The sequence below is a fragment of the Mustela nivalis genome, assembly GCF_964662115.1.
Source record: "Mustela nivalis genome assembly, chromosome: 4".
NCBI lineage: Eukaryota > Metazoa > Chordata > Mammalia > Carnivora > Mustelidae > Mustela > Mustela nivalis.
Window position 1 is genome coordinate 159493518 of NC_139023.1, and position 144179 is coordinate 159637696.

Here is a 144179-nt window from a genome sequence, read left to right on the forward strand (position 1 = left end):
TTATGAGGTGAGGGTCTTGACCTCAGGTGTAGGTCACTTTATAATGATCTAGACATTGGCGTTGACACCTGCCTTTCCTTCAGACTGAGCTGTGCTATCTTCTCAGACTATGAGAACTATGTCATAAGTCCCACGCTTGACCTAGATTCTGTGTTATCACTAGTCAGAACCATTTGTCATGATCTCCTTGGGCATTACATTTGATTTCTGAACAACCAGTAGCAAATACACTCTTCAAGATCAGTTAATTCATTCACTTTTCATTCTTCCATCCATTCTTTGATCTTTTTCCTGAGAACATTAACTCTATTTCACCCTTGCCTAAGTGCTAGGATGTAGAGTTAATGCACCAGCATCAGTTCCACTGGTTTTGATCTGACCACGTCTCAACTTTACTGCATGCTGCACTTACCCCAACATGACTCATAGCCGAGTCTGAATTATCCTTAAATGCTACCTTATTCTGTTTATAGGAACAGATATTCAAATGGGAAATGAAGAAAATGTCGTTAACATATCTAAATGCATATTGAATAATTTGGAAATTTCCTGAAATCTTATTTACCACAAAGCCATGCCAATGGTCTTTTCTAAGTAGAGCCACTTATATTATAACCAAAGAGTTAAAAAAAAATATTAAGCTAGAACAAAGAAAACTTTAGAAGTATAGTCAAGTAGTATATTGCACTTGCCCAGTGAGAGGCAGACCAGGGACCAAAACAAAGTTAATGTAGGACTCTATCTTCTCTACACAATTGTTCTAACTTTAATAGATGGATAATTTGTTATAGTCTTAATAAAGTTAATGGAAGTGATCAAAATCTTTCCAAGTACTTCTTGCTTTTATTTTAAAAATCAATATCCCACTTTCCAGCAAATTACAATACAGCATGAAGCCAATATGTAGACTTTCCTGAGGCTGTCAGGGTGTCTATTTAAAATGACCTAATGCAAGGACAATTACCCTAAAGTCTTGGTGACTCTCCAGTGCTAGACCCACTGGCTGCCAGCCTGTGTTCCCTGAGCCAGCTCTAACAAGAACTGGGGCCATAAATGGCAGTTGCTCCCCTCTGGTCTGACTTGAGATCGAGTCATATGCTCCAGTCCACATTTCAGTGGTCCCATGAAGTCTCCTTTTCTGCCAGGTTAACCTTGGATCTTGTAAGTGGAAGTGAGTACCCACCACAGACAGAATTTCAGTCTGGCTTATAGGATCCCAACTTGATTTCCATTTTAGAGATTTTTCTGCCTGGTTCATTAGCTCCCCCAGGAGTGTTTTCTTCTTTTTTCTTATATCCTACCAAATCTCCATGATTAAGATCCTATTGTTCTGTATAGGTTGTCCATTCTTTTTGCAACAAATATTTATTGAACAACTGCAATGTGCCCCTAGGTGCTGGATCAGAACAGGAACAGGGTGAGATCCCCCTTCCTTCATGGAGTTTACAGTTGATTGAGATGATAGATCTTTAATACGACATTACTACAAGTGTAGTGAGTATTATTAGAAGGATAACTCCTGTCACCTCTACGGGCTCAATCTTGAATTTGCCCCAAAGAGGAAATTTCCTAGAATTAGTAATAATAGTTTACCTGATGGCCAAGAACTCTGCAATCAGGATTTCCTTCCTCTTTGATTTCCCCACACTTTGTCCTCCCTTCCTGAATCTGTTCCTCAGCACTGACCACTCTGAAACTCTTCATTGAGGCCCATTTCCCTATTTTGCTGTGCTTGAAACTGCCTGGCAATGTCTTTGGCTGACCTCTGTAGCAAAGTCAGTTTTTCGAGCAAGGCTCTGGCTTGTGTGCCTCACGCTGTCACTGTGTTTTAGTCTCCCTCAGTCCATGTGGCAAAAGCCCCAGGATCCTGCACATAACAGCTCATTAGGCTACAAAGATCTCTGCAAATATATTTTCATGCAACCTTTGACTTGGAACTGATTTTCTCTGTGGCTAAACCATGTGGATGCCTTCCTAAGATACAATGCAATGTTTCTTTAAAAAATCTAATTCACCTGAAACTCCCTGCTCTATGACAACCTTACTGAATGGGGTATGCACTATTTTCTCATGACTGAAATGAAAATAGTGTTGATTCGAGGTACAGGTTGGTGAGAGATAATGAATGGGAAAATGCTGTTTTCTTCCATGAAATGAAGGGATTGAGCTGGCTGCCTTTTGAGCATTAACATGGATGATACTATTGTGCTTTGTGGGTGCTTATGTATTTCAGTAAGATCAAATAATAGACAAATCTACTATTAATAACTATCAATATTTATTACACAAAGAGCAAATACAAGGAAGCACATTGAGTGCTTGGGACATCCAGTGATTTCACATCTGATCTAGACCACTGAGGGAATTTTCTAATTTGGAAGAGAAGTAGCATATATGGAAAGGTGTAACTTTTAGCACACAGTTCAATATTATGTAAGTAATACTAGAGACAGAGATACAGGCATCCCATTAGGGAACAATTAAGTCATGGAACTAAACATCAAGCATAAAGAATATAGTCAACAATATTGTAATAATGATGTAATGGACAGATGGAAGCTACCCTTGTGGTGAGCACAGCATAAGATATAAACTTGTCAAATCACTAAGCTGTACACATAAAACTAATGTAAAATTGCATGTCCACTGTGCTCAAATTAAAAAAAAGAAATAAATAAGTGATACTAGAAGTGCAGAATGGGTACAAACTTTTATTGAGAGTCAATGTTTTTGTATCACTTAATCCTCTTAATAAATGTGCAGGATTTATTTTGGTATCCCTGTTTTGCAAATGAAAGGTATGGCCCTGAGATGACTTCCATCATTGATAACAAACCACACTCAAGTCAATTTTATAACAGATAGAGTATTTTTCCACTAAGTCACAGATCTTGGTAGTTCACAAACTAAGAAGAGTTCCTTACCACATAATCTGCTACCCAGATGCGGAGGGTTTGAGAGTGAAAGCAGTACTGTCAATAATTACGCCGGAACCACAGACATAATACATCAAAGACTCGGGCAAACCTAGATGTGTGATCACCCTTGCCATGTTTTATTTAAATATTTACTAGAAAAGAAAAGGATGGAGGCTTAAGTTAGAGCTGACAAGTGTCTCAATCAACAGTTTGGTGAAGAGCCCTCTCTCTGCTCTCCCACTGTCTGCAGCTCTGTTCTCAGACCTCCAGTCTTGGGTCTCCTTATTTAGATTCATGGTCTTGATAGCTTCCAATGCTGCTTCTTGCATAGGCCCAGAAGTGCTTTGTTGGAAATTTGCAGTGAGTTAATACTGTGGTGATGAACTCTTGGGAATCACAGGATGGGTCCCCAAGTGAACTTTTGAGCTTACAGAGTTACCACCATACCTAGAGATAGCTGCCTTATACCCGTTACCTCAAATGCAAGGGTGTTCAGGAGTCACCAAGCAGCCCAGGTTTGTATCTTCACTTCCCCTCTCAAGTGTGATATCTGGAAAGTTCCTTAACTTATCTGTGCCTGAGTTTTCTCATCAGTAAAAATGGGGATGATTGTGGTGCCCACGGGATAGAGCATTGCTTCCAAAAGCATTAGCTACTTCTGGTATTAGTATCAGATAATTAGAATTATTATTTTTTTCTACCAAGTACAGGATGGGATAAATAGCTCAATAAGCATGAGTTCTGGACACTTGACAAAGAGAGTTATTGGTGGTAGAGTAGAGGAGTTGATGTTACAAGTCTTGGGTTCAGGTGCTGCCTTCTCTGTGGAATGCTTTTGGGAAGTCAGGTTACTTCTCTGAGTCTCAGTTCCTCATCTGCATAAAAACTGGAGAAATGCTGATATCACACAGTGATGGCCACCTCACAGGGGCATTATAAACATCAAAGTCAAGCATTTTAGATTCTGAAAAGTACTACATTAAAACGAATGATTGTAAGTTGTAATTCTAACATGCTTTATTATAAATGATTTAATAATTACTTTCAGTAAAATATGTATGGCACTTGGCAATATTCAGATATTTTTAAGCACAACAACACTGACAGCTCATGTATTGCCTATAATGTAACAGATTAATCATTCATAAGATTGGATTAAGATCTTAAAAAAAATCAGTAACTATCAGTTTTTAGTGAGGTAAACTGTATCTATCTGAAATTTGCTTATGAGACAAAAGAGTTGTCAGGAGAGCAATTGGACACAATCTGCTGATCATATCAGGCCTTTGAAGTGAACAGACTGCACCCTCTCAAATACATGCCATATTCCAAAATGAAATATATCATATCTTCAGAAATACAGGCATGAAAGCATTACCAGGATTAGGTCTAGCTTTGGTTAGAAAAGGTTTGTGGGTGCATTGCAGAGAAATACGAGCAGCAATGCTGAATTTAGTTATAGAAGTCAGCTTTGGCTCCCATTTGCAACTTCCGTCAAGCAGCCGAAGAAACCAAGAAAAGCAGAGTTCAGCAGTTGGTCAGAAAGAACCCCCAGGACCATTTTTTTCAGGGAGAAGTGACATATCAGGTGAGAGAGAAAGGCCTCGATGCTACTTCAAGTTACTATAAAAATCAGATTAAGTGCAGAAGTTCCCAAGTGAAAAACCTGCTAAAGCAAACAATCAAAAAATGTAATTTTGTGTAAAATCGGTACTGTAAAAGGACATACAGAGATTAATATCCACTGCCCTTAAAAGACATGTGAGCGTTTCAATCATCATTCCCGGGGCTTGTGTGGGCTCTGCTGCTTTGATGCCCTAACGCCATTATCCTGCTCATTATTCCCAGCAGGCAGGACAGTACCATTTTCCAATTGGAGAAATGGATTGGGTAGCTGCCCCAAGCTCGCCACTGGCCATTTTCAGGCGTGTTCTTTCCTGCTGGTAAACCCCACTATCATTCAAGTATGTCAAGCAGAGAAATTTTATAAGATGCTTTTAAACTTAAGTGGTTGAAAGGGCTCATGGTTGCCTAGCAACAGAGCTCCCTGGAGTACACAGTGTGACACACTGAAGAGGTCTCTAGAGAAGAGAGAAAACCTTCCTTCTAGCTGTAGCTTTCTCACCATATTAAGTGGGAAAAGCATTTCAGCACTGGGGAGAGCTCCCCCATAAAATGATGTGCTTGAACTAGATGATAAGTGGAATTCTATTCGCCATTTTGTCTGTGATTGGATGAGCCAGCACGGTATTATTGTCTTAGCCTCTAAAACATGCCTCTTGGGTTTAGATCCTGATTTTATCATCGATTAGAGCATCTTTGGTTATTCTCAATCAAATTCCTTACTCACCGGCCACTATGTAAGACACCACTCTGTCAATATAGTTCTTTTGTGTGATTTGCTTACAGAACAAATATTTCCTGAGCAAGCATATCATGTGAGGTGTTGTCCTTATGCTAAAGGAGTAAACACCAGTAAATCACAAGCTCTATATTCCACGAGGTTGCTGTCCTGTAGAGGGTGGACAAATTGTCTACAAATATCTTTGAAACGTGGAGATGTTCATGAAACTTGAAGTGATGTTAGAGGTCACCTCACAGAGACTTTTGTTTGGCTCCAAAGTTCCCTCGAGACCTGAAAGGTTTTTTATTTTATGATGAGGTTTATATTGCTATGGGTACTAGAAAGTCTTATGCCTCTCCTATATTTTGACAAAAGAGAAAATTGAGGCTCTAATTAAAGGACTTGCCCCAAATCACTTAGCTCGTAAGTGGCAAAGGTGGAATTTAAAGTCATTTTTGGGGGTGCTGGGGTGGCTCATTTAGTTAAGCATCTGCCTTCAGCTCAGGTCATGGATCCCAGGGTTTTTGGATTGAGCACCACAATGTCAGACTCCCTGCTCAGCGAGGATCCTACTTCTCCCTCTCCCTCCGCCTGCTGCTCACCCTGCTTGTGCTCTTTCTCTCTCTCTGTCAGATAAATAAAATCTCTAAAAAACAAATTCATTATTTGATTACACATTTAACATTTTGACGTAAGTTAAGCCCTTGGTATAAGGTAAAAATTAATAGATGCATGCAAGAGATACAAAAGTAAAGTGATGGTCTTTGAAAGGAGCGAAGAGTTGCAACAGGAAGGAAATAGAAAAAAAATCATGAAGAAGTGGTGTTTGATTGGACATTGTAGGATGCACAGACTTAGGTCTCCGAAAATGGTAAGAAAGACATTTTTGGCAGAGGGAATATTATAAGCAAAGAAAGCAAAATATGCATAGTGAGACCATACAGCTCAGGAACTTTGATTTCATTTAGTAAGGAATTAAGAGACAGTTCTTTAAAGCAAAAGAGTGGCACCATTATTTGTATGGTCTTGAAGAAGATTTACGATGGTATAAAATGCCTTTGTAAATACCAATAAGGCGGCTGCTGCAACCGTCCAGGGAAAGGCATGAGGGTGTCCAGCAGAATGCGAATGGTCAGGGTAGGAGGAGAGAATGGACTCAAGTGATTGTAGAGGCACAGAAAATCATATTGTGGGATGTGGTGAGAAAGTGTTAAAGTGATCACGTTGGATAAAGTTTGGTTGACAGAAGAGTAGCAATGTTGGGGCTACAGCGATAGATTCTGACCTCATCTGCCTGTGGGAAACTATTAGTAGGATGAAGGTGGGTAAGTGGGTCAGGGAAAGATCATGTCGTATTTATAACTTTGTAGTCTCCACATTAAGTAGCAGGGACCTTAATTGCAGAGACCATGTTTTTATCTTTTAATAATACCTAGCTAAATATATAGTATACATATATAATACATACACATATATATATATATAAAATATAGTATACATTCAGAAATTCAGTATACATTCTTCATGTTTCTTTTCCTTTTACAAGCCTTAGTGTACAAGCTAAGACTTCTGACACAATGTTGAATACAAGTAGCAGTTGGATGGGTCCTGGTCTCATTTCTCATTGCAGAGGCAAAGCTTCATATTCTCAACCATTAAATATAAATTTTGCTGTAGGTGTTTTAGCTGCTTGAAACCAGGTTAAGTAAGCATCCTTATATTACTATGTTACTAAGAATTTTTGTCAAAGATTTTATCCAATGACATTCTGTATATAACAAAATGGTTGTATAATTTCTCTTCTTTAGTCTGTTAGTGTGGTGATTTGTATTGATTAAATTTTAATGTAAAACCATACTTTTCTTTCTGGAATAAGCCCAACTTGATTGTGATGTATTATCCTCTTTACACCTGTACTTATTTTCTTTGAACCTATTTTGCTTTTGACTTTTTCAACCATATTCTTGATTGACCTGTAATTTTCCATTTGGAAATGTTCTTTTTCTGGTTTTGGCATCAGGGTCATTCTCATTTTATAAAATATAATGGGTGAAAGTCTTCATCTTGCTACTCATTGGAAGAATTAGTGTAGAATTGAAGCAGTTACTTAAACATTTGGGAGACTTCATTGGTTTGGCAGTTGGCCCTAGGGCTTATTTGGTGGAAACTTCTAAATTTTTATAAACTGTACCTTTGATATTTTAAGACATAAAATTATTAAAAATTTCCTTTTCTTCTTGTATTGGACCATGTCTCCTTAATCTTTGATTCTTCCCCTGTTTCCAATGTTTGGCATATTGTAGTTGCTCAAGTAATTTTTACTGAGTGAGTAAATGAACAAATGACTTATAAGTGGATTGAGTATATGAATACATGAGAAAATATCTCTTAATAACCTAGATTTTATATATGTATACATATATCTTTACCTGTACTTACATATATATGTGTACATGTGTGATTCTAATGTGTGTGTGTGTGTGTGTGTGTGTGTGTGTAAATTCTAATTTTTAATGAAGCATGGCTACAAGAGGGCCTGTGATGGGGCATGATAAAGCATCTTTAGCTTCTCAGTGAGGGAGTTGCAGAGTAAGTACACATAGGTTAGGTCAGAACTAACAAAATCAAATGTAGCCCTAATCTCTGAGAACACAAATAAGCCTTAATGAGATTCTCCACAAGCAACATTAATTATTTCTTGATCTGAGCTACCATTTATACACAAGGGAGTCTGCTCTCATGGATGGTGCAAATAAGGAGAACTTCTAGATAATGGATGTATACTACGTCAAACAAAATTAGCATCATGTGGTCTATCCAGTGTAAACAAAATAGAAACCAACAAATGTTGCAGAGAAGACAGTTCCAGTCCCCAGATTAAATATCAATGAGACTTAAGTTGTATGTCAGAGTCCTATCTAGTTCAGTCGGGCTTTACCTGCAATTTCCAATGCTGTCGGGAGCTGGAATGCCAATCAGCAAATAGAGAGAGAAGCCCACACCAACATCTGGAAATTGATGGTTGAGGTTGTTGCAAAAGAACTGCTCAGTTGACAATTGAATATGAATAATTACAGATAGAAGAGTTCATGGGCTTGGGGAAGTAAGACCAATTCTTGATCCTATCTAAAGGAGGCAGTCATTTCCTCTAGACTTCTTTGGTTTTATCTAATTCGGTCCAGAGCTGAGTCTTCACTTGATAGGCCAGGAGCTATAACAAAGCCTGTTGGCTATGGCAGGAATGGGCTCATAATTATGATATCAGAAAGTGTTCCAAGCCTATGTGTTCAGGGAGGTCTAATTCTAAGGAGATTACCCATTTTAGAGACAAAAGTAGGAATTGTATTGCCTTATTCTTTTGGAAACAATTTTCTTTTCTCAGTGGAATGTGAAATTAAGACAGGTAAACCTCTAAGTTATATGTAAGATATGGAATCAGAAATAACGCTTCCCAACGGGACTCTAATGAGTGTGCGTTGAGGAGAAAGTGCAAGCAAATTAATTGCAGTGGGTATGCATGGGGAAGCACCAGCAAATTAATGGCCTCAAAAACAGAGCTTATAATAAACATCCAATGATGAGGGTATTCTAGCCAAAAAAGAATGCAAACTGCAGCATGGATTCAAACAAGGGAATTAGGTAGCACACCTGCCCTCTGGTTCTCTTTCACAGTTATGAGACGATACCTTTCATTTTCAAATTCCTGAGTTAATGAATAATGTCTTGTATCTTATGAAAGAGCTTCCTTAAACTGTCTTGATTTGTTTGTACTCTGGGACATGACAGCAACCTGGGGGAGCTGGGGATGTGTCAAATATTTATTCCTGCTCTTTGATTATTAATCTTTGCCTTCAGCTCTCCCTGCCCTTCACTGGGTATTTCAGTATTCATAAAAATATTTAACAGAATATTGTGGAAGAGAATAAAAATCGGGAATCATTGAGTTCATGAAGTTATTTTTAACATCACAGTGTTTGCTGACATGTACTTATATTTTCTATGTGCAGGTGCTGTCTTGATTGTTTGATTGCTTGATTGATTGATAAATATTAACTCAATTAAGTATTACAATAACCTTATGGGGTGGGTACTATTATCATATTGGTTAACATGTGTAAGCGGTGTAGTTAAAGTTCAGATATAGGCTTTCTAGCCCAATCTATACATTTAACCACCACATATTTTGTCTCATAAAGATGTATGAATGCCACAGACAATGAGTAGATCAAATTCTAATCTATTCAATAAACCTATCTTTACTATCTTCTGTGCCACTGAACTGTGCTCTAGATCTGATAAATAAAAGCAAGACAAGTTGTTAGTAGGATATAGAGACATACCCCCCAAGTTACAGTTACAGAAATGGACCCAAGTTCAAATTTTGATTCTAAGACTGCTCAAAAAAGTCAGTGCTCGAGGTGCCTGGGTGGCTCAGTGGGTTGGGCCGCTGCCTTAGGCTCGGGTCATGGTCTCGGGGTCCTGGGATCTAGTCCTGCATTGGGCTCTCTGCTCGGTGGGGGGGGGGGGGCCTGCTTCCCTTCCTCTTTCTCCGCCTGCCTCTCTGCCTACTTGTGATCTCTGTCAAATAAATAAATAAATAAATAAATAAATAAATCTAAAAAAAAAAAAAAGTGCTCAACTAGGGGCTAATTCAGATTTTTCTAAGCCCCTGGCTTAGATTTAGTTGTAATCCAGTGGAATTCAGCCACAGCGTTTCATAGAAGAATTTGTTCCTGCAACTTTTTCCAGCCTGCTGGTGGAACTCCTTCATTGCTATGCCATTTTTTATTTTGTTTTCTGCTCCTGATCTAAGTAGACTTTTGCAGTCTATCTATTTCTATAGCTGGAGGGAGCTGAGAAGAAAAACTCCCACATCTTAGTTCAACCTTGCAGCACCTCCGTGTTGCTTAAATATATCCTTCGCAAGTATTCAGTTCTGGGAATGAAGAGAGTAGAGTCTCCCGAGAATTGGTGTTGCCAACCCGGTGCCCCCACTGTATAAACCAGACTAGTAGTGTCTATGCTGTGTGTGAGTAAATTCATACCAGCATAATCACGACAGCCAAAGGTAAAGGATGTGAAAGCAGTCCGTGTGTTGGCTATTGCATAGAAAGGCTGTAACACAACGACACCGTCTCCTGCTCTCCCACCCCAGTGGATTTTTTAGTATATTATGCAACGTTAGGTGGCTTAAGGCTGATGGTGATTAGGTTATATAGAATCACTGAGACTTCAGTGGCAGTAATGAGACTTTCCCACATCACAAATATTAGGTCCCGTGACTCCCAGGTCTATATTTGTAACATTTTTCCTTTTGCAAATAGCAGAGAGACCTGGTATTTTAGAGACTAGTTCTCAATGCCTCGGCAATTCTATATCAATTTTATACTTGAGACTGATAGGCTGATGAACCTAGGATATTGATAAAACCTAGGAACTGTTAAACACTGTAATCCTTCCCTGCTTCTGAGACCATACAATGCCAGAGCCATCACCGCTCAGGGCCCCTGCGCCTTGCCTTTTTCTTTCTTTTTTTTTTTTTTTTAAACCAGTATGACTTGCAAAAATTGCTTATGAAGCTTTTCTTCACCCACCAAGCAATAAAATAGGAGGTGAAACATTTGGGAAATGCATAATGCTATATAAATTTAAGCACAGTTCTGTTCATTCCAAACCCAGAACTATACACATATGATTACCTGGCATGAAAGCAAGGAATTGTTACTGTTTAATTTAGGAGCAGAGCTGATGCATTCGAGAGTACATTGGTGCAGTGTAAAGAGCATGGATTTGGGTTCAGAAGGATCAGAATTTATTTTCAGTTTTGCCATTTACTAAGTATAGGGCCTGGACAGATTACCTTTCAGAGCTCAGTTTTCTAATCTACATAATAAAGATGATTACACACACACACACACACACACACACACTCTCACACCCCTAGAGATTGGAGAGAGCCGAGTAAGATGACATAGACAAAGTGCCTAGCAGTATTTCCATCTTAGTTTTCCTTAAGTTTTAAATGCTAAATCATTAGAGTGGGCAGTGCTCGGTAGAAGGCACAGGCTAACAAGAGAAACATCCCAGCAAAGTTGTCACAAAGGAAGAGGAAACCCTATGAAGGTCATTCTTTTTCATCATAGTTGTTTCTCTTGGAATAAAAATCTACATGGCCCCAGACCCAGAATCATGTTGAGTGAGTAGATGGAACGCTTCTTTTTTTTTTAGATTTTATTTATTTGACAGAGAGAAATCACAAGTAGACGGAGAGGCAGGCAGAGAGAGAGAGGGAAGCAGGCTCCCCACTGAGCAGAGAGCCCGATGCGGGACTCGATCCCAGGACCCTGAGATCATGACCTGAGCCAAAGGCAGCGGCTTAACCCACTGAGCCACCCAGGTGCCCCAATGGAATGCTTCTTGACACTGTTCCATATTGGGGCATTGTAAGTTCATTCATAATGGAGAAGGTATCAAAGAAGCATGGTGCAGTGGACACAATGCTGGACAAGCCCCAAGTGCCCAGGGATCTGGTAGCATCTGCTTGTTAGCTAGCAGATCACCGAGGCTTTGGGGCTGTCACTTTCCTCCCCAGAAAACATGAGGGAAATGGCCCAATGACCTTGATAGCCTTGAGCCAGTCTTTGAATTTGGGAAATGAAATTCCTTCATGAAAGATGGATTTTCTGCAGGTCAGCAAATAGGCCAGCTGCTAAGGAAGAGCTCTGAGCTTTCAGAGCAGGCAAGAAACCATCTCAGTCATTTCCTGAATGTGAGTTTAGTTTCAGCGGTCCCTGCAGTGCTGGCTGTTGGCAGAGCAGAGGACTCCGTCCCTGAGGAGTAAAGCACCCATGACCTCCTTCCAGTTGGGAGTGTTGGCTGGCCCTTTCATTAATATAGTTATTCTAGACCTTGAGGATTTTACAACAAAGTTACCTGTCTTTAATAGGCATTTCACATGGAATGTTTTTATGCATTTTGAAAAGCTGGTTGGGTACTAAGATACTGCAATACATTGCTGTGCTCTCCCAACACCCTGTGAATCCAAATGTATCAGCAAACATCTTCCTTCCCCTTTCAGCCGCCTCCACGTTCATGAGGTTCTTCAGGGGCCGGCCCTGCTATTACTTTTCTCATTAGGCATGGAGCATAGCATGGGCACTCAGCTGTTTACTCAGCCTATATGATAATGAATCAGTGGTCAAAAGAGCCTGTGAAATACAGATTTGTGAGTTAAATAAGTGGACATTCCATTCAATATCTACCAAGATATTTAAATTTAGAAAGAAGTCCTACATCCTACACAGACCCTCTCAGACTCAAGTAAGTAATTTTCACCTCTCTGAACTTGAACATCCTCTCTGACAAATGACAGAATGGAACAAGGTGATTTTCAAAATATATTCCAGCTCTAAATTCAATGTTTTTATTCTACATATATATTAGAATTTTTGATAATCTCACAATTGTATTTGGAAAGGACACAGATTTAAGGGATACTAAAAACTCTAAAATGACTTCCCAGTGCTCAGGTCAATTTCAAGTACTTTACACCTGGCTTTCAAATCCTTCACAACATACAGTTTATCACTTCAACATTCCCAGGGTTACTTTCAACATACAATATTCAATAGACACACAATATTCGAGTTACAGGTCACAGCCTATTTGTACATTCCCTAGCTTTCTAAAAACTCCTTGAGTAAAGGATTGCAATTTTATTTTTCTTTAAGTTCTTGTTAATACCTTGCCTATAGGAGGTGCTAAACCATATAAAAATATAAATGAATAAATGACATCCCATCTTACTTTCAAACACAGACAAATGAAGGAACACAAATAAGTAAATAAGGAAACCATATGAAAGTGTCAGGAAAGAAATAAGGAGAGGATCTCCTTTAACTAGAGTCTTGATTTAGATTAGAGAAATATAGGACTGATTGCAAGCAGGTAGGAACTTAGCTCTGCAGCACATCGGTTGAAATTCTTGAAAGAAAACTCAGATCTATTGGTTTGAGCATATACACATTCAAACAGACTATTTCTGCACACTTATGCCAGGTGAGTAGCATATGAAAGGCATTAATTGTTGAAGATGGAACATCCCACTTTAAAACCTTTTGCTGTATGTTCCTGAACAAACCACCCAACACCTCTGGGGTTAATAAAACTGTTATTAAATGAGGAAATGCAAAGCATACAGCACAGAGTTTGACCACTCTTAAATGTTCAAACGTATATTAATTCCCCCTCCACTAATTTTGCATTTCTATGAGATAAGAAAAAAGTCATATTCAGACCATTTAGATGACCAGAAAGCTTGGACCACGTTATGACCTGTGATCTTATTGGAGTCTGTGCCAAATGGATTTTGTTTGCAGCCAATTCTGGTCACTTCCATCTCTTTGCCCTTCTCTACATTAGCGGCTCTTCTAGACTGCAAATCCAGCAATGTGTCCTAACAGATGTAGCATGGGCCTGAAGAAGTATTATAGACTCATTTTTTAAGAAATGGAAATTAAAAGGAATTTTCTTGTGTAGCAACTGCTTCTGCATGAGTTTCTGGACGCTTTGACAGCTTTGCAGTTTCCAAGTGCAGAATTGTGTTAAAGGCCTATTTATCTGTCATCTCTCCTCTGCTGAACAAAAATTTAGAAAAGCATCGTAACTCTCTATAAGATCCCTTAACTAAAGATTTCAGTATTTCTTCATGAGCCCTACTGGAAAAATTAGCTTGGCTTCTACTGGTTTCCACATCTTCCTGGAGGTCCACTATGGTCATTCTGTGGTTAGCACCACCACAGCTCCAAAATCTAGTTAAATCCATTGAAATTGCTAAATCAGAATTTCTCCCATGGTATAGCTTATAACCTCAATAATTTCCTATTGCTGGCTACATTGAATTTACAACTTTCTACTTAGTTCTTCTGTCGAGTAGTTTCCTCCTCTCATTCAACCCCATCTTGCCTTGCTCCCCAGCACGAGATGCCCACCGTCTATTACTATTCTACCTATTAGTCTTATGTAAATGTCACCTTTCTCTGAAGTGTACTCTAAGCTCCTTAAAGTATCCCTATTTTTTTCTTCTCTCAAGTTCAAATTGGTTCTCACCTTGTTCATTAAAAACTTTTCTGATCAGTCCAAACCTTGCAATTCTGAGTTTCTTGCCCTACCTCCATACTCTCCAACCTCCTGCAAACACATGCATTTTTACGACTGGTTCTGAGAATGTTCTGTTTGGATAAAGTAGTGCCCTCTAAGCCAAGCCTTCCCTTATTCCAGGTCTAGCCATGTGTCTTTGTGTCTATATTTTATGCCTAGAAGGGTTGTTATGAATAGGAGTAGGGCCTAGTGAGAAAGATAGAGGGAATGCTGTTCCTTCCTTCCTTCCTTTTCTTCTTCTTTCTTTCTTTTCCTGCTTGTTTTCTAAGACTGTGGGGAACTCAGTTTCATGAGATGTGGCATAACAGTTTGATGTAACTGGCTATAAGCTGATCTGCTTTAGGGCCCATGTAATTGCACTGGGATAAAGAGGGCAGGGATGATGAATATTCTTTCTACTTCTGCATGAAACTAAGCAGAATTGTAACAAGGTAGCCATCAGGGTCTGGGCAGATCACAGAAGCTGTATGTGGGGTAACTGGCAGGTGCTAATGAAAGGAGTAACAGGAAGAAACATTGCTGCTCTTTAAAAAGGTGTGGTTAGGGTTTCTGGAGGCTCAAAAAGGATGGTGAAGCATCCCAAGACTATCAGAGCAGGTATAGCCTTACCACCCTTAGTCTGAAGGGGCATGGGGGTGGGGGGACAGGGAGGGACTTCTGTAGGAGAGGGCTACACTTTGGTAGAGGAAAATAGCAACTTCCACCCCACCAGCCAAAGTAGAAGGATTGGGGAATATAAGGATTGCCGCTCATCGTTCTCCCTAAATTCCTGCCTGCTGTCTCTGATCGGAAAAACCCAAAAGGAAGGCAGAGGTAGAAAGCAAGTCAGAGGGGCACATGGAGAGCACACAGTGCAAGCACCCTGATTGCTGGAAGCTTCAAATGACCTAGAAAAGAGGTGTGGACAGTGCAGGTAACAGGATCGAGACAGCAGACTGGAGCAGGCAGATGCGTGTGGTTGAAGCCTGTGGCTTGTTGACCTCCTGTGAAAAACCCCTGTGGGACCTCGCAGAAGGAACTGGAGGACATTTTGAGGTGAGGATAATGTCTTCAAGGGCAGCTTAAGGGGAGCATGGAGAGGTCCACTCATGCCCAAGAATGTACCACTTGGCATATTGGCCCTAGAAGTCCAATCAGGTGGCATTTCTGCAGAGTCCGTACTCAGGTACACCTCTAATTGGAGTCACAGTATGGAGAGACTTGGGATATTTGGGTTCCATAATACTTTCTAGTCTGTGCCCTATCACCCAGGTTTGAATGACATACAGTTCTGTATTATTTATTAGTAGGTGTTTTCACAATCTAAATAGGAGGGTAAGAACTATCTTTTTCCCACATTTATCGTATATATTTAATACTATCTTTAAGGGCTGGGCACAGAGCGGATCCCAATTATAAATTTGCCAATGATTTAACATCCTTTAAAAATGAGAATTTAATAAAATCAGCTGATGAGATAGATAGATAGATAGATGATAGATAGATAGATAGATAGATAGATAAATAGATAGATAGATAGATGATAGATTAAAGCAACTGGCTGGTTCTGGTTATTTTAACCACAAAAACTTTCTAGTAAATGACACATTAAAGATGCAGATGAGTATCTGTAAATGAGTTGCTATAAGCTGCTTTTTACGTATCTCCATTCCCAAGTGTTCATGCACTTAACAGGGGAAGAAAAGCTATTGCATTTTCTATACCTGGCATACACTGTGGCTGACAAGAACAAAGGATGTTAGATCATGGACGGGACTTAGTGAGAATGATTTTGGTCCTGTCTATGGAAAATTAATTCAAGAGAAATATCATCCAAAGCTAGAGTTAATACTTTGTTGTATGAATAAATTAGGTCAACTGTGTTCTACAAATGACTGTTGCTATGTAGTTCATTGATATAGCAGGGAAACTGGCTATTCTCATTTAAAATCAAATAATGAAAAACTGAGGAAACAAGATAGGCCAAACATTTTACATCAGCTGGATGTAAAAATCTCCCTATTTAGTCTACTTAATATCCTACCAAGGATTTTGTCTGTTTTTTTTAATGAAGATGCTCCTCTCATGCTGTTCATTACAGAAGCCACCGTTAGGTAAACAGTGACCAAGTATCTTCATCCTAAGGGCATCTCCTCCAGTAACAGTCAGGGCAGAACTCAGTCGCTGTCTGCTTAGGAGACAGGTGGACAGTGGGGCTGAAAATGTCCTAACCTACCTTCTGTCCTAGCAGAGAATGAGGATATGATGCCTTTGTTGTAGGAGAAGATAATTTGTTCTGGTTCTGACTGTTCTAGAACTCAGACTGCCATTTGCTGTGCTAATGGAGGAGGCAAACCAGGCATCAGTGCTTTTTCTATCTAAAAACGTACATTATTTCTTTTTACATTATAAAAAATAATCTCCATTGGTTTTTAACTAGTAAATTATGCAGAATAACAAAGAGAAATTTAATAGTCACCTTGTCTCCTTTATTTCCTGTTCCTCATAAAAATGAATATGTTTCAGGGCACCTCGGTGGTTCAGTGCGTTAAACTTCTGCCTTGGGCTCAGGTCATGATCTCAGGGTCCTGGGATCAAGCCCCGCATCAGGCTGTCTGTGGGGGTCCTGCTTTCCCCGCTCTCTCTGCTTGCTTCTCTGCCTACTTATGACCTCTCTCTGTCAAATAAATAAATAAAATCTTTAAAAACTAATTAATGTGTTTCTTTTCAAAGATTCATTTATTTATTTTAGAGTGGGGGTGGGGGAGAGGGACAGTGGAAGAGGGAGAGAATCTCAAGCAGACCCCTGCTGAGCAAGGAGCCCAGAGATCACGACCTAAGCTGAAATCAAGAGCCAGATGCTCAACTGACTGAGCCCACTGAGACGCCCCCATAATGATTAATGTTTAGAGCCTGAAAGACAGTCTTTCTCAAGGTCATTCAGGTTCAAACCCCTATATCCTCACAAATGCGTTAGTTCACTCTGTGTTCCTGATCTATTTAAAGTTAGTGCTTGCCCCTTAACATGGGATTTTTTTCTTTATGTATTAATTTCAATTCTCAAGCTGGTATAAGTTTTTTGAGAACCAAGGTGATTTAAAATTTTCTGTGCTTTCTATCAAATATATTCTCACTTCCCAAACCCACCCTAGTCCACCCAGCACCAAGTGGCTCTTCATCTCACAAAACAAACTGAGGGTTGCTGGGGGGAGGGGGTTTGGGAGAAGGGGGTGGGATTATGGACATTGGGGAGGGTATGTGCTTTGGTGAGTGCTGTGAAGTGTGTAAACCTGGCGATTCACAGACCTGTACCCCTGGGGATAAAAATATATTATATGTTTATAAAAAAAATAAAAAAAAAAACATGGTTTCAGATATCAAATAATATTTAAAGATTTATAGTGAAAGATAAAAGCCTCTGTCCCATTCTTTCCCATTCTTGGTTTCCATTTGCTACATACTGAACATTCAATTCTGTAGGTTATTTCCACTCTCAGCTACCTACATGTTTCTAAATAGGTTACTTATACTTCTGTTTATACATATGTTGATTTCAGGAACTATCTGCTGCCTTCCAACTAAGAGAGATTCATCTCTCTTTTACCTGATTTCTCTCACCACTTCTGTTTCTTAATCTGGCCAAAATAGTTATAGCACAATTGTTTTAAATATTGTTCATATTTGACCAGCATAGTATATATGATTACATTTTTTTTTCCTTGTCCTTTTTTCTCCAGCATGGAGAATTAAAATAGCCTCCTTTAAAATTTTTGTCTTAAACTTTCCAGGACAGGGTTTTTTGACGTTGGAACTATTGAAAGTTTGGTCTTAGATTTGGCCTTTGATGGGATGACGAAGGGCAGGAGGTTGCCCTGTGCTTTGTAAGTAGTTCAACCATGTTGCTGGCCTCATCCTACTTGATACTAACAGTACCCCCATCTCATTGCAACAACCAAAAATGTCTCCAGACATTGTCAAAATTTCCTAAGGGGGGAAAAAATCACCCTCTTTGAGAACCACTGCTCCAGAAGAATCAGAAACACGTTTCAGAATGATAAAGACACCTTGTTCTCAATCAGGTCCTCTTTTGTTGATTTCCTCTTGGAGACAGCGCTTTTGGAGCTGTCTGTGGTCTTGTGATCTGAGAACTGCTCCCTGGGGGCTCACTAGCACAGCTGACTCCCCTTCACCTATGTCTGGGAAACTCGCTTTGCTTTTCCATTATGTTGACTCCTTTGTTTACCAAATCTTTGTCCCCTTTATTCCTTCACTCTCTAAAATTTTGAAGCACATCCTCTGCCACCTTCCTGTAAGTGAACGACAGGGAAAATTTGGATAACTTACATGGTGAAAATGTCTATTCTATGTTCATCTTGATTGTTAAGTTTGGCTGAGTTTAGATTCCTAGGTTTGAAAAACTTTTTCCCTCAATGTGTGAAGATCTTGATCATCTTTTTCTCCTAACCTCCTACACTGCACTGAGAATTATAATGCCTCTTTGATTCTTCCATCTTTCTTGATAGCCTGTATTTTCCCTCTGGAGGTTTTGCATTCTCCCCTTTACACTTGATGATTTGAAATTTCACTCTAACTTCTAGGATGGGTACTTCACATCTGGGCAGTCACACATTCTAGTTTTGATTCCCGCCCCCTTCTTCTTTCTTCTCCTAATGGAAAATACTTTCCCTTCCCATCTCCTTCTTTCTTCTCCTACTGGAAAATATTTAGCCATAATTTTATGAGTAATGGTCCCTCTGTTTTCTCAATTTTCTACTTTGGGACTATGCTAGGTAGAGGTTAAATCTTTTCACTTCATCCTATGTCTTCACACCATTCTTTTCTTTTTTCCTCCAATCCTATCTCATTATGCTGTATTCTGGAAAATTTCTTTAGAACTATCATAAAGTTCACTGATTTTTTGGCTATATCCAATATGCTGCTGAGCACAACCAATGAATATTTAATTTTAATTATCTTGTGTATATATTTAAATCTACGGGTTACTTTTGTTTCTTATTTCTTATTTTGTTTCTTGTTTTCTGGTCTTTAACTCTTCAAATACATGTGCTTATTTTATATTTTGAATCAGATAATTCTAACATAAATTATATTTAGATATTTTAATCTGCTGTTTTATTTCTACTGACTCTTGCTTCTGATGCCCTAATCCCAACTCTTTTTTGTAATTTTCTAAAATGTCACATCCTATTCATTGGACCCTGACTGTGAGATAAAAATTGAGCTTGTCATTAAAGTGGCTTTTATCTAGATTACATCTCTGAATTCACATTGCTCATTGTTCCTGGACTCAAAATTTCCTTTGCATTCTTTCTTTCTTTTTTTTTTTTTTAAGATTTTATTTATTTATTTGACAGACAGAGATCACAAGTAGGCAGAGAGGCAGGCAGGGAACAGGGTTGGTGGGGAAGCGGGTTCCCTGTTGAGCAGAAAGCTTGATGCAGAGCTTGATCCCAGGACCCTAAGATCATGACCTGAACTGAAGACAAAGGCTTAACCCACTGAGCCACCCAGGCACCCCTCCTTTGATTTCTTATCAATGCAACAATGAATTAGGAAAAAAAAATAAAGTTTTCTGAAATTTTTTTGGTATTCTGCTCCAGGTACATTTCTTTAGTTTTCTAGTTCACCACATTGCCAGAAAGAGAAGTTGCAGTTCTAATTCTACTTCATTCTTCTCTTATATCGAACCAAGGATTAACTAGGGGCAAACTGGCCAGATTCACCCTCCCACCTGTAACATTCACTAAAACATAAAGCTTAAAATTTATGAAACAACAGTTTTTAAGACACAAGATGGCAAACAATGAAGTATGGTTGAGAAACTTGAAACAAAACAGGCTCACTCACAGTTTCTAGGCTGCACCGAAAAGAAAGGGGAGCCCAGGGGACCCTGGGTGGCTCAGTTGTTAACAGTGTTTCTTCAGCTCAGGTCATGATCCCAGGGTCCTGGAATCAAGTCCTGATTCAGGGTGGGGGGGTCCTTGCTCAGTGGGGTGTCTGCTTCTTTCTCTGTCTCTCCCCTCTCTGGTATTTGCTCTTTCTCTCTCTCAAATAAATAAATAAAATCTTTAAAAAATAAAGGAGTGGGTGGTGGGAGGTTGGCAGGCTGGGGAGATGGAGTGGTGGTAGAGCTCTTGCATAGGAGATGGTACCAAGGGGGAGAGGGCTGCACAGAAATGGAACTCTGCAGATAAAAAGTTTCCCTAGAGTGTCTAGCAGGGCACTGGGCAGCACATATATGACAGGATACTACCTAAGGTTATATTAGCTTGCTGGGCTGCTGTCCCAATACCATAACCTGAGTGGCTTGAAAAACAGAAATTTATTTTCTCACAGGTCTGGAGGCTGGAGGTACAAGATTAAGGTGTCATCAGGGTTCGTTTCCTCTGAGGCCTCCTTCCTTCTCTTGTCTTCTCCTGATCTCTCCTCATGGTCTTCCCTCTGTGCCTATCTGTGCTCTCATCTCCTATTTTCCTGTTACGTTGGATTAGAACCCACCTTAATGACTTCATTTTCACTTAACTGCTACTTTAGAAGGCTTATCTCTAAATCCAATTGAATTCTGTGGCACTATAGATTAAGGCTTCAATATGTGAATTTTTGGGAGATTCAGCCTATAACCCTGCACTCTCTGCCCCACCCCCACCCCCAAATTCATGTTCTTCTTTCATACAGAATACATCCACTCCATCCCAACAGTCCCAAATGTCTTAACTCATTCCCACATATACTCTATATTTAAAATTTTATCTAAATATCATCTAAATCTGCTATGGGTGAAACTAAAGGTATGATTCATCCTGAGACAAAATTCCTCTCCAGCTGTGAATTTGTGCAACCAGAAAGTTAGCTGCTTCCCAAATACAATGGTGGGACAAGTATAAGATAGACATCCCAACTCTAAAAGGGAGAAATTAGAAAAACGAAAAGGATGATGGATTCCAAGCAAGTCTGAAACTTAGCAGAGAAAATTCCATAAGATTTTAAGGTTCAGGAAAAATCCTTTTGGTTCCATATCCCATCCTCTTTGTCCAACTGGTTAGTAGCTCTGCCTTGTAGAACCACCTACCCAAGTGTTGTGGCCCCATTCCTTTGACCGTGGACAGTGACACTGACCTCTCAGGACTTGGCCTTTTAGTCCTAGATGAGATGACTATCCCTGCCAACTTCTTAACCACCTTCAGGATTATTCTTCCCTTTTCTTTTTGTTTTGTTTTCTTTTTTTTTTTAATTTATTTTTTATTTATTTTCAGCATAACAGTATTCATTATTTTTTCACCACACCCAGTGCTCCATGCAATCTGTGTCCTCTATAATACCCACCACCTGGTACCCCAACCTCCCACCCCCCTGGCCACTTCAAACCCCTCAGATTGTTTTTTAGAGTCCATAGACTCTCATGCTTCCAATTTCCCCCAACTCCCTTCTCCTCTTTAACTCCCCATGTCCTCCATGCTATTTGTTATGCTCCACAAATAAGTGAAGCCATATGATAATTGACTCTCTCTGCTTGACTTATTTCACTCAGCATAATCTCTTCCAGTCCCGTCCATGTTGCTACAAAAGTTGGGTATTCATCCTTTCTGATGGAGGCATAATACTCCATAGTGTATATGGACCATATCTTCCTTATCCATTCGTCCTTGGTTCTTTCCACAATTTGGGCATCTTGGTTCTTTCCACAGTTTGGCAACCATGACCATTGCTGCTATAAACATTGGGGTACAGAGGGCCCTTCTTTTCACGACATCTGTATCTTTGGGGTAAATACCCAGGAGTGCAATGGCAGGGTCATAGGGAAGTTCTATTTTTAATTTCTTGAGGAATCTCCACACTGTTCTCCAAAGAGGCTGCACCAACTTGCATTCCCACCAACAGTGGAAGAGGGTTCCCCTTTCTCCACATCCCCTCCAACACAAGTTGTTTCCTGTCTTGTTAATTTTGGCCATTCTAACTGATGTAAGGTGATATCTCAATGTGGTTTTAATTTGAATCTCCCTGAGGGCTGGTGATGATGAACATTTTTTCATGTGTCTGATAGCCATTTGTATGTCTTCATGGGAGAAGTGTCTGTTCATATCTTCTGCTCCATTTTTTGATATTATTGTCTGTTTTATGTGTGTTGAGTTTGAAGAGTTCATTATAGATCCTGGATATCAGCCTTTTGTCTGTACTGTCATTTGCAAATATCTTCTCCCATTCCGTGGGTTGCCTCTTTGTTTTTTTTACTGTTTCCTTTGCTGTGCAGAAGCTTTTGATTTTGATGAAGTCCCAAAAGTTTATTTTGGCTTTTGTTTCTTTTGCCTTTGGAGACATATCTTGAAAGAAGTTGCTGTAGCTGATATCGAAGAGATTGCTGCCTATGTTCTCCTCTAGGATTCTGATGGATTCCTGTCTCTCGTTGAGGTCTTTTATCCATTTTGAGTTTATCTTTGTGTATGGTGTAAGAGAATGGTCGAGTTTTATTCTTCCGCATATAGCTGTCCAGTTTTCCCAGCACCATTTATTGAAGAGACTGTCCTTTTTCTACTGTATATTTTTTCCCATTTTGTCGAAGATTATTTGCCTATAGAGTTGAGGGTCCATATCTGGGCTCTCTACTCTGTTCCACTGGTCTATGTGTCTGTTTTTATGCCAGTACCATGCTGTCTTGGTGATCACAGCTTTGTAATAAAGCTTGAAATCAGGTAACGTGATGCCCCCAGTTTTATTTTTGTTTTTCAACATTTCCTTAGCGATTCGGGGTCTCTTCTGATTCCATACAAATTTTTGGATTATTTGCTCCAGGTCTTTGATGAATACCGGTGGAATTTTGATCAGAATGGCATTAAAAGTATAGATTGCTTTAGGCAGTATAGACATTTTAACAATGTTTATTCTTCCAATCCAAGAGCATGGAATGGTCTTCCATCTTTTTGTGTCTTCTTCAATTTCTTTCATGAGTGTTCTGTAGTTCCTCGAGTACAGATCCTTTACCTCTTTGGTTAGGTTTATTCCCAGGTATCTTATGGTTCTTAGTGCTATAGTAAATGGAATCGATTCTCCAATTTCCCTTTCTGTATTTTCATTGTTAGTATATAAGAAAGCCACTGATTTCTGTACATTGACTTTGTATCCCGCCACGTTGCTGAATTACTATATGAGTTCTAGTAGTTTGGGGGTGGAGTCTTTTGGGTTTTCCATATAAAGAATCATGTCATCTGCAAAGAGAGAGTTTGACTTCTTCATTGCCAATTTAGATACCTTTATTCTTCCCTTTTCTATAACATGTTGCATCCAGGATAGCTCTACTGGTCCGTCCTATAGAATCTCAGAAGTCCAATGGCCTGCCTTCCTTTCATCCCATCTTTGTCCCTTTCGGTGTTTCTGAAGGTAGAACCTATGGATATTCCTGGCTTCTGCTGAGATGGCTGGTTGAATCCATAAGTCACGCTTTGGTAATCTTTTAGCAAGTTATTGTGTAGTCATGTTCTTAGTGTTCTCTCTGGAATATTCTTTCTTAGTATTGCAATATGGATGGGCTTAGAATTTTCCAAATCTTCAAGTTCTGGTTCCCTTATGCTTAACAATTTCTTCTTCAATTTTTCTCTCTCTCTTCTTGCATTTTACTATAAGCAGCAATGAGAAATCAGGTGCCTCCTTCAACATTTTGTGTAACCAAATAACCAAATTCATTGCTTGCAAATTCTACCTTCCATAAAGTACTATGACACAGTTCAGCCAAGTACTACAACTGTATAACAACAATCGCCTTTCATCTAGTTTCCAATCCCATATTTGTCATTTCCCTCTGAGACCTCACCAGAAGCACCTTTTACATTCATACTTCTAACAACATCCTGTTGCTAAAGAGATCTGTGTCCTAATAGAAACTTTCTTCACAGCTCTCCTCTTCTTTCTTGGTCTTCACCAGAATATCTTTACCTGTCATATTTCTGCCAATAGTCTCTCAAAGGCAATCTGTGCTGCTTCTAATATGCATCTTAAGGCTTCCAACCTCTCCTCATTGTCTATTTCCAAAGCTTCTTACACATTTTAGGTTTTTGTTACAGCAGTGCCCCAATTCCTTGAATCAAAATCTATATTACTTTCCTTGAACCACAATAACACCATGGTTATTGTTTAAACAACAGAAATTTATTTCTTTGCAATTTTGGAGGCTTTGGGGTACAAGATTTTTATGGGAACACGATTTGGCCCACAACGCAAATCAAAGGGAAAATTACATGGTACACTTCTGAGGCTGGGAATATGCCTGCTCCCACTAGCTCCATCAGCTGCCTCATAATTCAGAGGGCATCTGGTATAGTACTCGGTATTTCTCAGAAGGGAGGAATCAGAAGTCCTAGACTAAACACTGCTCTGGGCCTGCATAACAATCTTAAAATCAAGACCTGAAAATTGTCTCCAAATAGTTAACAGCTTTTCAGAACAAAGTTCAAGAATATGTATAGTAATACAAAAAAAAAAAAAAAAATCCAGAACTAATAAAGGTGGCCTTCACTGTGGGTGGCATGTAACTAACATTAAAGAGGCAGGAACAGGGTGCCTGGGTGGCTCAGTGGGTTAAGCTGCTGCCTTCGGCTCAGGTCATGATCTCAGGGTCCTGGGATCGAGGCCCGCATCGGGCTCTCTGCTCAGCAGGGAGCCTGCTTCCCTCTCTCTCTCTCTGCCTGCCTCTCCATCTACTTGTGATTTCTCTCTGTCAAATAAATAAATAAAATCTTAAAAAAAAAAAAAAAAGAGGCAGGAACATAGAACCCTTATGAGTAGGAAACACAATCAAAACCAAACCAGAACTGACACAGATTCTGAAGGACCAGACAAGGTCATTGCAATAGTTACCATACCTCATATATCTAAAGATTTCAGGGGAAACATAAAATATACAAAAGGTATTAAATGTTTGCATTGGTTTAAGACAGAGACAGGGATGATTTTGTTGAATAGAAATGGTTTAAAGAAGATTTCAAGGAGAATGCCTCTTCTCCCTTGCCTTTTCTCCCTTGAAGAGCTTTTACTGGGGCTCAGAGTGAGTTGTGTCCTGCGCTCAACAGGGAGAGTCACAGAATTTGTGGAGTTTGGGGGAGAGCTCTGATGCAGGAGTGTGTCTGAGGATGGACAGGAGCGAGCAGCTAGGGGAATCCGGTGTCCTACTCCCAGAATTACTGACATTTTCACTGTTTTCCACTAGTTACCCAAACTCATTGTGCTTTCTTTACATTACTTAAGAAAATGTAACATTTCTTTTAAAATAAACCACTATTCGATGAACTTATTTTATATTCTACACTGTGCTACTGATGATACAGGATTCTTCTATAGACAATCAGCTTCTAGCATAGCAGTTGAGTAATTTGAATAGGTAGTTTTAAATCGCTTTTTAAAAAAGATTTATTTATTTGAGAGAGAGAGAGTGTGTGTGTGCATGTGTGCATGCGAGTGGGGGAGGGGCAGAGGCGGAGAAATCCTTGAGCGGACACTCTTTTGATCATGGAGCCCAATGCAGGGCTCCATCCCCAGGACTCTGAGATCATGCATGACCTGAGATGAAATCCAGAGTCAGACATTCAACTGACTAAGCCACACAGGTGTCCCCTAATCATTTTTTTTTAAAGAAAAACTTAAATGAGTAATTTTTCCCAGTTTGCTCTTATTATCATATTACTTCACTATATTTACATAAGAGTCAGTTACAATGTCTCAAACTTAACTCATTATCACCCCCAGGGCCACCTGGTTCTCCTTAACATTCTTTCTGGATGAAAGAACTGATGGAGCTTCATCTACATGAAACAGAAACCTACTGGCCAATATCAGCTTTCCCATCTACCTCAACTCTGGTCCCTCACTTAGTAAGAAAGAAACTATGGGAAGCCAGCCTCCGCTCTTTGTTTCTACCATTCCTGGTCTCAATGAAGTTTGGTGTCTTCTAATCTGGGTCAGTCCACTAGTTTCTCTTTAATCCAACTTTCATAATTATGACCGTCTTTTTCCCCTTCAAATACAAGTTTGATCATGTCACTCATTTAAATCCCTTAAGTAATTCCCACTACCTTTAAGATAAACACGGCACGGTAGATCCCACACAGCCTACCTTCATCTTGTCCTCATCTCATGCATTGCTGTAGACCTTATAATTCTCACCACTCACTACGATGTGGTGCTTGCACTTGCTGGTCTGCTTGGACTGGCTGATTCTCCCTGAAATCCTAATTCTCTTCTTGGCAACCTGTACATTTGTTAAGTTCTTGATAAACATTTGCCTTTCTGAAGGAGTCTCCATTCTACCAAATAATATACACCTCCTCTTCCTTTCCCCGGTGGGTCCCATCCTCTGCCTTCCTCCTCTCTGCCTTCGTCATGTTATTTTAGGACCATCCATTCAGAAGCCTGTGTGTTTTCCATGAGGCTTGGGCTTCTTAGGGCAGAGCTTTCTATACCATATACCTTCCTGTGCCTAGAACAGTAGCTCAAATATAGTAAATGTGCCAGTGAGTACATGTTGAGGGATGGAGAAAATGAATAATTAAACAAGTAGAGGCCAAACTGTATCAATCCATTTGTGTTATGTATTTTTTTTTAATTTTATACCATTTTTCCCCCTCTGAAATCTACAAGGACTATTGGTCTCTGTTTCTAGTTTTTGTTTGTTTGCTTTTAGAAGAGTCATGGAGGAGTCCTAGTGAAGAGCATTATAGCTTTGGCTGGAAATGATGTTGTGTGGATTTACCGTTTTATCGTGCTTCTTCCTGAGCATTCTCTCACTTGAAAATGCAAGTGAGGGGTGCCTGGGTGGCTCAGTCATTAAGCAGCTGCCTTCAGCTCAACTCATGATCCCAGGGTCTTGGCATCCAGCCCCACATCAGGCTCCCTGCTCAGCAGGAAGGCTGCTTCTCCCTCTCCCACTCCCTCTGCTTGTGTTCCCTCTCTCTGTGTGTCCTTCTCTGTCAAATAAATAAATACAATCTGAAAAAAAGAAAAAAAGAAAAAAAAAAGAAAATGCAAGTGAACTCGGGAAGTAGTATGACACTGGATTGGGCTTGTGTCTGATTATGCATTTCTGAAGGTGGCATAATGAGTCCAAAAGTGTCCAGCTGGTGCTATTTTCAGCATGGAAACCTGTTAAGCTAGCAGGCAGCATGAACAAGATGGAATGGATTGATTTCTTTGTCTTCTGAATTGGTTGGCAGTGCCTCAATATCGAGGTATCAAATTTGCTCAATGAGCTATTTGGGAGATGATTTTTTCCTTTTCTCCACCAGCCTAAAGACTGCAGTAGATAATGATATATTAAATTATGTCCTCCTTCAGAGAGAGCATCAGACACATTTCTAAGCTCAAATTAATATCCGGCCACTTTCCCTGGTAGACTTGAAGAGGCATGACCTGAACCAGAACTTCAATTTTCTGGGTTTGTTTGTTTGTTTTTAAATTTCATCATCACTGGGTAATGAACATCAACCTGCATATCCAGAGGCTGATGCTGATAATATGAAAGAAAGGAATAGTTTAAATATGGGGTGGGAATGACTTTAAATGCCAGAAAATTTACCCAAAGTTTTTGTATTTTTCTATCCAGCGAATCCTCTTTGTTGGAATGAAAGTAGACCTTTGAACACCTTTTTCCTCCTGTAATCATCATTTTGAAAACCTAGAGACTATAGGAAAATGAAAATAATACCTTCCTTTTTATCACAAAAACATAGGCCTGCCCATTGCATTTTGTCAGCCATTTCCTTTTCTAGATCAAAGGTGACTCTTCCAGGAATAAACTCCTAGGTCCTTAATTCGGCGGTCACCCGTCATGTCCCTGTCACACTGGTGTGTGAGAGGTCAGTTTTGAAACTGGAGTGAGATCTGACTGTGGCTTTGGTCTGAGGCTTACATTCAGATTTCAGGTTAAGCATTTACAGCTGTGTGTCTGAGCACCTCTTATCTTTAGTTTCCTTGTCTGTAAAATAAATAAAAAAAGAGTAATGCTTTTCTGTGAAAAAGTACACAGAGCTTTGCAGCAGGTATCTGATGAGAAATGTGTAAAGGTCTAGCAGGTGCCTGGAGTCTGAGAGGTGTAGCATGGATACCTCTCTTTCCCTATGGTGACCACTCATCAGGTGTGCTCTTCAGTTTATTAAAACAAGGAAGAAGGCTTCATCAGAGGGTGGTGCTGCCTCTTCATTGACTCTTGCCATCCCCTGATCCACCAGCTGCTGCCCAGAGTCAATTAATTCTGTGGGTTTTCTTTCCCTGGGTACAGACACTGGAGGCAGCAACAGATGTCTTTCCCAGGCATGCTAAATTGAAAACCCTGGTTGAGAAAAGTCTTCTAGAACCTTCTAGAAGTGGTAAGACACAGAAAACATTCCTTATCACAAGTACCCCCTTGGGAGTGGCGAGGAGAATGACAAAAGGTGCTAACGTCTTGGGTGCATCCCCAAATTCAGTTCTACCACAGACAACAACGTTGCAACCAGGCAGGGTCTGCTGAATCAGGAGATGTATGTGTCCTGGCTTCCCTTGCGGTGTAAATCCATGCACCATTGTTGGGGTCGCTGCAAAGGTTGGGAAGTTTGTGGATGGCAAATGTGAATGGGAGCGAGATATATTAATTTCCCTTACACACTGAGAGTGTTGGATGGGCCTGGCTTTTTTCTGATCTAAATTATATTTACACCAAACAACATGCCAGTGATTAAAAGCATGCTCTCTGGAGATGGAATTCCTGGGCTGATATATCCTGGGTATGCTATTTCTTTTCTTTTCTTTTCTTTTCTTTTTAAATTTTATTTATTTACTTGACAGACAGATCACAAGTAGGCAGAGAGGCAGGCAGAGAGAGAGGAGGAAGCAGGCTCCCCACTGAGCAGAGAGCCCGATGCAGGGCTCTATCCCAGGACACTGGGATCATGACCTGAGCCGAAGGCAGAGGCTTAACCCATTGAGCCACCCAGATGCTCCGGGTATGCTATTTCTTACCCTCTCTCTCTTTTGGCAAATTATTTTACTTTTGACCTTGGTTTTCTCAAAGTACAAAATGATGATACTAATAATTAACTCATGGAGTTATTTTAAGTCCAAAACATAATATGTATGAAGTGCTTAGAATAATGCCTGACAAATAATATGTACTCAGTAAATGCTATATTTGCTCTCCTTGCAACAAATCACTGATACACTTGAGCAAAAAGCACTGGCTTTTGAATGGACTTACCTAAGCTCCAAAACAGATCTGGTACTGTTTGTTTCCACCTAGCACTCCTATCATCCTACAAAGGCCTCCTTTTCCATATCTTATGTTCCTGGAGACCCCTGAGGTTTAAGATTATATGTATCTTCTTTTCTTAGCAATCAATATCCATTAGGTATAGCTCACAATTACAGCTTTTCCTGGAGAAAGATATTAATGGATTCTGTCAAGACCAGGAGACAGCCACTTCCCTACATAATGGCTCTTGAGTTTCCTAAAAGCCTGAGCTTCCGCTAGAAAGTGATCAGGAAGCTTCCAATAAGCTCAGGAGTCTAATCAATATTTCTCACTCTTGGGTGGTGATTTGTAGAGAGGGACATCAATTGTCATGAATGACCCACCACAAAATCATACATGACTCACGGGCTGCGGCTTTTCCCGACATTTACTATCCATTACCATTACGTATCCCTGGGGAAAGGGGGAACTCTGTCCGATTCCATGGCCACAGCGGCTAATTTGCTGGCCTTCAAAAAACTAAATAAATAACTGAACAGAACATATGAAATTAAAAAACAAAAGCAAAAGTAGACCCCGACAGTGGTTTTCAGGAAATTGGGTTTTTGAGGTGCTGTTGAAATGTTAACTTCAAGACGATTGGACTTCAGAACTGAGCAAATAGGATTTATCTTCCCAATTTAAAACCCCATTTAAACTACGCAGGCTTTCCGCCCAGCTTCCTTTGGTTCAGGGGCTCCGTCTCTGGTTTTCTACCCCAACCCACAACCCTGGCGAGAAAAAAATGGCATCTGGCAAAATTCTCCCAGAGTTGCATCTTTAATAACCAGGAACAGAGTTTAACAAACTCCTTGGTAAATTTATTTCAAGTCAGGATTTTGAGGGTCTAGAGTGTGAAATCTTTGAGCCGGTTTCCAGCTCACAGAACATTTAGTTTGCTCTGTGGCCACCTAGTGGTCGCCCTAGGAACTTCATCAATGGGTTGGGGGGCGCGGACTGCCCCGCCGGGCATTTGCGCTGGGTTAAGAACGTGATCACCGCTTTTTTTTTTTTTTTTTTTTTTTTTTTTTTTAAGAATGTGACTTCTCAATTTTAGCATATCCCAAGCGCATTTTTAAATTCTATTATCATTTGGCAGCACAAATGCCTTAAGTAAAAGGCAACGGTGTGGTTGTGCGGGCTGGTTGATATTTAGAATAATGGATGCTGTATAGGGGACTGCTGGTTAGGTTTGGTTTGGTTTTGGATCGTCATCATTGCTCTTCCCGACAGAACTGACGTGAACATATACTTGAGATTCTTTCGCACAGTAGTATTTAGGTAATACACTGCAACAAATAGGAATTCTGATTTATTTTTCTGAGTGTTTTTTAAAAGGACTTGTCCAAACTTAAACTGCAGAATATTGTCCACCCTCTGTCCCCTGTGATGTACAGCCACTATTGTCTCTGCTCAGGTTTTAATTCTTATTTTTGCATTTTACACTGTTTCTCTATGGGTTACGCTGGGTCTACTTCACTCAGTGGCCAGTGTTTTGGAAAGAGGTTTTGCTCAGATTCTGTGAACCCGTAAAGCTTGGGCCCTCAGTCATGATCTGTCGGTGGGCTGGGGAACGTAGTCAAAAGTTCAGTCCGTTTTCACTCGTTTCTTGGATTTTGGATTTTCCTCTCAGTGGTGCTCTCTGGGGACTCAACCCCATGCCAGCCTTTCTCCAGTCAGCCAAAGGTTTGTGGAGAGCTCCTCACACCTGCCATGCTGCTTTCATTCCAAGATGCCCCTCCCCCCATCCCATTTCTGGCTGGTGCTTTCCTTGCCCTTGCTGAGACCACCATCTCAACCCAATACAGGGGTATGTTTGTCCTAATTGTCCTTTAGGTATCATCACTATTGCTGATAAATCATCTGAGATCTCATTTCTCAGCCCAAACCAGCCCACTATCATTAAAAAACGTTAATACAAAATTAGATAAAAGGTCTTAGAAGGGGCAGTAAGATGAGATAGACCCTTAAGCTCAAGCTTCTGAAGCTTCCAGATGAATCCACTTCTGTCCTCAGCAGAGAGTAGAGTGACCCAGCTGCAGAGAGTAACCCACTAGCCCCAATCATAGCATCCTGGAACTGTAACAAGCTCAGTCTTAATTGACGCAATTTCCAGCATCACAAAGGGTTCTCTGTCCATGTGTGGGGTGGGACAGCAAGAAGTTCATTTGAGCTGAGGAGGAAGACAGAGGTCCTCAGATTGTAGGTCCAGCAGGTCTGTGCATTCATAACAGAAGTTCTGTCTGCAACTTTTCATTCAAGGGAAAAGACTCAAACTCTCAGAGGTGACAAGAGCCAGAAATATTAGGGTATGAAATCATAATTGGCTCCATAACAGAGATGGCAATGGACCTATAAGGGAGCCACTAGTAGAGAGAAGCCATGAAGATGCTTCCTAATCTGCAGACAGTACTGGAAGGAGAAGATCCCTAAATAGAACACATAGTAGTGGCATCTGAAAGAAGTGTAGGTCGAGTCTCTAGGGGCTTGGATAAGTAAAAGGGACAAGCTTGGAGAATACTCCCTAAAATAAAAAAGGAGCTTAACTGTCAGAAAGCTTCTGGATTTATTTGAAGAACAGGGGAGAAGATTAGAAATCCAGAGTGATTATCTAGGCAGAAGGCAACGAAGCAGGAGGTACCAGACATAATAGGAGAGAGAGAAGAAATTTAAAAAAATAATAATAAAATCACTAGAAATTAGTAGTTGGCTGAATGTGGAACCCAAGGCAAAGGAGATGGTGAGTTTTTTGGAAGAAATATGACAATAAGAAAAACAGTGAATCATGAAGGTGATCCTTTTATAGGGGCAATAATGTATCACCAAAATACATATTGTTCATCAACATATTGCCTGCTTGAGCAAAATACAAATACATGATTGTCCCTTCGTTTTGGACATCAAAGGACTATTGTTTGTTTTAATGAAGCCAGTATATGTGTCACAGAATTTCTTCTTTTTACAAATTTGCATAAAACAAATGAGCTTCTTTTACTTGTAATATGCAATCGCCAATATTCTTTCTTTAAAGATTTTATTTATTTATTTGACAGACAAATCACAAGGAAGCAGAGAGGCAGGCAGAGAGAGAGAGAGAGAGGGAAGCAGGCTCCCTGCTGAGCAGAGAGCCTGATGTGGGGCTCGATCTCAGGACCCTGAGATCATAACCTGAGCTGAAGGCAGAGGCATTAACCCACTGAACCACCCAGGCGCCCCACCAATATTCTTTCTTAAATGAGTGTTTTTAATTAGAACAAGGAATGTTTATGAATGCTTATTAGGGGCACCTGGGTGGCTCAGTCCGTTAAGCGTTCAATTTTTGATTTCAGCTCAGGTCATGATCTCAAGGTTGTGAGACTTGAGTCCCATGTTGGGCTCCATGTTGGGCATAGAGCCTGCTTGAGATTCTCTCTTTTCCTCTACCTCTGCCTCTTTCTGTTCATGCACACTCTCTCAATCTCTCTCTCAAATAAATAAATAAATGCTCGCCAGGGACAACGTACTGAGTCCCTGCTGTCTTTGCTGATCTCACGCTGTCCTCCCATCCAGTAGTCAGTATGGCAAGAAGAGTTTCATCAAGAACAATCAGCTTTCTTCCTTGATTTGCAGCCTTTATTTATTGAATTAGAAAATTCCCATTTCATACTTGAAAACTTCATTTTAGTAAATGAAAAAACAATTGCATAGAGCTTTAACAGGTAACAAAAAGAAAATAAAGAACACAAGAGAACATGTTGGGAAACACTGGTGTAAGAAACAGCTGAAATAATTCCTGGGACTGCCCCACATACCATCATCGGGAGGCGTAGAGAAGGCTCAGAAATTACATGGTGAATCCTCAAATCTGTGTATTATAAAGATCTCACAAACACTTCACGGGAACTGTGAGTATTTCTTCTCAGATAGAGTTAATTTTCTGAAATTCTTATAACTCTGTGACTTCTGTCAGGTTCATAAGGAATTCTAGAACTTTGGGAGTTTAGAATTAGGTTCCAGGAATTTAACCAGGAGCACTTCATGTCTTCCTTTGCTACTCCCATAATTTTAAGAACTACTCTGTAGTTGAGATGATGATTATTCTACCTCCTTCGCTGATAGGACATAAGCTAGACAACCATCTATCTACCTTTTAAATATTTAGTGGAATCAGATGACTTCTGCACTGAATTTCTTGGCATTTCTGCAGGAGAGAATTTCTTTTAAACCAAAAGTAGTGGTAATCATGTCAGATTCCAATTAAGGTAAGTAGTTTTATGTTCCCAAAGAAATAACCTTTCATAAGCAATGTTTTGCTTCTTAGACTCAGGGGTGTAATTTCATATCCTCAAGGTTTTGAGTCTTTTTTAAGTAACTAGATTGACATTTTTTAGGAAAACATTAGATCAAGGAGACTATTTTTACATTAGACTAAAAAGCACTGGAAAAACTTTAAAGAATTATTTTTGTAGCATATTCTACACTACAGGTTGTAAATTCTATAGGTAAATATCACTGAAAGAAGTTGTTTCTTGTTAACATTTTCTTCCTTGATAAGAACTTTTGAAAAACTGCCAGAAGTTTGTATAGCAAATACCTAGGGAAGGTTGGGAAGATCTTTCAGCCAGAATTCTCAACCTAGCCTTGCACAGCCATTTTGGATATCCAATTTCAAGCTCTAAATGGAAACACATGGTTAAAAAGAAGTTATTTTCTCCAAAGTCTATAAGCATGTTATGTTTCAGTTACTCATTTTTATCTGCTAATTATAGTAACTTTTCTGGATTCTGTTGTACTACATTTATTCGTAATTTTCCATATATCTTTAGCCATGGCTAATTAAACAGTCATTATAAGATGAACAAGCCTATTAAGAAAATCATTTTGTTTTTCATTATACGAATTCAAACCGTTTCCTTGCACTAAGGAGCATCTTTCTCCACTCTTCAGTATGAGACAGGTCTATCCTTACGAGTTGGAAGTACCATTAGAAATGTCCTTCCTTCCCCATCTCAATAGAGAAAGTGTATTGGGCAAGATCCCTTGTAAGAATATTTTGTGGAGGAAAGCTTCCTATTAGCCAGTACATTGGAGGAACCCAGCAGAAATCAATGAATGGATGAATGAATTCTGAAATGTAGCCAAATAATGTTCATTTTTGTCTCTCTTTTACAAAAATCACAATTTTTTGGATAAATTTTCTAACATATCCATAGCAATTTAAAAGTGAAATCATCCCTCAGATATAGTCAGTTATTGATTGGGTAAGTGACATGCTGATGAAGCTATCATGAAATAGCTGTTCAGGAAGAATGGACCTTCTCTTTACCAGTGCTACTATGTCCTTTAGAATCCTTCATGAAAACCCATCAGTACGCATATCCTGGGCAAGAAAAGTTTGAGAAAGAAGTATTGTTTTTGTTGCGTTTAATGTGTGTTAAGACTGACAATATCAAATTCTAGCTTGCTCCTGTGGTCCGGTCAGAAGCTCTTGGACTGAAACCTGCTTGGTGGAATCACTGTTAGAAATCTTAGCATATCAGAGAAAACATTTCCAACCATCTTATTCTTCTGGTAAGGACAAAAGGTGTTCCTACTCAATGAGTAGGTAAAGAACACAAAGAATGCTAAATTTGACAAGTTAAAAAATGTGTGTGGGGGTGTGGTACCATCTGTCACAGGAGCCTACCATTTTGGCACTTTGATTTGGATCAGCAATTCCTCTTGGATCTTTATTTGCAGGTTTCTGTAATAAATAAATTTGTTGTATCAGATCTCACGCATAGACATATACACACAAACACATACACATGCAGACTATCTCTTCCTGATAGATGAAAAATCTAAGGAAGTTTGTAAATTGCTATGGAGAGGAAGGGAGGATGGTTCTGGCCAGTGAAGTCTTAGCAGAAACCATTTTTCTTTATGAACTTTGTGGTGGGTCTCTCCAACAGTGCATTTAGTAAGAGATTTCCAAACATTTTTCAAGAACTAGGGCTTTCATTGAGAAAACATTTCTGTTGAAATTCCAGTAAAAACAATATATAAAAATGGATTGGACTGGTTTTAAGTGGGGATTGGGGAGAAATGCTCATTAAGCGCCACCCCAACTGTAGGGCATACTCTGAGATCATTCTGTGTTATGGGAAAATTCTGTGGAACCACGGACTGAAAACTATCTTAATAACACTCTTTTAGCCATTAATAATGGAAGCATAATAAAAAATGTTGATTTGAAAAGAAATACATTGTCAAAAACCTTGCTGATTTCAGTGCCCAGCTCTGAATAATTGTTCTACTGTGGACCTCGAAGATACAGAGACTCTAGCAGTTCAGGAGATCCTAGAGATCCTGTAATAACTCTTTTTTGACTCAGTTTCTCAGGCATCTGCATGCTAATTTGGCTCATGTGTTTCCCTTTTATTAATACTTATCAGGGAATACACTTCAGTCAGTGGAAAGCCCTCAGGCTGATATGGCCCCATTGGAAGCCATCACTGGTTTTGACCCTTGAAAACCTGGGTGGGGAATAGGGCAGGGTTTGTGAGACAGTTATCCCAAAATCACCATTTGGGGGCCAAAGAAAACTCAGTAATTGTAATAAATAATGAATTAATGCATTGTTTTAAAAATGTCAAAACTAATTCCCAAGGGTTCATGATGAACACAATGTCAATATTTTACATAAAAGACCATGCATGACCAAGCATGACTTCCTCATGAGCTTCTCAAACTAATTCCAGTCCTCCTGATAAGTGGGGCCTGTTCTATTTCTTCCTCAAATCAGACAGTGATTATTATATTATTGGACTTATTCAAGGACCCAGCAAATGGTTAAGGGACACCAAAATTTTTATTGAAATGGCCATAGATCAGTACAAGCAACAGAAAGAAGATAAGGGACCATACCAGTGTGATGTAGTGCGGACTTGAAAAACTGGTTGGAAGCTGCTCCAAGGACTCTGCAGTTATTTGCTAGTGAAAAGAGATACTATTAACTTGCAATTAGTATTCAAGCAACTATGACTATTTCCTAAGTGCTCAATATAAATTTTCGAACTATCTCTGGGATGCAACCTAGTAAATGTACAAATACATGGGAACAATATTCTTCCCTAGGTTATTCTCTTATAAGGAAGGAGTCCAAGAACTTATAAAACAAACTTATATTAGAGAAGAGTGCGAGTTTCTTTATGAGTTATGATGAAAATTGCACAAGGCAAGTCTTTCAGCCTCCAAATCTTAATCAAATTGTCTGAATGTCCGAACTTCCATAACAAGCTCCATCCATTTTGGACCTGGAAGGTCTTTGAGGACCTCCAGAACTTACTGTTGTAATACAGATATGCTTGGATGAGGTTATCCTGTCTAAAATATTTTCTGTTAGCCTCCAGTGGACATTAATATAACTAGAAAGCATGATCTGGTGGAAATAGGACCTGCCTAGGAGAAGTACTGGGTGGCAGAAGAAAAAAAAATTAAGCATTATTAATGTAAGAGGGAAAGGACATCAAAAGACCTTTCCTAAAGCACAATTTTGCTGAAAACTGGCCATTGAGAGGTAACTAATGTATCAAATAAGCATCAGCTAAATCACTGTTATTTATACAATTTTCTAACAAATAATACAAAAAGCCTAAATGTGAGATTTGACACTACAATTCTCCTATACAATCTGTGTTTATAAACATATTATGGCACATATACCATTAATAGTGAATTTACTTTATTCATATATCAAAATATATTTATTAAGCTCCTCTTCTTTGTTCCCTCATTTAACTAAAATGCCAAAGCATTTAAGGAACTTGCAATCTAGAAATGGAAACAAATATGCCCCCAAGCTCCATGTGAATCTCTGCTTGACTTCTGTGAATACTCATTATTGTTCACAGACTCAGGGCACTTTTCCCCCCGACTCCTCTCCTGGAGCACAACTCTTTTTCATATTAATTCATGAAGCACGTTAACATGCATTAAACGCTAAATATTTAGAAAACACTGTGATAAGTACCTTTACATAGTTTCTTAATTAAACTTCAAGGCACATATTCAAGACTTCTATCAGCATCATGAAATCTACGTGTAAGCTTAAAAAATTATCACACAATATTTTCCATCTATTCCAGTGGACAATTAAGACTTGCTTTATCATCTTGGTGTCATCACTGGCATAATAAAAAATATAAACAAATAAAAATAATAAATCATCCCACAACCAGAGAAAGATTAACTAACCATCCTTAAATACTTGAGTACAGGCATTTCTGGTATACTCTCATCTGTGTGTTCCTGGGGGTGGAGTGGGACCATGTTCTGCATTATTATGAAGAAACACAGGGCTTATGGGACAGGTGGAGTTGGGGCAAAGCATTCAAAACCTTTGGAGCTGTGTAACCAGACCACCACTAACAACAGCAACATCAAATCCTAATTTAAAATACTAGTATTATCATATTTTCATTGGCATTTTCATGTAGTAATGGTCAGCTAATACTTAACCTCTGAATTTAAGGCTTATAGTCCCTCCTTCAAGATAGTCGTATTGGGTAATTTCATCAGTATTTTCTTATCAATAATGATTTCCTCAATAGTTAATTTTTTTTAAGGGAATGAATTTGTAGCTTCTTAATTTGGACACTCACAGTTTTTATCAATGAGCTGAATGCACTAGAAATCATAGCTGTTGTTAAAGGCAGTTAACAAGCCACTAACTATGGGGACTTCTGCAAGATTGTTGACATCTTCATATATTGCTAAAACGGTTATTTCAACCAACTTTTTTCCTTTCCTGTAAAATATGCACAAAGAAATGCACAAGTACTAAGTGCAGAGGATGGATTTTCACAAATGAGCAATGAAAGTCGCTCAAGTTGCCCAGAATCAAAAAATAAAACTTTATCTCTTTCTCAGAAGATTCTCTCTTCCCTGTGGTAATCACTACCCTGTCTTCTAATACCATAGATTAGCTTTGACAGTTCTTCAACTTGATATAAATATAAATATTTGGACTTGACATCTTCTGAACAGTGTGTTTGTGAGATTTATTCATGTGGTAAAGATCAGTAGTTCATTTATTACTCGTTCTCTGTAATGTTCCATTGTATGAGTATATAGCATTTTGTTCATGCGTTTTTTTACTGTGATTAGACATTTTTATTGTGTTCACTTTTTGAAAATATGCTATTGGACCACAATTGTGAATGTTTTCCCAAGGGTCTGCTGGGTCATAGGGTATATGTATGATCATTTTTAATACTTTGTGCCAATTTCCCCCAAGGTTGTGCTGTTTAATTCTTATTAACTGTGTATGAGAGTTTTCATTGTCCATATCCCCTCTAGTAAGTGGTATTGTTGTCCTCTATTTTTAACCATTTCATAGGAAAATATAATACAGATAAAATACATACAGAAAATGTGTTCCTGGCTTAATGAACCATTTAAGGTAAATATCCTTGAAATCACTGCTTTGTTTAAGAAATAAACCTTTGCCATTTTAAATTTCCTATCACTATTGCCACCTACCTCCTTCCCTCAAATTAGCCATATTCCTGACTTAATGAGCTCACTCTTGCATGTCATTGTACCTTTATTCCCCAAATATTTACCTCTCAGCACTACAGTTTGTACATTTTTAAATTTAAATTTTTTACTAGGAAAAAATACATATATGTGTATTGCAGTCGGAGTTAATTTTGTTACTGATTTGAGGAATGGATCAGTTAGTCTTTGTACATATTCATATCCAGTTGTTCCATCACTGTGAAAAGACTGTGCTTTCTCCACTGGAGTGCCTTTGCACCTCTGTAAAAAATCACTTGGCAAATCAACTGGCAATCAATAAATATAGTAATAAACATGTGACTCTCTATACCCCTTTTTGCTTAGGCCTTTTAAAGTTTTTCTCAGCAGAATATTACCATTTTCCTTATATACTTCTGGTTCATATTTTGTCAGAAGTACTCTTAAATATTTCACATTTTTGGTGCTATTTCAAATTTTATTTAATTAGTTTATTTATTTTAAAAATTTTTATTTATTTATTTGACAGAGAGAGAGAGAGAGAGAGATCGATCACAAGCAGGCAGAAAGAGAGGGGAAGCAGGCTCCCTGCAGGGCAGAGAGCCCGATGCCAGGCTCAATCCCAGGACCCTGAGATCATGACCTGAGCTGAAGGCAGAGGCTTAACCCACTGAGCCACCCAGGTGGCCCCTTACTAAATCACTTTTATTTACTATAGGTAAACGATAAATGATTGTGTCTTCAGCAAATCAAAACAGTTTACTTCTTCCTTCCTTCCTCTCTCTCTCTCTCTCTCTCTTTCTTTCACCCTTATGGTAATGGCTATAATTTCAAGTAAAAGTAGAAGTGGTGGCAGTGGACATCATTGCTTTGTTCCTGATATTTAGCAAAGGTATTCAGTTTTTTAACCAAAAATACGACATTAGCTGTAGGTTTTTTGGTAGATACTTCCATCAACTTCAGAAAGTTTCCTTATGTTCCTACTTTCCTAAGTTTTATCAGGAATATTTTTCAAATACTTTACCTGCGTTTATCGTGGTAATCATATGATTTTACTTTCAGTCAAATAATACAGTGGATTAGATTAATTTTTTTAATGTTAAATTTGCCTTATATTCCTAGGATAAACCTCATTTGGTCACAGCATTATTCTTCTTATGCATTATAAAATTCGGTTGACTAAAATTTAATATTTATGCATTTATATTTATTAGAATTACTGACAAATAATTTTTGTTGTTGTTGTAATGCCTTTTTCCAGGTTGTAATGCCTGTTTCCTTCTTAACAGAAACATACTATCCTTATAAAAGGAGTTGGGAGGGTCCATTCTCCCCCATTTTTTGGAAAAGTTTATATAGAACTAATATATTTCATCATTATATGTTTGGTAGAATTCACCATTTTTTCGTGGAAAGGTTTTGACTACAAAGTCACTTTTCTCTGTTATATACAGAGCTATTCAGTTTATCTATCTTTTCGTGAATAAGCTTTGGTGATTAACAACTTTCAAAAAATTTACTATTTAATTACAATTAAATATATTAAATAAGAATTATTTAATATAATATATTAAAATAAGAAGTTTCCAAATTAATCTCCATATGCAAAATATTGTTAATTTAATAAGGTATACTCTCCTGAGATTTCACCTTTATGATTCCTGATAGTCATGCTGACTCACATTCTTCTGCTCGGTCTGACTGGAAGTTTATAAGATCTATTAATTTCTAGAAAATAGCTTTTGCTTTTATTGTTTTCTTATGTGATTATTGTTTTGCTTTGTTTTCAATTTCATTGGTACCCAGTACTTGTTATTTCCCTGTCCTCCACTTGCATGGAGCTTTGCTATTCTTCTTCTTTTTCCTTCTTTTTTGGCTTCTTAAAATGAAAACTGATATCATTGCTCTCATACCTTACTTCTTTTCTAACATAAGCATTTAGTGCTATAAACTTTCCTTTAATTACTGATTTCACTACTTCCCACAAATTCTGGTAGGTTTTGTTTCCTTTTTCTTTGAAGTATTTTCTGTTCTCCTTTTTAAGGTTTTTATTTGACCCAAGTGTTTTTAGAATTTGTTTTTAATTTTCAATTGGGGATTTTCCCAATATATTTGTTACTGATTTTTTAAAAAAATATTTTATTTATTCATCTGACAGAGATCACCAGTAGTCAGAGAGGCAGGCAGAAAAAGAGGAAGGGAAGCAGGCTCCCCGCTGAGCAGAGAGCCCCATGCAGGGCTTTATCCCAGGACCCTGGCATCATGACCTGAGCCAAAGGCAGAGGCTTTAACTCACTGAGCCACCCAGGCGCCCTTTGTTATTGATTTTTTTTTTCAAGATTTTTATTTATTTATTTGACAGACAGAGATCACAAGTAGGTAGAGAGGCAGGCAGAGAGAGAGAGAGGAGGAAGCAGGCTTTCTGCGGAGCAGACAGCCCGATGTGGGGCTCAATCCCAGGACACTGGGATTCTGACCTGAGCTGAAGGCAGAGGCATTAACCCACTGAGCCACACAGGCACCCCCCTTTGTTACTGATTTTTAATAAAATTTTATTTTGAAAGCATATTTTGTATGACCTCAATTCTTTTAAATTTGTTAAGACTTGTTTTATGTCCCCAGGTTCCTGGGTGGCTCAGTCATTTAAGGGTCTGCTTTCAATTCAGGTCATAATCTCAGGGTCCTGGAATTGAGCCTGGCATCTGGCTTCCTGCTCAGTGGAGGGTCTGCTTCTCCCTCTCCCTTTGTCCCTTCTCCTTGCTGGTGCTGTCTCTCAAATAGATAAATAAAATCTTAAAAAAAAAAAAAGTGGACTTGTTTTATGTCCCAAAATAAATTTGTATATGTGAATTTTTCCAATAGTGCACAAATCAATATTTTGTTGAACTAATATATGCTGCTCTGAAATAGAGTCTTGGTTTGCTTCTGTCCTGTCATCCTTTCCTTCCCCACATGTAGACTGAAGGCTCCATTGGTATGGAATTATGTTAAACTGTTGTTTTCTTGTCACTTAGCTTAGGGCTAGTTCCACTTCAAATACACATGCAACTGCTTTTTAAGTCAATTTATTAACTATTGCAAATGACACTTGCTTACCTGAAGGGGATGAATATCAGGGAAAATTGGCTCAATTCTTGTCTGCTGCTCATCACCAAAGTATCCTTTATTCTCCACTCCCAATGTATCTCTAAGTGGGCTGTCAAGAAGGAAATTGGATATTGACATAAGTGATAGGATAAGTCTGTGGCTAATATTTAATCATCTAGATTTCTAAAAGATTGATACTCAGGTTACACTCTGGAACAAACCTGAGGTAGGAACTAAAATTAGAATTCTTTTTAGAAATCTCTCTGATTCCAATGTGCAGTGAAGTTTGGGACCCATTGGGATAAGCATTTGGAGATGAGAACATAAAAATGTTAGTTTTTCAATTTACTGTTACTCTTACTTTGTCCTTAGTAAGAGGCTTATACTTCTCCCACCTAGAGTTTCATCATCTGTGGTGACAAAGCTTATATCTTCCCAGTTATGGTCCCATTACAACACATAGAAAATACATACCTCAGAATTCGCTTCAACTTAATACATTTTTGGTGATGAATTAATAATACAACTACCCCAATACCAATAATAACCAGGACAAGCACAACCACCAAGATGGATATATCTGCAATATTAAAAAACAAGTTTTAGCCAGGACATCAACTTTAGGACGGTGGAATTTTAACTGAGCTGTTATAATCCAGCTTCTCCCTTCCTTAAGGACTTTAATTCCTCCCAACTCCAATTTTTAAAAAAAAATGTAAAGCAAAAGACCAAGGCATTACAGAAATTATTATATGTACTAGCCATTGACAGTCACCCAAGAGTCCATTATGTTTAAAACCACAATCAGTAGGAAATGTTATGACTGTCAGTTATTATTAACTGACTATAGAAAAGGCCTTGTTGTGTTATGGGCTCTTAGAAGATCTATTTCAAATTTAACTAGAAGAAGATATATTAATTCTAAAAGGTAATTGTTGTAAATTCAAATTTGGACATTTAAATATGTGAAATAACTAAAATACCATGCAAATCCACACAGAAATATAACATATACATATTAGATTTCAAAAATAAGGTGGAAAGCTTTCTTACTGTCTAAGCTTTTGATATATGCAAGGTATTATATCCTAGGATGCTCACAGGTAATATGTAAGTTTTTTCCCCAATCCACATGTTTCTGTTCTTCCTCACATTGGCACTCAAGTTCATGGTCATCCACCTGGAAGAGCAATCAGTCATAATTTTATCAAATTATGTGTGTGTGTATTGCATCTCACTTTGCTTAGTTTTATATCACACACACAGATGCACTCACACATACATTCATTCTTTTACTGATTAATTAACTAAACTGCATATCAGAATCAACCTTTGGTAAAAAATAAGCACACAAAATTACAAGAAGTAACCACTTTTGAAGATGGCCTTTGGGCATGAAAATGATTACAAACCAGATAAACAAGACGGTTTGACTTCTCTTTCTAGAAGGCCTCATACTTATTAAAGGAACAGCCCTGCTAGAGTTACACATAGTACTGGGCAGTGTTAATTGAGGATATATATATATAAATATAATTGAGAAGAGAGAGATATGTATATAAATACATAAAATATATATGTATATTTATATATATTTTATATGTATATATATTATATGTAATTATATGTACATTTATGTGTGTGTGTGTATATATATCCAATAGGAAATATAGGATAGGAAAAAAGAAATTCTTTTCCAAATCTCTCTTTCTCTATAATATATATGTATATTATATGTCTATATATTTTAAATATATATATAAGTATATATAATGTATATATATACATAATTTTTTGTTGTTTTGTGAAAAGCTTTAGGTTAGTGTTGACATTGGTATAATTTAACTATAAGTGACATGGTAAATCCAACTTTAAACATTAGGTTTAAACTTCATAGGTACACAAGTTACTGGATTTCTAGATTACCAGTCCAATGATAAAATATATATATATACAATATAGGCAATATCTATGTGTAATACTGGTTTGGGTCTTTAGATCAATTTTATGGAAGATACATGAAAAAATGGATTCCAAAAATATATTTGATTTAAAAATCACCACACACATGCACACACACACACACAAACAAACACAAACACCATGCCCAGCAATGAAGTCCTATGTAAATAAACAACTGTCAAGACATTAATTTAAAAAGGAGTCAAATCTTACAGCTTTTTCGTCACATTGAGAAGAGCAATTGGTTGAGTTGTAGACCTTTTCAAGTTCCACACATTCACCATTGCTGCACACCTGGAAATGAAGTTACCCATATGAATTAATAACTTACTCTTAGAATTTACATGATTTTTTCTTCTGTAAATGACCACATATAGAATCTTTTGTAGAAGAAGAAATCTTCCTTATATGTTTGTCAGATATTTGAAATGAATATAGTATACATTCAAATACTGTTCTATGCAAACTCCTAATAAAAATGTCTATATCCTTCCTAATTTTTCAAATATTAATCTATCAAAGATTCTATAACCATAGGTACAACAATTTCTTTTTATCATTTGTATTATTTTATGTTGATTTGATAATATTCCATGCTTTCTGTATCAATTAATCTTATTTATGTTTATTAAATCTGTTTTAAATTTTGTTTTTTATTTTTTGTACATTTTATAACCAAATTATTGTTGTTTTTGTTGCTTATAATTATTACCTGGCTTATCTTCATTCATTTATTTAATTTCTACCTGTTATTTTTATTTTTACCCACTTCTTCTAAAAAGCACATAAAAGGAAATGCTTTTCCAACTCTATTGAGGTATAATAGACAAATAAAAATTATATACTTTAGAGTACATATTATGATGTTTTGTTATACATTGCGAAATGTAAAACAACCTAATGAACACATCCATTACCTTAAACAGTTACTTTTTTGTGGTTGGAACACTTAAAGTTTACTCTCTTAGAAAGTTTTAAGTATATATTACAGTATCTAACTATAGCCACCAAGATGTACGCTAGCTCCTCAGAATTTACTGAGAACATAGTTTATACTCTTTGACCAACATCTCCTCATTTCCCCCACCTAGCAGCCATCATTCAACTCTCTGATTGTGACTTTTACTTTTCGTTTTTTAGTTTCCACATATAAGTGAGATCATATAGTATTTACTTTTTTGTGACTCGTTTATTTTTGTTAGCATGCATGAAATGTCCTCCAAGTTCGTCCATATTGTTGCCACTGACATAATTTCCTTTTTTTTAAAAACTAAATAATATTATATATTACATATTTTCATTATCTTTTTACCTGTCAAAGGACGTTTAGATTGTTCCCATATCTTGGCTCTTGTAAATATTGTAAATAAAGGTGCAATGAGCATGGAAGCACAGATACCTCTTCAAGATCTGATTTCAACTTCTTTAGGTTCTGTGTCCAAAAGTGAGATTCCTGGAGCATAGGGTAGTTCTATCTTTAATTTTTTAGGGAACCACCATACAGTTTCTATAATGGCTATGCCAATTTATATCCCCATCAACAGTGCACGAGGGTACTCAAAAAAGAGTACCCCACATCCTCTCCCACATTTTTATTTGTTATTTTTTGATAATAACCAAACTAGACGGTATGGGGTAATACCTCATAGTGGCTTTGATTTTCATTCCCTTGAATGTTAATGATGATGAACTCCTTTTCATATACTTGTTGGTCATTTGTATAAATAACCAAACAAGTCCTTTGCTCATTTATTTTTTTGAATTGGACTATTTGGGGTATTATTGCTATTGGTTATATGAACTACTTTTAACTTTTATCTGTTAATCCTTTATCAGATATGTGGCCTGCAAATAATTTTCACATTCCCTTGATTACTTTTTCATTTTCTTGATTGCAGCCTTTGCTGAAGAAATCTTTACTTTGATATAGTCTCACTTATTTATTTTTGCCTTTTGGCCTGTGCTTTTGTTGTCACATACAAAACATCCAATCCTGGGCTTTTCTTTGTTGGAAAATTATTAATTATTATTCTGATTTCCTATTTGTTCAGATGTTCTATTTCTTCATCATTTAGTCTTGGTACATTGTATGCTTCTAAGAATTTATCCATTTCTTTCAAATATTCAACTTGAATAATTATTCATAGTATTCGCTTATAATACTTTTATTTCTGTGATATCAGTTGTAATTCTCCTGTCATTTATAATTTTTTTTGAATCATCCCCTTTTGTTTCTTGGTTAGTCTACTTAAAAGTTTGTCAACTCTGGGGGCGCCTGGGTGGCTCAGTGGGTTAAAGCCTCTGTCTTTGGCTCAGGTCATGATCTCAGGCTCCTGGGATCGAGCCCCGCATCGGGCTCTCTGCTCAGCAGGGAACCTACTTCCTCCTCCCTCTCTCTCTGCCTGCCTCTCTGCCTACTTGTGATCTCTGTCATATAAAGTAAATAAAATCTTTAAAAAAAAAGTTTTTCAATTCTGTTTACCTTCTAAAAATTAAAACAATTTCCTTAAATTTTCCTGTTGTCTTTCTTGTTTCATTTATTTCTGCTCTAAAAATCTTTATTTCCTTACTTCTCCTAACTTTGGGCTTAGTTTCTTCTTCTTTTTCTAGTTCCTTGAAGCATAACATTAGGTTGTTTATTTAAAATTTTTCTTTTTTCTTAATGCAGGCTTTATTACTATATACTTCCCTCTTCGAACTGGTTTTGCTGCATTTCATAAGTTTGCTATGTAGTGTTTCCACTTTCCTTTGTCTTAGATATTTTTTGACTGCCCTGTCAATCTCTTCTTTATTCACTTGTTTTTCAGGAATCTATTTTTCATTTTCTAAATATTTGTGAATTTTCCAAAGTTCCTCCTGTTTTGATTTCTAATTTCCTACCACTGTGGTCAGAAAAAATGTCTGATATTATGTCAGTCTTCTTAAATATGTTGAGACTGTTTTGTAGGCCAACATATGATCTATCCCAGAGAATAGTCCAAATACACTTGGGGAAAATGTGCATTCTATGATTGCTGAATGAAATATTCTGTATATATCTGTTAGGTCCATTTGGTCTGTAGAGTTATTCAAGCACATTGTATTCTTTTCGATTTTCTGTGTTGAAAATTAGAAAGTTGGAGAAACAAAAGAAAAAAGAATAAAAACTAGTGAAGAAAGCATATGGAACCTATATGACACCAATGACAAAAAAAGAATGTATGCATTATGTATGTCCCAGAAGGAGAAGAGAAAGAGAAAGAGAGGGGAATAAAGATTATTTTAAAAATAATGGCTGAAAATTTGCCAAATACTGGGAAGGACATCTACATTTAGATTCTGAAATTCTTGAAAGTGGGGCATCAAAGTCTCATACTATTGTATTGTATTTCTCCTTCCTGTTTATATTTTCTGTATATATTTTCTTTATATATTTAGATCCTCCAATGTTAGGTGCATATCATATATACTTAGAACTGTTATATCCTCTTGATGAATTGAGCCCATTATCATCATATGGTGATCATTTTTTTTTGTGTGTGTGTGTGACACTTATGATTGAAAATATATTTTTTCTGATATAAATATGGCCACACTGTTCTCTGTTGCCCTTTTCATGCAATATTTTTTTTTAAAGATTTATTTATTTATTTGACAGACAGAGATCACAAGTAGGCAGAGAGGCAGGCAGAGAGAGAGAGAGGGAAGCAGGCTCCCTGCTGAGCAGAGAGCCCGATGTGGGACTCGATCCCAGGACCCTGAGACCATGACCTGAGCTGAAGGCAGCGGCTTAACCCACTGAGCCACCCAGGCGCCCCATGCAAAATTTTTATCCTTAACTTTAAGCCTGTGTCCTTAAACATACCATGAGTATTTTGTAGGCCATATATTGTTGGATACTGGTTGTTGATGTTGTTTTTTAAACCAACAAGCAGTCTGTGTCATTTGAATAGATAAATCTAGATTTAATGTAATTATTTAACAGTAGTTAAAAACCTACTGTTTCATTGTTAATTGTTTTCTTTATAAAAGAAAACAATAAAGTGCTTTATAGCATCTTTGATCCTTTCTTCCCTCCTCCTCTCTTCTTTTGTTCTTTGTTGATTTTTTGTAGTGGTATATTTTGATGTTTTTTTCTCTTTATCTTTTGTGTATCTACTAGAGATTTTTTTTTTTTAATCATTGGCATACTTTTACTTCTCTTCCCTCCATATTTCATGCTGTTGATATCACATTTTGCTTGTCTTTATATTGTGTATCCAGTATCAAATTATTATAGCTATAGTTATTTTTAATAATTTTTGTCTTTTAAATTTTATATTAGAGTTAAAATACATTTATACACTATCTTCACAGTATTAAAGCATTTTGAATTTGACTATTTACCTTTACTAATGACTATTATGGTACAAATGTTTCATGCTGTTACTCAGCATCCTCCCTTTCAACTTGTTTATAAGGCAGGTATAGTTTTGTTGAACTCCTTCAGCTTTTATTTAAGAACGTCTTTAATTCTCTTTCATTTCTGAAACATAGCTGTGGTGGATATAGCACCCTTAGCAGGGCTTTCTTTGTTTTGTATATTTATTTGTTTGTTTTGTTTTGTACTTTGAGTACATTATCCCACTCTCTTTTGGCCTGTGAGACTTCTACTGAGAAGTTTATTAATAGTTTTATAATATGCCTTCTTATATGATGAGTTGCTTTTCTCTTGTTTTCTAAGTTCTCTTTCTGTCTTTGACTTTTGATGGTTGGTTTATAATGTATCTCTGGATACTCTTTGGACTAGTCTCTCGTGGGGTCTTTTGAGCTTTCAGAATCTAAATGTAGATGTCCTTCCCAGTATTTGGCAAATTTTCAGCCATTATTTTTAAAATAATCTTTATTCCCCTCTCTTTCTCTTCTCCTTCTGGAACATACATAATGCATACATTCATTTTTTGTCATTGGTGTCATATAGGTTCCGTATGCTTTCTTCACTAGTTTTTATTCTTTTTTCTTTTGTTTCTCCAACTTTCCAATTTCAAGTGACTTATTTTTAAGATTGCTGACTTTTTTCTTCTTAATGATCCAGTCTGCTGTTGAAGCTTTCCATTGACTTTTTCATTTCTATAATGTATTTTTTAGCTCCAGTATTTCTGTTTCACTTTTTTAATGGTTTTTATTTCTTTGTTAAACTTATGTTTTTCATGCTTTGCTTTCTTGATTCCATTTAGTCATCTATTTGTGTACCCTTGCATCCTTTTGAACTTCTTTAAAATGATTACTTTGAATTCTTTGTCAAGAAAATCTTACATCTCTATTTCTTTGGGATCAGTTGCTAGAGCTTTATGAGTTCTCTTCAGATGATATTATGTTTGCCTGAATCTTTTTGATCTATGTACTACTGCATTGGTGTCTGTGCATTTCAAGGAGCAGACATCTTTTCCAGGTATTACAGATTGATTTTGTTGGGTAAAAGCCTCCTGTTGTATCCCTTGGGCTGGCATGATTGCTTCCAGGATTACAGTTGAGTGAGACTAGGACCAGGTTATGTGGCTATCATCTGGTCTATAGTAGGATCTGCAGTTTACTGGTCTGTGAATAGGGATTTGGGTAAATGTGGATTCTGCATAGTACCTGGGAACTGAGACAGGACTGTCTCTGTGACCTTGGTCAAGTGGACTGGCACTGTAACAAGGGTCTACCAGAGCATCTGAGTCAGATGGCTGGCTTGTTTCTAGGTATCTCTTATTGGGTCCTTGGCTTCTGTTGAGTCATTGAGCAAGGTGCCTCTGGGTGCATGGACCAACATGTTTCCTGGAAATTCTGTGGGCAGGAAGATTGTCTAGAACTGCACTTGGGAAGGAAGGAATAGAATGAAGTTTCACAGCCACTTCAGGATCTGTGTTTGGACCAAGATCTGCAGGTCTGCCTCCAGGGATATGGATAGATGTGTCTTCCACTAGGTTACTAGGCAGATGTTGTTGTTGGTGGTAGCAAAGCCAAATGGGGCTGTTCCCAAGCAACAGGAGATATGGATGTTTATGGGTCTAGCCAGGACTATGGTCAATAAGCTCATCATCTAGGCATCGGCCTGCTTTCTCAAAACAAATCTTTGGTCTTTGACAGCACCAAAGTTTTGCAAGATCCTCCATGGATTTTAAAGTTCTGACAAAGGTACTTTTTTCATGGCTTGCTACCAAAGTATTGTTGCTGTGGGGAGATATTACTGGGACACCTCCCATTTCACCATCTTCCTGATGCAATTCCCTGAAAATTCTTTCTGGCCACCAATTCAAAAATTACTTTAACATTTTAAATAGGGAAATTTTAATCCATTTATATTTATTATGATAAGATATGTTTAATTTTACTCTTTTCATCTTTTTATATGATTTTAAATGTTAGACATTTTAGCTTATCCTTGTTAACTTTATTATTTTTCTCCAATTATTTGAAAGCTATATGTTTTGTTTTCTAAACATTGATTCAGCCTACATTAGAATATTTAAATCTAAATTATTTTATCATTTTTAAGATCAAATAAACATTAGCTTCTTCTTATGTAGGATAAGACATTTGTCACATTTTTTATTTTTCTTCTTCTTAATTCATATGTTTGTTTTAGAAAATTGAAATTTATAAAGATCATTATTATTCAGTATTCAATGTCTTTAAACTCTTATAATAAACACAATAATAATATAAATTACTAGGATTTACTCAAAATTAGTATAGATTTTCTTGCTTGCAACTATTTCCTTAATATTCTACCTTCTCATTTAACTTTTTAGTTTAATTCATTTTCCAGTTGATCAGAGTACTTTCTTGACTATTTTTTTCATATTTATTTATCTCTTTTATTAAACTATAATGTATTATTTGTTTTAAGGGTACAGGTCTGTGATTCATCAGTCTTACACAATTCACAGCACCACTATAGTATATATCCTCCCCAATGTCCATCACCTAGCCACCCCATCCTTTCCACTCCCCTCCCCTCCAGCAACCCTCAGTTTGTTTCCCGAGATTAAGAGTCTCTTAAGGGTTGTCTCCCTTTCTGGTTTCATCTTGTTTCATTTTCCCCTCCCTTCCCCTATGATCCTCTGTCTTGTTTCTCAAGTTCTTCCTACCAGTGAGATCACATGATAATTATCTTTCTCTGATAGACTTGTTTCGCTTAGCATAGTACCGTCTAGTTCCATCCACATCATTGCAAATAAATGCTGTCTAATTTACTGTAGTTTTTTTACGTTATAAAGTGTGTGAGTATGTCATTTTATTGCTCTACCAACTGAATAATAATTTGGCTGTATGTACAGTTTTGTGTCCCAATACTTCCATTCTCCAATGGTCCATAGATTTTGCTGCATTATCTTATGGCATTTCTTTTTGAAGATAAATAAAATGATAACCTGATAACTTTGTTGTCATTGTTGTTGTTGAAAACTGATACTTGCCTTCTTTGGTGCTTATAGAACATTTTCTTTATTGTTAACTTCATGCTGTGAAGGTTAGTCTTATGCTCATCTTTCTGTGAATTTTTCTTACTAAGTTGAGTTTTTATTTTATACATTCTTCAGTTCAGGGTTGTTTTTTTTTTTTAAGATTTTTATTTATTCATTTGACAGAGATCACAAGTAGGCAGAGAGGCAGGCAGAGAGAGAGGAGGAAGCAGGCTCCCCGTTGAGTAGGCGCCCCAGGGATATTTTTTTTTATTATACCTTTTATTATACTTTTACCTATATTATGTTTTCCTTATCTGGGATTTCTATTAAAACTGTATCAGATTAGGCGCCTGGGTGGCTCAGTCAGTTAAGTGACTGCCTTCAGCTCAGGTCATGATCCCAGGGTCCCAGAATTGAGTCCTGCATCAGGCTCCCAGCTCTGCAGGGAGTCTGCTTCTTCCTCTGACCTTCTACCCTCTCATGTTCTCCCTTACTTGCTCTTTCTCGCAAATAATAAATAAATAAATAAATAAATAAATCCTTAAAAATTTGTATCAAATTTATTAGGACTATTTTTCCTGTTTTTATTCATTTTCTTCTTTAGAATTCATTCTAAAGAATTCATTCTCATGTGTTAAGAAGTTTAGCTTCTAATTTACTATATTTTGTGGCTTACTACACTTCATGGTTTACTGCTCAAATTATATGTAAATCAGTAATTATGATTTATTTTGTAATTTGAAGGAAGTGCTTGTGATTTTCAAATAATACCATTTTTATAGATTTAATATCCTTTTAAATCTGATTAAAATATAAATTAAACATCTTTCCTAAATGATTTCTCTCTTTTTTGATGAATGTCTGTTTCATAGGGTACTATTGTCTATAAGTCCTTAGATTAATCTTCATTGTTCACACTGTTAAATTCTTTTGTTGCTATTTGTTCTCTTTGATTATTCTTAGAGAATAGATTTTCATATATACATGATCAAATGAACACTGGAATTATGCTGTTTAAGCCCATGTAAATCTCTTTTCATATACTCCAGTTTCAACTAAAGGAAACATTGAAATGTTTCTTATTGTGATTTTGCCATTTTTATGTGTTTAATAAAGATAAAACTACAGAGGCATGTTGCAGCAATTCTTTTGTGCCCAAGAGGACTAACTAGTATTCTCCCTTTTTTCCCCCTTCACCTCTATTCTTCTTCCTTTCCAATGTATTATCCTTCCCTTTTCATCTTTTCTCACTGTTTTCCTTTTGACTTATTTTTCCTACTTATGTTGCTAAGGAAAAAGTCATTCAAGGGCAATGGGATATGTTTGCCCTCATTTTCTATGCCAAATCAAAATTTACCTGGAAAGAAAAACAATTATGAGAAACTAGAATGTTTTTATTCATTTTAATTTATTTATATCCAAAAAACAGTATCATTATAACAATGAGATGAAAAGTCTATAAGTACCTCATTGTAAAAATGAGATGAAAAGTCCATACCAAAAGAGGTCTCTTTGTGATACCTCTATAAACTGGCATTTGCTTCCATGAATTCCCTCATTTATGAATTTACCCAATAACTGTCACCATTGTGATTGGTACACTTCTATATTAAGAATACTTTTGGGGGGGCCTGGGTGGCTCAGTGGGTTAAGCCTCTGCCTTTGGCTCAGGTCATGATCCCAGGGTCCTGGGATCGAGCCCCGCATTGGGCTCTCTGCTCAGCAGGGAGCCTGCTTCCCCCTCTCTCTTGCCGCCTGCCTCTCTGCCTGCTTGTGATCTCTGTCTGTCCAATAAATAAATAAAATCTTAAAAAAAAAAGATTACTCTTGAAAGAATAGGCACTCAATGTGGTGACATATGGTCACAACATGCTAATACGATCAAGATGCAGAAAAACTGCTTCCCTACAAATTCCTTTGTTCAACCCCTACCACTCATTATGGGGTTCTATGAAGGGTAAGTCATATTTCTGCTTGTATTTTTGGATGGTTTTTCTTACCTGGTGTGAACAGAAAATTGTTTTGTATTTTCTTTAACCTGATGTGTCATACACTCTTTCACTGAAAGTCCTTGAACTTTCTAGGATGTGGTTGTACACATACCTAAAATTTCACAAATATAGATTCTTCATCATTTTAATATTTAACTATTTTAATGGGAAACTGATAGTTAAGTGTATGGATTTAAAATATAGATATCCATTAAATAAGTAAATTCTAATTCCCTTTTTTCATTCTGAATTTTGTTTTTCAATTCATTTCTCGATCACGTTATATGAATGAAACTGTAACATTTGTGGGAGATGGTATGGGAGGAGAGGACCTATATCACAGACAGAAACTATTCTATTTCACAATAGCTGATTTTTGAAAAGTATTATGTTTTCCATATATTCTTGTGTTAATAAACCCTGATGAGTTGGCTGTTATTTTTAGTACGTGTCCTAAAGTTTTCATCTTGGAATGATAAACTTTTCTGATCTGGCCTTATTTTAGAAAACTTCATTTTCTGACATTTTACTCAAAGCTCCAATCACACTGAAATGATCAGTTTCCTGACTATGCCATACATTTTGTACCTTTGCATGTTATATAGGTATTTCTTTCTAAAAAGTCTTTTGTTATTTTTTCTGTCTTGAAAAATGTTTGTCATGTCAAAGCTGAAATGTCATTAATTTAATGGTGTCATAAGATGCCATTCATGTTCTCCAACTAAAGGCAATCACTTCTTCCTTTGGACTCAAAAGTTCATTGGTCACCAATGAACTATGAAAGCACTTGTGTTGGATCATAATATATGTAATTTAATTTATGAAATTCTCAGGTACACTCATATTTACATCATTTGTTTCCCTTATGGCCACTGGCATCATAGTATGTGCCCCCCAAATATGGCTGAATGAATAAAATAATTGAAGAACATATGGCTATTTCATAGTCAAATTAATTTTAAAAATTATGTCTATAATATCACTGTAAAATATAATTAAAAACACTTAAAACATTCACATATCATTTTGTATAACAGAGGTTAAACAAAATGAATATTCATTATAGTGTTATTACTACTTTGCTCAATTAAAAAAAAAAGTTGCCCATTTGTTTCTGTTTATATAGGCCATATATAGGCCCTCAGGAACCAATTATAGAAAATAATGCTTTAAAGTGGCTGAACCAAGAAGTTTTAGTATAACAGAGGACTTTCATCTTACCAATCCATCTCCACATTTTGTTCCAGGAGCAACCAGGCCCAAATCTTTAGAATTTTGGTATAAAATAAAAGTTTTGCACTCAGTGGTGACATTCAGCTTTGAAGTCTTCTTAAGGTGGTTAATCTTTTCTTTACCAGGCAGAGATAAATGCTGCCCTCTGCTGCAGTGTATCTTTCCACACTTGATATTTCTGAAGGAAAAGGAGAATATTCTCAGGTTTGGGACCAGGAAATAGAACTTTATAGAGATGAGACTGTCAGTGAAGTGGCCTGGTCACTTTTCTCTAGACCCGGGTTTATCAATGGGCTGCAGAAGCACCAAGTGAGGCAGGGTGAAAGGTTAGACAAAGTCCTGACTCTGGGACATGTAAAAGGATTATATTTCTTTATAGTTTTGTGATTCCCACAAGTCAATATTAGCTCAAATTTACAGGAGAATATTTCTTATTAGTAATTTCAATCCATCTAACTTTCATCAAGATGTTAAGATTTCTTTCTTATTCCTTCTTGCACAGAGAACATCAGTTAGTTCTCACAAAAAAACAGTGAGTTTGATATTATTATAATACCCATTTTACAGATTGGGCAACAACTGGAAGTAAGAGGAAGTTAACTGACTGCCCAGTTTCACCTAGAGTATTTAGGAACAAAATTGAACTTGACCAAGTTTTCTGTTTGTTGTTTTTAGTCCAAATCCTGTTTGTGGCACAGGAAAAAAAAAAAAAAAAAAAAAAAAAAGCTTTCTGAGTATAACAAATCTGGAAGAATGACACAGCTAATACTTTCTAAAATCAGATCTAATTTCCACTTCTCCCTTCCAATTTCAACTTCTACTTTTCTTTCTTTTTATGGCATCACTTATTTCCTTCTCTCTGTTCCTTTCTTTCTTTCCACTCTATTTTCCTCCTCCTGTCGCTCTTTCCTATTTTTGGTAGCTTCTCTTCCTCCCTTTCTTTCCTAAGAATTTTAACTCCTCCCCATTTTTCTTCCTTATATCTCACGGCCTTCAACTCATAAATGTGCCGGTTACACAATCAGGAATGTGTGCTTGCTTCCTTACTCCCCCTTCTCCTAACCTCCTCAGTAAAAAGAGGTTAGCAGCTGTCAGAACAAGAGAGTTCTGATTTTGCAAAAACACTCTTAGAAGGCACTTACTTTTCTTTACATGGTACTTACTTCTCTTCACAGGGAATTAATCTGTTTTCCTTGTTTTTGCAGTATCCAAATCTATTTCCTTTTTTATTCATCTCATAGCAGAGATCAGAACTGTCTTTCACCTCTAGGATCCAAAATGGAATGATTGAAGTAAAATAATAAAAACTTGAATGTTATAAATCATAACATTTCTTATTTTTCTAATTGAAATTTTATTTTCATGTGGTGGTAAGGCAGAATGAGATAAGTAAATCACTTTAAACTTATCCTATTGTATCAGAAATATATTTTACAGAAGCATATGGATATAAAAATGGAATAAACATACTTTAACCCACATATTGAGCTAGTTAATTAATATTAGAGGTGATAGCAACTAATATTAAAGGTAATATCTGGAGTGATTGTAGGTAAAATATGGGAAGAATGTCACAAATGACATTATCTTCAATCTTGCCCCCAAATTGTTACAGGATAATAACAGAAATTATAGCTATTATGTTTATCAGCCATTCACTGTAATTGTCTCTCACCATTATCAAAAAATTGAGAGCACTGATCATCCCGGGTGGGACATTTCCCCATGAAGCAGTAGCCTTTTGCATTCTTGCAAGGAAATCCATTTACTTGGAATTTGTCATTAGGACATGCAGAAGAGCAGCCAGTACATACTTCAGGAAAATCACATTCATCTTTTGCCGGTCTGCATATGGACCCTGATTTTTTCATCTGTTGAAGAAAAGTAAAAAGACTGATAAATCTTGAGCATATTTAGGTAGGTTAAGTTTCAGTAAGTAGGAGGAATTTTGACCCATTTAATTTATCTTAAAAAAAAAAAGGATTTAAGGTTGGATCATGAGTTTCTAATCCATTCCACTGAGAATTATAATCATTTGTAAATGTGTTGACTTTTATGTAATTTTAGGAATGACACGACAGTGTTTTTGAAAATCTGTATTAGAACAGCATTGGGCAGAGCAGAAAGGACATAAAATGGAGAAATGAGCAAGAGTTCTGTTTATCTTGGAGATGGTACATACCATCTCCAGCACACTCATATAACTGGGAATCCCTCTCTATTTATAACGAGGAATCTCCACTCCCAAGAAATCACATCTCTCCGAATGAACTGGAAAAATACCCTGACTCATTGCTGGAGGAAAGTGCATGGAAATGCTTTCTTATTCAGCCACTCGATATGCATTTAACTGTAACGAGTCCTAGAAAGATTTGAAAATGAATAAGATATACTTCCTTTCCTTTGTGAGTTGAAAGAAAGATCTGTTCAGATCTTTGGACGGAGTCATTTGGATTTCCGATCGCCTTTCCTAGGAATATATCTCCAGTACTAGTCACTCTCACTCTCCAATGCCAGTAAAATCTTTCCCCTTCTAGTTTACTATTGTTGGAATGCCACACATGAGCTGAGGTTAAATAGGTTGGCAGTGATTTACAAAGCAACAAGAATAATGTTTATCATATAACTCTACTCCTAAAAGACCAAGTGATACCTGCTTCTCTACTTCCCAGTCAGAAGTCAGAACAACTCAGAAGTGGATTTACTAGGGACAAGGAAGCCTAACCCTAACCTGGGATTAGTAGTGTAGCGTCATTCGGTGGACAGCCAATTCTGTCCCCCTGTGTATACTTAATAAACTGAAAATGGAGAACCCAGTCCTGGCACAGGTCCTTACCTGACAAGCTTCACAGCATTCTCCTTCTGCACAGCTAAATCCTGGCTTCAACATGCATTTGTTTGCATCACAGCAAGGATTGGTGCACTCCTGGCAATAATCAAAAATTAAAGATCAGAAACTGTTTGTAGTGAAGGTCTTGTTTAATAAGTTATGGTTCTGTATAATTTATAATTTATAATTTGTCTTTCAGCATTAAATCCAAATCCTAGGTTATGACATGTATATGAAGACTACTGCTTGTAAGTGGTCTTTGGGACATTTATTTATTTATTTATTTATTAAATATTTATTTATTTATTTGAGAAAGAGAGAGAGAAAGCACGTGTGCCTGTGAGCAGGGAGAGGGGCCGAGGGAGAGGGAGACAATTTCAAGCATACTTGTTGCTGAGTATGGAACCCAATGTGGGACTCTGTCCCAGGACCCTGAGATCATGATCTGAGTCGAAATCAAGAGTTGGAGGCTTAACTGACTGAGGTACCCAGATACCCTTATTTTGTTTTCTTCCCAGTTGGTTGTTCAGTACACCACACTAATGAATTTTCATCAGCAGCATACAAAGTCCGACATTTCTGACCTTCCATTTTTCTTGATAACTTCCATTCTTTGGAAGGGCCCTGCTACTTCTCTATAGTAAAGGTTTAATAGAGATAATAGAACTTCTGAAGACCTAATTTTACATTTTCCTCAAGAATCTGAGTATTTCAGGTTGAACTTTGTTGTTGTTTTTAATACATCATTAAATAGTAAGAGCAGGATAATTTAGCATAATAGGCCTTATATGCTTAAACAAAACTAAAATTGCAAAGGAAACTGTCTGCAAATTATAACATAAGGTACCTCGTGCATTAGAATGAAACTGTAGAAACATTCTCTAAAGAATGTGCATAAGCTAAATACTCAATTTCCAAAGTTAAGAGCCTCTTTGCATTCAATATGAGACATTTGAAAACGAGGTGTTGCAACCTCATTACATGTCACTGTTCCCACTTCAATCATGTAATCTCTGATTCACTTACTATTAAAGATTTGTTTTGAATTTTGTAGTGTCTACAGTGTATGTGTAGTGTCTACACATACTACATATGTGGTTTTCTGACCAGCAGTATCAACATATCCTTTCAGGTTGCTGGTAATAAAGGATCTCAGCCTCACTTCAGGCCTACAGAATCAGAATTCATATTTTAACATCCTCTGGTGATGTATATACACATGAAAATTTGAGAAGTGATTGTCTAAGACTCATACCTGTAGGATAAGCTCTTAACAGAAATAGCTTCGATGTTGGAGAAAAGCAGATTAAGAATTACTCTAAAATTTTTCTTAAAGGCATATTCTAAATGTTCCAGAGACCATAGCTCCAATAAATATGTAGAAGGTTAGAATGGTTCATGCTCAATTAAGACAAGAGTTTTCTAGTAACATGAACTGTCCAGCTGGAGATATAGACCAACCTCATAAGGCACTGAGTAAGCTCGATTAACTGTGGAGAACAAATTCCTACTGTGCATGAGATCAGACTTAAAGACACCTAAGGGTCTTTCTTACAAGAAGGGCTGATTACTATATAAATCAGGCAAATGCGATACAGTGGGTCTCCAGCAAGATCATTATACACAATTCATGACTTGGTAAGATGTCTTGCACTGAGGCTACACCAATGACCTGCTTTGAAATGAGACAAAAAACACATTATTTAAAACTTTACAAGGAATATCTTGGTTGATGAATGGTCACCGCCCTGCCTAGGCTCTAGCTGAGCAGAAACTTTGTAGTTTAAAGACATTATTTGCAAATACCTGAACAGGGCCACAATCGCACTCTTCTCCTTCATCCAACTTCTTGTTTCCACAATGTGGGTGATTATTTGATTTATCAGAAAATGGAATGTTGAACATGCATGTTGGATTATAATCCTTCAGGTGTCGAAGGTACTGAATCCTGTTGCATTTACTGAATTTTAGTGCAGGAATGCTAGAGTTTAAATGAATTAAAAATAAAGATTAATTATATCAGGGCAGAGTGGTGGAACAGCTATGAAACTTTAATGAAGGATTCAGAAAGAATAAATATAAATGGTGAACTCTAAAAGTCCATTTACTTCTCCTAGTTTTCTTTACTGCTATAGGAGAGTAGCAAGTGGGCTTTTATTATAGAAAATGTTTTATTGAAACAGCCAACACACAATTCACTAGTATCCTAGTGAACATACTACAACTATATATCGTCCAGGAAGTCCTTCCTGAAGCCCACAGTTTAGACTGAATGTATTTGCTGCTCCTAGATCACTTTCTGTTTGTTCCTCTTGACATAATCTATATATTTGTTTATCATTTATGCAAGATTACAAGCTTCTCAATGCAGGGACTGCATTTTTTTTTAATAAGCACTAATTAACACAGGGCCTGGCACAAAGTCATTCTCTATAAACATTGTTGAAACAAATGATTTATTTAGTAATACCGTACACATCCGAAAAATGTACTATCCTTCTGAAAAGTGCAAATACTTAAAAAGACTGAAATTTACCTTCCTTCTGTCTTTCTTTTGTTTTGACTCCCTTGCCGTTATTGGTACCTAATGGACACAGATGGACTTTTAGAGGCTTAAAAACATTACTTTGGAATGATGGGCCCTGAAAAATAATACTAATTGTATAGCTGATTATATAAAATTAGGTATCAGTCATTAGTTATTACTTTATGGCAGGCACTGTATTTGGGTGCTTTCACTATTTTACCTCATTTAATCAATATATAGAAGTGCTGATCATCATCATAAACACTTTTCTTATATGAAATACATGATGTGCTTTCTGTGAAGGACCTCAAAAAATGTGTAAAGTTTAGGAGCTGGCTGTGGTAATTCACAGTATGATGGGAGGATATAGGACATTCATTCATTCTACAATTATTTATACAGTACCTAGTACGTGTCTGGGACTTTTCTAGACAGTGTGATAAAACAGTGTATAATGCAGAAAAAATCTGACCTCATGAAGTTTATATTTTGTTGGAGGAATAGAATAATAAGCAAGCTAAGTAGGTAATGCACAGACTATATTAGGTAGTGATTAATACTAAGAATGGGGGAAAAAAACAAAGAAGAAAGGATTAGAGACAGGATTGAAAAATTCGATCAAGTGGCTGGGGAAGGCTTGGCTGAGAAAGACATCTGAGTAAAGATTTGGAATAAATTAGAGTTTATAGCAAAGATGATAAAACAAGGCACATAGAGTGTATTCTTCTCCTAGGCACCTTAGTATAATTTACTAATTAATTGTTGTATATTTTTGCAGTATGCTCAGATGGAATTTTAGAGTCACTAGGACCAATACTACCAACTGTTAAGATTTAGCCCCAAAGGGAAACAGCCTATCACGGCTGGTTTTGTAATAGACCTTATGGAATATATTAGAAATTGTTTACATAATATCTATATATCCCTACAATATGGCGTTCTAACTAAGAGTCACACACAAAATATTTAAATGTACTCTCTACATTGTTTGAACCCTACCTTCCACCACGATCCATCACACATCTCTCAAAATTACAGGTACATGGGTAATCATCATGCTTCATCCCAAGGTTATGACCTAGCTGATGTGCAATTCTGCTTGCAACTACATTTAGGTCAGGCAAAAGATCCTGGGGCCAAAAAAAGATGTGTATTACAAATTTCTAGAAGTTAATGCACTTTAGCACATAGTGTTTTGAACTATTTGTTGAGACCTGGTTTCTAGCTTCGGTTAACTAGTACTTGTTTGAGAGGCTGTGGCCTTTGTTACCTCCCTGTCCTGCCCTCAGTTCCTTTAATTATATAATGAGGTTGGAAAAATGACTTTTGAGTGTCTCTAACATTTTGATATTCTTTTTTGTTGCACAGTAATAATCATTGCTGGATTTCTATAAGCTCATTCATACAAATAGCTAAAAATCATAATTAAAAATTATAAACTAATGTCCTAATAAATAAACATTATTGATTTGTCTTTTATATGCCAGATATTCAAAGATGGTAAAAATAAAAAATGTGTGTGGTTCATATTTTCAGACTACAGTCTCACACTGCCCAACTGTATGTAATGTAATCATAAGGAGGAAGTTTCTACTATTAAGAAAACCAGAAGTTCGGTGATTTGAAATCCAAGGCAGAGTTGGTTGTCCCCTCTGTCTGTAGTTATATTTCATGTTTTAGCCACTATAGTAAGTACAAAAAAATTAATTTTCAAAAAGGGGTGGGATACCAGATTACTATAAAGGTAAAATTCCCCTAACTTGGTTATTTCATCTTACTCATTTGAAGTTTAAAAAGTGTTCTGCATGGGTTGTAATGTCATAATTGGAGTGGCAATAGCCTATACTAGATTAGATAGACTCCACTATGCAGAATTTGTGTTAATAAAATACCATGATCAAGGCATAATCATAAAAGGAACAATGTAATGAATAGGTGATTTACAAGCTTTTAATTTCAAGGTCTTAATACGACTTAGATGAGACTACTTGGACAGCATCTACTAGAAGCTTAGTGATTTGGGAAAAATACCAGATAAAATAGATAAGTCAGCAGTTTGAACATCTTACTCTTACTGAAAATGAATCGCAAGGTTGTTTTGATACAATAATGATAATGATAATAATGATAGTGAACATATAGAGTATGCAAAAAACTTTTCTAATCTTTGTAAGTCAATTTGTATATGATTTTTAAAGCTCTGAACAGACTGCTTTACCTTCATTTTTCATCTATAGTTTTTATAAAACTGTTATTTTCCTATTTAATAAAGGAAACAACAATTTCATTGTAGTATATATTGGTGGGGATATATGGTAGAATTCATACATGATCTTTCCTTCTCTCTCTCTCTCTCTCTCTCTCATTCTTTCTTTCCTTCCTTCTTCCTATCTTTCTTTCTTTCTCTTTTTGTAGGCTTCACCTCCAGAGCAGAGCCCAACATGCAACTTGAACTCATGACCCTGAGATCAAGACCTGAACTGAGATAAAGAGTTGGATGCTGAACCAACTGAACCACCCAGGTGACCTTAGTCCCCTTCAATGGGACACACAATTTATAGAAATTAACTTCAAATTTTGTGATTAAGTTACATAACAAATAAAACCCAGCCTACCTTAACAACACTGGAGGAATAATAGGGCAGGCATATACCCTCTGAATAAGAAGTTCCTTGTGCATGTATGTAGAGCCATTTCCCACTATAAACAAGATGCAAATACACTCTTCAGTCTGAGGCAGTGGTTTAATTAACACAAAGATTGGATTGCAATGAATCCTCAAAATGCTAGTGCCTTTGCACATAAAAGTGCCTTTTTTTTCTTAGAGTTCTAGAATTGAAGATGATCTTAGTTGTTATTAAGCTTATGTAGTATATTAGAGGTATTGAAAAAGTCAGTACAATCTAAAGTTGAAATCATAAAAAATGTATTTTCAAAAAAATAATAAAATGTGAGTTCAATTTTACAGGGCTTATCATACACTTAGCTTTGGATAAAACCACTTAAAAGATCAAATAATTAAGTTAAAAAAATGTTTGGAGATAAAAATACAACATAGTAAATAGACACATATAAGGATTAATTAGCTATAGTTAAAGTTTTTTAAAATATTTTAATCAAACATAGAAACTCACAGAAGATTAGATAACAATAATCAAACATTTAAAAGAGTTGTCATATGAATTATTCCTGGATTACCTAAAAAGATAAATGTAGATATGTATATTGAGGGAATCCAGATTTGATATGCTTTCAAGAACATTTAGAGTTAGACCACTTTAAAGAGTGATTATGAGCTGAAAGACCACACTTGGAACATATATAACTAAGAAGATTCAATTATGAGAAAAGTGGTCAGGCTACATGGCCCCTTTCAATTTTTAGCTTTTTTGATCAAAAAGGTATGTTCTATTTCTTTCTTTACTATTGAAATGTCCTACATTTTTAGTCTCAGTAATACTTGGAAGTATTTAGAACTCTGGTCTTCCTAGACTTGGTAGATCTTAGAAAAATACCACTTATGGAGATGAAGCATCAGAGCAGACACAATCTAGATTCTGAACTTGCTCATGGTTACTTAGAAACAAAAATCACAACATGAGAATGCCATATATATTATCACTTCTAGTGCTACATGAACATAGATGAGAAGACATTCAAGGAACTCAATACATAAGTCCCAAATATGATGTGCAATTAGATACTTAGGAGCACTTTTCTCATTTCCTTATTTGCAGACATACTATTGCTGTGAGAAGCTATTGCTCAGAATAAGAGACGTTCATGAAAGTAAAAAGTTTTTTGCTTATAACCATGTGATATTTCTAGACTAATTTATTATTTTAAAACACAGGTCCAAGAAATAGGCAAAGAGGTTAATCTTGTGCACAATGAATGCTATGGTGATAGGTACACGTATCTCCCTGGAGATAAGTGCTGTGGACCATCTCAGTGATAAAAATCAGAAGTGATATTACTTTAGAGGTGTGATTCACTCTCATCAATCTGTCAGAGAGCTGAACTTGACTTCCAGCTGTAGGCTTTGGAAGGTTCACAGTTCTGAGTTCAAATTGGAAGTTAACATTTAGATAATGTTAAGACACACATTTGTAGGCCGTGTTTGCAGACCATAGGAGAAACACCACTATTACAGGAAGATGAAGTAGATAAGGTGGGTAACATTGTTATATAGTAGCCATAAGGGCACCAGAAGAAATGCTCAAAACTCCATTACTCCAAAGTTGTACAAATAGGATAACAGGACAATGGTTAACACAAAGTTAAGGTCAGTTCAGCTGCACAATTATTTATCATTTCCTAATAGGCTGAGTAGTGTGGTAGCTATTTTGAATTAGAAAAATGATCAAAATGGGCCCCCCTTTCTTAGGAATGACCTAATATTATAGATAACTTTACTAGGAATATTAAATCTGTGGCAGTTTAGTTATCCACCCTCATGAATAGTAGAGGAGATGCTCTTGAAGCACTATTCATTGGATAGGGACACTTTACTGAGGGAAAACTTCCAGAGAATAAGGTACTTTCCCAGTAATACAGGTTTTAGGGAATATTGGAATGGCACAGCATGGAAGAATTAAGGGTGTTAGTGCTAGATGCTGGTTAAGTAAATTGATTCTAAAAATACATTCTCATCCAGTGACATTTCCAAACCTGACCTGAAATGTAAATGTATCATATGTTTACTTTCCAGTGTTAATCAATATTAGAAAGAAAGATTATTTAAAACTTGATTTGGAAATTTTATGTATAACTGGACATAACATTTTGTCACTGTGTACTATGCAAAATAAATTGTTTTAAAAAGTAGTTTGTTGGTGTTCATTTGTTTGTTTGTTTATTTATTTATTATCTATTTATAATTCACCTAAAGTATGCAGGAAAATAGAGCACTTACATACCTGAGTAATATAACATGATCAAATTTTTTCCTCTTTTTCAGGATTATTTCTTGCCAAGTTGAAAAACGTAATAAGGTATTTTCTATATTTGAATCTATGTCTATTTTATCTCCATTTGTCCACATTTCAAGGCCAACCAATGTCACATGAATGTCCAAGGTTTTATAAATCTGTTCAAAGGAGAAATAAACTTTCATAGACTCAAGCTACAGAAGGATCCTTCACCATTACTATATTCTTCTATAATTAAAAAAAATAGTAATTTTAACATGTGAGTTACATAAACAAAAAATGCAGGTCTTATTTTACAAATGGTTATACTGAAACAGAATATAGTATAACTTGCCCAGAATACTGGGCAAATTGCCATAACCAACAAAAAATTTAACTTAAAAAATATTTGATTTTCTTTGAATATGATGAACCTTACTGACACTGGGCTCAAGATGTGTCTAGCATAAATAATTTAATAAAACTCATATTATAACTGACCAGAAGATGTGAATTTATTAGTAGTGGCACACAGAGGGATGAATGTTCTTTCTCTCTATTTTAGTCATTAGTTGGTTCTATGGCAGATTAGAATGTTGATATTGGTTTTCAAAATCCAATAGCCTAGCTGCCATATTTTGTTTGATTTTTTAGGACTACTTTGCTGTCTCAATCTTTTTGGAGACAGCTCAAAACAGGCACAAATAGCTATAGCTCATAAACCTTCTTACTTCATTCCAATTTTGTAAACACTGAGTTAGTAGATACTTTGATGCCAGCACAAAAGAAGACAGAGTTGAAGCAAATATTATATGAAGATTTTGAGGCAAAAGATGTTATATAAATTTTATAATTCCTAACAGCAGTTCAAAGTAGATTGAAAGAATGAATGAACTATGAACACTGAGTTAAGGTCAGAAATGATGAGGTCATTCACACAATAATAGTAGAGCATGCAATCCGTTATTAAGAAGTGTGCTACATCATGGCTGTAATAACATCATGTTAATTTTCTACTTTTCTTAACCTGCATAATATGAATATATTGAATTTCATGTGTCAACATAATAACCCAACAAAGTCATTTCATAAACCCAAGATCTAGGCTTCCTTTAAAGAATCATGAAGTTAGACCTTTAGTTAAATCATGATTTCAAATCCATTCTGGAGCCTGTAATGTCCATTCCTTTTAACCCTGACCTTAGCATTTAATAGACCTTATATGTCAGGTACCACAGAACAATATATTTGTTTTAACCTGGTCTCCTTGGAGTCTCTACCATTCATGGGTGGGCTTTAGGTCCATAAAACCGGAGAAAGTACAAATGGAAACAATAGTTATCATTTATCATCCTATGAATGTGCTCTCTTCTAGTGAAAACATACCCTATAAGATAAAATCCATGCTGCATCTGTGGAATGCTTGGAAGGGTTTGTATATACTATTTGGGAGATTGTGAAGAGTTGGTTCACTCTTCACAGTAGAGAAAAAAATTGAACTTTCCGAGATGAAGGGGTAAAGATATTGTGAAAGTAAGTGAGAGAAAATGAAGTAAAATAATGAGTGTGGGTACTGTGGAGGATAAAGGATTGGCATGACTTCCCAATCTAAACTGAATATCTTTAGTAAAAGTTCAGTAATTTGCACCAATTTTGTATTTATGCTTACTTTGGTGATGGAAACCCAAAGAGAAAGACTGAGTCTTATATTTGTGTCAGTGTTAGGGTAGTGATAAAGACAATCACAAAATATAAGAAACAGGATAAAAGGAGCTTGGGCTGAGAGGCAGAGGAGCAGAGCAGATCACTCTCAGAGCAGAGCCATTACCAGGTATGAGCCCTTCCATGCTACACATAGGCAAGGGGATTAATTCACACACAAAGCCAGAGTAGCTCCTGGTCCTTTCTGATTGAAGGCAGAGTAGTCTAGGCAAGAGAACTGAGACATAGCCCCACCCCTTGTGGGGAGAGTCTTCTGGTTCTATCTGACTAGAAGAGCTAATGACATTCCTGAGCCAAGAGTTGAGCGGATAGAGCTGATTACTCTCAGCAAAAAGCCAATACAGGTATTCCTTAATTTTTAAGTTTGTGTTATGCCATTTGCTTTCACAAAAGGCCAACATTAGAATCCGTTTTCACTGAACAAAAGAAATCTGAAGAGGATTTTTGCTTTTATGAGAAAAGGCAAAAAGCAAAAGTGATGCTCAATGTTTGCTTTGTGGTGAGCCATTGTAGAGCCATTGCAGTGTCATCCCCGGTAGGTGACACTGTCCAGCACCAAGCCACTGTAGCTCTGAAGTGTGTCTGTGAGCATCAGTGCTTATCTCAGTTTCTTTTGTGCATTTGTTAGGAAGATGTGTTCCAAGGTACCAGAAAAGCCTAAGAGAAGTTGTGTTGCTGTGTGTGTGTGTGTGTGTGTGTGTGTGTGTGTGTGTGTGTGGTTTTTTGTTTGTTTGTTTTTTGGCTCAAAAACATTCCCATATAAATTAATAGTAATTGCTTCTCAGCTTTATGCTATTTGGCCAATGAAATATTTAACAGGAATACTCCTTGCTCAGATAGAGGGAGAAACCTATTCCAGCATGACGGCTTCCTGAGTTACACAGAGGCAGGGGGCTAATTTTTAGCCAAGGCTGAGGGGAGATTCTGGTCCCTTCTAACGGGAGAGCCTGGTTTGAAAAATTGAGAGTTGCCTGAAGTAGCCACCCAGGCAAGGAAGATGAGACATAACCCACCCAATGTGAAGAGAGGGTGTTTGTCCCAACTGACTGAAGTTTGGTAAAACACCTGAAAGCCGTGCATCTCAGAAAATTCAAGAAAGGCACAAGAGAAAGGCATAGTTCACAGACCAGAGCCAGCGATGCTGTTTTTTGCTGGGGATCTTGGAGTGCAGTTCAGCTTAGGTTAAGACAACAAAGATATATTCCAGTTTTAGAGCTGCTTCTCCCACTGTACGAGGGCAGAGAATCTAATTCATAATCAAGGATCATGAAAAATTAGGTAAACGTGACGCCACGAAAGGAAACTGATAAAGCTCCAATAACTGACCATAAAGAAACAGAGATCTATAAACTGTCAGGGACACCATTTTGAATAATCCTCTAAGGAAGTTTAGCAGACTATAAGAAAACACAGACAACTAAATACAATTGGGAAAATAATTCATGAACAAAAAGAGAAGTTTGGCCATGTGGGAGAAAGAATTAGACAGCAGACATTACCCAGTGAGAGGTGCAAAATGAAAAAAAGAATGAAAAAGAGTGAAGAAAGCCTACTGGAATTATGAGACACAGTGTAAAAATACCATGAGGATTCTAAAAGGAGAAGAGAAAAAAAAAGTGACAGAAAGTATATTTAAAGCAATAATGGCTAAAAACTTCCTGAACTTGGTGAAAGAAATAGACATCTAGATCCATGAAGTCTGAAAGACAAATAGATTAAACCTAATAGGGCTACATTAAGATACATTGTAATTAAATTGTCAAAAATCAAAGATGAAAGAATTTTAAGAGCAGCAGAGAAAAGAGAGGCATTACATATAAGAGATTGTTGGATTTTGCTTTTTAAATCCCTTCACCCTATAGACAGATTTCTCAACAGAAACTTTTTAGGCAAAGAGATAATGTAATATCAAAATAACTGCCAAGCAAGAATACAATGGCTGGTAAAGCTGTCCTTCAGAAATGAAAGAGAGATAAAAATTTTCTTGAACAGGGGCGCCTGGGTGGCTCAGTGGGTTAAGCCGCTGCCTTCAGCTCGGGTCACGATCTCAGAGTCCTGGGATCGAGTCCCACATTGGGCTCTCTGCTCAGTGGGGTGCCTGCTTCCTCCTCTCTCTCTGCCTGCCTCTCTGCCTACTTGTGATCTCTGTCAAATAAATAAATAAAATCTTTAAAGAAAAAAAAAATTTCTTGAACAACCAAAAATTGAGGAAGGGAGTTCATTACCACTAGACCTGCCTTAGGAGAAATGTTAAATCCCTCTTTGAATAGAAGTAAAAATTGCTCATTAACATCATAAAAAAACACAAAATGATAACATTAATCTCACTTGTAATGGTAAATATATAGTGATCATTAGATTCTGCAATTTGGTAATAGGGTGTATAACTCACAACTCTAATTTAAAAGTTCAAAAATGAACAGAGTCGGGCTCCTGGGTGGCTCAGTGGGTTAAACCTCTGTCTTAGGGTTAGGTCATGATCTCAGGGTCCTGGGATCCAGCCCTACATCAGGCTCTCTGCTCAGCAGGGAACCTGCTTTTCCTTCTCTCTCTGCCTGCCTCTCTGCCTATTTGTCATCTCTCTCTCTGTCAAATAAATAAATAAAATCCTTTAAAAAGATGAACATAGGGAAAAAACCCATAAATACAATATGTACAATGTTATTAGTTACAAAATATTAAAGAATGTAAATTTTTACTGCAATAATGTAAAAAATGTAAATAATGTAAAATTTTAACTGCAGGTAATGCAATAGTAAGGAGAAAAGGAAGTGTCAAATATATTAGTCCTATTAAAGTTAAAAATTGTTATCAGTTTAGGGGCTCCTGGGTGGCTCAGTGGGTTAAGCTACTGCCTTCGGCTCAGGTCATGATCTCAGGGTCCTGGGATCAAGCCCCACATCGGGCTCTCTGTTCAGCAGGGAGCCTGCTTCCTCCTCTCTCTCTGCCTGCCTCTCTGCCTGTTTGTGATCTCTCTCTGTCAAATAAATAAATAAAATCTTTAAAAAAATTGTTATCAGTTTAAATTAGGATCTGATAAGTTTGATATTTTACATAAACCTCATGATAACTTCAAGGGAAAATTTTCTGGTAATTAGATGAAGGAATACAATAAAGAAGTCAAAGAATACCAATATCAGAGACATCAAAATACAAAAAAAAAAAAAAAAAAAAAAAAAAGGAGAGCAGGATAAGAAATAGGGAACAATGGATCTATAAAACAACCAGAAAACAATTCAGAAAATGTCAATAGTATGTCTTTACCTACCAATAATTACTTTAAATGTGAACAAATTAAACCATCCAATCAAAAGACACGGGGTGGGTAAAGGGATTAAAAAAGCAAAATCTAGCAATACAAAGCATACAAAAAATATGTAAGCCCTAAAGACACACATAAACTGAAGATGAAGGGATGGAAAAAATCATTTCTACCAAATGATAACCCCATTCCTCCTCCCCCAAAAAGTATATGTATTTATACATATATCAAAATAGATTTTAAACAAAAAATGGTAAAAAGAGACAGAGACCATTACATAATGATAAAAGTGTCAATACATCAAGAAGACTTAACTGTAAATATTTATGTGCCCAATACTGGAAAACATAAATATACAAATCAAAAACTAGAGAACTGAGAGGAGAAATTTTAAAAAAGGTAATATTTAACCCCAAGCAAAGGATAAATCATTCAGACACAGAATCAATAAATAAACAGTGCATTTGAACAATACTCTAGACCCAAAGGACCTAACAAATGTATACAGAACTTTCTATCCAACAATAACAGAATACATATTCTTATTTACACATAGAATTTTTTTTAGAGTAGGCCATATGTTAGGTTTTAAAACAAGTCTTAGCAAATTCAAAAATGATAAAAAATCATACCAAGTATCTTTTCTGGACATAACGGCATGGAACTAGAAACCAGGAACAAGATGAAAACTGGAAAATTCATGAACACATAGAAACTATACAACACTCTCCTGAACAATCAATGGATCAAAGAAGAAATTAAAGAGGAAATAAATAAAAGACTCATGTGTGTTTCCATTTTCATTTGTCTTAAGGTCAGGTCTGAACAAACCAATTACTTGTAAGGAGATTGAATCAGTGATCACAATATCCTAATGAAGAAAAGTACAGGACCAGATAGATTTACTGGTGAATTATAGCAAACATTAAAGGAATTGCTATCAATCATTCTCAAACCTTCCCAAAAAACTCAAAGAGGAGCAAACATTCCCAAACTAATTTTACAAGGCCAGGATTACCCTGATATCAAAACCAGGAAAGGGTATTATTAGAAAACAATACTGCAGGCTAATACCCTTGATGAGAATAAGTGAAAAACGGATCAAAGTGGATTGAAGAGTTAAGCTGAGTTTTACCATAAAATCCCAGAAGAAAACATAGAAATAAAGTTCCTTGACATGGGCCTTGGTAATGAATGTTTGGAGATGATGTCTAAAGCACAAGCAACAAAATAAGAAACAATCAAGTGGGATTGCATCAAACAAAAACTTCTGCACAGCAAAAGAAGCCAATAAAAAAGTGTAAAGAGAACTTATGGAAGAGGGGAAAATATTCACAAGCCATTATCTAAGGGGTTAATATCCAATATATATAAACTCATTAACTCAATGGCAAAAAAAAAAAAATCAAATTAAAAAATGGGTAAAGTAACTGCATAAACATTTCTTCAAAAAAGATAGATGAAAGGCCAACAAGTGCATGATGAGATTTTCAACATCACTAGTCATTAAGATAATGTGAATTAAAATCAAAATAAGATATCATCTCTGCTTGTTAGAATGGCCATCACTAAAAAGACAAGAGACAATAAATGCTGGTATGGATATAGAGAAAAGAGAACCCTTGTGCACTGTTGGTGGGACTGTAAATTGGAAAAGCCACTGTGGAAAAAAATGTGGAAGATCCTCAAAAATTTTTACAGAAATTCCACTTCTGGGAACATATCAAAGGAAATAAAAGCGTATATCAAAAAGAGAACTGCACTCCTATGTTTATGCAAGCATTCTTATATAATCAAACCATGAATACAGCCAAGGTGTCTATTAATGGATGAATGGAAGAAGTTGTAGTAGATATATATAATGGAATATTATTTAGCCATAAAAAATCAAGGATATCCTACCATTTTTGATAACATAGATTACCCTAAAGGATATTACATTAAGTGAAATAAGTGAAATAAGTCACACAAATAAAGACAAACACTATATGATCTCACTTATATATGGAATTTTTTTTTTTTAAGATTTATTTATTTGACAGAGAGAAATCACAAGTAGACAGAGAGGCAGCCAGAGAGAGAGAGAGAGGGAAGCAAGCTCCCTGCCGAGCAGAGAGCTCGATGCGGGACCCGATCCCAGGACCCTGAGATCATGACCTGAGCCGAAGGCAGCAGCTTAATCCACTGAGCCACCCAGGCGCCCCATATATGGAATTTTTAAAAAACAAATTCATAGGAAAAATGATCAGACTTGTGGTTATCATAGATTGAGTGTGGAGAGAGGGAAATTGGAGGAAGGTGGTCAAAAGGTACAAACTTCCAGTAAGAAGATAAATAAGTACTAGAGATGTACAACTGATGACTACAGCTAACCATACTGTATGATGGGTAGGAAAGTTGTTAATAAGAGTTGATATTGATATTGAGAGTTTTCATCACAAGGGGAATTATTTTTCCTTTATTCTTTTGGGTTTTTCTTTTCTTTTCATAGTATCTATTTGAGAAGAAAGATGTTAGCTGAACCTACTGTGGTAGTCATTTCACAATTTATGTAAATTAAACCATCATGCTGTATGCCTTATACTTACACAGCAGTGTATGTCCATTATATGTCCCAATAAAACAGGAGAAAATGCCTAAAAACCTTGATAGGAGGAAAGATGGTTATAAACACTGCAAGAATTATTTGAAGAATAGGATCAGAATCAAGTCATGAATAAACTTACAAAAACCTGGGGTGCTTGGGTGGCTCAGTGTGTTAAAGCCTCTGTCTTTGGCTCAGGTCATGATTTCAGGGTCCTGGGATCCAGTCCCACATCAGGCTCTCTGCTTAGCAGGGAACCTGCTTCCTCCTCTCTCTCTCTGCCTGTCTCTCTGCCTACTTGTGATCTTTGTCTGTCAAATAAATAAATAAAATATTTTTTAAAAAACTTACAAAAACCTTTATCAATCAATCGATCAATCAATCAATAAAAATAAACAGGAGAAAACGGAGGTGACTATGAGATATAACCATTCCTCTCCACGTTGTTCCTATTTTTAGAATAATATGGGGAGGATTTTTAATTTCCATAGACATGAATTTAAAGTTTAGAGAAAGTATACTTCTGGGTAAGATGTGTAAAGTTGGAAAGAATGTTTTTGCTACCCTGACAAAAAGAAAAAGCTAGAGAATCTACAAAGTTGTATAATTTCAAACCATAAGTTAGCTGCGGTAACAGGGCCAATAGTACCTTGAAATCTAAGGAAAGAGCGCCTCCTTTGGGGAGAGATGGTACTATTGATAGAGCATCTCCCAGTGGCAGAGCATGAGAAAAAGAGATGTTGACATCATATAACACATAAGAAGAATTCACCAGACATTTGTAAGGAATTGTTAAAGGGTAAGTGTGGGATAAAATGAGAGTGTAGGACCTTCTGAAAGAGACGGACATAAGTAATTTTACAAAGGGATGTAATCTCCAATCTCCCATTCTGGATGTGCAGAGTGGGAGATTGGAGATAACCTCCCTTGGTGGTATAGGCTTGAAGGATGGGAGAAACTGTTGCCTTGGGAATATCTTCAAATCCACCAGACTCATTCTCCAGAGATACAAAAGCATTTAGCTTCGATATGGCCTTCAGCAATTTTTTTTTTCTGTTCTAATCTCATTATTACTTCTTTCCTTGTACTAACTATGGCTTAGTTTATTTTTCTTTTTGTAGTTCCTTAAGGTATAACGTTAGTTGTTTACTTGCTTTTTTTTTTTAAATTGATGTATGTATGCATTTACAACCATAAACTTTCCTCCTGGAACTGCTTTTGCTGCATCTCCTAACTTTTGATATGTTTCCATTTTTGTTAGTATCAAGATTTTTTAAAATTTTACCTTCCATTATTCCTTGATCCATTTGTTGTTTGGGAATGTGTTCTTTAATTTCCACATATTTACACATTTTCCAGTATTCTTGCTGTCATCGTACTTGATATAAATTCCATCTTTTTGAATTTTTGCAATTTGCTTTGTGGTCTATATAACATATACTATGAAATATTCCGTCTGCTATTGAGAATAAATGGTGTATTCTGTTGCTCTTGGGTGGAATACTCTGTATTTACCTGTTGGCTTCATTTTGTCTATAGTGTTGTTTAAAACCACTGTTTATTGATTAGCTGTCTAGATGACATATCACTTGTTGAGAGTGGGGCATTTTTTTTATGCTCCCAGAACTCAAGTGAAAAACCGATTGTTGCTGAAAGATGGGAAAAATAAAAACAAAACAAAACAAAACAAAAAAACCGAACTTGTTGCCCTGGAGGAGAGGCAGGACGCTATCCTAAGGCCAGATCATTCAATGTCTCCTACCAGTGAAGGAAGAACACAGTGAGAATAATGTACCCAAAGACCCATTCATGACAGAACTTTCATAAGACAGGATAGATCAGGGCAACAAAATACTCTGGGTCCCATAACTAGGCTAGCAATCACTGTATAACAAATAAGAATAAATTACTACTGAAGAAGAGATAAGAATGTGAGTGAGGACCATTGAGCAGGCACCCTTGATAAAGGCCTGAAGTTGACAGTGAAGCAGAAACAAGTTCTCCAACAATGCTAGATTATGGAACAGTGATTTTAAATGTATTAGTGGATTTGATTTATGCATGGTAAATATTCAAGTCTTTATAAATTTTTTATATATTTTTATAAATTTTGTGATTAGTAACCATTATTTGAAACCTCCTTAAATACTAAATGTCATTTACTTAGAAAACCAAACCTCAGTGCTGTGGTTCATTTATTGCTGTGGATTTTTAATTGGATTTTGGCTAATTAGTTCACATGGTGAATTTTTGTATTTTGGACTGTCTCAATATTGAAATTAGCACAAAATCCAGCAGCTATCTATCTTAAAAGTATTTCTTCCATTTGCATTTTTAGCTTCATTCAAACTGTATCAGATCTTACCATGTTGACAAAATTGGCCATTCCCCAAATTCTGTTCCTCAGTTTACCATGAGGATGATTATTCCTGTGATACTGGAAAATAAAACACCAGGTTAACATTCATTAATAATAGGAGATGAATAAAAACTCAACAAAATATTTCACTTACTATGAGATACTTCCAAGGGAAAAAAAAACTTTTTGGCATTCTTTCTGGTCAGCTAAAAATCTGGACAAATTATACAGAATTATATATTTGATATAAAATAAATAGTATATTGATAATAGTATTTTGATATAAAATAATAAAAAACAGATACAACATTTCTAAGGAAATGCTTCAGTTTTGCACTACTTTAAGGTTTTCCTCATAACCTTATCCCCTTTTCACATTACAATATATTACAGTACATTGACATATTAAACCAACTGATCAGTGTGCTTTAGTCCATATTTATCATGCTGATGAAAGAAAACTTATCAAAGCTCCACAGAAACCATTATATTGCAAATAAAGCAACACTTATCAGCTCTTCTATGTTCATGGTTGTCACAACCATGTATGTATTGAATGTAATCAAGGGCCACCCTAGAGCCAGAGATGTGATCTAGAAGGAAATTGTGTCTCCCCCTTCGCTCCAGGGAAAGGCTGAGAAGACAAAGTGGATTTCTCTACTCTGGTGTATTGTCTTTTTTTTTCCCTTTTAACAAATGGATTTTCCATTTGTGCCATTAGAACCTTGTTCTTAAGATGATCAATTTAGATTTGATAAAAGATACTTTATAAAAATATCAAAAGTATCTTGTAGAGATAAATGATCAAGCTTGTTTTATAATAAAAAGTAAAAGAGACACGGCTTTTCTGAATCCTACAATTATCCTCATTACTTGCTCTTTTGTTCTCCTGTTATCTCAAAAATCTAAACACCTCAAAGGTTTAACATTAGACTCTCTTCACTTCTCATTTACCAATCATTTCTCAACCTACTATTCATTGGTTTACCTGCCTCTATCCCATTAAAACTATTTTTGACAGGAACATAAATATCCTCCTACTTATCCAAGCTGTTGAACGCCTTTCCTCATCTTCCCGATCATCTTGTCTACCTTTACTATTGAACATTCTGTCTTTCAAGAAATTTCTTATCACTTAAGTTGATAATACCTATCACTCTTCGTGTTTTATTGTATAGAAGTTTCTTTTCTTTTCCACCATCTCCTTAAATTTTAGATGGCAAATATGGTTTCACACCAGAATTCTTGGTGACCAATTGGTAGTGCTCACCTGGAATACACAGTTGGGAAAGATTCTGAGCCTATCTTAGAGATCACAGGGATAGAGTACTACATTATTTAGTGATATTCACCCATGGGTATAAGGAAGAGAAAGGGGAATGGGGTTTTGCATTCTTTACAAGTCTTTATTATATGGCTAGTCTTCCCCAGTGTATAGACACTTGTGTTCTGCTTATTCTTTCAACTTGCAATGTCCGGGTGTATATATCCATATCCTTATTCTACTTAGCTGCTTAAAATTCATCATACTGTCTTCAAGCTATGTAAATCTCTTGAAATATTTTCTAAAAGTTGTCTTTGTTTTTCTATTTTATCTTACCAGAATACACTAAGTCTACATTGTTCTTTCTGTTGCCCTTTTATGCAGCTAACATATACATGTATGTATGTGTGCATATATTATTCAGATAAGTATAGATATATATAGTTAATACTCAGAATCTAGCATATTAGACACTCATTAACTATTTTTTAATTGAAAATAGATGATTTGCTATAGGAACTTCTCTAAAAACCACCACTTAAAAATTTAAAGACAATATTAAGGGAACGTACGTAAGAGCTATGTATGTAAAAGTCCAGATAATGCCCCCCAAATCAACCTTTACCTGGCTTCTGGGGTAAATACTAAATTTAATTCGTTGTTCTTATTTCTTACTAATAAATTATTATAAAGAAAGCTTATTTTAGCACTCTTTTAAAGGTGAGTTAACATGTTCTCATAAACTTTTTAGTGTAAGCCTATCTAGTGCCCAAGTTTTACCACTTTTTAAAATTGATAGCTGTAGTTTCTCCTTGTTTAAAAAATTGAAAAGATGTGTCCTTTTAAAAAATTAATAATCTCATTTATTTTGTCTTATTGTGGTGGCTAAAAATTTCAGTTAATCCGTCAAAGGAAAATTTATTGACCATGAAAACAAATCCATCTTATTCTCACTTTTGAAGAAAAAAATCCAACATTCCCACTAGAGGGAAATGAAAAAACCCTACTCTCCCTGTAACTCTGTTATTTCTTGTTGCATAACTTTTCCTACTTTATTGTTAGGTGTATAATCTGAAATATAAGTGGATAATTTTCAGTCCTTAGAGAGCTTATTCTATTTTCCATTATGTTGGTGGACTCTTCCTTATGTAATTACTTTTCTCTTGGATTATGAAAATGTCTTTTTAGGGCATTAACAGTTTGAGCTTTAACAGTATTGAGCTTTAACAGTTTATCAAGTTTTAAATCAGTTTTTATGTTGAAAACTTTGCTTGTCATTTCTGTATCTAAAGAAAAATATATCATGCTTTATATCATTGCATGACACAAATTTAGGATTTCTACTTTCTCATGCATAATATGTTTCCTACCCATTGTTAAGGATAGACAGAACATTCCCTTTCTCTTTGCAGCTTCAGTGGAAAGAGATTCTCCAGTTCCCTTTTCAGAGATGGGGCAGCTCTTTATGGCTCTGGGCATTATGCAATATGTTCTATATATTACATGTCACCAAGCCTTTGAATTTTACTTACTGTTCTGACAGAGGTTCTCTTCTTATTTGTAGGACTTGGAGATTTCCTGTATGTGTGTGTGCATGTGTGTGTGTGTGTGTGTGTGTTTTCCTCAGGTAAACTACAGATTGTACACATATTTTCAATTTTGTATACATTGCTCATCAGCTATACTGCCAAAAGACCTTATCACCTCTTATATAAATCTGTTTGGGAAGCTAAAAATAACATTGAGCCCAAATGGAATTCTGATTAAAATACTTTTTAACTCTTTTTAAGAATCACAACTATTTAGAATCACAACTAGTTTTATAAGCATGAATGAAAAGGAAATGTTCATCTGAAAACTTACCACCTTATAATCAGCAACAATGAACAGTTCAACATACTTTTCTTTATGGACATTCTGGAAATTAATGAAAAATTTAATGAAATATGGTTAATGTTCCTCACTTTAATGTTTTAAGTTAAAACTTTTATGGTAAGAGATGTTAATATTATTGATATGGAAAGGTGAGGTACAGAAGTATAACTAATAATTCCAGGAATTTATCTAAGTAAAACCCAATATATTCTTAAAACACGTGCACCTGTGTATCAGGTTTTAGTAAACCTGCAACAATATTCTATATTTTCATATCCTTCCCTTTTTTTTTTTTTTTTTTTTTTTTTAGTTTATTGAGATAATCACTTTATTTTATTTTTTTTTTTAACTTTTTATTTTTTATAAACATATATTTTTATCCCCAGGGGTACAGGTCTGTGAATCACCAGGTTTACACACTTCACAGCACTCACCAAAGCACATACCCTCCCCAATGTCCATAATCCCACCCCCTTCTCCCAAACCCCCTCCCCCCAGCAACCCTCAGTTTGTTTTGTGAGATTAAGAGTCACTTATGGTTTGTCTCCCTCCCAATCCCATCTTGTTTCATTTATTCTTCTCCTACCCACTTAAGCCTCCATGTTGCATCACCACTTCCTCATATCAGGGAGATCATATGATAGTTGTCTTTCTCTGCTTGACTTATTTCGCTAAGCATGATACGCTCTAGTTCCATCCATGTTGTCGCAAATGGCAAGACTTCATTTCTTTCTATGGAAAGAACCTAGATGTCCATCCACAGATGAATGGATCAAGAAGATGTGGTATATATACACAATGGAATACTATGCAGCTATCCTTCCCTTTTTTGTTTAGTCTTTCAGGTAAAATAAAAGTTATATTTATTTATATAACACCAAGATAAGGTAGCAACCTAAGTGTCTATTGGTAGGTGAAAGGATAAAGAAAATCTATTACACACACACACACACACACACGAATATTATGCAGCCATATAAAAGGAAGGAATCTTGTCATTTGCAACAGTATGAGTAGATCTGGAAGGTGTTGTGGTAAGTGAAATAAGTCAGACTGAGGAAGACAAATAGTATATGATCTCAAACACATATGGAATCTAAAATTCAAAACAAATGAATAAACAAACAAAAACTAGAATCAGACCTATAAATACAGAGAACAAACTGGTGGTTACCAGGCCGGGGGGGGGGGGGTGCGTGTAAGGATGGGCAAAATGGGTGAAGGGGAGTGGAAGACCCAGGCTTCTAGTCATGGAATAAATAAGTCATAGAATAAAAGGCATAGCATAGGAAATATAGTCAATGGCATTGTGGTAACATTGTATGGTGACAGATGGTAGCTACACTTGAATGTAGAATGATGTATGGAGATGTTGAGTCATTATTCTGTATACCTGAGACTAATGTAACAATGTGTGTTAGTTATACTCTAAGCAAATAGCTATAAATAAGGATAATGAATATATTTTTAATTTTTAATTTTTTTCCTATATAAAGTAAATATTAAGTAAGCTCATATAAAAAGGACTTATCAATAGCGGCAAGCAAAATATAGGACTGACTGGTAATAGGACTGACTTTATTCCTTCTACTCCTCTCCTATCTCCCAATCTCATACTTTCAGTAGTATCATTTACAAAGAAATGTATAAAAGTTGCTAATTTTAGACCTTTGTTTTATAAATAACCAATACTGGAAAATTCTGTTTTCAACTCTTAGTGTTATGCATTGAGGTGCATGCATATTATCTGAGTATAAACCAGAGGCATATTGTACAAAGATTTAGCTAAGGTGTTTTGTGTGTGTACTAAATAATTATATATTAGTTGATCGAATCAATCAGAAGCACCTGTTAAGGACCTAGTAATTTTCTGACACAATCTGAACCATGGATATGTGAATATGGGTATTCATGGATCTTAAAGGCTAAAACCTAGTGTGGATTTGAGGTGATAGGAACTAGTTGTACAGAAAAGCCTAAAACACAGAGGACACTCATTGTGCAGTCATCTCACCAGAAATTGAAGTTGCTATTACTTATCTTTAATAATTAACAATTAGAATATTTGGACTGATGAAAGGAGGAGACACTGACTTATCATCAACCTCCTCCCCAACCAAAAAAATAAAATAAAAAAATAAGGCAGTGAAGATGAGGGAAAAGGAGAGTTTTCGAGACATTGTAAATTTAATTCTTTTCAACAACTTATAACCCTAATGCTATAAATCTATACGTACAGTTGTAAATATTCCCTTTCCTTAAAATTGATTGGACAAACAGAGTTACTGTAGAAAATGAATATTTTCTTTTTCATATTTTTTAAGATTTAATTTATTTATTTGAGAGAGAGAGGCATGAGCACAAGCAGGGGAAGGGACAGAGGGAGAGGAAGAGGAAGACTCCCTCTTGAGCCAGGACCCTGATGCAGGGGTCGATGCCAGGACTCTGGGATCATGACCTGATCTGAAGGCAGATACTTAACCAACTGAGCCACCCAGATGCCCTGGGAATGAACATTTTCTATGTTGATTAAAAAAAAATAGTTTGACATTTTAGTTTTCAAACAAGAGTCAGACTCAGGTAACACATATTCTTCATTAACTGGGCTCATCTTTTTGTTTTGAAGTAAAAAAAAAAGAAATAAGAGACATTTTCCCTAGCATTAAGGTGATTTAAAAACAAAGCACTTACTTTTCTTTTGAGGTCTTCCATGATTTTAATATCCTTTGAATCATTTGTCCTGGTAAAATTGAATTCTGTACAAGAATAATTGGCAGCATACTGCATCCTTGGATTATACCTGAACACCAAATGTTGTCCCTCATCTGAATATTTCACTGGTTCAATGAGGTATCTTTGTTCATACACCCTGAAGAATCCCCTATGGAAAATGAGAATGTGATATATGTTCAAAATCTATTCAATTTTACCTCTATATTTCTCACAATATTCTTCTTTTCCATTTTATTGACTTGCCTATTTATGAATGGAAGCTATAGAGAGACCAAGTCCTCATGAGCATGCAGTCAGGCCTTTAATTAAAAAATATTGTAAGAGTCAACTCATCTGGATTTTCAGAAACTTAACAGTTCAGTCTTTACTTTGAAGTCTCAGAGGTCTAGCAAACATTTTGTGAATTTTTTATGTCCGTCATGCATTAGTTGTAGAGAAAATATATGATAGTAAAATAACTATTATATGGAAATTTTACCATTCAAGTTTTCTTATTCTTGAATATATTGGGATCTATTCACATAAAGTGTACATATATGAAGGTGGAAGTTTCTTGTTCTTCTATCCTCTACCCTACATTTCTCCTTTACTCTTAAGTCCAAGATCTACAGAGAACTAAAATAGGCTTTACTTCTAACTGCAATCTCTAAGGACTCTAACTCCTGATTATTAAAAAGGTATGAAATGTGTGGTGAGAATTCATAGGACTAGAAGCCAGGAAGCCTGGTTTTGGGTTTAAATTCTATCACCGGCAAATTGGATGTTCAGAGGCAAGTGTCTGATTTCAGTGGCTCTAACATGAGAGGACAGACTAGATGATCCCCAGCAGTCTTGTAACTCTGAATCCCTTGATCATATACTGAAAAACTTGTCTTGCTTACGGCTGTGCATTAGACATCTTTTTGTCAAAAATGAATATAAACAATGGCTAGAATAGATACTCAGGGCGAAAAAAGAGTAGCTTTTTCCCATTAATTTTTTTTTTATTTATTTATAGGGTTGTTGGAAAGATGAGAAGCAAATGCCTCTGAAAATCCATTAAGGAAAGTGAAAAACAAAAGAGATACTTGTGTAATACCTCAGACCATTACACGTGCTGATACTGGCAGCAGAATCAAATTCATGTATGATGGATCCTTGGTAAAAGCAGTGATCCTAAAATAGATGAAGAGGCTATTGAAATAAATACATATACTCATAGTACATAAATATTAACATATACATATTTCATGTTCACAATATATTAGCATTTCATTGTCACAATTTGCATACATACTCATTAATGTTTTCATTCATTGCATCCTGTCATTTGTAAAATTTTGAAACTCTTTTAGAATCCTTTTAATTGCATGATTACATTGTGTTAAACAGTATATGGATTCTTCCCCCACAAATTTAGCAGCTTATTAGTTGACAAATCCAGCCTCAGAAGTGTGTCCATTTTCCCTATAAATTTCTCCTTTAATCCACCCTAAAATTCCTACCAAATACCATTCTTGGGTTGTTATTATAAATTTCCTCCAGTTTCCTATGAGATCATGCCAATGTTTTTGATGATTGCCAGAATTAGGTCTCACTCCGCAACCAGGCCTCCTCAAACCTTTCTCTCCTGCAGATGTGTTTCAGTCAAGTTGGTATCCTTGTCACTCCCTACTTCATGTTTTGCCTACAGAGGTTCTGTCAGGTGATCATCTTTTCCATTATATCCATCCATTCAAATCCTGCCTATGTGTGGCACTTCCCATGCAACCTCAGACCCTCACAGGCCAACAACATCCCCTCACATAACGGAATGTTATTCAGTTTTCTTCCATTTCTATTTTTACAAAGATTGCAGGATTACATTTCATAGCTGACTCATGCCTTACATAGAGGAAATAAATTTCAGAAAGTATACTTTTGATAAAAGAGGATAATGTCATCTTTGGTTAGAAGGACACAGAGGTCATGATTTGGAAAGGGAAAGAAGACTGTAAAAGTAAAACCTGTATCCACTAGAATAATATTAATGATAATTGAACAAAATTCATTTGGAAATTGAAAAGACTTCATGTTGGTGACTCAGAAGTCCTAGGCCAGGGAATATAACTCACATAAGGGTCAGTTAGATGGAGGTTTTAAAACTATTTCATGTCTTTAGGTTTTATCCATTTAGCTTGATGACAGTCTCATCAGGGTGTCTTATACTGCTTTTGTATGCTGCCTTCCCCTTCCTCCAAGTTTAATATCATTTGGGGTACAGTTTAGTACAGTTTAGTAAAGAAAAATACATTAATAGTTATCGGTTTGCTTATTAGGCAGTAATCAGATTCCTTTACAGTTTGTAGGGGCATGTTTTCTATTCCAGGATAATTCAGCTGCAGTACTCAATACAAGATTCATTTCTGACATAACATTTTCTGAAGCTTCTTAGAAAGCTAGTTTGGGTTTTAGGATCACATGAGGAAATTTCAGAAAAGAGACATAGGAGGGTTCTGTAAGATACCATGGTGGGAGGGTAGCTGGTGATCACCTCCCCTCTTGCGGAGTAGTAGGTTTCACTGTAATTTGAGGATAGGAACTCCCTGGAAAAGATGGCAGAGAGGTAGTGAGATTTACTCATTTATGAAGACAGCAAATAAAACCAATTATGTAGAGAGAATTCTCCAGGTTACTTCCAAATATCAGCAAATTCCTCTCATACTAAAACCACATAAACAGAATCAATTCCACTCGCATGAAAAAGAATTCTACCCAGATTTCATGGTTTGATAAACCCTAGAAGAGACTGAAAAATATTCTAACAGTTTTAGCCAAGGCAACAATTTGAGAAGAACCTAGAGAAAACATTACCTAGATAAAATATATATATATATAGATAGATAGATAGATAGATACAAAACATATTTGATGTACAAGGCATATATTCATATACTACACGTATCTTAACACATATTTACCCAATAGCTATATATTTAGATAAAGACAATATGTGTTAATAATAGTAAAATTAGAAAACATGGAAAAGTACAAATGAAATTGTCCTGAACTCTCACCATAGAAAGACAGCCCATGTTAATATTTTCATGTAATTCTTTATAGTTTTATCCTCTACACAAGTAAAGGAATGGCATTCTGAATGTTCAGTAGAGTAATCAGTTCTCTCCCACATCTCCTGTATCAAACTATGGGTATCTTCAGACTGAGAACTAAGACTGTATATCTCCACTCCCTCAGTACATGCTATAGCAGAACAGAAGAACAAAGGAGGAAATTATTGGATTTTATTTTATCCTGAAAAACAGACTTTTGAAACTCATAACAGAAACATTAGTCCTGAAAGTCAAGGCTTTTGAAATATAAAAGCTAAGCTTTATGTTTCCAAAGCCTAAAAATGAAGACCTCAGGGCAGTCTTCCTATAAATAAGAAACCAATAACATAAAGGAGAAGCCAGGCTTCTAAAACTAAACTGTCAGTTTAGACCAGGAAAACACTCTGGTGAAAGGAAGTGGATGGAGGAAATATGGTGACAGAAGGAGATTGTGTTATCTGGAGTAAATGTGACCACACAAGGACGTAACACATAAGCAGGTAGGTTAGCATCAAAGGCTTCCTAATGTGCCCCAAACCTGTTCCTAGAACCAGGAAATGGGTGGATTTGGAATTATATTTCCCCCAAGACTGTCAGCTTTTCATTCAATGGCACATTCATTATAAGTTGCTAAGGAAGAGAAGTTTAATTGCTTATAGTCCTGCTGTCTGGAGGGATCCCTTGGCAACCGCCAATAGGTTGCCTATTTCTTGCTCAGTAAGAAGACAGTGTTCTGTGCTGTGAAATTCACTTATTTCAATCTGAATTATCCCATGTGGAAAGTAGCCATTCCATTTTAACATTGATGAGTCCGCAAGAAGAAAAGTGGAATATTAACTCTATTAGAGATGAAATGGTGACAGAGTAGAAAAAGCCCTAGTATCAGTACCATTACTTGGGTTGACTAAGTGGAATGAGCTCAAAATCACTTTTGAGAGGTAAAATATATACTGTGTTATATGAATGTGAAAAACAGACATTTATGTTGTTATGTTCATTATTAAAATTGACATCACTCTCTACATAACTGTTTATCCAACAGTCTTACTTTAATTATCTCATAAATATGCATTTAAAAATAGATTTTTGCAAAAACAAAATCAAGGAAATATTTAATCTGAATTATAAATATCCACCTGTGCCTTCTTATTTGTCTTTCCAAAAAGAGCTGGCAGAACAATCAGAATTTGCTCAACTACAGCAGAACTGCTAGATTTCCATTCATGTGCATGTTCCATGAACATAACCTGCCTCATTCCCATTAAGTCCCAATAGGCAGGGTTATGTGTTCAGGATGCAACCAGGATGTACATTTTAGCTCAAGGGCAGAATCATAGTGGACATTACTTCCTTTTTTACCCAAAAAACTATATTTAAAAACGTTATTTTCTTACAAAACAAAGGATCCTGTATTTTTTCAATTCATGAATACAAAGTACTAGTATTTCATTTTTTAAACTTTCATTCTGAAATAAGTACAGACTCATAGGTAGTTACAGAGATGGCATAGCGGAATCTGATGTCTGTGCACCTTTAACTCAGTCTCCCCAGAAGCTACATCTTAAATAATTATAGTACAATAACAAAACCAGAAATACCCATTAGTACAATGCATGTGCATGTGTTTATATGTCATTTTATCGTGTGTGTGGATTTGTGTTACACCGCTGCAATCAAGATGTTCTATATCTTGATTCTACCAGAAGAATCTCCTTCATGCTATCTCTTTATAATCTCCCCCCCCAACAACATCCTTAATCTTTGACAACAATTCAAAACAACCATACTGTTTTCCAGATTTATAATTTTTCATTTAGAGAATATTTTATCAGTGGAATTATATAGTATGTGATTTTTTTAGTTGTTTTTTTTTTTTTTTTTCACCATTCAGCATAGTGCCATAGTGATCCACCCAGTTAGTTCCATTTCACTGCAAAGTGGCACTCCATGATATGGATAGCCTAGTGTGTGTAACCATTCATTTGTTGAAGGAGATCTGAGTTGTTTCCAGTTTAAGGCTATCCTGAATAGAGCTACAAATATTTGTGTATAGCTTTCTGTGTGAATGTAAGTTTTCATTTTTCTGAAATAATACCTAGTAGTACAATTGCTTTACCTCATGGAGATTGCATGTTGGTTTCTTTTTTAACTTGCTTAATTGTTTTCCAGAATGCTATATCATCTTATATTCCCGTCAGTGATTTGTTAATGATCCAGTTTCTTTATATCCCTTGTCAGCATTTGGTAATGTAATTACTATTTTTTTTTTTTTTTTTTTTTAGTTTTAGCCATTTTGATTGAATGAAATATTTCATTGCAGTTTTTAATTTACATTTCTTGAATGATTAATGATGCCATATATCTTTTCAAGGGCTTATTTGTCATCCATATATTCTCTTCGGTGAGAAGTATCTCCCTATCTTGGCCTATTTCCCAGTTGAACTGTTTACTTTTTATGGCTGAGTTTTGAGAACTCTCTATTTTTCAGACTATTGTCCCTTGTTGGTTATGGTTTGCAGATGTCTGCTCCCAATCTGTAACTTGTCTTTCATCCTCATGACAGAACTTTTGTAGAGTAAGCACTTTCAATTTTAATGAAGACCAGTTTATCAACTTTATCTTTCATTATTCATGCCAAATGATCTAGTGTCAAGTCTAAGAATTTTTTGCCTTAGGTCTAGATTCTGAAAATAGTATATTGTTTATCTAAAAGTATTAAGGTTTTGTGTTCTATGTTGAAATCCATGATCTATTTTGAGTTAATTTTGGTATAAATTTGGCATAAGCTTTGAGATTTAGGTTGAGGTTTTCTTTCTCTCTCTCTTTCTTTCTTTCTTTCTTTCTTTCTTTCTCTCTCCCCCTCTTTCCTTCCTTCCTTCCTCCCTTCCTTTCTTTTTTTCTTTTCCTTCCTTCCTTTCTCCCTCCCTCCCTCCCTCCCTATAGTGATAACTCTATATATCAACTGGAGAATCAACCTCTTTACCATGACAGATCTTCTACTTCTAGTACATTATCACAAATTAGGTCCCATCTATTTACATCTTTTTGATGATTTTCATCAGAATTTTGTCATTTTCAGAGAACAAGGTTTGTATGTATTTCTCATATTTGTAACTTTTATTTATTTTTGAACAATTGCAAATGGTGTTGTATTTTAAATTTCAGTTTTCACATCTTCATTTTGACTGTACAGCAATACAATTGATTTTTTATGATGAAATATTCTGTGACTTTGTTGAACCCATTTATTCTTTCTAGGAGATATTTTCATTTGTTTGCTAATTTGTTTGTTAGCTTCCGTAGAATTTTCTAAGCAAAACACTATTGTGTCATCAGCAAATAAGGACTTTTTTCTTCTACCTTTCAATCTCGATGCCTTCCATTTTTTTTCTTCCTGAATTGCACTGACTAGAACTTCCAGGTATATGTTGAATAGCTATGGTGAGAGTACACATATTTGTATATGTTCAGTCTTTGACCCATAAATATGATGTTTGCTATAAGGTTTATAAATACTCTTTATCAAGTCAAGGCCATTCCCTTATGGGTACCATAATTATGGTCCCAATTATCTAAAATTTCTAATCATAAATGAGTGTTGAATTTTATCAAAACTTTTTTTTTCTGCATCAAATCAATATGATCATGTAATTTTTTTCTTTACATTGTTAATATGGTAAGTTACATTGATTAATTTTAGAATATTGAACCAGTCTTTTGCATTGTTGAATTGGTTATGGTGTAAAACTCTTGTGCATTTTTGAATTTATTAGGAAGTTAGGAAGTTTTGTGTTTATACTCACAATGGGCATTTTCTGTAGTTCAATTTTGTTTGCAGTATCTTTTTTTGGTTTAGGTATCAGAGTAATGCTGGCTTCATAGAATGATAAAGGGAGTGTTCCCTCTTCTATTTTCTGGAAGACATTGTCTAAAGAGCACTTTTCATGAAGAACATGTAGATTTAAAGTAATTATTAACATATTAAAACTTAAGTCTACTATTTAATTTTTTGTTTCTGTTTCTTCTTTTTCATGTTTTAGTTTCCTTTTCCTTCCTTCTTGTGGGTTGCTTAAATACATTTTAAAATCCATTTTAATTTATCCGTAACACTTTTCAGTGTACCTCTCTGTATAGATTTCTTAGTGTTTGCTTTGGGTAATATATTTCATATATATGTTTGTATATATAAAATCAAATATGTAAGTCTTGGAATGGTATTATATGAGTTTACCATCTTGAACGTGTAGGTATGCAGTATTTTTCTTGTCAAATTTGGAAATTTTCAGTATCAAAATATTTATTTGAATACTTTTTCAGCTCCATAGTCTCTCCTCTCCTTCTGGGTCTCTCATGGGATCAATTTTACAACTTCTATTTTATTCCCACATATTCCTGAGAGTGCTTTTTTTCCCAGAAAATTTTCCTTGTTATTCAGATTGTGTAATTTCTATTATACAATTATTTCTGATTATTTCTACTCTCTTCTCCATTCTGATTTTAAGATCATCTATTGAGAGGTTTTTTTCCCCATGTATTTTACTTACAGTTTTAAAATTTCCTTTAGATTCTTATTTATATCTTCTATTTTCTTTATTTTTTGAGATTTTCTATTAATTTCCTGAGACTTTCTTTTTTTTTTTTTTCATTTGTTTCAAGTATGTTTGAGATTTTTCATTGAAGTATTTTTGTGATGGCTGCTTTAAAATTCTGTCAGATAATTCAAACATCTGTTTCATTTTGGTGTTGGCAGCTACTAATTTTTTTTTCTCTTTTAGATTGAAATATTTCTGGCTTTTGGTTTTACAAATGTTTTCAATTAAAACTTGGTTATTGTGATATTATATTAATACCCCCTAGACCTTATTTAAATCTTGTGTTTTTATAGATCTCCTCTGATACCATTTTAATGTGAGGCACCTTATTAATGTCATATAGGAATAGAAATCCAGGGTCTTCATTTGTCCTATAGGAGTTCTTTGCTACTGCTTGGTTAGGGTCAAAATTCTGCCTTTTCACTCTTGCTGAAATCATCCTGATTAAGAAGGGGAGGGATTTATTGACACTGTAAGGGGTGTTCTTGCTAATTCTCTACTCGGCCTCTTCTCACATTAACCCATCAGGAAAGGTGAGAGATACCCCATTTGTCTGGATGGGCATGGCATCAGGTTCCACAAATACTCTACAGTCACTCTTAAGTGGGGAAAATGGGTCTTCATTACCACTGAGCCAAGATGAAAGTCTTGGCTTCCCATTTAGCCATCTCAGATATCACTACACAGAAGAGGGAGGATAGTTGGGGTATCTTTATAGCCTGACAAGGGTAGAAGCTTAGTCTCTTGATCCTGCCTTTTCTGGCTGGGATGGGAGTGGGGACAGGGTTCTTTGTGTGTGTGTCATGTTCCCTAGAGTAGAACAGTTATTGTCTCAAAACCTTCTGTCTTTCTAAGCTGCTTTTTTCTCTCTTAGTCCTTTGGCTAAATAGAGCATGATATTTTTTAGGTTTTCGGTATGGTTGGTTGGTTGTTTTTTGTATATGTTCATGGGAATTTCCAGGTTGCTGATTTCTCCAGTATCTAGTCTGGGGTGCATGAAGCAAAATGACAACCCAAGAAACTCACCACTGTGTTTGTCATTCTTTGGGTAACAAAATCTCTAGCTGGTCTACTTTTTTCTCCACATCTCTCAGTCTTCTTATACTTGTTTTATATATGTAACGCCCAGAAGTTTTAGTTTTACTTAGTGGAAGGAATAGAGAAAAATGTCTGCTCCATTTTTCTGCAAGTGAAAATTCATAGTCTCATTTTCTTTTATAAATCAAAATACATCAATTTTAGGAAATTTTATAGAGCATTGTATTATTTGGAATTCCATACTTTAATATGACCTAATATTTTTATGCTGCACTAGTAGACAAATACAAATTATGCTTAATGTTATTTGAAATCTCAAAATACATACACACTACATAATCCTAACACATTTATCATCACATAATATTTTGCCATTGGCAAGATCCTTTCAATCTAAGTTCTAACCAAGATGATGAATGGACAACAGTGTTTAACTCATATTAAGAATTGAAACCAAATATATGATGAAAAATAATAATGCTCAACTAGCCATAATAAATTATTTAGAACTGACAAATCATAAAGATATAGTTTAAAAAGCTCTGTTTTGTAACGGTGTTCCTGATCTAAGAGTGACTTAACATTTCACTGACTACTTGAATGACGTAGGAGTAAACATACTAAAGGATTCTAATAAATTAGAGGGTAATAGTTGTTAAAGCCCACAGAGTTCAAGATATCTCAGAAATAGATATATAGATACATAACAAACTATGTAGAGTTCTTGAACCTAACATTATTTCTTTCACCCCTTTGAAGTATACCAGGCCACTTTTTCGTCCTACCTCCAACATGATAAACTTACAGGACTTCAAAAACCAGCTCAAAACACACTTGCTAACTCCAGGTGTACCTTTCAATTCTTTTCTATATGTGTATTTCATACCTCCAAAAATCTCCATTTTCATGTGTACTACATTTTTATCCTACAATATAGAGTTCAGCAAACTTTTTCTGTAAACATCAAAATGGTAAATATTACAGGCTATGTGGGTCACATATAATCATTGTTACATGTTCTTTGTTTAGTTTGATTTTATTTTCATTCAAAATATTTTAAACTTTAAAATGACTCTTAGCTCAAGGAACATACATAGAGTATAGACCCAGATTGGTCCACTAGCTTTTCTTTGCCTTCCCCTAATATATTATCATGTCTATGCTTGAAGCTGCCTGTGAGCTGCTTTATGAAGGGACTGATTTCCTTTTTACTTGTGTCTTTTCAGTTCTCAAGACCATATTTGACACATTAAAGTATTCAATAAACAAGTGTTATTAAGAATTAAATAACTCGGGGCGCCTGGGTGGCTCAGTGGGTTAAGCCACTGCCTTCGGCTCAGGTCATGATCTCAGGATCCTGGGATCGAGTCCCGCATCGGGCTCTCTGCTCAGCAGGGAGCCTGTTTTCTCCTCTCTCTCTCTCTGCCTGCCTCTCTGCCTACTTGTGATCTCTCTCTGTCAAATAAATAAATAAAATCTTAAAAAAAAAAAGAATTAAATAACTGAATTGAAATTTGAGCTGTCACCCAAATGATAGAGTTTGCCATTTGAGTTCAACAAAGTTAATTCCCTGATAAAATAAAAGTATCAAACCTCTTCAGAGGAACAACAGAATCTAAAGTCTCTACCACATTTCATTCAAATTGTTCAGTACACAATCTAAATTTACTAGACTTAGGAAGAAATAGGAAAATTTAAACTATTGTCAATAAAAAAGACAAATTGTTCAGTACACAATCTAAATTTACTAGACATAGGAAGAAATAGGAAAATTTAAACTATTGTCAATAAAAAAGACAATCAATAAAAATCTACCTCAAGATAATCCAGAGGATGAAATAGATGAGTTTATTAAGCAGGTACTCAACAATGTAAAAGAAAATATGCTTGAAATGCATGAAAAGATTTGAAATGTCAGCACAAAAAATGGAAATTACTTTTTTAAAAAGCAAATTAAGAATTTTATAATTGAAAATACCATAAATAAATAATTTCATTGCATGGACATAAAATGGGAATTGATAAAGTAATAAACTTGATGATTGATCAATAGAAATTATCCAACCTAAAGAAGATAGAGAAAGAAAAAAGAACAGAGTTTCAGGTACATATAGGATAATATCAAAATGACTGAAATACTAATAATTTGACTGCTAGCAAGAAGAGAAAGTGTATGGCAGAAAAAAATGGTAATGACTGAAATTTTATCCAGTTTGGAGGAAGACATAAACTATAATTTAAAGAAGTTTAGTAAAACACAGGCAAGATAAGTTTGAAAAAGGGAGAAGATGTTTGCAAATTACACTACATAGGGCTGATACCCAAGATATATAAAGAACTTCTCAAACTCAACACCCAAAAAAACAGATAATCAAGTCAAAAAATGGACAGAAGACATTAACAGACACTTCTCCAAAGAAGACATACAAATAGTTAACAAACACACGAAAAAATGTTCATCATCATTAGCCATCAGAGAAATTAAAATCAAAACTACACTGAGATACCATATTTCACCAGTTATAATGACAAAAATTAACAAGGCAAGGAGAGGATGTGGAGAAAGGGAAACCCTCTTACACTGTTGGTGGGAATGCAAGTTGGTACAACCACTTTGGAAAACAGTGTGGAAATTCCTCAAAAAATTAAAAATAGATCTACCCTATGACCTGGCAATTGCACTATTGGGTATTTGCCCCAAAGATACAGATGTAGTGAAAAGAAGGGCCATATCTATCCCAATGTTCATATCACCAATTCCCACAATAGCCAAACTGTGGAAAGAGCTGAGATGTCCTTCAGTAGATGAATGGATAAGAAAGATGTGGTCCATATACACAATGAAATATTACTCAGCCATCAGAAAGGATGAATATCCAACTTTTGTATCAACATGGATGGGACTTGAGGAAATTATGCTGAATGAAATAAGTCAAGCAGAGAAAATCAATTGTCATATGGTTTCACTGGAACATGAGGAATAAGATGGATTATGAGAAGGAAAGGAAAAATGAAGTGAAATCAGAGGCGGAGAAGAACCACGAGATACGGTGGACTCTGAGAAACAGAGGGTTTTAGAAGGGAGGGGATAGATGGATGGGTGGGCCTGGTGGTGGGTTTTAAGAAAGGCATGTATTGCATGGAACTCCGAGTGTTATATGTAAACAATGAATGTTGTACTCTGTGGTAACTAACATAACACAATAAAAAATTAAATTACATTAAATTTTAAAAATCACACCCATACCTGTCATTGCCAAATTGAGGAGTATCAATTACTAGGACAAATCTTGAAAGCAGCAGGAGAATAACATAACACAAAGAGGGAAACAGAAATTCAAGTTGGCACTAACATTTCATTAGAAACTACAGGGGTCATGGGGTGCCTGGGTGGCTAAGTGGGTTAAATCCTCTGCATTCAGCTCAGGTCATGATCTCAATGTACTGGGATCGAGCCCTGCATCGGCTCTCTGCTCAGCAGGGAGCCTGCACCCCCCCCCACATCTCACTCTCTGCCTACTTGTGATCTCTGTCAAATAAATAAATAAAATATTTTTAAAAAAGAAATAAACTACAAGGGTCAAAGGAAAAAAGAACAATGTCAGCATCTTTTGCCAAAAGAAATAAAAATTCTATCAATCCATAATTTTATACCCAGCAAAAATAATCTTCACAAGTGAACAAAAAGTAAAGATCATTTCAGATGAAAGAAAACCAAGGTAAATTTCTGCCAGAAATGGGTAAAGGAAGTCCTTCAGCCTGAAACGATTGGAAGCAGATGGAAAATTGAATCTTTAAGAATAGAAGGATAGGAAATGGTAAACCATGCAGTAAATAAAAACAATTTTTCATTGAATTCCTTTAAGATACATATGACCATTTAAAGCCAAAATTATAGCTATGAATTATGGAGTTACTAATATATATAGAGGTATATATATGACAAGGTAATATAAAAGAGTTTAGTTATAAATGGACTTATAGGATAGTGAAGATTTTACATTTTACATAAAATGATACAATAAGTAAAATTGTAATAAATTATTATATTTCATGTACTGTAAATAAATAAAATAAATAAAAAATATTTAAAACAATAAATAAATATTATAATCCCTAAACCAAAAGCTTAAACCTAAAGCAGAGAGACATTGCTAAAAAGCCAATAAATAGATAAAAAGCCAGTAGGTAAAGTAAAAACAAAGCAAACAAAATAAAAACCAAATAATCCAAAGAGTCAAAGAAGGTAAAGGAAATTAAAGAATTTTTAAAAATTCAAGGAAACAAATGAGAACGAAAACACAACTGTTCAAAACTTTGGGATACAGCAAAGGTGTTCTTAAGAGGGAAGTACATAATAATACAAGCTTTTCTCAAAAAAATTAGAAAGTCTCAAATACACAAGCTACACTTACACCTAAAGGAGCTGAAGAAAGAAAAAGAAAAAGAAAAACAAACAAAAAAAGGCCTAAACCTAGCAGGATAAGAGAAATAATAATAAAGGTGAGAGCAGAAATCAATGAAATAGAAATGAAAAGAAGAGTAAAGCAGATCAATGAAATTAGAAGCTGGATCTTTGAAAGAATTAATAAGATTGATAAACCCCTAGCCGGACTTATCAAATAGAAAAGAAAAAGGGTCCAAATTAATATAATCATGAAAGAAAGAGGAATGATCATGATCAACACCAAGGAATTATAAACAATTTTAAGAACAAATTACGAGCAAATATATGCCAACAAATTAGGCAATCTGGAAGAAATGGATGTATTCCTAGAAACTTATAAACTACCAAAACTGAACCAGGAACAAATAGAAAACCTGAACAGACCCATAACTGGCAAGGAAATTAAAGCAATAATAAAAAAATCTACCCCAAAACAAGAGTCCAGGGCCAAATGTCTTCCCAGGAGAATTCCACCAAACATTTAAAGAAGAATTAATACCTATTCTTCTGAAGCTGTCTCAAAAAATGGAAATGGAAGGAAATTTTTTAAGCTCATTCTGTAAGTCCAGTATTACCTTGATCCCCAAACCAGGCAAAAACCCCATCAAAAAGGAATATTACACACCAATATCCCTGATGAACATGGATGCCAAATTCTCACCAAGAACTAACCAGTAGGATCTAAATGTACATTAAAAGTATTACTCACCATGACCAAGTGGGATTTATTCCTGAGATGAACCACTCTTGAGTGGTTCAACATTTGCAAATTAATCAACATGATACATCATGTTAATAAAGGAAAGGACAAGAACCATATAATCCTCTCAATTGATGCAGAAAAAGCACTTGACAAAATACAGAATCTTTTCACAGTTAAAACTCTCCACAGTGTAGATACAGAGGGAGCATACCTCAATATCACAAAAGCCTTCTAAGAAAAGCCCACAAGGAATACAATTCTTACTGGGGAAAAACAGAGCATTTCCCCTAAGGTCAGGAACATGACAAGGATGCCCACTCTCACCACCATTGTTCAACATAGTACTAGAAGTCCTAGCCTCAGTAATCAGACAACAAAAAGAAATAAAAGGCATTCAAATTGGCCAAGAAGTCAAACTCTCACTCTTCGCAGATGATATGATACACTATGTGAAAAACCTGAAAGACTCTACCAAAAATTTGCTAGAACTCATAAAGGAATTCAACAACATGTTAGGATATAAAATCAATGCACAGAAAATTAGTTGCATTTCTGTACACTAACAATGAGACAGAAGAAAGAGAAATTAAGGAATTATCCCATTCATAATTGCACCAAAAAACACAAGATACCTAGGAATCAGCCTAACTAAAGAGGTAAAGGATCTGTACTCTAAAAATTACAGTACACTTTGAAAGACATCAAGGAAGACACAAAGATATGGAAAAAAAACCTCCATGCTCATGGATTGGAAGAATAAATATTGTTAAAATGTCTATGCTACCCAGAGCAATCTACACATTCAATGCAATCTCTATCAAAATACCATCAATATTTTTCACAGAGCTAGAACAAACAATCCTAAACTTTTGTGAAACCAGAAAAAGACTACAAATAGAGGAATGTTGAAAAAGAACACCAAAGCTGATGCCATAATAATGCTGGAGCTCAGGCTCTATTACAAAGCTGTAATCATCAAGACAGTATGGTACTGCTACAAAAACAGACACATAGATCAGTGGGACAGAATAGAGAACCCAGAAATGGACCCTCAACTCTGTGGTCAACTAATCTTCAACAAAGCAGAAAAGAATATCTGATGGAAAAAGGACAGTCTCTTCAATAAATGGTTCTGGCAAAAATGGGCAACCACATGCAGAAGGATCAAACTGGACCATTTTCTTACACCATGAACAAAGAAAAACTCAAAATGGATGAAATATCTAAATGTGAAATGGGAGTCCGTCAAAATCCTAAGGAGAACACAAGGAACAACCTCTTCAACCTTGGCTACAGCAACTTCTTCTTAAACATGTCTCCAAAGGCAAGGGAAACAAAAGTAAAATTAAAGTATTGAGACTTCACCAGATAAAAAGCTTCTGCACAGCAAGAAAACAGTCAACAAAACTAAAAGGCATCCTACAGAATGGGAGAAGATATTTGCAAATGACACATCAGTTAAAGGGTTAGTATCCAAGATCTATAAATAACTTATCAAACTCAACACCCCCAAAACAAATAATCCAGTCAAGAAATGGGCAGAAAACATGATCAGATATTTCTCCAAAGAAGACATCCAAATGGCCAACAGACAAGAAAAATAATCCACATCACTTGGCATCAGGGAAATACAAATAAAAACTACAATGAGTTACCACCTTACACCAGAATGGCTAAAATTAACAAGACAGGAAACAACAAATGTTGGCGAGGGTGAGGAGAAAAGGGAACCTTTTTATACTGTTGGTGGGAATGCAAGCTGGTATAGCCACTCTAAAAAACAGTATGGAGGTTTCTCAAAAAGTTAAATATAGGGTTACTTACAACCCAGAAATTGCACTACTAGGAATTTACCCCCCCAAAGATACAAAGGTAGTGATCCAGAGGGCCACCCTCACCTCAGTATCATAGTAGCAATGTCCACAATAGCCAAGCTGTGGAAACAATGGAGATGTCCATTGACAGATGCATAGAATGGATAAGGAAGATGTGGTAGAGATAGATAAAGATAGATCAATAGATATAGATAGATAATATAGATTAGATGTAAATATAGATATAGATAGATATAGATGGAACTGGACAGTACTATCCTGAGTGAAATAAGTCAATCAGAAGAAGACAACTATCATATGGCTTTACTCATGTGCTGAACATAAGGAATAGTGCAGAGGACAATAGGGGAAGGGAGGGAAAACTGAATGGGAAGAAATCAGAGAGGGAGACAAACCTCAAGAGACTCTGGACCCGGAGAGACAAATTGAGGGTTGGGGATACGGAAGTAGGTGGGAGGCTGGGGTAACTTGGTGATAGGCATTAAAGAGGGCACGTGATATGATGAGCACTTGGTGATATACTTAGCTGATGAATCATGGAAAATTTCTGTTCATTAACCATATGATATGAAAACATCTGAATAAATAATATTCACAGATTTGGGAGGCTCCATGGCATGCACTAAATTCACTTACTTCATGTTGCTAAGGAGACAGGGTAATGTTGGACATGAGAGGTATCAATGTCAGATCAAACTGCTTCGTATGTCTATAATTCTATAATATATGACTCCCAGCTGATTAACAGGATTAAACAACAGCTAATATAATAAGATTGGCTACTTGAGGCATAAGCATCATGGGGTAATTTCAAGAGCAGGTAGATCTGAGTTATAGGGAATCAGCACCATTGTGATCCTGACAGTTTTTACTTCAGTGAACCTATGATTCTTCCTAAGTAAAACAGAAGCAAAACAACATCCACTTTGTGTAGGTATTGTGGGAATTGAGAGAGAACTTTGAGGAAAGGCACATAGAAATTATTCAATAAATGTTAGTCTTATTCCATCCTGAGAATGTATGCAGTCTGAATAAATTACCTAATGATCCATTATCTATTAATAGGTAATAATAATTATCTAGTATCTAACATTCAACAATATAATAATAATAATTATCTATTATCTATAATCTAATAATTATGTTATTAGATTAATTGTATTTCTGCACCTTTGCCACCAGGCAACTCCAGAGTAGAAGAAAGGATGTTTCTTTCTTTGTTTTATATTTTTTGGTTGCTGTTTTTAGCTTATAGGCCAGAGTCTCAATTCTTCAATATTCTTCCACTTTTATTAGCATTTGACAATTCTTCTCAATTTTAATGTTCAGAGCTGGGATGCAGGACTATTGTGTGTAGGAATGGCCCAAAGAAAAGCAATGGAAATTCAGCAAAAACAAAACAGAGGTTGTGGAGAAAGCTAATGAAGAAATTAAAGGCATTAGAATTACCCAGCTGACACAAGGTAGCTTGATGAGGTAAATTCTTCCTCATTTTTAGTTTATTCTCCAACAGAGCTTGGTTTGATATCTATTTTAAACAACTTAGCAGTCATTCTAGAAGCCATATTTCCTTTGTTCTATTGACTCACAAAGAAGTAACATATTAACTTTCTTCTTAGAGTTAGTACATGAAGCTCAAGGGCTCTAAGTACCCCAAGCAGAGGGTAACTCAGGACTGAAGGGTAGTGTCTATAATTGTTGTTAAGGTACTGATATGTAATTTTTAAATATTTTCATTATTAACATATAATATATTGGAGGGAGGAGTCAAGATGGCAGAGAAGTCGCAGGCTGAGACGATCAGGTAGCAGGAGGTCAGCTAGATAGCTTATCAAACCATTCTGAACACCTACAAATCCAACAGGATATTGAAGAGAAGAGCAGCAATTCTAGAAACAGGAAACTGATCACTTTCTGAAAGGTAGGACCAGTGGAGAAGTAAATCCAAAGCAACGCAAAGATAGACCACGGCAGGAGGGGGCCAGCTGCCAGCAAGCAGCGGAACAATGGAGCACAAAATCAGAACTTTTAAAAGTCTGCTCCACTGAAGGACATTGTTCCAGAGGCCAAACCAGAGTGAACCCCATGTAGGGATAGAATGGCTTCAGGTCCCACAGGGTCACAGAAGGATCAGGGGTTTCTGAGTGTTGCAGAGCTCACAGATATTAGAGCAGTGAAGCTGACTACAGAAACGGAGCCAAGGTGTGAGCTCTCAACTCAGGCTTACCTTAAGTTGTGATCCATGGCACAGGCCACTGCTCTGGGAGCAGGGACCCCAAGATCCAGGGAGACCCCCCTGGAAGAGCACAGTGATCTACGGGATTTGGAGACTCTAGGCGGGGCTGCATTCCAGAGACCAAGATGCTTGGTCACAGGCTGGGTGAGCTTGGAGCACAGTCAGAGGCCAGGGAGATGGGAGTGATTGAGCACTTTTCTCCTAGGGTGCCCTGAGCTCTCGGCTCCTCCAGGCCAGAGATTGGGAGGCCACCATTTTCATTCCCATCCTCCAGAACTCTACAGAAAGTGCTCAGGGAACAAAAGCTCCAGAAAGCGAACCTGAGCAGGTTACTTAGCGTGACCCCTGGTAAGGATGGTGCAATCATGACTCAGGCAAAGACACTTGAGAATCGTTACAATGGGCCACTCCTGCAGAAGATCAACAAGAAATCCAGCCAAGATCAATTTCACTTACCAGGGAGAACACCGGAATTCCAGAGGAGGAGAAAGCAAATCATGGAATTCATGGCTTTCTCCCCATGATTCTTTATTCTTGCAAAGATAATTAATTTTTTTTTAATTTTATTTTTTCTTCTGCCCATTTTTTTAACCTTTACCTTTTCCTGTTAACATTTTTAACTAGCTTATCTTAACAATACCTTTCATTAAAAAAAAATCTTTTTTGAACCTTCATTATTATAGTCATATTTTATCCTCCATTGTATCTAACTTTATTTTTTGTATAGACATAGGGTTTTTTCTTCTAAAAAAATTAGGGATACAACTTCTAATACATCAAAATATACCCTAACTCTAGCACAGGACTTTGTTCTAGTCTCCAGCCTGTGCAAATTCTCTCCACTTTTTCTTTATTCTCCCAACCAACTTACCTTATCAATGCTTTTTTTAGAAATTGAAAAAAAAAATTCATCTTTATAGTCATATTCCATCCCTTCATTATGTTTACCCTTACATATGTTTTTCATTCTTTAAAATTTTGGGAGGTAGTTTCTTCTAACAGACCAAAATACTCCCAAAATTAAGTGGGTGACCTTTTCTATTCACCAGTCTAATATATATATATATATATATATATATATTCTTTTTTATATTTTTCTTCTTTTTTCTTTTCCTTTCTTTTTTTTTTTTTTTTTTTTGAACTTCTCTTTACACCTTCTCTTCCCCCCACGATCTAGGGTCTCTTCTGATTTAGTTAAAGCACATTCTCCTAGGGTCTTTGCCACCCTTTTAGTATTTATTCACTCCTTCATATATTCCTATCTGCATAAAATGACAAGGTGGAAAAACTCACCACAGAAAAAAGAACAAGAGACAGTACTGAAGGCTAGGGACTAATCAATACAGACATTGGTAAAACGTCAGATCTAGAGTTCAGAATGATGATTCTCAAGGCACTAGCCAGGCTCGAAAAAGGCATGGAAGATATCAGAGAAACCCTGTCTGGAGAAATAAAAGCCCTTTCTGAAGAAATAAAAGAACTAAAATCTAACCAAGTTGAAATAAAAAAAGCTATTAATGAGGTGCAATAAAAAATGGAGACTCTTACTTGTGGATAAATGAGGCAGAAGAGAGAATTAGTGATATAGAAGACCAAATGACAGAGAATAAAGAAGCTGAGCAAAAGAGGGACAAACAACTACTGGACTATGAGGGAAGAATTCAAGAGATAAGTGATACCGTAAGATGAAACAACATTAGAATTGGAGCAAATTATTGTAGAGAATTTCCCTAATATGTCAAAGGGAGCAAGCATCAAAATCCAGGAGGTGCAGAGAACGCCCTCAAAATCAACAAGAATAGGTCCACACCCCGTAATCTAACAGTAAAATTTACAAGTCTTAGTGACAAAGAGAAAATCCTGAAAGCAGCCCGGGACCAGAAGTCTGTAACATACAATGGTAAAAATATTATATCGGCAGCAGACTTATCCACAGAGGCCTGGCAGGCCAGAAAGAACAGGCATGATATATTCAGAGCACTAAATGAGAAAAACATGCAGCCAAAAATACTATATCCAGCTAGGCTATCATTGAAAATAGAAGGAGAGATAAAAAGCTTCCAGGACAAACAAAAACTAAAAGAATTTGTAAACACCAAACCAGCTCTACCAGAAAAATTGAAAGTGGTCCTCTAAGCAGAGATCCTAAAAATAGTAGATCAGAAAGGAACAGAGACAATATACAGTAGTAGTTACCTTACAGGCAATACAATGGCACTAAATTCATATCTCTCAACAGTTACCTTGAATGTAAATGGGCTAAATGCCCCAATCAAAAGACACAGAGTATCAGAATAGATAAAAAAAAAAAAAACAGAACCCATTAATATGCTGTCTGCAAGAAACTCATTTTAGACCCAAAGACACCTCCAGATTTAAAGTAAGGGGGTGGAAAACAATTTACCATGCTAATGGACATCAAAAGAAAGCTGGGATGGCAATCTTTATATCAGATCAATTAGATTTCAAGCCAAAGACTATAATAAGAGATGAGGAAGAACACTATATCATACCCAAAGGGTCTGTCCAACAAGAAAATCTAACAATTTTAAATATCTATGAACCTAACATGGGAGCAGCCAACTATATAAACCAATCAATGAAAAAATCAAAGAAACACATTGACAATAATAGTAGGGGACTTTAACACTGAAATGGACAGATCATACAAGCAAAAGATCAACAAGGAAATAAAGGTCCTAAATGACATACTGAACCAGATGGACATCACAGATATATTCAGAACATTCCATCCCAAAGCAACAGTTCACATGGAACATTCTCCAAAATAGATCACATCCTGGGTCATAAATCAGGTCTCAGCCGGTATCAAAAGACTGGGATGATTCCCTGCATATTTTAAGACAACAATGCTCTGAAGCTAGAACTCAACCACAAAAGGAAGTTTGGAAAGAACCCAAATACATGGAGACTAAAGAGCATCCTTCTAAAGAATGAATGGGTCAACCAGGAAATTAAAGAAGAATTTAAAAAATCCATGGAAACAAATGATTCAAAAATCATTTTTTTGATTTTTTTTTACCAAAAATGGTTCAAAATCTGTGGGACACAGCAAAGGCAGTCCTGAGAGGAAAATATAAAGCTATACAAGCTTTTCTCAAGAAACAAGAAAGGTCTCAAATACACAACCTAACCCAACACCTAAAGGAGCTGGAGAAAGAACAACAAAGAAAGCCTAAACCCAGCAGGAGAAGAGAAATAATAAAGATCAGAGCAGAAATCAATGACATAGAAACAAACAAACAACAACAAAAAAAAACAAAACCAAAAACAAAAACGAAATGAAAATCAAAAACCAATAGAACAAATCAAAGAAACTAGGAGATGGTTCTTTGAAAGAACTGATAATATTGATAAACCCCTGGCCAGACTTATCAAAAAGAAAAGAGGAAAGACCCAAATAAATAAAATCATTAATGAAAGAGGAGAGATCACAACCAACACCAAAGTAATACAAACAATTCTAGGAAACCATAAGAAACTCTTATCTCACAGAACAAACTGAGGGTTGCTGGGGGGAGGAGGGTAGGAAGAGGATGGTGGGGTTATGGACATTGGGGAGGGTATGTGCTATGGTGAGTGCTATGAAGTGTGTAAACCTGGCAATTCACAGATCTGTACCCCTGGGGCTAGTAATATATTATATGTTAATAAAAATTTAAAAATTAAAAAAACATATAATGTATTATTTGTTTCAGGAATACAGGTCTGTGATTCATCAGTCTTACACTATTCATAGTGCTCACCATAGCACATACCCTCCCCAGTGTTTAGCACCCAGCCACCACATCCGTCCCACCTTCCTTCACTTAAGCAACCCTCAGTTTGTTTACTGAGATTAAGAGTCTGGGACGCCTGGGTGGCTCAGTTGGTTAAGCAGCTGCCTTCGGCTCAGGTCATGATCCCAGCGTCCTGGGATCGAGTCCCACATCGGGCTCCTTGCTGAGCAGGGAGCCTGCTTCTCCCTCTGCCTCTGCCTGCCATTTTGTCTGCCTGTGCTCGCTCTCTACCCCCCCTCTCTCTGATAAATAAATAAAATCTTTAAAAAAAAAAAAAAAGAGTCTCCTATGGTTTGTCTCCCTCTCTGGTTTCATCTTGTTTCATTTTCTCCCCCTTCCCCTTTGAGTCTCTGCCTTGTTTCTCAAATTCCACTTATTAGTGAAATCATATAATAATTGTCCTTCTCTGATTGACTTATTTCACTTAGTGTAATACCCTCTAGTTCCATCCATGTCATTGCAAATGCAAGATTTTATTTTTGATGGCTGCATAATATTCCATTGTAAAGACAAGTAGGAATTCAGCTATAAATAGGTACAATAACATGATGAATTCATTTCATTGACAATTTTTACAAAAACTGGAATACTACAGACCAATAAATCTATAAGATATTGAATTATAATAAACTTACCTTGATCTTAAAAGGTGAAGTATTAAGGTTTTTCTTGTTAGCTTTAGTTCATACAACAATTCTTCATCTGTTTCCTGCAAAACAGTATCCATCATGTGACTTAAATGTGTGCTCATTTAGTGTGTATGAGGGTGGGGAGTGGAGTGGTGCAGGGGGAAATTAGACTTTATCAGTCTACCCAGCAGTCCAGTGGTCTGGCTAGGCAAAATGATAAATATAAGTTAGGCTGAATTTATGAGGGTAATATATGGAGGATTTTGCTTGTAAGCTACCTTTTAATAAAAATTTTTGATGGGAATTTTTTCTAGTTATAAAAAGAAATTAAAATATATATATTCTCTCCTTGTCCAGAGATAACAAGTCATATGTCCTTGCCATTCCACCCCTGCCCACACAGTTTGTGGTGTACCATTTTATAGTCTACTTTCTCACACAGAAGTAAATTATGACCATGGCCATTTTCTTATTTCAATAAAAGTTCCTTTGTAGTATGTATTTTATGGCTGAAAATCACAATGTGAATTTATTTAACCAATATCCAGATCAGAAATTTCAATTGGGGTATTTGCTATAGTTAGACATCATTTCTTGGTTGGCAACATTGAAAAAATATTTGATAAATGCTGCAAGATAACCCAGAAGAAGGGAAGCACAAAATTAGAATTTCACTAGAAATTTATAGTGGTTCTTATATTCTTGCTTTAGATATTAACATTAATGAAGTGATAACTTATTGTTGCAAACTTTTCTTTAATGACCATCAGAAGTGATATTTTTCTTCTGTTTGGTTTATTTTGTTGTTTACATATTTGTATATGAATTCCTAACTTATATCCTTTAAATATTTTCTTTTGTTATATTTTATTACCTTCTGATTATGAATTATTTATAATTTAAGTATTCACAGTTACTAGTTATTTATCTAGCACATTTCTTCAGTTTATTGTTCACCCATGTATTCAATAGTTGTTATTTCAGGCACAGTGATAATATAGAAAATACAATTTTGCACAAGATAGAGGTCACTGCCCTTATGAAAACCACAGCTTGGCAAAGAAGAAAATTAAAAAAAAAATGTAATTGAAGATTACAAACATCATAATAGGGGCTCCTGGGTGGCTCAGATGGTTAGGTGTCTGCTTTCAGCTCAGGTCATGATCCTGGGGTCTTGGAATTGAGTCCCGCATCATGCTCCCTGCTAAGTGGGGAGCCTGCTTCTCCCTCTGCCTCTCTCTCTCTCTCTCTATCTCTGTCTCTCAAAAATAAAAAAAATAAAATCTTAAAAAAAATAAACATCATAATAGGAGAAATGCAATGACTATGTTAGGAAGGAATAGGAGGCAAAGAACACAGCAAGCAAATGTCCTGAGGTAGGAAGGAGCTTGACATATTGAGAAGCTCAGAAAAATTCAAGGAGGCTGGAGAATCAAGTGTAAATTGAATAAATATGAAAAATGAAAAGGTAGGAAGGAGTCAAATCATGTACAACCAGTTAGTCACTCAAGAAGATTTGGACTTCATCCTAAGAGCAAAGAGAAGAAAAAGGTTTAGGCAAAAAGTACAGAAGTAGGTACAGTATTTTTAGATGGCTTACCTATTACAGATAATGTATCAGCAAAAATCACAACTGCAGGCAGGAAAAACATTTAAAGACTGTTGATGGGATATAAGTCACTTGGGCGAGGGAGTGGAAGCAGGGAAAGGGGAGAGTAGAAAATTTCAAAGGATATTTACATTTTAGAATTCACAAAATTTAATGGTTTTTTTTTTTTTGATTGGGGAGACAAAAGAGAGGAGTAAAGACTTCCCTTAGGTGGTGCCTGAGAGGTTCAGTTGGTTCAGTGTCCCACTGTTGACTTTGCTTAGGTCATGATCTCAACTTGTGAGATGGAGCCCCATGTGTGGCTCTGCATCAGACATGGAGCCTGCTTAGCATTCTCTCTCTCCCTCTCTGCCCGCATCATTCTCTTCCCCCCCCTCCAAGAATAATAATAATAACAGTAATAATTTGCTCCGTCTTCTGGTTTGTTTAAACTATGCTATTGAAGGAGGGTCTTCTGAAGGGAGGCAACTTGGAGGAAGGGAGAGGGGAGTTGTGTGTTTGTTGAATGTGAGTTGTGCACTGATTTGGGCATTTTTGGGACTGAAAGTTTAACATAAAATTGGGACTTCATTATAAACACATAAAGCACAGTGGGAAGGCAAGAACCTAGGTGCTTACTTAGATAAAAAGGGTTGACTTCTGTTTACAACATGATGAACTATACTTGCTGTTGTGTGTGAACAACAGTGGTATAATGGGACCTTGTAAAATTTGAATGTGTGATTATGGGTTTCCTATTTGTTAATATTCAGATGCAGTTGTTAATATTGTCAAATGTGACATTCTTGTTAATCTTGTCATTAGTATTATTTGTATATAAACAGAATATTTAACTTCGTGTTTTATTTCAGAATTTTATTTATTATATTTAATTTTAAAATTGTTTTTATTTAGAATCATTTTAGAGTTAAAGAAAAGTTGGAAAGATAATACAGAGCATTCCCATGTATTCCACAACTCAGGGTTCCATATTGTTAACATCATACATTACTATAGTGTACTTGTCACAACTCGTGATTCAAGACGGACATTACCAATTAAATTATACACTTATCCAGATTTTCTTTGTTTTTGTCTAATGTCCTTTCACTGTCTTAGGATCCCGTTCAGGACACACATCGCATTCAGTTGTCATGCCTCCTGTCTTGACTCTCGACACTATGGCAGCTTCTCGGACTTCCCTTATTTTTTGACAACCTTGAGGTTTTGAGGAGTACTGATCAAGTATTTTATAGATTGCTCCTTAACTAAGTTTTTTTTTCCCCCATATGTTTCTCATTCCCAGCCTGGAATTACAGGGATTTGAGAGAAAACAACAAAATAAGGTGCCGTTTTCACACATCATATTAAGAGTACATACTATCAAAATGACTGACTTATTACTGAATATGATTACTGGTTACCTTGATCACCTGTCAGCCTTTCTCCACTGTAAGTTTACACTCTTCTCCATTTTACTGGTTCCCTCTTCCATATTCTAATCTTTGGAAGGGTCTACGCACAGGCCATGCTTAAAGGGTGGGGAGTTATTCTTCACCTCCTAGGAAGGAGACTGTCTACATTAATTTTTTAATTCTGGTGTGTGGAGGATTTGTCTATTCTTTCCCATTTATTTATTTAATTATTTATCTATACCACTATGACTTCATAGGTATTAACTTATATTTTATTATAGCTCAAAACTACCTTAATAATTTTGTCCTCAAATTTATCCTTCTTTGGCTATTGGGAGCTCCTTCATTTGGCTCCTATGTTCTTTTGACATCCTCCCATCAATGCAAGTTTGGGTTGTTTGCTTGCTTGAGAACTTCCTTACTTTCTGGTATAAAAGATACTCCAAGACATCTTATATATTTCCTGCCCCAGACCAGTATCCTTTTGTACATTCATAATGAGATTGATGTCTTGATTTGCACAATGGTGACAGAAGGCTGGTTTGGCCCTCCTCAATGAGTACCAAACTTCAACCAATAAAAGTTTTTTTTTTTTTTAATTGAAGTATACTTAACATGCAATATTATATGAATACAAGGCTTAAGAAGTAGTTAAGGATAAAGGAATTGGAGATCAAGAGAAAACATTTTTTTGTAAGGAGATTACTACAGAAAAATAGACATTATCTCCAAATGGCAGCAGATGAAGAGTTGCTTTTTCATTATGTTAAGCTATGGGAAAGACATCTCAGTGGGAACATTTGGAAAGCTGAAATGCATCTTGCTGTGACTGAGGAACCTAACAAATGAGAACCTGGAAGGCTTGTCTCTTCTGGTGGTGAAGGAAAGAAAAGTAGTTGCATTGGGAAAAGTTTGCCCTCTCAAAGAGTATTGGGGCAAAGTGGCAGCCAGTATTCTCGATGGATGAAGTTAGAAAGCCCAGGCCCAAAAAGCAAGTGCCTGGTAATAAATATCTAAGAACAGTCCTTGAATGTCTTCTATAGTAATGGGATTGAGAATGACCTTACTTTGAAGCTTGTTTCTCATTATATGTATTACATGTTGTCTTCATAAACATTTGTTTCTTTTGAAAATAAAAATATAAATATTTGCATTTTAACACCTGAATAAACACTCTTCTAAGCGACAGGCCAGATGTGTTCCCATGAAAGTTGCCCAACTTTGCTGCTGAATCTGTAAGGCAAGTAAACCTGCATATTACATCACTGGGAAAGAAAAATACTCAGAGATTATATTCCATAGGCACCAGCTCAGAACAAATAAGGTTGCCTTAAATCAGCCCAGAAAGCTGTTAGTGGAAATCCTCACATAAACTGGAAAATTTATATGGAACTCTCTAAAATCCAAATTTTACTCCATCTTGTTTCCTAATCCATCAAAAGTTTGCTGCCTCCCCAACCTGCCCCCTGACCAACCCAAGTGCATGCTGTAAAGAGTGAGAGTTCTCGGAAAATTCGATATTCCTCTCTTGTGTACTTCTGATTGGAGCCAGATGTTGTTTTCTGCCTATGCTGTGAAAGTAATAAATCAACTTTATTAAATCAAAGTGTGTACCTGTATGTCATAATCATGGATGTGCCAAACATCTCGCTTCTGCCTCAGGGGAAGCCTTTTAGGATAGACCACTTCTTGACCTTCTACTCCAAGGATTGCCTTTTCTACAAGGAAACATTTAAGGGGGAAAATACATCTGGCATTAACATTCACACACAGTAACTGGATAAAAACTATTCTCATAGAGTTGACTTGCTCCCAATTAGCAGCCATGTACAACATCACTATGAAGGAGCAACCGCAACCCTATGTAACAGGTAAGGAAAGTGAGACTGATATTTCCAAATTAGGAAAATGTAAGCAAAATTGGAGAACAAGCCAAAAAAAATTAGGTCTTAAAGCGTCTTCCATCTTTGACTTTGTTCTGCAGTTACCACCTTCATCTTAATCTCCTCATGCCTGTGTCTGGATTCTGCCACCTGTCAAAGCCTTCACTGGAAGGGATTGTTTAAGTGGAAATTACCCATTTTATCTCCCAGGTACATTTGTATTTGAAATCTTAATTCTCCTAGCTGAATGCAAGTCTCTCCCTTGTTATTAGAATTTAGGTACTCTTGAATCAGTGCTAAGTAGTTTTCACAAGTGGTGGTCGTCTGGGCGTGAGGCCTGACTACCTCACTGGAGAATGATATAGAAGAAAGACCACATGATTTTAGAATCTGCTATTATTTGAGTCAAAGTTTTACCAGTTTATTAGCAGTATGTCCATTAATACCATATCTATTCTCTCTGATCTATAGATATTATTCTCAGTTGCTTTATCTATAAAGTAGAGATAATAACTTATCCTTGTACACATGTACACAGAGGTAAATGGCTAGCGCAGTGTTTCTACTCTGCAGATATTCAGAAATGCCCACTCCTTCCTCCTCACCATAAATCAGAGTAAGACCGCTAAAGTATTTCATAGAATCATAGAATCTCAATCTTAGCCATAACTAGTCCAAGTCCTATGCTATGTCCTCAGCAAAATCATCAATGGGTTTTAACGTTTTTTTTTAATCATTTATCACTTAAACTTTGTGACTAAAGAGACATTACCTCATAGCCTAGTAAGAAAACCCTGATAAAAAGATTAAGACATACCTTTAATCTGAGAAACGAGTGTGATCATGAAAAGCAAACTCCTGGGAAACATTCTGCACAATACTGGTGGGAGAAGGGATACAGGTGCTTGAGAAAAGATGTGTGTGGCTCCCTGCCCTTGCTTCCACAGCAGGGTTAAAGAACCCAACAGATAGGTAGGCAGTTTTGATCCAGCACGAGGAAGTGTTCCTTGCTTGTGTTGCATCATTTGTGAGGTGCTTGAGGCTAAAACCTGGAGGGTGGACATCCTGTACTAATTAAAGGCATCACTGATGTGCTGTGGTGGAGGTGGTTAGGCAGAGATCCCTACTTTGTGCCTGATACGAATATAATTCTCGGTGTACTAAAAATTCAGAAGTGAAAAAATCATGTATGTCTTAGAAAAAATATTGAAGAAGTTTATAGAATCTTTGGTTGAGGAAAGTGCATGTGAAGAATGCCAAGTGTAGAAATAATAACAGAAAATTTGGTAAAAAGTAGATAGAAATACTGAGAACTTATTTTTTCCTAGCTAAATAAAAGCCTGTGCCCTGTGGGGCAGAGACATTATGGCCTTTCAAAAGACATAAAAACACACAATAGTCATCCATATTCCATCTGTACCCTCCACACCCACCCTGATAAAAGAACCCAGAGTCCTGAAACAAGGGAAAATAACTTGATTTCCTCCCAAAGTTTTATTGAGCTCTAACTGACATAATGCTCTGTGTAAGTTTAAGGTGAGTGGCATGGTGACTTAACTTACTCATAACATTAAGTCATATCATAGTAAGTTTAGTTAAAAATCCATCATCTCCTACAGGTACAAAAAAAAAAAAAAGAAGAAAAAGAAAATGATCTTCTTTGTGATGAGAACTCTTAGGATCTACTCTCTTAACTTTCAAATATACCATACAGCCGTGTTCACTATACTTATCATGTTTTACATTATATCCCTAGTACGTATTTATCTTATCTTTATCTTGTAAACTGTAAGTTTGCATCTTCTGGCCACCTTCATCCAAACTTATTTATGAAAAAATATTTATGCCATATATCACATCACATATATCACACACATTATATCACATAAATTTAAATTAAAAGACAAACTCCAGAAATGTATGCAACATATATAATAAAAGGCAAAGGTAACTATTCCTATAATAGAACTCTTTCAAATCAACACAAAAAATAAAACATTAATAGGCAAATGTGAAAAGGATCTGTAAAATACCATCTGTATGTCTGAAATCTCTTTTTATTTTAGAAGCGCTCTCCCTTTGCCAATATAATCCCTTCTCTGTGTTTGGTATTCTCTCTTCGCCCGCTACCTCACATTATTGTTTATCCCTCTAGCAGTCTCATAAACTGAAAAAAAACAAAACAAAACAAAACAAAAAACCTATGATAACTAGAAGCTTTCTTTTGATATTTATATAAATTCAAGTGTCCCCCTTTCAAAAAAATCCTACCCTCAATACTATATTCCACAGGCCCTTGCCATCACCTTATTTTTCATTGTCTTCTCAGTTAAACTTTTCACAAAGTTCATCTTTACTTCTGCTGGCAATTTTTTCCCCTCCAGCTCATCCTGACACGTTGTACTCTGGCATCTGCCTCCATTATTCTGCTGACTAATGTTGCCAATAATTTCACAATTTCTACATCCAATTGATATTTTGTTTCTTTATGTTGTTTGCTCTCTTAACAACATCTGGCACTGTTGACCATAACTTCCCCCCTGAAATATCCTATTTATCTCTCTTAACAGTCTTTCTAACATCTTCCTAGCTCTCTGGCTAGGAGGTGGTTAGCCAGAGGTGGGCATATATTCTTTTATCCAAACTTTAAATTTTGAAGTTCCTCAAGATATTATCCTATACCTATGCTTGTTGCAAGTCCATCTCATCTTCAGTTATGGGTTCATTATCTCTCTCGACTATGCCTCACATTTATACTTCTAGCCACCTGAGTTATGGACCTTTACAGCCAAATCTCTACTCAACATCCTCATTGGGAGGGCTCAAAGCCCCTGCAAACTTAAGAAGTTGCAGAACTTGTTCTCTGTCTTTATTAATGATGTCAATATCCATTCCACATTGCAAGTCTGAAACCCAGTATCAATATCCCTCATAATCAACCCATCACTATGTTTATATTACCTTCTAAAAAATACCCTGACCTCTTTTCTCCAGATTTTATTCCTCCATCTTGCTAAGTCCAAGTTCTATCAACTTTCTTTGGCTACACTCCAACAAGTCTGACCTTTTCAAAGTACAAACCTGATCATGTCATGTGCCTATTGAAAATGCTTCAACAGTTTGTCGTTGGTGTTAGGATTAAGATTCACTTGGCTTTAAAATCTCAAAAGATAAATTGCCTGCTGGTTTTTAACTCTGTGACTTTGGGCAAAGTATCAAATATTTCTGTACTTCTGTTTCCTCATCTATAAAATGGACATTGGGCATGATAACATGTATTACATAGGGATAGTATGAGTATTAAATTACTCTGTGCTGAAAGGCAATCTTACATTACATGGTTCATTTACTCATCAATTCTCTTAGTTGACTATTTCATATTCTCTTTTCTCTCCTCAAGTCTCAAATCTCCCTTTATTTACTCTTAACTGATCACCATGTTTTCTATTTTATTGAGAAACAGAGAAATCACCAAAAGAAAGAAATCTCACCTTCTCCCATGATCACATCTACCACACTACCAAGATGTGTGCCAATACACTAGTTCTTCCCTGTTTCTATGGGTGGACTGCTCATGCCTATAAGGTCTAGCCACCATTAATATACTGGATTCCATTCCTTCTTCACCCTCCAATGTCATCACTCTGGCAATTGTTCTCTTTCATTACTCCATCATCTGAATTGTATATTTGCAAACATGCTGTCATATTTGTCCACCTTTTAAAAAAGTACCTCTCCTTTTACATCACAGTCTCCTCCATCCAGCTACTGTCCCATTCTTGACTTCTTTTTATAGCACACTTCTTGAGAGATGAGTGTACAGTTTATCTTCAGTTCCTCTCTCCCCATTTTCTCTTGAAACTGCCTCAATCAGACTTTTATCCTTCACTCAACAAAACACTTCCCCTCACTGCTACTGATGAGCTGCACCTTGCCAAATCCAGTGGTCAATTTTCATTTCCTACTACTTAAACTTTTAGTAGCATTTGACACAATCACATCAACCTTTTGAAGAGTTTAGTCCATAGTATACCATGGATCAACTCTGTGTTTATTCATTGCTGCTTCTTAGTTGCTTTTGTTGGATCCTTATTCTGTTTCCAGTGTTTAAATATTACAGATCCCCAGCACTCACCTCTTAGCACTTGCCTCTGTAGATAGTTACTAACTCCAAAGCTCTATAGAAAGCTCAAGACAAAAGCTTCAAGACCAAAACCCCTCAGATTACTTAGCTAGGCCCCTGACAAGGGTGGTGCAATTCTGCCTCAGGCAAAGACATTTGAGAATCACAGTAATAGGCAACAGGCCCCTACTCCAGATCAGCAAGAACATCCAGCCAAGACCAAGTTCACTGATCAATGAGAACTGCAGAACTCCAGAGCTAGGGACAAGCAAAACATAGAATTCATGGCTTTTTCCCCATGATCCTTTAGTCTTTCAAAGCTAAATGTTCTTAATTTTATTTTTTTCTTATTCCATTTTTAAAATCTTTCTCTTTCCTATTTTAATGCTTTTTAACTATTTTATCTTGTCAATACCTTTTAAAAAATCTTTTTAAATTTTCATTATTATAGTCATATTTTATCCCTTCAATGTATTTAACTTTATTTCTTGTATACATATAAGTTATTTTTTCTTTAAAATTTTGGGATACAATTTCTTCTAATAGATCAAAACATACCCTAAATCTAGTGCATAGCTTTGTTCTAGTCTCCAGCATGATCACATTCCTTACTCTTTTTTTCCTTTTTTTCCAATCAACTTCTTATCAATCCTTTTTCAGAATCTTTTAAAATTTTCATCTTTATAGTCATATTCCAACCCTTCATCATGTTTACCCTTATTTTGTGTGTGTGTGTGTGTGTGTGTGTATATATATATATATATATATATATATATATATATATATATATATGTTTTTCTTTCTTTAAAATTTTGGGAGATAGTTTCTTCTAACAGACCAAAATATACCCCAAATCAAGTGTGTGTCTCTGTTTTATTCACCAGTCTAATTATATATATATATATATATATATATTTTATTTTTCTTTTTTCCCCTCCTTTTCTTCTCCCCCTGGTTTTGGGTCTCTTCTGATTTGGTTAGTGTATATTTTTTCTGGGGTCATTGCTACCCTTTTAGTACTTTGTTCTCTGATTCATCTATTCTTACCTGGATAAAATGACAAGGCAGAAAAACTCTCCACAATAAAAAGAACAAGAGGCAGTACTGATGGCTAGGGACATAATCAATACAGATATTCTATATGAAGAGGTAGAAGATGTGGATTATCCATTCATCTGTTGATGGATATCTAGGTTCTTTCCATAGTTTGTCCATGGAATACTGTGCAGCCATCAAAAGAAACAAAATCTTGCCAACAATGTGAATGGAACTAGAGGGTATCAAGATAAGTGAAATAAGTCATTCAGAGAAAGACAATTATCATATGATCTCCCTGATATGAGGAATTTCAGAGGCAAGGCAGGGAGTCATAGGGGATAGGGAGGGATAAAATGAAACAAGATGGGATTGGGAGGGAAACAAACAATAAGAGACTCTTAATCTCACAAAACAAACTGAGGGTTGCTGGAGGGTTGGGGGGGTAGGGATAGGGTGGCTGGGTTATGGACATTGGGGAGGGTATGTGCTATGGTGAGTGCTATGAAATGTGTAAGCCTGATGATTCACAGACCTGAACCCCTAGGGCAAATAATACATTATATGTTAATTAAAAAAAAAGTAGTTCTCACCTAATGTCATGGTTTTAAATATCCTCTGTGACATGATGGCTGCCAATTTTTTTTTATCTAATCCAAATGTCTTTGAATTTCATAGAGATTTGAATTCTCATAGAAACAACTCTCTTTCAGCATCTTCACGTTAATATTTAATAGGCATCTCAAACACAAAATGGTGGTTTGTTAAAGCATGGGGACAGGAAATCACAAAGATAGATTTCTGATCTTCCTCTTCAAACCTGGTATTTCCAGTCTCTTATTTTAGGATATTACAGCTCCCTTTTTTCAGTTACTGAGGAGTCATCTTTGATTCCTCTCTTTCCCCCACTTTGCATTTTTTAAAAGATTTTATTTATTTATTTGACAGACAGAGATCAAAGTAGAAAGAGAGGCAGGCAGAGAGAGAGGAGGAGGCAGGCAGAGAGAGAGGAGGAAGCAGGCTCCCCACTGAGCAAAGAGCCCAATGGGAGCTTGATCCCAGGACCCTGGGATCATGACCTTAGCACAAGGCAGAGGCTTTAACCCCCTGAGCCACCCAGCCCCCTCACCCCCCACTTTGCATTTTATGCATCAACAAATCCAGCTGTCTGTTTTCAGAAGACATCAAGAATCTGACCACCTCTGACCACATTACTGCTGTTTTGGTGATCCAGCATGTTATCCTCTCTAGCCTAGTTTATTAAAATAGCCTCTTACTTGAACTTGCTGGTTTTTTCTTGGTCGCTCACAGTGTATTGTCTACACATCATTCAGAATGATCTCACTAATACTCATCACATTATGTAATTCTTCGCTGAAACCTTTCCAGTAACTTCCTATCTCAGAGTAGTAGCTGAAGAACAGTGATGGCTACAGCTCGATGCTCTCTGGCTTCATACTTCCTACTTCCTACACCTGTCACCCACTCAGATCCTGTCACCATGTACCCTTGCTCTTTATTGAAAAGGCCAAGCATATTCTGTTTTGCTTGTTGTTTGTTCCTTCTCCTTTCAGCCTCCTGTCTCTCTTCCTCTCTGCCTTCAGGTCCCTATTCAAATATTGTCATGTTTTTGAGGTCTTCTCCAAAGACTCTAGGCAAAGTAGACATACTCACTTCCATCCTGGTACCCCTGTTGTCATTTGTTGCCTTGAATTTGATGCCATCTGGAACGTGCTTTACTTATTTATTTATTTATTTATATTTCTTTTTTATATAAATTCAATTAGCCAACATATAGCACATCATTAGGTTTTGATATAAAGTTCATGATACATCAGTTGCGTAGAACATCCACTGTTCATCACATCATGTGCCCTCCTTAATGCCCATCCCCCAGTTATCCCATCCCCCACCCATCTTCCTGTCTGCAACCCTCAGTTTGCTTCCTGGAGTCAAAAGTCTCTCATCGTGTTTGTCTCCCTCTCTGATTTCTTCCTAGTCGTTTTTTTCTCCCTTTCTCTATTGTCCTCTGCACTATTACTTATATTCCACATATAAGTGAAACCATATGATAATTGTCCTTCTCTGATTGATTTATTTTATTTAGCAATATGCTAAGTGAAATATGTATTTTGTATCTAAACTGCCTGCCTCTCTTCCTTGAAATGTATCTTTTGATGAAGTTCTAGAACATAGGTGAGGTTCGGTGGGGTGAGGTCCGAAGCCAATGACCAAGGAAGAATTCTTGAGATATCTTTGGTGAAAAATGGTGGTTTGTTAAAGCATGGGGACAGGAAACATGGGCAAGAGGAGATGCTGCCCTGGGGATGTGAGAAGTGGTTTATTATATACTTGTAAGTTGGGGAGGGGATTAGGGATGATATAAGTCTCTAAGGAATTTTGGAAGCAAGGTTTCTAGGATCTTGAGAGGCTAGCTATTATCTGGGGAAAAGGTTATTCATTACCAGGAATAAAACCTTCTCATGAGACCCTTTAGATGTATATCAGTGGGCCATATGCTTGGGAATGATTGACACTATCTTGGAGGTTTAGAGATAAAGTTTCCAAAGGAATTGTTAAAGTAGACTTACAGGATACTGGTTGAGGGCGGGGGCTGGTCAGGATAGGATTGTCCTTTGCCCTTATCAAAGCCTTAAGGTGGCGGTAATTGAGTCCCTAGACGAGAGTCACTCTGCCTGTTTTAAGGGCTTGTCAGTAGATAAGGAAATTTAATAATTTTTCTTCTGCCTGTGTTTCTCACATCACTGCATGAGGATTTTTGGCAGTTCTATTCTCCACTGTATTTTCAAGGTCTAGAATAATAGGTTGCTAAATGATTTTTATTAAATGAGTATATTGATACATTTAAGAAGTTGGACAATATCTGGGAATAGTAAGACCTAATTAAACTATAATTATTTTAACTTTTAATTATGAGGAGGTTATAGTAGAGTAAATGAAAGTATACTTTCAAATCCAGACCACCTGGGTTCAATTCTCAGCACTTAAAATTTCTACCTACAGACCTGGGTTGATATCTTATCTCACTGTGCCTCAATTTTCTCATTTTCCAAAATGAGAATAAACTCAGCATTTGTAGTGAGGACTAAAAGAGGTAATTTATCTAAGTAATCTGAAAGCAGTGCCTATTGCATATTAAAAGCTAGGTAAGTATTGATTTTTTAAGAACTATGTAAGTGTTGACTTTTGTTTTTATTGCTTTTCTGTGCCATTTTCATCCACTTTTCATCTTCCTTTTTTCTCTGAGCTTCAGGGTCTTTGGCTTCCTTTCTTTGCCCCAACACGCCATATTTTCTCCCATCAAAGGGTCTCAGGACAAATGTGGTTTTCCACTTGGAGTCTCCTCCTTTCCTCTTTGTAGCCACATAAATTCCTCATTCTTCAGTTTTCAGTTCAAGGGTCATTCTCTCAGGAAAGCCTTCCCTAACCCCAGAGTCTAGAGCAAGTTTCATTCTGAAACTCTCTCTCTCTTTCTTTTCTTTTAATTGAAAATAATTTAATTGACAAAGATGAAAGAAAACAAGTTGATAGAATAATAAAGGATAAAGGATAGAATAGTTACCTTTTTTTTCTTTAAGATTTTATTTATTTATTTGACAGACAGATCACAAGCAGGCAGAGAGACAGGCAGAGAGAGAGAGGAGGAGGCAGTCTCCCTGCTGAGCAGAGAGCCTGATGTGGGACCTGAGCTAAAGGCAGAGGCTTTAACCCACTGAGCCACCCAGATGCCCCTATAATAGTTATCTTTTATATCATAAAAGAAGATCATGAATAACCGTACATCAATAATTTTGAAAACTACATTAAACACATCAATTTTTGGAAAGAATGTAAAAAGTCAATATTGACACAAGAAGAAACAGAAAACTTGAATATGTATGCAGGAAATCCTTTCTCTTCCTTCCAAAATAAAGACCTAGCTCGGATAACTCTATGTCAAACTTCATTTTTTTTTTTTTCTGAAAACTTGTGTTAGTTTATCATACACTTACCAGTTCAGTTATTTGATTATCTGTGTCCTCTAGCAGTCTATAATCTCCAGAAGCAAAGATTCTGTTTTTGCTTACTCTGGTACCACAAACCTAGTAGTGTCTTGCATATAGATACTGCATTTAATACAAATTTGTTGAATGCAAATAAAATAATTTGCAGCAAGGTCATTGCCTGGTTACATCCTCATGTGCTTCCAGAAATTTAGAATGTAATTTAAAGAATGTTAATCCAAACGGTCATACCAGTAGAATTTCTGTCACTCTTTCAGGGCAATTGCAAGAGAGAACTGAAGACTAATGAGTGTCCTCAGGGTATTTGATTCATTACTAAATCAAACAAACACTCATCAACACATCAAATAGAATTTGCAAGCTTTATTCACTGTGACAGTTGAAAAGAACAATTTAACCCACTGAGCCACCCAGGCGCCCTGAAAAGAACATTTTAAATTGGGTGACAGGAACTATATTGAACTTGCCTTTGTTATAGCCAAAATTGTGGGAAATAGAATCAACAATTTTTAAAATACCAATTGTGCAATCTCAATTATTTATAGTGCATGGTAAATGATAAGGTTTTGAGGCTTTTGTCTTATGTCTTTGTGCATTAGTTACAGCTAGGCTAGCTTTCTAGCATAACTAAAATATTACAGATACAACATTATCTATGGTTAAGCCAGGTGAAACAAAGAAGCATTTTCAAAGAACAGTTTTTGTAAATTACTCAAGCCACATAATCAATAAATGGAAAGCAAAAATTAAAAGAAAATTTCTGCCTAACTCTGTTTTCTTTTTCTTTTGGTTTTTTCAGTGTTGCAAGATTTATTTTTTATGCACAACACCCAGTGCTCCATGCAATACATGTCCTCCTGAATACCCACCACCAGGCCCTCCCAACCCCCAAACCCTCTCCCCTCCAAACCCCTCATCTGTTTTGCAGAGTCCACAGTCTCTCATGGTTCATCTCCCTCTCTGATTTCCCCCAACTCACTTCTATCATATATTGGTGTCCCTTTTATTGAGAAGGAAAATAAAAGGTTTTATTCTTTCTCATAATCACACTAAAATCAAACTTTCAAACCTGAAGAATGTTATATTCAATTCCAAACTCTACCAAGTGGCTAGCGTAGTATAGTGCAATAGTATAGTCTATATGTTATTCTCACTCTCCAGCCCGTTTTCTGCCCTTAACATGATCACTAAAGTACACAAAACTTTTTTTTTTTTTTCAAAAAACAATGAATCCTGGAACAGATTTCAATATCAAAGGGACTCTATGGAGTCCAAATGTCAGACAAAAGCAGATTTTAAAGAAGATTAGATATGTATGACAGTGTTCTGTTCTCTTCTTATTTTTTTGCTACAATTTAGTGAAGCAACCTCTCATAGGAGGTTCTCTAATCTGCTCTCATTGTGGTTTCCATGAGAGTTTTTGAGGCTGTAGATTCTTGTGTTCATTCCAAATCACCACTAGGATCAGCTCTTGTGCAAAATATCTTGGAAGCCCCCAGCTTTGTGCAGAGCTTGCCCACTTTCTACTTTTGACAGTCCAGATACTCTTCAGGCTTACCCCCTTGAGCTTCTTCTGTCTCTCTTTCCTTAATGTTTTTATTTCCAATCCCCTAGACCCACTTGAAAACTTAGAGTGTATTAAGTGTTGGAGACCCCAGGAAGGATGACAGATGATGCAGAGTGTATTCTAAATCAGAATTGAGAAGGACCCCACCCTGTAGACCCAAAATGTTTATTCTTATACCACCTTTGTGAAGAGAAACATGAAAAAAGGGCAATAAATCCAAGAGAATGAAGAGAATAAGGTGAATAAAAAAATACTTAAATAATAATAAAATGGGAAAAACATCATATAGAAAGATGAATAAACGTAAGCATTTTCTGTCTGGTTTTTTAAAAAAATATATTATTGGGATGCCTGTGTGGCTCAGTCAGTTGAGCACCTGCCTTTGGCTCAGGTTGTGGTCCTGGGGTCCTGGGATTGAGCCCCACAGGGGAGCCTGCTTCTTCCTGTAGCCTTCCCCTTCCCCTGTTCATGCTATGTCTCTCTCTCTCCCCCTCTCTCTCATAAATAAATAAAATCTTTTAAAAAAGAAATATTAACAAGTAATCCCAAACTACGTTATCAAACTTGTAATTCTTTCTCTAGAACCTAATTTCAACCTATTAATGGTGTTTTAAATGCATAAGGAAGAACAATAGATTCAAAATCAGGAACTCTATGTTCTCCTGTGACTAATTCAACTTCCTTAGGCAAATCACTTATTTTCTGGACCCCTGTCTAATTTATAAATTGAGATTGTTAGATTGTTTGAACTCCAGGATTTTTTAAACATCAAAATGGTGTTTCCAGGCTTACTAATTTTTCTTTCCCTTTCTAAGTCCTTTATTGAAAGTAGGAATTTTGACTTGGGAGAATAATGAAAAATTTGGGATTTTTTGTCACTATCATATTTTTTATTTATAATTGCAGTTTTATTAATTAACATGAGTAGCAAACATTATGTGATGAAAGCAACAGGAGTCATTAACGAATTGCCTAGCTCTCCCACTCAAAGCGACAAAGCAATTCCTAGGGGCCATCAACTAATCAGATTCCTAAGGAATCTGATATCCACATTACTTAGACAGTGACATGGCACAAATTACTTAATATTTCTAGAGTTTTGGTTTCTTCATGATAAACTAAAAATGAGAGTTTTTTTAATACAGGATTGCTGTATAGATTGATATAATTAATGAATTATGCATAATACATGTAACTAAATTTCACTGAAGGCTTGATGTTATTTCTCACCTTCAGCTCAACTCTGATTCATAACAGCTTTAAGAAATGAATTAAATTTAGCAAGGTCAAATTTGTTTAAAAAACACGAACTTAAAACTTAATGGAGACAGGATATAAAATGAAATGCAATGTAATTAGATTTTCTCCTGGCCCAAGAAGACAGCACTCTTCATTTCACACATAAGTCCTATATTCCTGTAAGACTATGTCACACTTTCTCCTCATTCCTCAACAAACTGTAACATTCTTAATCTTTAAACAAATTGTAGTAAGTCTCTTGATCTCACATGCCCATCCAGCAGCTTCAATATTTTTTTTCTGATCCCTATACAGCAAAATGTTCTCGAAGAATTATCTATAATCATTTTCCCTAGTTTCATTCTTTCTTCGAGCGACTCCAAATCAAAAGATAATCTATTTTGCCCCACTACTCTGCTGAAATTACTCATCAATGTCACCAGTGAATTCCAGATTTTAAATTCAATCATCAAGTCTGTTTTTTTAAATTAATTTTTTATTTTTTATAAACATATATTTTTATCCCCAGAGGTACAGGTGTGTGAATCACCAGGTTTACACATTTCACAGCACTCACCAAAGCACATACCCTCCCCAATGCCCATAATCCCACCCCTTCTCCCAAACCCCCTCCCCCAAGCAACCCTCAGTTTGTTTTGTGAGATTAAGAGTCACTTATGGTTTGTCTCCCTCCCAATCTCATCTTGTTTCATTTATTCTTCTCCTTCCCACTTAAGCCCCCATGTTGCATAACCACTTCCTCATATCAGGGAGATCATATGATAGTTGTCTTTCTCTGCTTGACTTATTTCGCTAAGCATGATACGCTCTAGTTCCATCCATGTTGTCGCAAATGGCAAGATTTCATTTTTTTGATGGCTGCATAGTATTCCATTGTGTATATATACCACATCTTCTTGATCCATTCATCTGTTGATGGACATATAGGTTCTTTCCATAGTTTGGCTATTGTGGACATTGCTGCTATAAACATTCGGGTGCACGTGCCCCTTTGGATCACTACGTTTGTATCTTTAGGGTAAATACCCAATAGTGCAATTGCTGGGTCATAGGGCAGTTCTATTTTCAAAATTTTGAGGAACATCCATGCTGTTTTCCAGAGTGGCTGCACCAGCTTGCATTCCCACCAACAGTGTAGGAGGGTTCCCCTTTCTCCGCATCCTCGCCAGCATCTGTCATTTCCTGACTTGTTGATTTTAGCCATTCTGACTGGTGTGAGGTGATATCTCATTGTGGTTTTGATTTGTATTTCCCTGATGCAGAGTGATATGGAGCACTTTTTCATGTGTCTGTTGGCCAATTGGATGTCTTCTTTGCAGAAATGTCTGTTCATGTCCTCTGCCCATTTCTTGATTGGATTATTTGTTCTTTGGGTGTTGAGTTTGCTAAGTTCTTTATAGATTCTGGACACTAGTCCTTTATCTGATGTGTCGTTTGCAAATATATTCTCCCATTCTGTCAGTTGTCTTTTGATTTTGTTAACTGTTTCCTTTGCTGTGCAAAAGCTTTGATCTTGATGAAATCCCAATAGTTCATTTTTGTCCTTGCTTCCCTTGCCTTTGGCGATGTTCCTAGGAAGATGTTGCTGCGGCTGAGGTCGAAGAGGTTGCTGCCTGTGTTCTCCTCAAGGATTTTGATGGATTCCTTTCGCACATTGAGGTCCTTCATCCATTTTGAGTCTATTTTTGTGTGTGGTGTAAGGAAATGGTCCAATTTCATTTTTCTGCATGTGGCTGTCCAATTTTCCCAGCATCATTTATTGAAGAGGCTGTCTTTTTTCCATTGGACATTCTTTCCTGCTTTGTCGAAGATTAGTTGATCATAGAGTTGAGGGTCTATTTCTGGGCTCTCTATTCTGTTCCATTGATCTATGTGTCTGTTTTTGTGGCAGTACCATGCTTTCTTGATGATGACAGCTTTGTAATAGAGCTTGAAGTCCGGAATTGTGATGCCACCAACGTTGGCTTTCTTTTTCAATATCCCTTTGGCTATTCGAGGTCTTTTCTGGTTCCATATAAATTTTAGCATTATTTGTTCCATTTCTTTGAAAAAGATGGATGGTACTTTGATAGGAATTGCATTAAATGTGTAGATTGCTTTAGGTAGCATAGACATTTTCACAATATTTATTCTTCCAATCCAGGAGCATGGAACATTTTTCCATTTCTTTGTGTCTTCCTCAATTTCTTTCATGAGTACTTTATAGTTTTCTGAGTATAGAATCTGTGTCTCTTTGGTTAGGTTTATTCCTAGGTATCTTATGGTTTTGGATGCAATTGTAAATGGGATTGACTCCTAATTTCTCTTTCTTCTGTATTGCTGTTGGTGTAGAGAAATGCAACTGATTTCTGTGCATTCATTTTATATCCTGACACTTTACTGAATTCCTGTATAAGTTCTATCAGTTTTGGAGTGGAGTCTTTTGGGTTTTCCACATATAGTATCATATCATCTGCGAAGAGTGATAATTTGACTTCTTCTTTGCCGATTTGGATGCCTTTAATTTCCTTTTGTTGTCTGATTGCTGAGGCTAGGACCTCTAGTACTATGTTGAATAGCAGTGGTGATAATGGACATCCCTGCCGTGTTCCTGACCTTAGTGGAAAAGCTTTCAGTTTTTCTCCATTGAGAATGATATTTGCAGTGGGTTTTTCATAGATGGCTTTGATGATATTGAGGTATGTGCCCTCTATCCCTACACTTTGAAGAGTTTTGACCAGGAAGGGATGCTGTACTTTGTCAAATGCTTTTTCAGCATCTATTGAGACTATCATATGGTTCTTGTTCTTTTTTTTATTGATGTGTTGTATCACATTGACTGATTTGCAGATGTTGAACCAACCTTGCAGCCCTGGAATAAATCCCACTTGGTCGTGGTGAATAATCTTTTTAATGTACTGTTGAATCCTATTGGCTAGTATTTTGTTGAGTATTTTCGCATCTGTGTTCATCAAGGATTTCGGTCTATAGCTCTCTTTTTTGGTGGGATCCTTGTCTGGTTTTGGGATCAAGGTGATGCTGGCCTCATAAAATGAGTTTGGAAGTTTCCCTCCATTTCTATTTTTTGGAACAGTTTCAGGAGAATAGGAATTAGTTCTTCTTGAAATGTTTGGTAGAATTCCCCCGGGAAGCCGTCTGGCCCTGGGCTTTTGTTTGTTTGGAGATTTTTAATGACTGTTTCAATCTCCTTACTGGTTATGGGTCTGTTCAGGCTTTCTATTTCTTCCTGGTTCAGTTGTGGTAGTTTATATGTTTCTAGGAATGCATCCATTTCTTCCAGATTGTCAAATTTATTGGCGTAGAGTTGCTCATAGTATGTTCTTATAATAGTTTGTATTTCCTTGGTGTTAGTTGTGATCTCTCCTCTTTCATTCATGATTTTATTTATTTGCGTCCTTTCTCTTTTCTTTTTGATAAGTCAGGCCAGGGTTTTATCAATTTTATTAATTCTTTCATAGAACCAGCTCCTACTTTCGTTGATTTGTTCTATTGTTTTTTGGGTTTCTATTTCATTGATTTCTGCTCTGATCTTTATGATTTCTCTTCTCCTGCTGGGCTTAGGGTTTCTTTCTTGTTCTTTCTCCAGCTCCTTTAGGTGTAGGGTTAGGTTGTGTACCTGGGACCTTTCTTGTTTCTTGAGAAAGGCTGGTACTGCTATATATTTTCCTCTCAGGACTTCCTTTGTTGTGTCCCACAGATTTTGAACCGTTGTATTTTCATTATCATTTGTTTCCATGATTTTTTTCAATTCTTCTTTAATTTCCCGGTTGACCCATTCATTCTTTAGAAGGATGCTGTTTAGTCTCCATGTATTTGGGTTCTTTCCAAAGTTCCTTTTGTGGTTGAGTTCTAGCTTTAGAGCATTGTGGTCTGAAAATATGCAGGGAATGATCCCAATCTTTTGATACCGGTTGAGTCCTGATTTAGGACCGAGGATGTGATCTATTCTGGAGAATGTTCCATGTGCACTAGAGAAGAATGTGTATTCTGTTGCTTTGGGATGAAATGTTCTGAATATATCTGTGATGTCCATCTGGTCCAGTGTGTCGTTTAAGGCCTTTATTTCCTTGCTGATCTTTTGCTTGGATGATCTGTCCATTTCAGTGAGGGGAGTGTTAAAGTCCCCTACTATTATTGTATTATTGTTGATGTGTTTCTTTGATTTTGTTATCAATTGGTTTATATAGTTGGCTGCTCCCACGTTGGGGGCATAGATATTTAAAATTGTTAGATCTTCTTGTTGGACAGACCCTTTGAGTATGATATAGTGTCCTTCCTCATCTCTTATTATACTCTTTGGCTTAAAATATAATTGATCTGATATAAGGATTGCCACTCCTGCTTTCTTCTGATGTCCATTAGCATGGTAAATTCTTTTCCACCCCCTCACTTTAAATCTGGAGGTGTCTTCGGGCTTAAAATGAGTTTCTTGGAGGCAACATATAGATGGGTTTTGTTTTTTTATCCATTCTGATACCCTGTGTCTTTTGACAGGGGCATTTAGCCCATTAACATTCAGGGTAACTATTGAGAGATATGAATTTAGTGCCATTGTATTGCCTGTAAGGTGACTGTTACTGTATATGGTCTCTGTTCCTTTCTGATCTACCACTTGTAGGCTCTCTCTTTGCTTAGAGGACCCCTTTCAATATTTCCTGTAGAGCTGGTTTGGTATTTGCAAATTCTTTCAGTTTTTGTTTGTCCTGGAAGCTTTTAATCTCTCCTTCTATTTTCAATGATAGCCTAGCTGGATATAGTATTCTTGGCTGCATGTTTTTCTCGTTTAGTGCTCTGAAAATATCATGCCAGCGCTTTCTGGCCTGCCAGGTCTCTGTGGATAAGTCAGCTGCCAATCTAATATTTTTACCATTGTATGTTACAGACTTCTTTTCCCGGGCTGCTTTCAGGATTTTCTCTTTGTCACTGAGACTTGTAAATTTTACTATTAGGTGGCGGGGTGTGGGCCTATTCTTATTGATTTTGAGGGGCATTCTCTGAAACTCCTGAATTTTGATGCTCGTTCCCTTTGCCATATTGGGGAAATTCTCCCCAATAATTCTCTCCAGTATACCTTCTGTTCCCCTCTCTCTTTCTTCTTCTTCTGGAATCCCAATTATTCTAATGTTGTTTCGTCTGATGGTGTCACTTATCTCTCGAATTCTCCCCTCGTGGTCCAGTAGCTGTTTGTCCCTCTTTTGCTCAGCTTCTTTATTCTCTGTCATTTGGTCTTCTATATCACTAATTCTTTCTTCTGCCTCATTTATCCTAGCAGTGAGAACCTCCATTTTTTATTGTACCTTATTAATAGCTTTTTTGATTTCATCTTGGGTAGATTTTAGTTCTTTTATTTCTCTAGAAAGGGCTTTTATATATCTTGAGAGAGTTTCTTTAATATCTTCCATGCCTTTTTCGAGCCCGGCTAGAACCTTGAGAATTGTCATTCTGAACTTTAGATCTGACATATTACCAATGTCTGTATTGATTAGGTCCCTAGCCTTCGGTACTGCCTCTTGTTCTTTTTTTTGCGTTGAATTTTTCCGTCTTGTCATTTTGTCCAGATAAGAGTATATGAAGGGGCAAGTAAAATACTAAAAGGGTGGCAACAACCCCAGGAAAATATGCTTTAACCAAATTAGAAGAGATCCAAAATCGTGAGGGGGGAGAAAGGGGATAAAAAGAGGTTCAAAAGGAAGAAAGAAAAAAAAAAGAAAAAAGAAAAAATAAGAAAAGAATTAAAAAAAGAAAACACCTAAGAAGAATGTAAAAAAGAAAATATATATGTATTAGATAAACTAGTAAAAAATCGTTAAAAAAGAAAAAGGTAACAGTTAAAAAAAAATTTTACCCGAAGGCGAGAAAAAAAAAATGAAAAAGAAAAAAATTAAATTAACTGCAAGACTAAAAAAAATCACAGGGAAAAAGCCATGAGTTCCGTGCTTGGCTTTCTCCTCCTCTGGAATTCTGCTGCTCTCCTTGGTATTGAAACCGCACTCCTTGGTAGGTGAACTTGGTCTCGGCTGGATTTCTTGTTGATCTTCTGGGGGAGGGGCCTGTTGTAGTGATTCTCAAGTGTCTTTGCCCCAGGCGGAATTACACCGCCCTTACCCGGGGCCGGGGTGAGTAATCCGCTCGGGTTTGCTTTTAGGAGCTTTTGTTCCCTGAGCGCTTTCCGTAGAGTTCGGAGGACGGGAATACAAATGGCGGCCTCCTGGTCTCCGGCCCGGAAGAGTTGAGAGCCCAGGACCGCACTCCTCAGTGCACCCTCAGAGAACAGCGCCCAGTTACTCCCGTCTGCCTGACCTCCGGCCTCGCTCTGAGCTCACTGAGCCTGCGACTGGTTCAAGGTCACCCCAAGCTTCGAGCTTACTGTCGGCTCTGTCTCTGTAGCCAGCTTTCCCGTTCCAATACCCGCAAGCTCTGCGACACTCAGACACCCCCGATCCTTCTGTGACCCTGCGGGACCTGAGGCCACGCTGACCCCTCGTGGGCTTCCCCCCGGTTTAGCCTCTGGAGCGATGTCCTTCAGCGGAACAGACTTTTAAAAGTCCTGATTTTGTGCGCGGTTGCTCTGCCGCTTTTCGAGAGCCGGCCCCTCCCCCCGGGGTCTATCTTCCCGTCGCTTTGGATTCACTTCTCTGCCGATCCTACCTTTCAGAAAGTGGTTGTTTTTCTGTTTCCAGAATTGCTGTTCTTCTTCTCTTCGATCTGCCGATGGATTTTCAGGTGTTTGCAATCTTTAGATAAGCTATCTAGCTGATCTCCGGCTAGCTGAAGCAGTCTCAGCCTGCTACTTCTCCGCCATCTTGACTCCTCCCTCCATCAAGTCTGTTTTAATTTCACTTCTTGGTCATGTTTGGTTTGCTATTTGAGCTTTTTTTCTTTCTCTTCCTTCCTTCCTTTCTTACTTTCTTTTTTTCTTCCTTCCTTCCTTCCTTCCTTTCTTTCTTTCTTGACACACTTTCCTTACTTGCCTCCTAGCCCTGTTTTCTCTGTCAAATAACTGCTTCTTATTGCTTTTCTGCTCTAATTTCTCCTCACACTACGGACCTTTAAACATTGGACAGTCCCAGGGCTCACTCTTTCAAATTACTCTCTTTTCTGTCTACATTTATTCCCTCAGCGGTCTCAGCAAATCACGTGTCTTAAAAACTCTTGTTATGCTGTTGTTGCAAATTCATATGTTCCAGAAATATTTCCATAACTTCAATTGTCTATTTGGCATATTCATTTTGATATCTAGTGGGCCTTAAATATTTAACTTATACTAAAACTCTTGATCTGCATCCCCAAAAGTATTCCTCCAAATGTTTGGCTCATCTCAGGAAATAATAATGCTATAGATCAATATAGCTACTCAAGCCAAAGGCCATGGTGTTGTCCTTGCCAACTCTCTTTCTCTAACATTCCATATACAATCTGTCAGAACATCCTGTTGGCTCTTCGTTCAGCATGGAGTCAAAATCTAACCTATTCTCTTCTCCTCTACTAATACCACTCTGAGCCAATCCAGAATCATCTCCCTCTTGCACAGATGACTGCCACAACCCCCTGATCAGTGGTTTCATTGTTTCTATCCTTGCCTCTCTCATAGTCTATCTCCCAAAGTAGTTGGAAATCTTTTTTAAAATGGAAGTGATGGCATGTCTTTCCTCTGTGTAAAATCCTTCAATGGTTTAACGTCTGAGAAGAAGTTCAATTCCTTGAAATGCTCTTAAAGGCCTTACATGATCTGATGCTTTGTTACTCTCAAACCTCATCACTTATTCTTCTCCCTGGCCTTCTTCAGCTACTCTGCCCTTATTGCTCTACTGGGAGACAATATAACGAGATGTCATTTCAGGGCTCCATCCTTCAGTTCCGTTAGTTCTTTCCTCAAATACACCTTTTCAGCAAGTCCTTCTTTGCCTGCCCTATTTTAAATACATACCATGAATATAATACATTTAAGCTCTCCTCATCGGCCTTCCCACTTGGTCTTTGTGGACTAAGCACCTGATCAAGGAAGACTTCAATTATGTACTTGTTTTTTCACCTATCTACCTCGGCTACAATAATATAGAAAATTTTATCTGTTGTTCAGTGCTATATCCTCAGGGTTTAGAATTGTATCTCACACAGGGTAGACTCTTAATAAATATGTTTAGGGTAACTTTACTTAAAGATATTGTCCTTAAAGCTTATATTTTCTGTTTAAGAAACTGAGTATTACTAGTGAATAACTGGGACTCTGTCCCCTTTTGCCTTTCTGATGGGAATTTCCCAGTAGTGTGGATGGCCAAATGTAAGGAGACCTAAGTTGTCACATCCAGACACTTTTTGCAAAATATTTTAAGACCACTAACTAAGGAAGACTAGGGACTTTACTTTTAGCTAATAGGTCATTTGGTTGGTTGGCCTGCTCAAGTCTGGCTGCCCCTGCTCATTTTTTCAGCACACCTGCGGAGCTCTCCTTTTATCTTCCTACAGGTTCAGCTGAACCATCTCTTTTAGGGTTGATTGAACAGAACTCAGTATACTTATCAGCCTTTGTGACTTAATCATATTCTTCATTCCAGGCCACCATTCCCTGATTTGACAAATGGGGTGAGGGGTCATCCTCTGCCCACCCTTCCTGAATCCACACATCTAATACTGCATTCTTCATGATACTTCTATTACCCACCATAGCACACACTGCTCCTTTTTTTCCTTGACTCTTAACACTACCTACTTTTGCCCTACTGTCTGTAAAGCAGGTGTGTGAGTACCTTTGAGGAGTTTTGTTTCTTTACTCTTGTTTTTTTAGACTAAATGTAGTGAACCCTGAGGTATTTAGCAAGCTTGTCTAGATCTTAATAAAGTGACATATCTGAAGCTGATTGTTGTCTGCCTATTAATGCTCTCAAACATTTGCAAAGTCAGCAATTATTAGTAAAATTTTCATTTTATCTTCTAAAATATGTGTAAGTCCTTTGAAGACAGAGACCATGGCCAGTATGCATGTGTCCCTTGCAGAGTCTAACAACTCCAGACCTGGCACACTCTTGGGACTCAGTAAATAGTAAAGAAGTTGAATAATTTATCATAAATTTATTGCTGTACTCAGTTCATAGAATAGATGATAAAATTATATATTTATTGTGTCTGAAAGCAAATGTCACAACTCTTATTTTCCTGAAAATTGAGCTTCTCTGGGTCTCTGGATAGCTAGTACAAAGCTGCTTAAAAGCTCCAGACTCTCCTGTGACCTAGAGTTACTCAGAGACCATCAAAAACTAGAATTTGAGGTTACATTAATATTTCTAATAGCTTGGGCATCTACCATGCCTTTCTTTTGAAGGTAGGAATGAATGTGATAGCATCTCTACAGTCTGTCCATTCAAATTCTGTAGATTGTTCTCACCCACAACTGTACCTTCCGGCACAGCATGATCACTGTACCAGCAGTACTCCATTAATCATGAGCAAGAGGCTCAGTATGGCCCTCGAACCTGTGCCAGAAACTCCCCACATCCTGGCTGTCTTCTCACAAAGGGAAAGTTAAGGGAAGAAATGCTGGCACCCAGATATCCCGTAACTCAGAACATACAATGTTGATTCAGGCTTGAAATAAACCCTACTACCTTGTGATGAAGTAAAACTTATAACCTGAGCACTGACTCTGTCAGGCACCTGCTCACTCAGTTTTGACAATATGTGATAGTTAATATTTAGCCATTATACAAATGAAAAAAGTGGGTCTCAAAAGAGAAATTTGCCTGCTTAGAGAAAAACAGTGTCTGGTGGAGCTTTGTGTAAGCCCAGTTATCTTAAACTATTAATTCAAGAGGTTCCCAGTATTCCATTCTACTTCTGAGTATCACAGAGAAATCTTGTATTAATGGTAGTCACATATAGAAAAACATTTTAATCTCTCAAAGTAACTAGCATCTGCACAAGATTTGAAATTAAGGAATACATTTCCTTTCAATTTTAAATTTCACCACAGAGTTGGAACCTTTATTTTTCACTGTGCTTTGTGGGTGTTCCTGTGGCCTGTTTGCCCCTGGTTAGAAACAGAAATACAAATGCAAGAGTTTTAAAATTTTTTTTCATCAAAGTTTCTTTTTTTAAGAATCATACTCATTTATCCCTAATTGTTAAGAAGGATTCACAAGAAAACTATTTCCTCTGTCTCTCTCCTGAAGTTGGGAAGCATGCCCATGTTGTGTTGTGTTGCTCTCTTTTGTTGTTGATATGCTTTGAGACTCTCCCATCTTTGCTCAACCATTTCCTTTGCCGGACTTTCTCAGTTGCTTCAACAAAATAACACATACTTAGAGCAATTCTAATACTCCTTTAAGAAGGGCCAAAAAAATTAGATATTAATGGAATACTGAGATTTAATCTCTAGTTGAGTATTGCTATAAGTTGGAATGAAATTGTTTAAAAACAGTCTAGATGAAGTCAATTCACATCTGAAACCTGACAGATTCCTGGAACTGGGTGCTCAGTGGAGATGTGTTTAACAATGGGCCCGGTTAAATGGGACTGGGAAGGTGGACTGTACCATGAGATGAATCTATCCACTAGGTTAGAGTTGATTGAGAACAGGTCTCTTTGCCAGAGTAAGAAGGTACCAATTTATCTTGATGGTAATAGTTGCAAAAATTTTAAACATAGAAATAGTATTGTTGATTCTATTTTTATATGATAAAGATATTAAAGATGATGAATTAGAATAGAGTAAGGAGAAAACAGTTTTGATTGTGCCAGACCTTCTGTCCAGGAAGAATAATTATAGTTTCACTCACATTGGTAAGAGTTATTCTTCTACCTCAGACTGAGGAATTTCATCCTTGGGAGTTTTCAATAAGGAAAGACCATCCCAGCTGTATTTAGCATGAGATACCGAGTGCAATAATTTCTAACACACTGTTGGGAAGATTGTTTGTGATTTTCTACAAAATTAAGAAATAAAATAATATTCATTGCATTTTTTAAGCAAGGAGTCAAAATACTGTGGTCTATGGGCCACAGCCAGTTTTACAAATAAAGTTTTGTTGGAACACAGCCATACACATTTGTTTTTGCATTTTCTATGCTTGCTTTTCATGCTGCAATGGCTGAGTAACTGTTGCATCAGATACCATATGGTCCATGAAGTACTTATGTGTTATCTAGACCCTTACAGAAAATATATACCAACTCCTGTTTTTTTTTTAATTTTTTATTTTTTATAAACATATATTTTTATCCCCAGGGGTACAGGTCTGTGAATCACCAGGTTTACACACTTCACAGCACTCACCAAAGCACATACCCTCCCCAATGCCCATAATCCCACCCCTTCTCCCAAACCCCCTCCCCCCAGCAAGCCTCAGTTTGTTTTGTGAGATTAAGAGTCACTTATGGTTTGTCTCCGTCCAAATCCCATCTTGTTTAATTGATTCTTCTCCTTCCCACTTAAGCCCCCATGTTACATCACCACTTCCTCATATCAGGGAGATCATATGATAGTTGTCTTTCTCCGCTTGACTTATTTCGCTAAGCATGATATGCTCTAGTTCCATCCATGTTGTCGCAAATGGCAAGATTTCATTTCTTTTGATGGCTGCATAGTATTCCATTGTGTATATATACCACATCTTCTTGATCCATTCATCTGTTGATGGACATCTAGGTTCTTTCCATAGTTTGGCTATTGTGGACATTGCTGCTATAAACATTCGGGTGCACGTGCCCCTTTGAATCACTACGTTTGTATCTTTAGGGTAAATACCCAATAGTGCAATTGCTGGGGCATAGGGCAGTTCTATTTTCAACATTCTGAGGAACATCCATGCTGCTTTCCAGAGTGGCTGCACCAGCTTGCATTCCCACCAACAGTGTAGAAGGGCTCCCCTTTCTCCGCATCCTCACCAGCATCTGTCATTTCCTGACTTGTTGATTTTAGCCATTCTGACTGGTGTGAGGTGATATCTCATTGTGGTTTTGATTTGTATTTCCCTGATGCCGAGTGATATGGAGCACTTTTTCATGTGTCTGTTGGCCATCTGGATGTCTTCTTTGCAGAAATGTCTGTTCATGTCCTCTGCCCATTTCTTGATTGGATTATTTGTTCTTTGGGTGTTGAGTTTGCTAAGTTCTTTATAGATTCTGGACACTAGTCCTTTATCTGATATGTCGTTTGCAAATATCTTCTCCCATTCTGTCAGTTGTCTTTTGATTTTGTTAACTGTTTCCTTTGCTGTACAAAAGCTTTTGATCTTGATGAAATCCCAATAGTTCATTTTTGCCCTTGCTTCCCTTGCCTTTGGCGATGTTCCTAGGAAGATGTTGCTGCGGCTGAGGTCGAAGAGGTTGCTGCCTGTGTTCTCCTCAAGGATTTTGATGGATTCCTTTCGCACATTGAGGTCCTTCATCCATTTTGAGTCTATTTTTGTGTGTGGTGTAAGGAAATGGTCCAATTTCATTTTTCTGCATGTGGCTGTCCAGTTTTCCCAGCACCATTTATTGAAGAGGCTGTCTTTTTTCTATTGGACATTCTTTCCTGCTTTGTCGAAGATGAGTTGACCATAGAGTTGAGGGTCTATTTCTGGGCTCTCTATTCTGTCCCATTGATCTATGTGTCTGTTTTTGTGCCAGTACCATGCTTTCTTGATGATGACAGCTTTGTAATAGAGCTTGAAGTCCGGAATTGTGATGCCACCAACGGTGGCTTTCTTTTTCAATATCCCTTTGGCTATTCGAGGTCTTTTCTGGTTCCATATAAATTTTAGAATTATCTGTTCCATTTCTTTGAAAAAGATGGATGGTACTTTGATAGGAATTGCATTAAATGTGTAGATTGCTTTAGGTAGCATAGACATTTTCACAATATTTATTCTTCCAATCCCGGAGCATGGAACATTTTTCCATTTCTTTGTGTCTTCCTCAATTTCTTTCATGAGTACTTTATAGTTTTCTGAGTATAGATTCTGTGCCTCTTTCGTTAGGTTTATTCCTAGGTATCTTATAGTTTTGGGTGCAATTGTAAATGGGATTGACTCCTTAATTTCTCTGTCTTCTGTCTTGCTGTTGGTGTAGAGAAATGCAACTGATTTCTGTGCATTGATTTTATATCCTGACACTTTACTGAATTCCTGTATAAGTTCTAGCAGTTTTGGAGTGGAGTCTTTTGGGTTTTCCACATATAGTATCATATCATCTGTGAAGAGTGATAATTTGACTTCTTCTTTGCCGATTTGGATGCCTTTAATTTCCTTTTGTTGTCTGATTGCTGAGATTAGGACCTCTAGTACTATGTTGAATAGCAGTGTGATAATGGACATCCCTGCCGTGTTCCTGACCTTAGCGGAAAAGCTTTCAGTTTTTCTCCATTGAGAATGATATTTGCGGTGGGTTTTCCATAGATGGCTTTGATGATATTGAGGTATGTGCCCTCTATCCCTACACTTTGAAGAGTTTTGATCAGGAAGGGATGCTGTACTTTGTCAAATGCTTTTTCAGCATCTATTGAGACTATCATATGGTTCTTGTTCTTTCTTTTATTGATGTGTCATATCACATTGACTGATTTGCGGATGTTGAACCAACCTTGTAGCCCTGGAATAAATCCCACTTGGTCGTGGTGAATAATCTTTTTAATGTACTGTTGAATCCTATTGGCTAGTATTTTGTTGAGTATTTTCGCATCTGTGTTTATCAAGGATATTGGTCTATAGCTCTCTTTTTTGGTGGGATCCTTGTCTGGTTTTGGGATCAAGGTGAGGCTGGCCTCATAAAATGAGTTTGGAAGTTTTCCTTCCATTTCTATTTTTTGGAACAGTATCAGGAGAATAGAAAATTAGTTCTTCTTTAAATGTTTGGTGGAATTCCCCCGGGAAGCTGTCTGTCCCTGGGCTTTTGTTTGTTTGGGGATTTTAAATGACTGTTTCAATCTCCTTACTGGTTATGGGTCTGTTCAGGCTTTCTATTTCTTCCTGGTTCAGTTGTGGTAGTTTATATGTTTCTAGGAATGCATCCATTTCTTCCAGATTGTCAAATTTATTGGCATAGAGTTGCTCATAGTATGTTCTTATAATAGTTTGTATTTCTTTGGTGTTAGTTGTGATCTCTCCTCTTTCATTCATGATTTTATTTATTTGGGTCCTTTCTCTTTTCACCAACTCCTGTTTAAAGCAATATTGTTTTTATATGTCATTGTTCTTTTTTTTTTTTTTTTAATTTGGACGAGTTTTGAATCATTGAAAAGGTAAATATTCAACAGTATTTATGTTGCTGAGGTCTTGGTCTAGCATTTGCAAAAACATTTTAGACCAGGGACATATAATGCAAGAGTGTTATTTGATACTGGATATCTGAAGGAAATAATAATATTTGCTTCCCAATCTCTACTAACTCTGTATAGGAGACTGAAAAAATAGTAGAATTAAATTTCATTATGCATATAAAATGCACAGAACAGTGGTTGTCATGTAAGAGAAGGCTAAAACTTGTTTTTATGACTTATATTGACTTTTAAATCATAGCCAATTGCTTGATGTAAAAACAAATGTGAATTTTTTTCATCAGAAAATCTCTAGCTAACCTCAAATTCAAATGTACATGATAACTGCACTCACAAAAGTCATTCTATTCCCCAAACTTTCAGGATGTGAGGAAAGAGCAAAGTATTATAATTTTAAATGACCATGGACCACCACAAAGAGGCTGGCTATACTGAAGGGTCAAAAAAGTGAAATTAGAAGGCCAGCTGAACTCCTGGCAACTCATTGGGGAGGCTCATTCTTAGATGATTTAATTCAACCCATCCCTTCAGAGCTCTCCGTATTAGGTCACTTGCCTATACTGGAATCAAAGACTTATAGATTAACACATTTCTAGACTAAGACTTATAACACCTCAAACACAAGAAAGCAGTTAATACTCTTATTTTGGGGGCTAGAGAGGAAAGGTAGTGATACAAATCATGAAAATCATCACCTAAGCTAATGTTATAAACAATCTGTAATAAAATGACTTGAGAAATGTATGGTTGAAATGAGAATGTGACCCTTAGACACTAAACATACTATAGCAGCAAAGGTTGTCTAAGATGTCTCTGATATTAAACACACAAAGGATTTCAGTGTAGATTTCCACTGGGGCAGGTGGGGAGGTGGGCAGAGATAGCTGCAAAGGCCTGATAGAATCCAGAAGTTTAAAACCCTGACTTTGGTCAAGAATATGATGACTGGTACATACTAATCTTAGAGTCAGACCGTCTATCAAGCCAAGAGAGATATCTCAGACCTGGCAAGAACAAGCGAGTAGCTCAATACTTTCAGAGGCTCATCAAGCTGGAAGGGACTGTGGTCTCTGGGGTTAAGATACTCCAAAGTCCACACAACAAAAGCAGAGAGTAGTCAATGGATTTTATGAATAAAGTTTTTTTTGAAGCTGCTGTTTGCTGAAGTTTTTTGTATACCAGGAACTGCGTCAGCTTCGTGTGGATCAGTGTTTAATCCTAATATCAACACTTGGTGAAAGGTAAAATTACAATCCCCATTTTGTGGACGAAATTGAGATGTTTGTGTAACATAAGATGCTTATGTAACCCTGTCAAGTCAGAAGCAGCAAACCAGTAGTTATACCTATAACCAGTTTCAAGAGCCCATGTTTGGAAACATGGCATGATCCTGGATCCTGGTAAGAGAGCAGTGTTTCTATTTAGGGAAAGCGAAGAAAGGCATTTAGGCTCCCTGCCCCTCCAATCCTTCTCAAGACGTCACTTGCATTCAGCAACCAAATGATTTTCTTTTCTGAAAATAGAAGCCATATCAGTTTATCTTTATGGCTTAAAACCTTCTAATGGCTTTTCAACAAATGGAAAAGAAAAGCCAAATGTCTTATCCTGATTCACAAGGTCTTGCTTTTCTGACCCCTGTTTACTTCCCTGACTATCAGCTAAAGATAATTTTGTCCACTTGACTACTGTTCTATTTCCGGTGCTTGGAAAACTGTCTGACATACAGTAGTCACTCTGTTTGTTGGTTCAATGAAAATCAGAGAAGACCAGGTAAAACAATGTAATTGAGATTAGGGACTATGCGTATGTATTTTAATCCTAGAGCAGATGTTATGTGCTGTATAGACCTAACTCTAGAGAGGCAAGAGAAAGATCAGCGTGTTTGATGACAGGCTAGAGTATAATCCTTTAGGTTAATTCCAATAAAAGCAGACTTATGAAGGATTTTAAACTAAGCATGGACTTGAGATTTATCAAAATATCTGCTCTTAATTACTTCTAAGAGCAATGGACCACCCTCAGGAGAAAAAGTAATGCCAAGCAAACTAAACTCAAAGGAAATAAATACCCAGCATAAACATATAGCTATGAAATTCTTTGCTTCAGGTTATTTCTTCTAAAATAGATATCCTACTAATTATGCAGGCATGACCACAATTCAGTATTTTATTACATAGAAGGCATAGGGAAGAGAAGGAGGAATCACTTTTCTAAAAATATGTTTTGTTTCAAGTATTTACTCTACTTAGATGTGCCTTTTGCTGACCAGGGCTCTTAGAAGAAGAGCTGAAATGGACAGCTGAAGAAAAACCCTCTCAAACAGCCGAAATTAGAGTACCACACAGTTGCACATAGACATGTGCACATACACAAAGAAAAAAAAAAAAAAAAAACAGAAAAGACAAGAAAAAAGAGAGCGCGATGAAACCAGGTTGGAACAATTTATTTTGTCCACTGGGTCAGCTAATATATCTTTTTTGTTAGAAAAAAATTTTGTGTCTTAGAATATCTAATAAATTTCCTAGGCATTCTTTCCATGGACTCTGGGGCACCATTTTTCATTGAACTTGTATAAATGATTGTGTCAGTATAAGTGATGCAGAAGAATGTAGTTTTCCAAAAGATGCACTTAAGGAAGTTTTCTAAGGAAACAGGAGGTGTCCTGAGTGACCCTCCTGTTGATGTGGGAGATAGTGACGGTATGGAAAATAAACACTGCTTAGATATTCCATCTGAGATTGACAAAGGGAAAACAATTTTTATTACTGTTATATACAGTAATACAGTATTTGATAGTAATTGATATCATTTTTCATCTGTTGAATATTTACTGGTTTACTGCTCACACACACTACTAAAGCAATTTATACCTCTCCATTAAATTTCCAAAGACAACAACATGTAACCAGACTTCCTCTAGTATGTGATATCTGTGTCCTCATCTGTAAATGTGTGTGTGTGTATGTGATTTCATAAATGACTAACCCAATTTTACACCCCTGTATAGAATTCTAATTTCATACAGTAACTGGCAGAGTAAAGATTCCAAACCAAGGTTATCTTCTACAAAGTCAATACTTCTCAGGATACCACATCGATTCTAATAAAGGTGAGTTTCAACCATCTATCACCTGTCAAGAATTATAATTCAAGGTTTTAGAAATCTCATTTGGGTGGATAGGAAAATGGAAAAATAACTGGAAGTACGTATTTCTGGAGAAACACAAACTTCATCAGTACTGCAAATCAATATGTGTGCCAGACATATCTTTTTCTAAAATTAGCTCTGAATCCATTAGGGTTGTTAGATATTGAAAGTCTCTGCTAGCTCTAAAATGCTCTGTTCCTAATAAAGAAATCTGACTTCAACCACATGCCCTCGGCAAAAGCACTTAATCTGAAAGAGTAAAATCACTAAAAGAACATTTAAATCAACTTAATGAGTTTTCACCCATTTTACAATAAAATATTTTGGGTCTCTAATTCTGTGAAGCCTATTTTAATTTCCCAAGTGGAAGTAAAACAAAACAAAAACAAAAAACAATCACTTTTTTTTGGAATAAAAATAATGGGTTTGTTCTGCTTATACATTTTAGGTGTGTGTACATGCATAGGACTATTTCTATCTAAAGGATAGATAGGACTATGCATCTAAAGGATGCATAGGACTATTTTACTCTAAAGAGAGTTAATTAACTCAGAAACTAATTGAGATCTCTGGAGTTTACTTAAAAGGGCAGTTTCAAGGACTTTACCTAGCACTAATTTCTTTTACATTTCTGGTTAATACACATTTTATGACCTTAATATTATATTTCTGAGGAATGTAACTATTTTGCGTTTCTGCAGATCTATAGTTTTCTGAACAAATTTTGCAGAAATTTCATTCCCTGGCTTAAGAACAAATCTTGAGAAGTTAATTTACACCTTATATATGAATTTATATTTCAAGGGAAAATGAGGCCTGGAAACGGGGAGAGGTTCCTATAGGTCACTAAAGCCTGAAAGTCTGGGGGCATAGCTGGATTTTGGAGGGATGTATTTACATTCCAAAAGATTAGAGTGAGAACCCAGAATCCTTTCCATTCTGTCTCTAAGAAGCAAGGGATTTTTCTCTGGGATGGAGAGAAAGACACCTGTATCTTTGTCCTGTACATAGGCAGGAAGAAAAAATCCATTTTTTTCTGGCCCTTGCATAGGGAGTACCTGGCTCCCCTAATACATTTTACCATTTGGCTCTCACTGTGTTGTCTCAGGGTAGGAGTTGGGACAAAGGAAGCAATACAGTTATTATTCTGGACATAGTAATAAATAATCTCTCACTGATCCAGACTGCCTCTTATTCATATTGAGAACAAAATTTAAAAGAGGAATATTAAGAAATTAAAAAGTTTACTTTTTTTTCTTTTCTACTTCAAATTTATTTTTTTTTGTTTTGTACATTATGTATCATGAGTTACCTTAAAAATTATTTTAACTATGTAGTATAAGAGAAAGTAAGTTGGTGTAGATAGAATGATAGATGAGAGAGAGACATGAACACAACAAGCATTAGTTGATATTTATATTTACTGGCATGTGCCTATCAATGATTACTTTAAATGTAAATGGACTAAATTCTGCAATCAAAAGACACAGAGTGGCTGACTGTGTTCAAAAACAAGACCCATCTATAGGCTTTCTACAAGAGACTCACTGCATATATAAAGACACCTAAAGACTGAAGATGAGGGATGGGAAAAGATAGGCCATGAAATGAAGCCCAACAGAACCTGGGGTAGTTATAATTATATCAAACAAAATAAACTTGAAAACCAAGACTTCTTGGATTGACCCCATTTAATGCCCTTCTTTGTCTCTAGAAGAGACAAAAAAATATAATATCTAAAAAATAATATCTAAAATAATAATATCCAAAAAAAGCATATAATGTTTATAAATATTTATGTACTCAACATAGAAGCACCTAAATCTATAAACCAAATGTTAACAGACCTAAAGGGAGAAAATGACAGATGATCCAGACAGAAAATCAATAAGGAAACTGTGACCTTAAATGACACATTAGACCAGATAGACTTAGTAGAGATACACAGAACATTTCACCCAGAAGCAACAGAATACACATTCTTCGCAAGTTCATATGGAGCATTCTCTAGGATAGATCATGTCTTGCCACAAATCAAGTCTTACAAACCTTACAGGATCATTCTATGAGGGGACTCTGGATGGTCTCCTACAAGGAAACTGGTCACCAGAAAGACCAAACCATCATGACAAGTTGCCATTCTCAGCTCCACCCCTCTCCCACTTTCCAGAAGAAGGGACAGGGGCTGGAAACAGAACTAGTAATTGATTATGCCTACAGGAAGAAGCCTCCGTAAAACCCCAACTGTAGGGGGTTTGAAGACCTTTCACCGTGGTGAATACACCCACATACCAGGAGGTTGATTCACTCCAACTCCATGAGAACAGAAGCTCCTGTGCTCAGGACCCTCTCCAACTGTGCTGTCTCCACTGCACCCTGTTGAAATGCTGACCCACAGAGTCAGTGACATACCAACATGTTTTTTGCCACTAAATTTTGAAGCTAATTGTTATGCATTAATAAGGACTGGAACAGAAGATAAATATTCCAAATAGTCTGAGTGAAAGATACTGAGCATAGACAATACACACTGTATGATTCCCCTTACTTGACATTTGAAAACAGACATATAATTTATAGTGGTAGAGAGCAGATCAGTGATGGCCTGGGACCTGGGATGAGCTGGAGGTTGACCCTAGGGGGGCATAACCAAATGGAAGTATTTGCTATCTTGATTGTGGTACTAGTGACATTGGTCGAAACTTACTGGACTGTATCCTTAAAGTAAATACATTTTACATAAATCATACTTCAATAAAATTGTCCTTTAAAAAATAGAAACAAACCTAGATGGAATTAGAACCTGAAGAACAGTGCTTACCTACATGTCAAAGACTGCATAGATGTCAGCAAATATTTGTCCATCTAGTGGTCACTAAATCACTCAACACCAAATCCTTAGGAAAACAATAGGGAAGGACAAAGATAGGCCTTCTTGGGTGGCTGACAATGTTTCAACACAAATGCCACCTGCTTATAACTGTCATTTTAATGGTCAGGAATAATTATTATAGTTTTAATAAAGGCAAAAATAAAAACCGGTATTTGCCCATTTTCTCCCAGAAATTTTCATATTCTAGCAATATGTATTCAGTTGGCAACGGGAGAGTAAGTTCTTTATTTCTGACAGCAGGTGTCACCATTGCCTAATAAAAGAGAAGCTGTCGGTTTTCTTAATGCAAAAGAGAAAGACACGAATCACCTTAAAAGAGGCCTTTAAAATATTCAGTTGGTTCCATTAGCGTGTTAGAAATTGACATGGTAACAAGTTACATGCTGGTAAGCTGCAACATCGATTTAATAATAGTTTTTAAGGGGAAAAAAAAGGGACTGCTACCTCATCCAATGCGTGTGCACATGTGTGTATAGAAACATATATCCAAGTATACTACAAACAGTATCTCAACTTTATAAATGTCAAAATGTGAAAGAATGTCACTGTTAGCACCAGGGAAATATAGTAATGAGCCACGTGCTGTTTGTAGGTGACTCACCCCTCGTTGCCAGTGCTTCCCAGTTTCCCAGATATATCCGCCCAGTTCAGTTTTCTTTGCACATATTCTGATTCTGGAGGATGCCCGCTGAGTGCCAATGCCCCTGCTGGCCGATGCCTCCAGAAAACAATAGGGAATTTTGAGGCCAGTGGGGCCTGGGCTAATGAAGGATGTTAGTGGTCACTGGGTATTTCAGAGGGACACAGGAGCTAGTACTCTCATTTTCATCAGCATTTGTGGTGTGGTTAGGAGAGAAATAAGGAACTCTCTTTGCTTTCTAAAATACGAGCCTATAGCAAGTGCCTGCTGTTTTGGTACTTGGCCAATAATGCAATAAATGCAAGGAAAATAAACCAATGGACAATATCCATTCCAACCATGGCAGGAGACCATGAGAAACTTTACATCTCAGTTCAGCAGAAGCTTTTATCTTCCTTTGCTCCCATTCTTAGGAAGCTTTTACTGTTGTTTGTATTTTTTAAAAAGTAAATTAGCCCTCAGCCTCTCATACAATATATCTCTGCACTCAGTCCTGGGTCCCTCCTTTTAGCTAAGACTATCATCCTTGCTGATGGTTGTTCCTTTGTAAGACAGAGATGTAGGAGTACCGTGTCAAAAAAATGTCTTCCAGTAGCTGAGCTCTGAGAAATATCTTGGCATATTCCAGACATAGATACATCTTCAAAAATAATATTTCCTTTCTATTTCTATTTATTCCACAAGGATAAGAAATAACTGTCCTAACTAGTCGAATACATGAACGATAATAAAATAAGGCAAAAAGTACAAATCTTTTAAATGACCAATTACCAATGAATATGGGATCTTTCCTTTCATGGAGATACAACCCTCTCCAGGGCAAAAGCTGAAAGATCCAGTCTCTACACTGAATTACTGGGCTAATGCTATTGCCTTAAGCAGAATATAGACGATACCACTGGCTTGGAGGATGGGGAGGGGAGAGTGGTGATCATATTATCCTGGTTGTGGTGAGAGGATATTGGGTATGGGATGGCAAAGTCATCACATAGCAGGATTAGGAAAGACTGAAGTATCAGGACACGGAACAGCAGGCCTGCCCGTCACTTAACTGGCTGCACAAACTAATTTAGGAGGGGCCATTGGTGTCCAAATAATGTGACAAGTTGATGAAGAAAATTGGCATCTGCAGCCCTGTAGACAACATTCAACAAGGAAAAGCAGTATAGAATCAGGAGAAAAAAGCTACTGGAACTAATATGTAAGGTTACAAGGTCACAGATCAGATACATAGATACAGAGATCAGAAATTGACTCTCACATACACGCTCATTGACAGTTGTCTTTATAATTGCATCCAGATATCTCAAATGGAAAGGACTTTTCCAACAAATGGTGCTAGAACAACAGACTTTATATATGGTGAAAATGAGCATTAGATCTTACCTAGTACCACACATGAAAATTAACTTTATAAAAAAAAAAAAAAGACTGGTAAGGTAGAAAACTGGTCAGATCTTTAATGAATAAGGAAGAGGATTATTCTAAGCTTGAAAAGCCCCAAATTTAGTTTCAAATGAAAAGTAGAACCAAGACATTGGGGTGAAGACAGAGGTCAACTACTTACTGATTCAATTGCTAACCAGAGGGGCGCCTGGGGGGCTCAGCGTCCTGGGATCAAGCCCTACATCAGGCTCCCTGCTTAGCGGGAAGCCTGCTCCTCCCTCTCGCACTCCCCCCTGCTTGTGTTTCCTCTCTTGCTGTGTCTCTCTCTATCAAATAAATAAATGAAGTCTTTAAAAAAAAAAAAAAAGTGTTTAACAAGAGAGTTGCTGGTTCTATCAGGCTGAATGGATAAGGCTAAGAAGGCAGCTTTCAGCCTGAAAGGATCAACTTTGTTAAAGGACCTGAAGGAAACGCAGATTAGGCGGATGGTAGAAGCCGCAGGTCTGACTTGGTTCAGAAACAGGCCCTAAGTAATCTCTCCGTGGAGCTGGGTTTCTCTGAGGGTTGTGCGAACACAGTTATTTCCGAGGTGAGCGCAATCAGAAAAGGGCTCCGCCGCTGTGCACGGTACTTCCACAAGAGGGCGCCCAAAGCTCAAGATTCCGACAGCAGAGGTTTGTGCCCGCTCTGAGTCGGCCAAACAAACGCGGCCCCTCCTGAGCTCCTGTCCAAGGTTGGAAACTTTTTACATTAAGGTCCACCTGCTCCCACCCTGGAATCCTCTACTTGGCTCCACAACAGCTCATGGACCACAGCCCCTCATACGCGGAAGAAAAGTAGAGCCGACTGAGATGCAAAGACGGGAAGGCAAGAAGTCCTTGCTCCAGGAGGGTCTGGAATCAGCTTGACCTTGGAGAAGCCCCCAACCCCACTCTTGTGGGCTGTGGGCCCGCTGGGCTGAGGCAATCCGCTTCGTGATTTGTGTCACCAGCTAACTGGTTTCCTACTGGGAAGCATTCCCTGAAGAGAGCTTCCAGCAGGGAAGTAAGTGCCTTTCCTGTAAACTTATGGGGAGGCGCCTTGTATGGTTCCCGAGGGGGATTTTTTTTTCTTTTTCTTTTTTTTAAGTGAAGAGTGGTCTCCTCCTCCTCCTTCCTTCCTTCCTTCCTTCCTTCCTTCCTTCCTTCCTTCCTTCTTTCTTTCTTTCTTTCTTTCTTTCTTTCTTTCTTTCTTTCTTTCTTTCTTTCTTTCTTTCTTTCTTTCTTCTTCTTCTTCTTCTTCTTCTTCTTCTTCTTCTTCTTCTTCTTCTTCTTCTTCTTCTTCTTCTTCTTCTCTTAAGATTTTATTTATTTATTTGACAGACAGAGATCACAAGTAGAGAGGCAAGCAGAGAGAGAGGAGGAAGCAGGCTCCCCGCAGAGCAGAGAGCCCGATGCAGAGCTGGATTCCAGGACCCTGGGATCATGACCCGAGCTGAAGGCAGAAGCTTTAACAAAGTGAGCCACCCAGGCATCCCCCGAGGGGGATTTTTTAGGGCTGAACAGGAATCAGAAATTGAGGGAGATCGTACTAGCTAATAAAATGGAATCTTCTACATAAAAATAAATAAGACGATTAACGGAAATGGGTAAAGGGTACAAAAAAGTGCCAGTTCTTTGGGCTAGAGCTTATTGAAGAACTTTAGGAAGCTGGCCTTACTTAGG

At 36.7% G+C, this 144179-nt stretch overlaps 1 protein-coding gene across 1 annotated transcript; it reads right to left on the reverse strand.

Moving 5' to 3' along the window:
* Positions 1–34274: 34274 nt before the first annotated feature.
* On the reverse strand, positions 34275–109212 carry ADAM7 (ADAM metallopeptidase domain 7; the record flags this gene model as incomplete). The annotated part of the gene is made up of 23 exons (XM_082727444.1): positions 34275–34319; positions 35331–35387; positions 36551–36616; positions 42260–42359; positions 42725–42830; positions 43352–43430; positions 44426–44506; positions 54834–55023; positions 56009–56111; positions 56521–56716; positions 57682–57771; positions 59482–59656; positions 61202–61332; positions 62818–62902; positions 65122–65291; positions 75046–75117; positions 78167–78220; positions 80870–81059; positions 81990–82066; positions 83397–83475; positions 103269–103342; positions 107880–107983; positions 108966–109212. The coding sequence occupies 23 exons, from the start codon at positions 109210–109212 to the stop codon at positions 34275–34277; spliced, it is 2571 nt and encodes an 856-aa protein (XP_082583570.1).
* Between the last annotated feature and the right edge of the window lie 34967 nt (positions 109213–144179).